The sequence below is a fragment of the Pseudochaenichthys georgianus genome, chromosome 21 (assembly GCF_902827115.2).
Source record: "Pseudochaenichthys georgianus chromosome 21, fPseGeo1.2, whole genome shotgun sequence".
NCBI lineage: Eukaryota > Metazoa > Chordata > Actinopteri > Perciformes > Channichthyidae > Pseudochaenichthys > Pseudochaenichthys georgianus.
In genome coordinates, this window is record NC_047523.1 from 26,714,059 (window position 1) to 26,839,531 (window position 125,473).

The following is a 125,473-nucleotide window of genomic DNA, read 5'->3' on the forward strand; positions in this document are numbered from 1 at the left end:
TGGTAGAGCAAACAATGCAAAACTAAAAGGAGAGTAAATATTTGATGCCAGATGGCTAGAAAACCAACTCCAAATGAATGCTAATGTTGCTCTGTGGCTGCTGGAAGTGTACCAAAGTTCACTAAATCAATTTAAAAGAGAATTGTGTACATCTTGCTTATGCTGTCCCCAAGTGGCCAAAACAATCTAGTTTGAGAAATAATTGTTTCGACATTCCTGTTCAACACAAAGCCTCTTAGTATTTTCCCACTTCTTTTTTGCACGTTTGACATTTGAGCAGTTCTCAGGTTTCACTGACATTCGAGGGGCTGGTGTGAGAGATGCTCTGTCAATGTGAGGAATGCCTTAGTTGCTACATTCCCTGACAGGGACGCGCTCTTTTAGCCAAACAGGCACCTGCATGAATATATCCCTGGGAAACACAAAAGATCACCTCATCACAAACTAGCAGAACAACAGCATTAGAAAAAAAAAACATTTGCTTGAAATCTGGAGACAAAGCCCACATGAACAAATAGCTGCCAACCTTTTGTCCTCTGAATTGTTGAAGGCTGCTACGTGTTCACACACTCAATTCACAAGCTCCATCCACTGTGAGCACTGCTTTCAGCTTCACCCTTATTTCTCCTTTAAAGATAATTGTAAATGAAAAGGTGATTAAATATAAGATGAGTGAGGTTAGAAGAGCAGGGGATGAGGGGGAATTAGAGGGAGCCTCAGAGCGGGAGGGACGGCTGTTGAAGATAAAGATGTGATTGAGAATGAGTTTGAGGGGGACCCTCTGAATGGAGATTTGCACGAAAATAGATTGTGTCTGTCAGACCCCCCACCGTGACGCAGGGCTAGAGTACAATAGAAATGGCAATGGTCATTAGGAATAACTCTCAAACGTTCTTCCTCTGTTTTTCTCAACTTTTCTCACATGCGCCCATCCCCCCTCCTTATTTTGTAACGTCATCATCACCCTGTTTCCCTTATGGAGTCGCCAACGCTTTTCCATATCCTTAACTGTTGATCACTCTGTTTTTCTTGTGTGTGAAAAAGTTTGCAATGAACTAGGCCTCTTTGAAAGGACCTACACTGTTTGACAAGTGGACAAATAAACTGCTGGAAGTGATTTGAGCAGAAACATTTTGATGCAAACATATAGCTGCATGGAGCCTGGACAGACCATGGCCTTTTGGTCACTTTGGTAAATAAGTTTTCAGCTCAATAATGACCTTTCACCTTTATGAGGTGAACTTCTAAGCCAACAGTTGCCTACACATTCAGCCAACTGAGCCAACAATAGCATTAGTTTGGGGTTATTTTTCGAGCCACGTGATGAGTCCCGTATTCATTCTTTTATAGATCTGTCTGGTAACCACCAACCTTTGTGATATATCTGGCTCTTTAGCCATGCGCTAACTTTGTCCGTCTGTCGCTTGGTGTTTGGCAAGTACCATACAGTGGGTTTATCAGGGCCTTTTTAAAAACTGAAAACAGCTGCCTGTTACTTCTAGGATATACATGCATGATAGCCATGGCAGTTAACTGGTATTGTTTTAAACCACAGTTGTAGGGGTCTTAAACAAGTTCTCTGGTGGTTAAGTAAATAAGGTATGTGATATAATATTTACTAAAAGAAATAAAGAGCAAATTCAAGTGAATTCTTTTTAGAAGTGCAGAGAAAATCTACTTTGAATTTGATTTCACTTAACTTTCACACATTTTCCCCTCATGTATAATCCCTTTGTTTGGTGTTATTGTGTTTAAGTATGTTCAAGTTTGTTACATGGCTATTGAATGGCTCACACAGTTTATATTAAGTAATCCTTTTTCATCCAATTCTAATTAGATTGTTACACAGAAAATGTTTCTTGCAGAAGGTGTATGTTAGCTGGATGGCCTTTTTCCACTCCACACATACACCCACACCCCTGCTGTTCCCAGTCCGGCCTCCCTGTGAATGAGGACAGCAGAACAGAGGTTGGCAGCAGTCTGCAGAGCTACGGATGCTTATCAGAAAGGCTTACAAATCCCCCCCGATGCTCCTGATACGGAGGACAATGGGTATGCGTGCGTAGTGGGAGCTCTCTTTAAAGCCTCATTGAAACTGACTTCACTCCTTTGCTCTTTAATGAGGTCAGTGTGTAGCCCTGCTAGCCGTATCTCATCATTGAATAAAGGGCATATAGTAATAATAAACGTCACTGGGGTGACTTGTGCGTCAACAATATATTTTTCCTAAAAAAACATGCTGGACATATTGTACCATGTTAAGTCAAATACTTAAATCATTGGACGTGACATCAAAATAATCGTGTTCAGTTTTGAGTTCACAGTATATTATCATGATTTCACATTTCAAACATGATTAATGTGTATACTATTACAAATTCCACAGTTTCTTCCTTCTTTTTGTGACTGCGTCTTTGGGTTGAACTTGAGGTTAATGGCTCTGGTGGGAGCAGCTGTGAGGCCACCAGAGTTGCAGGTGAGCATTCAGTCCCCATGCTTTGTGCTGCTTCCAGAGGATGTGCCTGAAATGAGACTGAATAAGGCTCAAACAACAATGAAACAACAAGAGGTCTGCAGCTGATGTTGTTGTTCACAGTTTCAAGATAAGCATCGCATTAATAACGTTTTTTTTTAGGTTGAAACAGGAATAAGGTTTTTGGAATGGTTCGTTATTCGGAGGGTGTTTTCAGTTGGCCCTGTGGTACTTGGTGATGGGTTTAACCCGTTTGTTGGTTTTGGTTGGAAGATGTGGTTGACTGACTGTCTGACTCTCTGGTTTCATATTTGGGTGTCTGGGGCGAGGCTCGAGTAATTGCCCTTGTAATATGGTTTCATGTGGTTAATGTGTATTGTGCATAGTGTTCCTTCTACATTTGTCCTATTGTAAATTAAAGGTTGGTCACTATATCATTTAAAAATTTGATTTTTCTTAAGTTTGCACAATATGTCATACATGTTTTTTTCTTTCATACGGTACGTCCACACGACAGCGTCACGTTGAAGCTTGTCGGTGGGCGTGTCTGTCGTGCGACCAACAACCAATCACATTAATCCCCCGGCCCGGAAACACAAGCAGGCGGTTTGATTGGCTAGAGCTTGTACTGGCATATGATTTGATTGGCTGGCGCTTCCGTCAACGCTTGAAAAGTTGAACTTTTCTCAACTTTCGAAGCGAGCAACGGAGGCAAAGTGACGCGACGGAACCACAATGCAGTTCGGCAAAGCGTGACGTCACCCCATTCAAAGTGAATGGGAAGCGTCTCCGTTGAAGCAAGCGACACTGCCGTGTGGACATACCGCTACGGTACGTCCACATGGCAGTGTGCGTTGAAGCTTGGCGGTGGGTGTGTCTGGCATGCGACCAACAACCAATCACATTAATCTCCCGCCCCGGACACACAAGCATGCGGTTTGATTGGGTAGCGCTTGTACTGGCATATGATTTGATTGGCTGACGCTTCCATCGAAGCTTGAAAAGTTGAACTTTTCTCAACTTTTGAAGCGAGCAACGGAGGCAAAGCGACGCGACAGAACCACAATGCACTTCGGCAAAGCCTGACGTCACCCCCTTCAAAGTGAATGGGAAGCGAAATACGCTGCTGTGTGGACGGGCCGTTACAATATTACAGGCCCTCGTATACTGATTCAGACCCGAATACCATATTTAAACTTTTGGCAACATAAAGTTTATAGCTAGATTTAATTATTTATTTATAACCATAACACTATAGCAGCCAGTAAAACAAAGCATCTAAACAGGCTTAGGGCTTTTATTTTCAATTTCTTTTTCAAGTCGTTTTTAATACTATACACAATATATCTATTTGCATTATTATTTAATGCCTTCTTGCATGATGGTCACTAAAATGTTAATTCCTTGCATGCTTTGGATGATGCTTTGATAATAGCATAGAATATAATTGCACTGCTGTGCATGTACAATTATGGACATGTATAAACCTGCATGCCAGATAAAAACCTACATGAAGCAAAAAAAACACACACGATGTTCATCAATGTGGAAATATTGTATGATATATTATACATCAAGCGTCGTAAACCGGAACTTCAACGTGTTCTTCTTTCCAAGCCGAAACTCTCCGGCCTGTTTATTGAACGCCCCGGGCGATGCCATGTGAAAGCGCTGTTAGGACCAGCCTCGGAGGCGTAGCTCTGCAGAGTATCAGCAAGTGCAGAACAAGGAATAGGCTCAGATTCACTCAAGGAGGCGGAGAGTGGCGCACACAAGTTAACCGTAGTGGAGTTAAAGTGTTCTTCAGCACCGAAAAACATACATCTGTTCCTTTAAAGAGAATACTTCAGCGAGGAAGCAGAAAGCAAAGACAGGTAAGCTGCTTGTATGATTTAATGTGGGGTGGAGGGCTAGTTTCTCGGCTTTCCAACAATTTACTGATCCCAGAGATGCTCGATACCTGCGATAGTCAGTGTGTAGATGCATGAAGAATATAGGATTCAATGCTGTGTTATTGTCAAAAGTCTAAACTGCACAACGTAATGTAGTTATTTCCACGCTGATTATCTTTATAAACAAAGATAACGTAATTATTATTTAAAAGTGTATTGTTTTTTTTAAATACAGATACCAAACCGGGATAAAAAAAACATATGCTGAGTAGGCCTATTGCTACTGAAACATAAACTTCTTATAGGAGTAAAATATTATCTTTTGTGATTTTTTAAAAAAAGTTCTCTATCTCCCCAGCGTGCCTTCACACTGTTTATTTGCCTCTCAGTCCAAGGACGCAGTGAAGCTACTGTATACCAAACTGACTGATAAGAGAAGTTTGTTCCCAGCTGATACAAATCAACAATGACAACAATGACATTGTATGTGTTCTGGGCTCTTTCGCTGGATTCGCTATTTGTGCGTAATGACGCACAAAGCAACACTTTTACTTTATAAAGAAACCTGATTTCATCTATTAAAAGGTCTTTATGGCAAACCTAAGCCTGTAGATATAGACTGACAGGAGAAACCTGCAACCTGCACCTGCAACCTTATTGTCGAGGTGATTAGCATGAAAATCGCCTTCAATCGGTTTTATTGTGTGTGTATTGAGTAACAAAAGACGTGTTCAGCTCATTTGTAACTGGGTGCTTGCGAGGAGAGAGAGAGAGAGAGAGAGAGAGAGAGAGAGAGAGAGAGAGAGAGAGAGAGAGAGAGAGAGAGAGAGAGAGAGAGAGAGAGAGAGAGAGAGAGAGAGAGAGAGAGAGAGAGAGAGAGAGAGAGAGAGAGAGAGAGAGAGGAGAGAGAGAGAGAGAGAGAGAGAGAGAGAGGCTACATCTTATGTCTCTGTTATCTGTTGGTTTGGGTGTTAAGAGGTTAATTAGCTTGAAGCCTGTGGGGCTACCAGGTATTTTCCATATAATATGAGGGAATTAGACAGAGACCATTGTGAGGGATTATCTCAGTATAGAAAATCACCCTGTTACAATGAATAGCACTTTCCACTGTCTTGAAGTATTTGAAAGTAAAATGAAAGATAGGTTTTCTGATTTAAAGAAAAGAAGGTTTATTTACAGGCGGTGGTGGACATTACCTTATTTAGGTATTAGATGATAAAAAAACAAGGCAGGATCCTGCGTTCAACATGTTGTATCAAGAAGATGAATTCAAAGAAAATGTAATACATCTTCTATTATAGTGTGATTTTATATTTCAGCCAACTGAAATCCCATGAAACACATATCTGCAAACATCACATTGATGCAACCACATGCTTTTAAATATATAACCAGATACTTAAAGCTGTAAACTTTAAGTATCTGTAATTGTAGCTGTACAATAATAATTATAAGAAAAAAAAGGAATACAAATTGGAAAAATAGATAGCAGATTACAAAGCCAGACATAACACACACTCGACAGCTGCACATCTAAATATGTTCCAGGTGTCCTTGTTTATCCTTTTTTTCACTTTGCCTTACTCTTTCATCATCCTCTGTGACTTTTAAACCGATTAGTGTACAGCACAAGTCTCCTTCACAGACAGATGTCTGACAGGGTCACATTTCACTATTTTCCAGCGTGCTGTGTCACCCAGTGGTCGGTGACCCTCGTTGTAACCTTGGTCGGACCATTTTGCTGGCGTCAAGCCTCCTGCTGATCACTGCACACAATTCACTCTGTGGGCGTACAAGTCAGTGAGGGGCAACAGCGGGGTTAAGCCACTCATGCTCTGGTTTTGATCTATTACCTATCACCTCTGATCTATCACGCTGTGGCATGCCGTCATTTAGGGCAGCTAAGCAAGACATCACAGCAAAGGAAATTGGGAGTGCAGGCCATGCATGGCTTCAATGGCCCTTTAGGCTCAAAAGCATCAGATACCAGATTATTGGAATGCCTTTCTGCTCCAGACTACCACCTCTGTGATCTGGCATATTGCTTCATTCCCCTTACTCATAGCATTCTTGCACCCTATAGTTAAAATTGTGTGCATGTGTGGCTGTGTTATAAGATTCAGATGTAAAATGACGTATTGAGGTTATGAGCAGCCCCTTCTTTGATCATCTGGGTGGTGACAGCTCCCCTCTCACCCTCTCCATCAAGAGCAGAAGAGAAACATGTTTTTCTCTTGTTTGTGTTTTACTATAACAAGCATGTTAAAAGAAAACATATTTTAAATTGACATCAGATTTCCCACCCTGACCCAAGTTTTATCTCGGAATGCCCGGAACGTTCCGGAAATACACCCTGTTTGGATTTCTCGATCCCACTTCCTTATGTCTAATCTGCACTCTGTGCCAGCCGAGCTAATATAAACATTTATTGTACTGCTCCTGACTGCACATCAATCACACAGTTTGTGACGTGGCAACAGAGACTCATGAAAGCAGTGTTTTAACAAGTTAACCGCATTAAGATTCTTCAGGATCTGGTGGCATACCACAAGTAGCTTTCTGTTTTATTAGTTCATGCAGTCTGAGTCCACATGGGTAAAACAAGCCATGCTTTATGAACCAAATATTGCTTTTAAATATGATACCAGCATGCATGTAGTTGTTGGATCCTTATCCAGATAACTTTTTGCCACAAGAAATGATGAGGTGCTATCTTGTTTTTACAGGTTCTATCCCAGTCAGAGGTGGTGTGTGTTACCTCCCAGTGGTCTGTGGTCTTCTCCCTGCGCTGAAAAATGAGTCTGAGCACCAGTGAGCTGGAGGACCTGTGGGAGTCGTTGGGGGACCTCAACTTCTCTGAAGCCTTCAGCAACATATCCAGTGTGGATACAATGGTGTGCGCCACGGCTTTCAACCGCAACGCTCTGCTGTACTCCATGTGTGTCCTCTACACGTTTATCTTCGTTGTTGGTCTGGCTGCCAATGCTCTGGTCCTCTGGGTAAACATCCGTGCACAAAGAGACTCCACGCCTCGCCATGAGACACACATGTACATCGCCCACCTGGCAGTCGCAGACCTGTGCGTGTGCGCCACCCTGCCCGTGTGGGTGAGCTCTCTGGCCCAGCACGGCCACTGGCCCTTTGGGGAGGTGGCGTGTAAACTCACACACCTACTTTTCGCCGTCAACCTCTTCGGCAGCATCTTCTTCCTTGCCTGCATGAGTGTGGACCGCTACCTGAGCTTGACGAAGAGTGGAGACAACGAGGGGGGAGCGCGCAGGAAGCTAATACGCCGCGCAACGTGTGTGGGAGTGTGGCTTTTGGCTTTGGTTGCCTCCCTGCCTGACACCTACTTCCTACGCACTGTGAAGTCAACACAAGGGGACACCATGCTGTGCAGGCCTGTGTACCCGGAGGGAAACCCCAGGGAGTGGATGGTGGGGGTGCAGCTGAGCTTCATCCTGCTGGGCTTCGCTCTCCCCTTCCCCGTCATCGCAGTGTTTTACGCCCTGCTAGCCAGAGCTTTCTCCCGCTCCTCTTCTTCTTCATCGTCTTCCCCAGTGGAGCAGGAGCGCCGTGTGAGCCGCAGGGTGATCCTGGCGTACATAGTGGTGTTTCTGGGCTGCTGGGGGCCCTACCATGGCGTCCTGCTGGTTGATGCCCTGTCTCAGATGGGTCTGGTGCCTCTGACCTGTGGAATGGAGAATGTGATCTATGTGGCCTTACACCTCACCCAGTGCCTGTCCTTGCTCCACTGCTGTTTCAACCCCATTCTCTACAACTTCATCAACAGAAACTACCGCTATGACCTCATGAAGGCCTTCATCTTTAAATACTCCACAAGGACTGGCTTGGCTCGCCTCATCGAGGCTTCCAACATGTCTGAGACTGAGTACTCTGCTGTAGCTGCAGACAACCCACCACAGATCTGAAATGTAATACCTAAAATAGCATTTCCTGAACACTGTTTCTAAATCTGAATGACTGTAATGCAATATAAACATGTGTTACAACTGATTTGTTCTTATCATAATCAGTCCACACACAGGATCCTATGTATAGAAATCTGCTTGAGTCATGTAGAGAAGCTTGAAGACAGGCTAATATCAACGTGGATGGATCAATTTAAAAGCACTTAGAAAGCAGTCTTATAAAAACAGCTGATACTGAATTCACAAAAATATCATTTGTAAAGCCAAAACAGTAGCCGTAAATGTTTAAAAGTATTGCTTGTAATATGTATGTAGGAATGTACTGTATGTTTGTGTGTGTTTGCGTGTATGGCGTGCTTTATCTGACAGGCATTGAATATCAATAGTATCAACAGATTAGTATTGTTAATCTTTTTATCAATTTGTATTTATATATTTACATTCAAACTGTTTGGCCTCTTTCATGTTGTAAATATTTCATGTTGAAAGTCTTCACACACTGATGTCTGCTCAGTGTTTCACTTCATACAAAGCTGCTTCATGTATTTCGTCGAGCCACTGACTGGCTCGGTGTTTCAGTCCTGCTGTCTCATTGTAAACCATAACCTCATGTCATATCAGTTGATCCCTTCAGACAAAAGAAAACATGCGTTCTTTTTTCCATAGTGAAAATATTTCTAATGTTGTGAAATGTTGAGATGCAACTCTCATGCCTGTACACTCAATAGGAAGCTACAACTAGCTGCTGATAAGTTTAGCTTTGTATAAGAACAGGAAACGGGGGGAAAAATCTATAACAGCAACTCGAAAGCTCACTTATTGACATTCCATATTTATTTGTTAATCTTTACAAAGGACAGATTTTTTTGGGGAGAGTTTAACGTGCTGAGCTATTTCTGTTTGGACGCAGTGACTTTCTGTTGTCTTCCAGTCTTTGCGCCAAGCCAACTAAAGATAATCACATGTCAGCTCGAGTTATATATTTATCATACAGACATGCTAGTGCCGTAACTCTCTGCAAAAATGCAACAAAAAAAGCAAACTTCCAAAATGTCCAACTGTTTCTTTCTAGAAAGCTGAGGTGTTGTGCTTGCAAAAGATTTACAATGTCCTCACAGCACATTATTCACTTATATTATATTTCAAAGCATTGTCTGGAGGGGTCAGCTGGGACTACTGAGCTTGAAGAGCAGAAACATTATTTGTTTTCTACAGAATGACGTAATATTCTGCAGTATATTGTTGCTATACTTTACATCAGTGCTAATAGTGGAGAGCACATGTCCATGATGTATGAATCCTCCTAAATCAGCACAAGGGCCACAGATGGCTAACCCTTTTATGACCAAATAACAGAATTAATAATTCCTCTACTTAACTTTAATATAAGCAGCAGCTGTGGTGTGTAACAGTCAAGCCACAACAACATCATAGTTTTACATTATTGTTGTGTGTGTGTGTGTGTGTGTGTGTGTGTGTGTGTGTGTGTGTGTGTGTGTGTGTGTGTGTGTGTGTGTGTGTGTGTGTGTGTGTGTGTGTGTGTGTGTGTGTGTGTGTGTGTGTGTGTGTGTGTGTGTGTGTGTGTGTGTGTGTGTGTGTGTGTGTGTGTGTGTGTGTGTGTGTGTGTGTGTGTGTGTGTGTGTGTGTGTGTGTGTGTGGACAGCCAGAAGTTATGTGTCATAAACATGGAGTTATACAGTTTACTCACTGTCTGTTGTAGGAAGCAACATGTTCTTTTGTTATGCTGACATGAGATTGGTTACACATTAATGTTTTTACTCTGAAAATATTTCATCTTGTCATCAGAAAAGACTGGGACACATAACATGTGTCTACAAGAACGAAGACATTCCTTTGGTATTGTAATGTGTAACATCTGTTTTGTTATATATTAAATTTTAGAAAATGTTTTGCCCCATGGCCTCGTTTTTTTTTGCACTTGTCAAACTAATCCCACAATCTTTTGTCCTCCATGCCCTGAATTTCCTACAAAAAAGGTGTTTGAACGGAGAAGCTGAAATGGAATGTGCTTTTACTGCTCCACTTGCTGCATTGAATCCCTAAATAACAAACAATCTCATCCAGCTGAAACACAACATATGTGTTTTGTCCCAGCTGTCATGGGATCCATGTACTGTACTCCAGGCAAGTCACGGTTGTCAAATGACTCCTGCTGGTTTAAAGGCACAGACTGACTTTTCAGGGTCCAATGAAAAACATTAAATGAAGTTGTTTTCTTACATCTTGTATAAAAAGGATAAATTAATGTGATTCCTCATCAAGTGAGACAAGAATAAAATACATTAGCTTCACATAAAAGTATTTTTTTTAATACTGATTAGTAATACTAATGTTGCTTTGCTGTCGGTTGCACTTTCACAAAACGAATTGTCTCTTAGGGACAACAACTCATCAGTATTTTTTCCTTTGACCCCAGTACTTGACCTACTGACCTGTGGGAGGGATAACACCATGCTACTGTTATCTTCAGGATATGGGACAACCCTCCAGCCGGCCTTCTTGCAATCAGCTGCCATTTCTAAGTAATGATTCAGTTTCTTTAGGCAGCCTCTCCCTCCTCCTCCTCTGGGAGGATGAGCTCAATGAGGAAGACAATCTTTGTGGCCAAGGACCCCACCACTATTGTCCGGGCGGAGGGATGTGGTGATCTTCTTGGGAGATCTCCCTGCAAAGGTCAACTTACTTTTGCCTGAGGAGTTGGTGCAGCTTCCCTCCTGTCGTGAGGAAATGGATACATACCTTTCTGTTAAAGAGAGTTGTTTGTGTTCTCAATTTAAAGAAGACATATAAAAAGTTAAACTGGGTCCCAAGTGACTCTTTACTTTTTCATTCTAGTTTGTTTACCTCTTGCCTATATTCCCAGTGTTTGGGCCTCCCTTTTCAGTATCTGGTCACGCCACCAGCTGTGGTGCCCTTGAGACAGTTTGTCTGTCTTGCTAACAGGGTTTGTTGAAGGTTTGTATTTCCAAGAGCCCTGCAGCTCTGCCCTCTTTGCTGAACACCTGGTTGGACAGCGTGTTGTAGGTTAATCTGATGAGGAAGTTGTGCAGGGATTTCCAAAGGTCAGACCAAGTGATTGATCTGCTGACGATACCGTCCTTCTCCGCTGTGACACTGCCTTGATCTTGCAGCGCTCCTGGTGTGCAGTGGTCTTCTCTGTCGCAACCAGGAGCCCCCCCCCTCCTTTTTCTTGTATGAATGATTTTCCTCACACAAGACCTACTCGTCTGACCTAAACCCCATCAATCTCTTCCTGATGTTGCAGCCTGCTGATGGTTTGCTTCAGGTCAGTGAACTTCCACAAAGTAACTCACTAAACAAGATGACGTGTAAATTAAAGGGCTTTGTAGTCACTGGAATGTCAATTGTTTTGTTTTTCACGAAGTACGGGCCAGGTTAACACTAGCCCTCTGGCAAAAGGTCAGCTGTGAGCTTCTTTGTACAGTGTGGAGGCGTAGAGAAAAAAACCTTTAAGAACTCAATATAACATTCGATGAGTTATGATATACAAAAGGTTATTTTAAGGGGGAATGAATCCTTTAACATCAATGCGGAAGAAACAAAGATATAGTCTGTTTTATTTCACATGATATGGACAAAACAACTCTTACCATTGCCGACAGTTCAGTCAGAGATTTGGGTGAGTTATGCTTGTTGCTGCTAATGTAGCCGCTAACCTTGAGTAGAGATAAGGAGTGTGCTACAGCTAAGTTCTTTTCACTCCAACTCCAGATATTTTTCATTGTCAAACTTTAGCCCTAACAGACTCCAAGTCATCAGCTTTGTGTAGCTCTCTCTGGGGCCACGAAAGCCTAGAAACACATTTTCTCACACATGTAGTAGTAGTCTCTTAGACATGTAAACAGACTTAAATGTATGAAATCAATAAGGTTCCCCTTTAAAACCTACCCAATTCCAGTTTATAATAATCAATGCATCGAAATACCTAATTGCCAACCTGAGGGCTTTCTCATGAGAGTCTGGGGCCCCGGGGCAGTTGGTAATCCAGACTCCAAGAGAGCTTGTTCAATTTATTCTTTACAGCAGGCTAATAACACCCTGAAGCGGTATTCAAATACATACACATTGACACATGCACATACACTCATGCACACACTGAACTTGACTATTAAATGCAAGTCAATAGCATTTGTATTTATTATTTCAAATCAGACTTAATCTCATAGCCTTATTCCAAACTGTTCCACTGTAACAATAGATGTCCAATACATATACTGTGTGAACAGAGCGTATCACACACTTCTGCTGCTCCAAGACTGACCAGCCTTTGTTTTGCTTGGCACGCACATATGCTGCCAAGTGCTTTGTTTCCTTTTACAGTTTGCCAGTTATGACTTTCTTCTGTTTCTATTATAAGTTGCTTGTACAATATGTGTCAAACACACTACTGGGCCAGTCTCCTAGGCAAACCCAAACAATCAAATCTGTGTAAAATGTAAAAGTGGTAACACAGGAGTAAAAAGGTTCCCCTCATAACACTTTATGCTTGCAGTTTTCGGTTGAAACCAGCTGGAATGCATACAGTCATATCAATCTGTCCAATCCAAACCAGAGGATAGATTTACAGCAATTGTGAGATATGAAAAGCTTAGTGTTCCAAAACTAGACATAAAATCCTCCTATGCAGCTAATTCACCACTTTTCTTAAGGCTGGGTTCGTGTACTGTATGAGTTACTGTACATTTTTAATGGGGCTATCTTTCTGGTTTGATTTATAAACTATAGGAAATAGGCAAGAGATGATGTCGATTTAGGGAGTGTTTCTTTACAGCACGATGATAATCTATACCTTATGCTTGGTAGAGATAACACTAATGAAACATGGAAAAGGGAAGGAGGTGCAGAGGTGAAGAGTAATTAAGAACAACTGTTCTTTTTTATGTTCTCTGCCGGAGCAGAACACTCACATTGCATGGCGGACTATATTTAGGCTACACATACTCGGCATGCATGTGTTGTTATACAGTAATAGTAACTTACATTACTTCTGGCCCATTTCCAAGCATTTAGAATATGTTCAATTCCCAATGAAGCCTGTGCTCGCTTCGCTCGGTTTGGCTGACAGGAATTTCAAATGAGGAGGGTCTTGAAATATTAACGAAGTAGAAGAAGAAAGCAGCAGCTGCTTGTGCTCATGAGAAGTTTTTGGTGTGAATATAAAAAAGTTAAAGGATACGGATAGTTTAGCACTTCATGACAACCCTCTCCTTAGGAGAGGAGTACAAGTAGTACGGACAGATGTCAGACAGATGTTCAGTCAAAGGGGAAATGAAAAATTAGATTTGTAAAGACTATCATGCATATGGATCAAACAACACCAATGGCACATGTCAATTTACACATTCACAGCTTATTTAACCTTCCAAGTGCAGGCCTGATAACATTTCATTGAGGGCAGATTCTTTGGGTGCACTGGAATACATCAACATAAACTGCGGTCTATCCAGAACTGGAATTGATGTTGTTGTGTTCAGGATTAATAAGGATACTGTGAGGTTCTTTGATACCAAGTGGACCATGCATACTATATTTTCTTTTTTAAGAATTAGTGAAACCCTGTGAAGGTTTAGGGAAATAGTTTCTGCAAATACAGATTTTTCCAATGTATTTTTTACGTTACTGTTAAAAATGTACCTTGCATTGTTTTTATTGGGTGTGCAAGCAGAAAACTTAGAGAAAGGTATTTAAAACATGGAGGACACATCTCTTCAAATCAAAACCCTTTGCATGTGAAAGTATCTTGCCAAGGAAACCTAGACCACAGGAGCTGTGGATTGAACCACCAACCTTTGTATTGATGGATAACAACTCTTCCTCCTGAACAGGGGCGCCGTTTGCCGACAGGCAAGGCAGGCATGCTGATTGGGGTCCCGGACCAGAAGGGTGTCGGAGGTGTCATGTCCCTTCTGCTTGGAGTGTCTTGAGGCGCCACTGCTCCTGACCAACAGCCGACCTTACAATGACTAGTGAGCGGAAAGCATATGCTGCTTTAGTGTCTATTTCATTATAAATGGGACCATCATTTGCAATATGGACATCATGCTGTATTGAAGAAGACTTGAAAATAGGAATATTTACGATAAACTTGACAGGGAGTTGAAACTGAGCTACTACATCAAATGAAAAGTTGGATCATTTTCTTGTATACATCTGTAAAATCAGACTTCTTGCTAGACATCAGAGACAATGCAAGTTTAAGGCACTCTGTTATGGCTTCACTTTTCAGACCCGGATGTTGGCAATTGTGTTCACCAGCTTATTGCTAATTCTGCCTGTCTGCTGTTTTGTACTGGGCAGGAAGTGTACAGAGGGTTTTTAGAGCTTTTTCACTGGTTCTTATTTATGCACCAAACAGAGATCAGATGTAGAGTTCTGAAATACACTTCACATGTAGCATGACTAATGGGCAGAAATGCCTACCATCCCATACCTGATAATACTCAACATCCCATGGCTTATTGTCAGTGTGAAAGCTCTAATCTCTTCCAGATCCACAAATGTAACTGTATAGGCGGGACACACATGGCTGTGAAGGCTTGATATTCGGGAGTCTGATTTATACCTCACTCCGTGCACAAGCCGCAGATCCGGTGTTTAGACATCACCTAATTCATCCGCCATCCCGTCGTCTTTAAGAGCTCAGCCTGATGTGCAACTTTAAGTTCACCCTGCACTCCATCAGCTCAGCGGCACGCTCGTGTCAGAGGCGCTGATGAAACTTCAGAGGGGTGTCAGAGAAGAGAAGCCAGCTGCTTTATGGCTTAAAGAGGCACACACATTCATACAGACTATTAGCCTGTGTTGTTATTCAGATATCTGTCTACATTTTATACGCATCCAGTATGTGTTGGAAGTTAGGAGAAGGTTCATTATAACCTCATGTGAAAGAAATACTTACATCAAACCATTGCTTATATAACTAATCTGTCATCTTTTCATATTTAGTATTATTTGTCTCTGGTACGTGATTAATGAGAATGGATTATAAGACATAACATCACAACATAAATAACTTTTGCTGCACTCAAACATCTACAAGAAGCTAAGCTAAAACATTGCTTTAGGTCACACTTTGGTTATGTTGATGACAGTGTTTCACTCTGTCAAATACTTCTCCTAGATGGATAATGAATGACTTTCTCAGAGCACTTCCAGTCTGACTGCCGGTAATGATAGCTTATTTTCCTTTCTTGAACAAAATGATGTAGAATGAAGGTGTTGACACACTTTAATCTCAACTGACAGCTACAATCAAATCTAAGCTTCTCTGACAAAAAAAAACAACACATCTGATGTTTTGTCTGTGATGGTGTTTGAGCAGACAAATGTCTTCCTATGGTTCCTGTCTGGGGTCAGACTCTGGCATGTGGCTGAAAAACACGCTTGTTTATTCAAACAAAAACAGGGCGTCCCAGTCAAGTCAACATGACATCACTGCCACAGAACCACGCTTCATAAACTTTCAATTGCCTTTTCAGTCCTTTTTCTTTTCAAGACATGCAGCATTCATGGGCTTTTCCCTAAAAAAGGGGGTTTGTGAGACTTTCTAATAGTGCACCGCCTATGGTCTTTATTGTGGCTGTTCTAAACTCACATTATGACACCCCCATGTTATTGATATGTTCAATAAGGTCTGGGTTGTTTTGTTTTTTTCAACTCTGTAGAATAAACCATCCATCTGGTAAAAACATGGAAATCCCCCAAACTATTGATAGCAGAGACTTTGCCTTAAAAAATGAATGCAGCTTACTGTTTTTCCACATTTTGATATTCCCAGCACAATCACTGCAATGTACAATTTGAACACAGACCAACACCCACTTATTTGACCACATATTGCAATCTATACAGAGCATACTGCATGTTGCCAAAGATGTAATTCATCATATTTGAGATTCGTCTAGAAATTATTAGATGTTATTAGGACATCTGAATGCTCAAACATAAGCCGTGTAAAACAATATCCCCAAGTCAGCGTTCCCCCAACTAAATCATAGGGGAAACTGAATTTATAATTGTAATGTGACTGTATGCACATTGTCCACACCTGCTAACTCCATTACAGGGTCATGGGGGTGAGCAAACATTAATCCTGTATAAGGCTTAGGGAACGAGTTTGACCGTTTTCACATTTCATACAAAAGATCCAAATTCAAACCCTGGTCTCCCCTGTTAACAATCTCCTAGAAATTAAAACATTTATATGGTCTGGATTTGTTTGCTATATTAAGTTTTGTAGGAAAACCTGATTTCTGCCAAGACACTTTTCTTTCTCTGGTGCAGGAAGCCATAGTAGAAGCACTCTTGTCACAGTTAGAAGACTGGGGGCTCGTAAAAAAGGCTAAACAATTGACGTCTCGTCATTTGAGTTTTTCATTATTTAACATGCTCATTCCCTAACATTAACCAAGCTGTGAGTGCCTAAGCATAACCATGCACCTTGGTGTATTGCACTCACTGGATAAACGGCTCAGCTAAATGAAATGAAATATAATGAACAGGTTGATTCATGTTTAAGTTGTGATAATTAGATATTGCATCACAAGAGCAAATTTTATAGGGATGACAAATTAAATATGACGTCACCAATCTACTTTGACACCTTTAAGGTTTCGTGTTTAGTCATAGACAAGAGCAGTTGTGGTTACACTGCATTTCTGCATCATTACCCATTAGCATTCACCTTGTTCATAACAGACCCTCTATTGTATACTAAATGTTGGTTCAACTATTCGTGTCACTGATAATGTATCAGTGTTTATTTTATGTCTGTCACTGAAAAGAAAAAAAACATCTGTCTCGCTCTTCCTATTTTCTTCTTTTCTCGATAGCAAGACAGATAGACCTCTGCATGGTATCAGTTTACAGGGAGTTTCTCTCACCATGAAACACACACACAATTCACACCCTGAGGTGAAAACGAATGTCTGCATGTCTTTCAACAACCACCTCTGAGCATCTTGGCTTTAACAAGAGGTACTCGTCATCCTCCATAACACCCCAGTTACTCCCCCGGCGGGAGTGAAACCCCCACTGCTCCCCTAGAACTCCTCTAACTCTTCCTCCGACAGGTTGTGTGTGCACTCACAAGCACGCCATACACCCCGCTGCGATAAAAAGGAATTCATAATGACAATGCACAAACACACACCCACACAAACAAGATGAACAGCATTGGACTGTTTTCACTATAAACCAACTTTGATCCTGAAACTGAGACTTCTGTTCCTCATTACGGATGAGGTTTGCTGCAGTTGGCCTCGATACAATGACTTCAAAACCTGATCGAGGCTTCTGTAATCCCTCTCTTTGTACAAAAAGGAGAGTTTCCCCGCCACTGTTTTCCTAAGCTTGGTTTCATGGGGCTCGATAAACATTTGTGCTGCTTGACATATGAGTTTGTAAAACAACTCCTGATAAATAAAACAAAATCGTAGCAAGATGAATAGAGGAGGAAGTTGTAGGTTCCTGGTGGGGTGAGGGGGGTCTGGGTGGGGTGGCCGAGAGCTGACACACCCAAAGACTGTGTGTGTGACACCAAATCTCAGCATTCACCCACACAATTGACCGAATGAAAACATGCCACAGATTGTATTTCCCGTCTGACCTTTGGTTATGAATAGAACATTTTCCAAGTCTAAATTCAGAGTTGGTCCTCTTCTGTCCCTTTCTCTACAATGCATTCACCCTCATGTATTTATAACTATTTTGATTAGCATCAAGGCATACACTTTGTCACAGCTGAATCTAGAAAAAAAATCTTGACAGAGTATAGTAATTGGGCAGGATGAGAGGGGGATAACTAGCAACAAAAGACCCAAGGCAAGAAGCGAAACTGGGATGTTGTAATTATTGGAAATGCAATGTGGCTCAGCTACCACAGCACTTCAATATTTTTGCACCACCCTGCACGAGGCCATTTCGTGTTGAGACGAGAATATATGATGTACAGTCACCAGAACTTTTTTTCTCTTTATTGTAAATTTAATTTACAGTTTGGGATGCCATGGATCAGCTAGTACAGGGTTTTCTTTTGCTTAACAAAAGAAAAGAAAATTGGCATCAACAGCCTTGTTCAGTTCTTTTGCAGCATCTCATCTCGTTAAAACAAAATGACGGATCTTGATGATTTACAGTGCTTTCCAATTAAGTTACTATAGTAACATGGGACATCAAACGGCACTAATGGAGGGCTCGGGGCCAAAAAATGCTAGAAAGATGACAGGAGAGACGGAGGGAGTAAGCAATAGATGGAATGTAAGTCTTTTGTGTCCGATTTTTCTTATTTATGTGGAAACTCCCTTAATTAAAATGGAGACCCTTTGAAGACAAGAAACATGAAAAAGGATGAAAAATTACTGAGGAACAAAATGTGTTTTTGGTGAACTTTTATTTTGAGGTCTTTTGATTTGCTTCTTATCACAGGCACACCAACCCTACACCGGACAAACCAAAGCTTACACTAACACTTACATGTAAGACATTTGAAAACTCACCATTAGCTACTCATCACTAATCTGTTGTTAAAACCTGTTAGCATTGTCAATGCTCACTTGTTAGCATTTATCACAACCTCACAGAGCTGCTGCGTGGCTGTAGAGACTTTTAAGATACATGCTTGAGCACTTACCTGTAAGAACAAAGGCTCATTGTTGAGCTAGATAGATGGTTTTGCCAAGAATCACCTTCCTCTCATCAAACATTTCTCCACGTGAAATGTGGTACGTTTTCTAGTACCTTAGTCAAGTCCGTAAACCAACACTTTTCCGCACTGTAGATTGATGAATGGACTTTTTCATTATGGCTGATATGTCACAAGTAACCCAAACTGGGCTTTCCACCTTGGTATATGGTTTGTAATTCTATAGGAGAAGTTGGGGGTTTGAACAAACACAAGTTTAAGGGAGGAGGCATGCGTAGGTGTGTGTTTCACCACTCTCTGCTACAGTATTAAATAGCTTTCCTTCACATACCTGTCACCTTGTAATCAATAACGCTAGAATAACACCCGAAACACAACAGCCATCAGTAACCTGTCACTCATTCACACCCAAACTTATCCACACATGCACACCAACTAAAAAGCATCTATCATCTATAACTGTCAGGTAAAAGCTAAGACAGGCACTCATATGAACACTCAGCAGCTCCAGAGCTTCCAGGCACCATCCATCACCCTGGCCCACCAGAGGGGGTCCATGGCAGGGACACACACAGGCAGCGAACCTGATCCACACCAGGCCACAGAGTGGTCACACACAGACCTTCCTCTGGGGGTGGACAAACATAAACACTCGTAAAACACAGGTCACCTACTGTACAAGCGCACACAGGTGCCCTTTTACATTGCTGCAAGCTTTAAAAAACACTTCAACTCACTCCTTCACAACACTGTGTAATTATTCTCCGTCCTTAATCCACATTTTTAATTAAATTCTCAGACATTTTCTACCCTATTTTCTCACCAGACTCTTCCCCTCCTCCTGTTTCTCCCGCTATGAGGATTATGTTTGCTGTACGGAGTATAAATAGTGCTGAGTCTGTGGCCTTGTAATGGAAACATAGATATACAGATATCAAAGGCTCAATCAGCTTCTTTTGAATCCACACACATTAATCAAGACATTTTTGTTTCACAGATGTGTCTGTACACATGTGTGCGCTGCTCTCCGCATATGTGAGGCTCTACCTACATGTGCCGCGTGCATGCCCATCTGGAAACGTGTGAGTGCCTGCACGTCATGCCAGCGTGTGAGAATACACGGCAGCACAGTTTACTTTCTCACAAAGGGCGGCTCAGTTAAAGCTTCAGGAAGGCTTAAAGAGGTTTAAACTAATAGCTTAATCAACTTGCAGATTTCTGCTTCCCTTCAACATCCTTGGCCTGTTTCATCACAAGTGAGATGTAATGACTGTAAGAAGTGAGAACGTGACTCAGCACAGAGGTAGAGGTGTTTATGACTTACTGTCCTGGGAAACATTATCAACTCTGCTCTTCCATTAGCGTCAATCATGAGGCGTTTAGTGTACCCTAGTGTACATTTAGCCCTTCTTCCTGATCCTATTCTCATGAGCTGGTTCTTCTCAAAAAGCAGAGTGCATGGTCTTATCTTTTGTCGAGAGAACCGCCTTATTTATTGTCAGCTTTGTCATGAAAGTTTATGTTTTAGGGTTTTATGTTTTCTTTGAAGGCCAAAGTGGAAGTTCCTCTAAAGCGGCCTCTAGGTTTTTTCTTTCCAAATGTATTTAGTTATTGTCTTTTCTGTTTGTCTCATCAAGTTGAAAATGTAACTATTATGTTCTTGTGGGTTCACCACTGTGTCCTGCTGTAAAATGCAGCCATGTTCCATTGGTAAGCTCTCTCCTCTGTTTAACAGCCCTGTGTTGTAGGCCATTGGTCCCATCTCACCTCAAAGACTTGTGGAAGGCTCTAACATTTGGTGTAAAATGATTGATGGGTGTGTAATCTTGTATCTAAGTGTGTTGCGGTGTCAACATGGTGGAGGGAAGATAAAGGGGTTGACAGTTTGGGTTCAGGAATAAGTCACCACTGCGGTAACAGTGGTTTTCAGCATCAACAATTTTCATTCAACTTCAGGAGTCTGCAGGGTCCTGACATTTTCTGCCTGAAGAAAACTAACTCCTCTGAGTATCTTGATTTTATAAGAAGTAATGACATACATGTCACCATTTGTTGTGTGTACACTTTTGCCTGCATGGTTACATGGTTGGTTTGTGATTTAGTTACTAGTTGTCCAGCATGAGTCAGAGTCGAATGAGGAAGTGACAGTTGCAGCTATAAATGTCTTATCTTGAATGCTGTTGTGGTGGAAATGTTGATAGAGAAAGAATTACTATGGTGGTGGTTCTGCTTGGTCACAGTACTGACTTGTTAAATAGAAACACAAGACTGGAAAGATCCCAAATCGGACTCTGGAGCAGGATAAAGTTGAACCTTTAGAAGTAAAAGGACACCACTACAGTCCAAGGAGAGTCATAACATTGCTTACATGCAGGCAGGACTTACAGATGAGTTCACATGTGGAATGTGTCTTTGTTGACTTTTGTCATCTGACAGTACCTGGACAGCTGCCTTGACATCTTGAAAACTGTCCATATTGTTATGGTCAGTGGTGGCAGTGTAAACAAGTTGTAAACACATCATTGGTGTTTGAGTACTTTACAGCCAAAACAGCTGCATGCATTCTCACAAACAGAACATAGGGAGAAACAATAATTGTAGCCATGTTTTGTTTTGGGATGAATGAAAGTCCAATTTTTTGCACATAGAATAAACCTAGAAAGTAAATAATAAATGGTAAGTCAGGTGATCATTTACAAACATTTATACAGAGGCAGAGGACTTCCATACAAGGTACCACCTGCTCATTAGGACTCATAAACATTCACACACACATTCACACACGAAAGCCATTTGGGGTTCAAGTATATCTTCCAGTATCTTTTCCAAAGACACTTTGACATGTTGACTGCAGAGACCAGGGATTTAACCACAGTCCTTAAGATTGTTGGACAATCAAAGTTGCAGACTAGAAGGGCACTAAAACACTCTGTAGATCTGAGCTTAACTGCAGCGTTTTTTAAACCTTAGCGGGTTTGTCACTACAAGCGGCTCTTCTCACCTATTGTGTAGTAATTTGATCAATTGTTTTCTAAATATATTCATAACAGCAGTTTTGAAGGGTACATTTCGTGTTAAAGTGCCAAAGATAGTAGGGATCTGTAGGGCAAATAGGGGAAATATCACAGTGTCCACTATAATCTGCAACAACATCTGGACATGATATCTGCTGCTGCTGCTGCTCGGGAATGACGCAGAAGGAAAGCCAAGAGTCCAACACTTGCAACCCATGTCTCCATTCTCCTGATCTTTGCCATCGTTGAATATGTCAATCCCTTATGGATAATTTTACACAACCTTATATAGTGAAGGTGATATTGATTGTATTCTACGCTTATCCATAAGGCACTTGGGAACACAGCTTGGAGACAGCTCTGGACATAATGATGAAAATTGGCCCCTGATGGCATCAAGCTGCTGCTGAAAAACAACATCCAGCTCAGAACATTGAGAAGCTGCCAAGGCACTGACGTGAATCACTTCTTGTTTTACTGGTTTTATCCGAAGATGCTATTCACAGGATTCTCTTCCCCATTGTCTGCAAGTAATTTGATTCTACCATAATCATTGCAACAGTTATCCTATTCCTTTATGTATTCATCGGTTAGTTGAACATTATATACTGCCTTTGTTTTACACAAAGGATTGGATATGGATCTGAGCACACGGTGTAACAAACCCACGCAAGCAGGCATACACAATCAACACTCACACATATCAGTTTTCGTTAATTATATATTCAAGAACACGCTTAAAGTATGTAAAATACTCAAAGGTGAACATATTTGAATCTCATGGAGGCGGAATATTTTCCCAAAACAGTCCAGAAATACACTAAAAATTAAGATTGAGATAGTCTTTCAGATTCCAGATTTGGTGGGGCTGAACTTTCTCTCACCTCTAGAGGCAGGGCAGGGACACAGCAGAAAAAACAGAGAGCGGGCCAGGGGAAATTCCTGCCAGGGAAACATGAGTGTCTTAATACCGCAGGAATGAACAACAGATATGTACATGAATGTCAGGTACTACAGATACGCAGCTAGATAAAATCCCAAACAGCATGGTGTTTGTTATTGCTGCTATCACTGTTTGTCCTTACTTGTTAGTGAACAATTACGTTTCGTGCTCAAGCACATTATGGAAGTCTTTTCAAAGTTGTTTTTGTTATTGTTTGTTTCTTAGCTTTAAGGAAACATCACATACTGTGTGTGGTGCCAAGGCATACAAATAATAATACGTAATTATGTTGACATGTCGTGTAAACATCAAACATTTATTCAAACTGTTATCAATCTTATAATTTAGTTACTCTTAAGGCAGCCAGCAATCATTTCCCAAAAACAATTGAATATTTCTTTATTAAACAAACTTCATATATGGAATATTCCAGTTGTTTAAATCTAAACAAGGATCAAATGTAATATCAGTACTGCACTTTTTATTGCATTTACAAATGTTGAACGCCTACCCTTATGTATTCAATGAAAGGAACCTCTTGACGTTTTCAGCTGAAGGGTTTCTTTCCGAGAGTTAGAGAGAAACAAACACTGAAAGGGGACTCAGAGAGCACAGAACATCATCTTAGCCAAACGCTGTATCTCGCAATGTTTGCTAAAGTGTAACATGGTTTGTGTATCCGGCCCCTTGTCCCTTAGCCCAAGTTTCACCTTTCCAAGAAAGATTCAGGCCACAAAACACAACCTTTTTTGGCAGTAATAATGTGCTAAAGTAGTTTCAATCAGAGAGAGAGGCCTCTTTATTGCATGCTCAGCTAATCTACCGCCCTCATTACCATAACATTTTCTTTGCAGCTCACAAAACAACATTTTGGGTCGAAAGGCAAGTGTATGAAAACAGGCTGTCATTGCTAACATTAAACTTTATCTTAGAGTAACATGGTAACTGTTAAGACTAAGGTTATACGACCCACAAGACTGGTTATTTTACTCAACAGGAAATTCACCCTGATTAACCACAAACAGTCTATGTTCTCCGGTGCTGTAGACCTTACATAACCCAGAGAGGCAGCACCCTGTCAGGGCCTGAACAACAACATTGATTAGTTACGTTGCTGAACCTTGTTGCTGGGTGGATCTCCTCCAAAGCTGTCAGCATCTCTGTTTGTCTTTTGGATAGTTTCAGCATTATTGAGGGAAAGATTTGTTAAGGCACGCGTGGATTTGTGTTTACTTTATGCTGCACAGCTCCCTACCGTGCCTCCATTCCTGTTGATGGAGTAGCTTGTGAAACCTGAGGGCCCATAGCTCCTCAATTATGATCCATCATTTCTTTATTCTGTTCTTCTCTCTCAATGCCATGGGATGTTTCCTGGCAGATAAGATAAGTATCTTCCTCGATGCAGCTCTGAAATATTATAACCCCCTTTAATTTGGCTTTCAGGGATATCTCTATGGATAACACCATAACTTCAGTTTAATGCAGTGCTATGCACATACACTTAATCAAACCACGGCTCGTACTAAAATAGCTGCTTCTTCCACACCTTCTCCTCGCATCGAATGAGCAAAGCAGTACCGTATAGCAGAGCCCATTATTATCTTCTATACATGTTGGCTATCTGCCAGGCCCCTCTGCTAAGCCACTCAAAGAGGCCAGTGCCAGCAAAAGCTTGAAGCGTTCCCATGCCAAACAAAAACACATCACTTAAGTCAATATTAGCCTTGTATGCAGCCAACCAGCAGCGGGAAAAGCAGAATACCAGAAGCAAAAATACCTCAAAGGATATCTAGAGGCAGTAAGAAAACACTCAGATGGTAGGAACGCGGCCACAATAAAACCTGGAGTTTAGTGAAGTGGTCTGTGAGTCTCCGGGGGGCTGTAACCCATCACACTGCTGCTCTCACTTCCGTCCTTTCTCTATGTGAGGTTAATTGGAGAGTGGGGCAACATTTTGTAAGGACGTGTGCACAAGTCAGGCATTTTATCTTTGTTTTTAATGGAACGGGCAATTTCCTCTGATAACGGCGCCCACATGTTTCACTGACAGGACTGAGGACTCAGATGGAGTATAAAGTCAACATAATTTTAATATTTGATACTCTTGACAGCATTGATTTGTGGTTGTGTGCATTTTCTGACATTTATAAATACTGCCCTTCTGTGTGGTGAATAGACAGAAAGTGGTAGGCGGTATAGATTGGCCATTTTCTACTTCATAAGCAGCAGGGAGAGCGGCGCAATACCTTCATGCGTCATGTCACATTCATGAGTTCATTGCAGTATGAAATATTGAGGCTTGGATATTTTTTAAACATTGTTACTCTTCTTTGCTGAATTACAGCATGCGGAGATGACTTCAAAGGTCCCTATTGCGAAAGAGATATTGATGAGAATGAGATGATATCAAAGTTTATAATGAGCAGAGGTGAATCTAAATGATAGCTACTCTCCTTTATTATGCAAACTTCGTGTTGATGAATGAATTGCCTGACATTATCAGCATTCATTATAAGACATTTAATAAAAATACACCACCAAACATCTAATAAGAAACAGTAAGGTACATCATCAGCTACTTCGAAATCCAATTCTTAGGACTAGTTTTTCTCATATACTTGCCTTTTAGTTGCACGACCACTTACTCATTTACAGATGCAGCTGCTAATCCAATCCAGTCCATCGAACACATGGATAAATAACTCCTCAAAGTCTAAATGTTAATCTTCCTTGTCAGTCAGTCATTGGGTTCACTGACTGCTGTTCTCCATACTGGTCGAATCCTTTCAGGGGAATGTTTTACCTCACAGACAAGAAGAGGCAATGTCCCATCGAGTTAATGTGCGTGTTAACATTTGTATGACCATAACTGCATCTGTGTGCATCCCAGATACCCGGGTCCTGCAGTAAACCCCTCAACAATTCACAGAGGACATGATTTTGGAGTATATTTGGATGCAGCTCAACACTCTCCGCAGTCGGTCCAACAGCTGCTGGAAACACCAGATGTGAGGTCAGGACTCACACTCCCACTTGAATCATCTTGTAGTGATATTTAAAATAAAGTTGTTTTCTCCAAAGGCGAAGGATGGTCAGAGCCAAAGAGTTTCCTAAATGTTTTTTTTCCACAGTGAGTAATGCTCTGCAGCTGATATTTGTGCTGTATTATAGCACTACTAGCGTGTTAAACTCTCCAACAGATGACACAATCCTCATGATTCACACTTCAGCATGCACATGGATATCGATCTGGCTGCTCTCTGAAGAGTGTGGACATAATACTCTCCTTTGTAGCCAGATTTGCTTTAGCTCTGTAAGACTTTAAGCTTATCATTAGTGTGTTAAATATGGGTGTTTGAATATTTGATCATCAAATACAATTGATTTAGGTTGTTTGATACTCGCTATTTAAAGTAGAAACATATCTTGGAGCAAAAGCTACCACATACTGTATATAGATATCAGATAACAAGGAATACATATAAAACATAAAATCAATAAACATCTCTCGGTCTGATCTCAGCTCTATTTTCCATTTTCATAAACCAAACCCCTGCCCAAGAGCACATGTTGTGAGAAAATAAGAAAACCCTGCAGTGTTTTTATCAGCACCCCCTTGAGTTCACATTCCTCAAATATTGAAGATTAATTTGAGTAGATTAGTTTTTTATGAAGTCTGGAAGTGAGCTTTGCTCACATAAACAAACTTGATTGGCTATGATATTAAATCACAAATAATATTCTCAATAATTATGGGTTTTATTCTTTTATGACCTCATACTGTCATTTTGAAAAGTCCCCAGGTGCGCCTGTGGTCACATTTCGGCCCTTTGAAGGGACACTTTGTCCTCTATAAAGCACTAAATTATGAATGGTGGGTCCTCTTTCCCCTAGGGTATTTTTTTACAGGCAATTACAGTTATATGCTGGCCACTAGTGAAGTGTGCTGTGGTCAGGGTGAATACAGCTGAGGTCATGTCAAAGAATACAAACCATGAGACGAATTTATCTAATGCTGTTTAATTTATTGACATAACGCTAATTATCCTCTGAAAAACGCATTTAGACATGTGGCAAGAAAAAACATCGAACAACAAAAATATTTTAATATTAAAGGTGGGGTAGGTACGTTTGAGAAACCGGCTCGAGATCGCTAGAATTTGAAAATACACAACCGGAGAAAATCTGCCACTTCCTTACAGAGCCCCTCCTCCAACACACACGAACGCGCACATGACCAATGAGGGCACGAGATAAGTTTGTGCCCCGATGGAAGGCTGACAGGCAGGTAGGCCATCCATTTGTGCTGTTATTTGATCATTAATGATTTGTCACATCATAACAAGTACATAAAGTATACAAAAGAAATTTTTAGAATCATTGAATTGCACTTAAGATATTCATTGCTATCGGGATGTTAAGAGCATTCTATAGAATATAACAAAAAGTGTATCTCGAGCCGGTTTCTGAAACTTACCTACCCCACCTTTAAAGGACCAATTCAATGATTCTAAAAATGTCTTTTGTATACTTTATGTACTTGTTATGATGTGACAAATCATTAATGATCAAATAACAGCACAAATAAAGACCAACAGTTTGGTATTCCTAGTTCAAAGTCTCAATTTAAATGGTAAATGATTAAAAACCTTGGAGACACAACAAATCACCAGTGCTTCTTAATTTCCTCTGAGTGCATCGTAATAAGTCTTTGTGCAACGCCCAAGAACATTGAAGTTTTATGGCCAAGGCGTAACACTAAAAATGTGCCTTATAAAATGTAATGATTTCAAATAGATTCAAATAGATTTCCTTTTTGTTTTGCTTCCTTCACATACCTGCTGATTGGATTAGTAGCTCTTCAATCTTTAGGAAGCAGGATAAACAGACACTCCTGCAGTGCTTTCCCTACTAATCCAACTTTATGGACATCCTGACATAAAATACTGAATGTTTGCGTGTTGAGCATCCATAATAAAGGGCTGCGACCAACCCCAGGAAAACACATTTAATAGGGAGCTTTAACCTAGAGGAGGAAGGTATCACTCTCCCCACCCTTCCCTCTCCACTAATAGACCCCGACCACGAAGACATAAAGCCCAGGAAGGGAGAGGCTGCAAGGACACATGCTGCACACTCTCCTTCCGACCATCACAAGAAACTAGGTTATCGTTTTATGTTTACTCAGGAGGCTAGAGTCAACTTCTGGCGGGAAGCAGGAGGAGGGTTTCAATCAAGATAATACATGAATAGTTTGGAGTGGCACCAAGAACTTAATGATCAACCACGGCAGAGGAAAAGAAAAAAACAGAGCAGCATGGCCTCTGTTCCTGCTTTCAATAGCAGAGGTTAAAGGTCACATAAACTCCACGTATCCAAGGTTACAGGTCAAATACTGCTTAATGCCAATGTCCACGTCTTGAAGAGCGCTAAAAGCACACACAGGAATTCCATCATTTCCCTTGCAGATTAGCAATTGTAATGAAAGAGGCGTTTTTTTAATATGTTGTTTTCAGTAGGTTCTTCATTTGAACTGAGCTTGCCATTGATTTACCAGATAATGTATTCATAGTCGGCAAATGATGCACTTCAAAAGACTATTAACAGGTTTAAACATGTTTGAAACACAGTGTTAATTAGCCTCCTGACACGTCTAAATCTAAACCTTCAGGGACACGATTGAAAGTGCTGATTGAGCCGTATGCCAGTGTAGTGAAAAAACAACAACCATTAAACAAATTGTTTGTTAAAAAAACGACTCTTTTTACTCATTTATAAGCAGCTTAACAGACATAAAATCACAAAAATTGTAGTGGCTAATACAAATGAAAATGAACACTAACTCAAATGTTCTGTCTTTTCAACAAAATACATTTTTTTTATTTATGTCTTCACGGATGACTGAGATGCAGGAATGCATGTAACGAGAAACCTTCATCTCCAAGATCCTTAAGACCGCAGTTCATTCACGGAATGAAGAAGTTGAATATGTAGTGTACACACACACACACACACACACACACACACACACACACACACACACACACACACACACACACACACACACACACACACACACACACACACACACACACACACACACACACACACACACACACACACACACACACACACACACACACACACACACACACACACACACACACACACACACACACACACACACACACACACACACACACACACACACACACACACACACAAAGATAGCCTATAGCACTGGTAAGACGATGTGGTTTTACAGAGAGCCACAATTTAAGGCTCAATTCAAAAATGTAAGGCCTGTTAAACAACATTACACCAGGATGACATTTTACTCTATACTGACTGTGCAGTATATATCAAATGATTCATGCAGATTACTCAGTGCATTTGAAAATGTTTCCAGATATTGTGTATATGCTCATCTAGCAACTGTAGTTGGAGTGTTTTAAAATAACAACATTTCAACAATAAGCTATACAGAGCCCCTTCACTGTATTCTAAAATTGTTTGCAAGTCACATTCCTGAGCTCCACTAAACCAAAAAAGGTGTCTTTAATGGGAACCTGCAGTTACCTCCGGGGGCCTTTGGTGGACTGATGTTCTTGGTGAAGGAATGTGTCTTTGTGTCAGCTGCATAAGAAAGAATGAACCCCCACAGATGCATCAGTGTGCGAACCATCAAGAAATATAATTTGTAACCACTTAGTTAAGAAGCTTAGTTAAAAATCTTCATTGGAAAACCCCTCACAAGATGCTCACAAGATTTCGAGAGACACCATGAAGACCTTTTATATGGACAGACTGATAAAACTCAGCCCCTATGCCACTGGTCTACAAAATAACTGTCAATGCCCGAAGTCTTTTTACTACCTCCTTCAAAAACTCTGGAGGCCCCGGTTCTTTATGAAGCAAACTTACACAGCCTTAACGATACTCGAATATCACATACATCATCTTCCTGTCTGCCACATTATACTGCACCAGTGTTTCAGTAACTGCTGCAGTGAATGTGAAACGTGGGTAAAACTTGTAAATGTCAGATTCTGTTAAACCAATCAGGGTATATGAGTGTGGCTCTTTGTGGGCCGGGCCTCAGCAAAGTGCTGCAGAGGCTTATTAAAACCGAAGCCATCTGCTTCATATAAATCACACCATCTTACACACTCATCTGAAAAGATATTCTACCATTTGTGGACTGTGTTCAAGATGATGAAGGTAACAAACATATCAGCAAATTTTACTGCAAACTTTATTTCTGAAGAGTTCAAATGACACCCAACTATAGGAAATAAAATGCCATAACATGTAGATTTATGCAGGTGTTGTGATGTATTTGACTTAAAAAAATGCATATTTACTTAACTGAATACTGTCCACAAAAAGCAATACATTGAAAATGAAAGAATATTAGTATAAGTGATAATAAATGTATGTGGCATGTCATTTAATTGGATTGTTGTTGTTTTTTAACTATATATCAGCATTTTAAAGATATACACTAAAGATTTAGTTTCTCTGGTCTCATTTGTATGTCATTGTTCAAGCTGGTGTTGGGTAACAGGAGATTAAAGACTTTTTTCTAAGGGTAACAGTCCAACTGATTTCTTTTTTATATTTCTTCAAGGAGTTTTCTATCTTGTGAGGAATAGATTAATCACAGGTCTGTTGCAGACAATTTACCCTGCAGGCTAGCTTTCTCTTCATCCCGCCAACTGCTTGAATCAATAAAACCTATTTTCCCAGACAACTTTATGTCGATACGTGCCTGTGTCCTTGTACACTGAACAAAAATATAAATGCAATACTTTTGTTTTTGCTCCCATTTTTCATGAGATGAACTCAAAGATCTAAAACATTTTCTATAGACACAATAACCATTTATCTCAAATATTGTTCAGAAATCTGAAAAAATCTGTGATAGTGAGCACTTCTCCTTTGCCGAGATAATCCATCCCACCTCACAGGTGTGGCATATCAAGATGCTGATTAGACAGCATGATTATTGCACAGGTGTGCCTTAGGCTGGCCACAATAAAAGGCCACTCTGAAACGTGCAGTTTTGCTTTATTGGGGGGATCTGGGGGGGTCCGAAAACCAGTCAGTATCTGGTGTGACCACCATTTACCTCACGCAGTGCAACACATCTCCTTCGCATAGAGTTGATCAGGTTGTTGATTGTGGCCTGTGGAATGTTGGTCCACTCCTCTTCAATGGCTGTGCGAAGTTGCTGGATATTGGCAGGAACTGGAACATGCTGTAGTATACGCCGATCCAGAGCATCCCAAACATGCTCAATGGGTGACATGTCCGGTGAGTATGCTTGCCATGCAAGAACTGGGATGTTTTCAGCCTCCAGGAATTGTGTACAAATCCTTGCAACATGGGGCCGTGCATTATCATGCTGCAACATGAGGTGATGGTCGTGGATGAAAGGCACAACAATGAGCCTCAGGATCTCGTCACGGTATCTCTGTGCATTCACAATGCCATCAATAAAATGCACCTGTGTTCATCGTCCATAACATACGCCTGCCCATACCATAACCCCACCACCATGGGCCACTCGATTCACAACATTGACTTCAGAAAACCGCTCACCCACACGACGCCACACACGCTGTCTGCCATCTGCCCTGAACAGTGAAAACCGGGATTCATCCGTGAAGAGAACACCTCTCCAACGTGCCAGACGCCATCGAATGTGAACATTTGCCCACTCAAGTCAGTTACGACGACAAACCGGAGTCAGGTCGAGACCCCGATGAGGACGACGAGCATGCAGATGAGCTTCCCTGAGACGGTTTTCTGACAGTTTGTGCAGAAATTCTTTGGCTATGCAAACCGATTGTTGCAGCAGCTGTCCGAGTGGCTGGTCTCAGACGATCTTGGAGGTGAACATGCTGGATGTGGAGGTCCTGGGCTGGTGTGGTTACACGTGGTCTGCGGTTGTGAGGCCGGTTGGATGTACTGCCAAATTCTCTTAAACGCCTTTGGAGACGGCTTATGGTAGAGAAATGAACATTCAATTCACGGGCAACAGCTCTGGTGGACATTCCTGCTGTCAGTATGTCAATTGCACGCTCCCTCAAAACTTGCGACATCTGTGGCATTGTGCTGTGTGATAAAACTGAACGTTTCAGAGTGGCCTTTTATTGTGGCCAGCCTAAGGCACACCTGTGCAATGATCATGCTGTCTAATCAGCATCTTGATATGCCACACCTGTGAGGTGGGATGGATTATCTCGGCAAAGGAGAAGTGCTCACTATCACAGATTTTTTCAGATTTCTGAACAATATTTGAGAGAAATGGTTATTTTGTGTATATAGAAAATGTTTTAGATCTTTGAGTTCATCTCATGAAAAGTGGGAGCAAAAACTAAAGTGTTGCATTTATATTTTTGTTCAGTGTAGTACCAAATGTGGAAAACTATTTTCTATTTTCTTCTATGATGCCATTAAACTATCTGGGTATATCTGGTCATGCCGACACGTTACTTATATTTTCAGTGAAGGCACAGCTGAATGACAGAGACAGATGGATGGCTGACAAGCAGAAATCTCATTGACATTAAAAAACAAAACCAGATACCAAAAAGCTACAGAATAACTGGAGCAGAGAGAATGCCGGATAAATTAAATTTAAAAAAGGATTCAAAGAGTTTCCCAATGCTTTATCTTTTGCACCATTTAGTAATCGGGGTCAAAGGTAACACCCTGACTACAAAACAGTGTCCCCGGCCCTTAACCAACAAAGTTTCCTATGAACCAAATTGTAGGTTTTGTTCACAGGCTACTGTTTTTTTAAGAATTCTCTGCCAAAGTGGCTTTATAGTCCAATACAAAGTATTGGCACCGTGTATGCACAATGAATAGGCTCCTGGCAGTTTTATTACTGTATTCTTCCCCTTAACCAACAATCAGCCTTTCAAATTAAATCCAACGAAAAGGCCCGAGACGTCAGTACATCACTCATGAGCTTTGCGCCATCTAGTGTCGAGAAGTAGGGAATGTCTTATTTTGAAGGAGGAAGTTTGAGTACAGTAATTAGACTTGATAGCAATTTAACAAACAACTAAATTGAGAACGGAAATATATGTTTAAAATGTCTAAAATCTATATTTCAGGCTGCAGGGGGAATTATATTTAAAGGTTGAAATGATGAGGCATTTCAGACAAACCTTAACTTTAGAAAATGTTTGAATAAAGTACATGATTAGTTCTGTTATATTCATTTGCATTGCATTTAAAGTTAAGGAAATCCAAAAGTAACGTAAAGTAATCCGATTACATTACTTTTAAATTGTGACACTGATATTCCTGCATGCAATATTTTGAATACAGGACTTTAATTGGTTAGAAATTACCTTTTAAATTTGAGTAGCCTACAAATTAAGAGAACCTCTTCCAACACTCAATATGACAAACTGTAGCTGCTTATGGTTTTTATTTTGAAAGGTATGAGCGGAAGTTGTAGTGTGTGTTGTGTTGACTGGTGTTAGCTGCCAGGCTGCATTCAGACAGTACCAGCATGGCTTACAGTGCAAAGATCGGGCCGTCCATCCTGAGCAGCGACCTGGCCTGCCTGGGCCGGGAGTGCGTGCGGATGATGGGCTGCGGGGCAGACTACCTGCACCTAGATGTTATGGACGGGTCAGTTAAATGTGTTAATAACTAAAGACAAGCTAGCATGCTAACGACTAGCAAGCCGATAGGAAGTTCAGTGCGCGAAAGCTGAAGTTGGCTAACATCAACAAGCTAACCTAGTTCACCAGAAGTAAAGCTGGGGAAGCCAGTATTTATGTAACTGGGTTTATCTTGCTTAAGTGTGTAAATGAAGAGGATTTTAAAACCTCAGGATGTCAATTATAAGTCTTAACAGCAGACTTCCTCATTTTACCTGCTAGTGTAATCATTGTTTACCTTCCTCTTGTGCAATGCGTTTGTTTGCAACTGATAATGCAACAATTATCTGTGTTTGTTCCTTTTTTAAGGCACTTTGTACCCAACCTCACATTTGGACATCCCATGGTAGAGAGCCTAAGGAAGTCAGTAGGCCCAGACCCTTTCTTTGGTGAGAGAAGACCCATTCCTTATCATATGCTAGACTTACCATAATCCTAATTATCCAATCAAAGTTATCCATGCCTTTGCTCTGTGCAGTACTGTTAAAGTTGTATTGTTTCAGACATGCACATGATGGTGTCCCGGCCGGAGCAATGGGTGAAGCCCATGGCTGCAGCAGGAGCCAACCAGTACACATTCCACATAGAGTCCACCACTAACCCTGGAAACCTCATCAAGGAGATACGAGAGAGTGGCATGAAGGTGAGAAAATAAAGCTGCAAAGCATGATGCAGAAAAACATTTCTGCTTTTGCGTGCATATTTTTACAAACATAAGTGAAATATACTGTAATGTTGGGATTTTTGTAGGTGGGTTTGGCCATAAAGCCTGGTACTACTGTTGAAGAGCTAGCACCCTGGGCTAACCAGATCGACATGGCTCTGGTCATGACTGTTGAACCTGGCTTTGGAGGACAGAAGTTCATGGAAGACATGATGCCCAAGGTAAGGAAATACCATAGGTAGAAAGAACAGGAGCGCAAAACCAAATAGGCTTTGAAAAGTGCATACAGTAAATTAGCTTCACTTTCATATTGTGATATTGAGACATTATAAGTTACAAAAGGGCCATTAGTACTGATTTGACATTGAAAGCAGAGATAAAGAAATCCCTACTATCCCTAAAATTATTTTACTTTTAACTTATATTCACATTACCAAACTTGGAAAGAGAAGATCGCATATACCAAAGGTAAAGCACATGGGCAAGAATACAACAGATTGCACACTGCGCCAAACATTGGTGCTCTGTGTTAATTTAGTGGGAATGCTGACACAGCATTCCAACTATCTGTTATGCTACGCACAAAGTTGATCTTTACTCACAGCATTAGCCGCACACCTTTAGTTAATCTGCCAAAAAGGCCACATTATTAACCCGAAAGTACACAAAGTACACTTCAGATGCTCAAGTTTCTTGACATGCTTCACATGTTGAAATTTCACCGATATCTGTTACGTTTCTTCAACAAAACGTTCACATGTAAGAGGTTTATCTCTCATTCAGAACAATGCAAATGCTCTCCCCTCACAGATTACTGCACATCACCATGGAAACCTTTGATCTCTGGACACGTCCTTAGCTCAAATATAAACACCTGTGTCATGGAACACGATGATGTCATAACTCCAACTGACATGCTCAGAGCAGCAGACTTCAGATAATGGTTAATGGTCCAGCCTTCAACATGTCTATGTGCCATTAATGAGTTTTCCTCAAAGGCTGTTGCCATCCCTCGCCGTAAAACACGATATTGCTATAACTCCTATGAAAATGGTCAAAAAGTGCTCAAACTTCACATGTGCTAACAGTCCAGCTGTGAAGACATCTATTTGACAGTTTTAAGATTTCTTCAAATGTTGTTGCCTTGGCAACACAATGCTCACTATGAAACACACGGTTTTCTCACAACTTCAGTTCAAATGCTCAAAATGGCCAAAAACTTCACAGATTTGGTAACAATGCAGCCATCAACGCATCTAAGCGTATTATGGGGTGTCATCAAATGTCGTTGCCATGGCGACAGATCATTCGCCATCAAGTTAGTTCAAAAGTTTGCAGTTCAAATATTCTGCCAAACCTTTTTACTTTCTTTTCTTCTCTCATCGCACATTTAAGCCCCCAGTGTTCATGTATCATTTCAACTAAATTCTTCACTTTCTTCTTACACATTACATTTCAGCATAGCAATTCAGCGTCAGCTTTTCAGCATAAAGCATTCCCACTAGCAATTTCTTCAGGAATTGCATTCTCTAGTTAGTTATGAGAGGCATGGTATCACATTAGGAAGAAAACATAAAACAAGTTGACATTTTTGTGAAATATATATAAACTACTGTCCAATTCTCTTCACGGACCTCCCTCCATTGCATCTTAAACAGTTGTTCTTAAGGGAGAGAGATCAGTAGTAAGTAAAGTTTCACTTTAAGGCCCCGGCTACACGAGGACGAAAACGGTCGTTTGCGTTACTGTTTAGTGTCATATAGACCGTTCGGCCACACGAGGACGACCGAATAGGGCACTAAACGACTGCGGAAACGATAACGGGTCCCAAGGTGTATAGAACGGCATACGCAACGCTCTGGGGGGTCCAACGGCTCCGTGTGTACGCCCTATACGTTCATTTTCTGATAATGATTAGGCAATAGCCCCGCCTCTCCCCACCTCTGCGGCACACTGAATTCAGATTATTTATCTTTCTCTCGATATGGACATAAACGTGAGTGAAGTCTAATCTGACAGGACGGAGACACCTCTCAAACTACCTAAACTAGTTATAAAGATGTTTATTTTTACTGTCGGCCTGGTCACTCATTACTGGATCAGCTGCTGCATGAAACAGACACTGACGCTGTCCGAAGAGAGGGAGGAAAAAGAGAGGCTCCATGTATTTTATTATTATAATATATAGATTCGTTATTCATTTGTTTTAAAGCTCAATAAATAACAAAGAAGACCTTTGACCGGCACTTTTATAATTTTGTCCGGAAGATTTAAACTTTTAATACACGTTGACTGGCGAAAAACTGCCCGGTTCCCTCGGCCCCCACCGCGGAGAATAAACAGAAGGGCAACCATGCTTCTTCGCTGCTTTTGTGGAGGAAGTTACAGCGCCACGTACAGGCTCCTGCATATGTACTGCAGCTTCTCCAGCGGTTGGAGCTAAACGGAGCTGTCTCGTGTGGACAGACACTATCCGGTGAATATTGCGTGTGGACGGAAGTTTTTTTGAGTTTGCGTTAATCCTATGCGTTTAGCCGTTTTCGTCCTCGTGTGGCCGGGGCCTAAGAGTGAGGCACAAGTTCCATACAAGTGTCTGCTTAACCACAGAAGTACACAACATTATATTACATAAGTTCTAAATAAAGATGAGTGTTAGTTCAAGTGCTCTCTTCCACTCTCCTTCTCTTTTTAGCACAAGTGGGGAACTCTGTTAGGCTTTTACATGCCTCTAGCAGTTCTCAGCCCAGATAAAAGCACTTGTTCACCAAAGTGTCGTAGTCTTGTCTCACTTGTGTTCAAATTTAGTCCAGAAGATGTTGCCAATTTTAACATTTTGCAAAGTCATTAACCTTATTGATGTCCTTATTACATCTGAAACTTGTGTTGTAGAGTTAGTGTTAAGCTTTATGTTTTTAGCTCATTGTTCTATTTGTGTGCATGTGTCCAGGTGAGCTGGTTGCGGAGTCAGTTTCCTTCATTAGATATAGAAGTAGATGGAGGGGTTGGCCCAGACACCATTCACAAGTGTGCAGAGGTAAGGAATACGAGCATACATATCACTCTAATAAAATAAACACATAAAAACACACCTCTTTTTACTCTAATTATATGATCATGTTCTCTCCAGGCAGGAGCCAACATGATCGTGTCAGGCAGCGCTGTGATAGGCAGCGACGACCCTCGATCTGTCATCTCTCTCCTGCGCACCGTGGTGGCCGAAGCAATCCAGAAACGTTCACTGGACCGCTGAGATGTTCTCTCTGTGACACTTTACCGACTCAATCTAGCAAATCAACTCAGCAGCCAGTGGACATTAATGGGGTTGAGGTCAAGGGTCACGGTCGGAGGAGGAGGGGCCTGATGACCAAATCCATATCACTTCAGTGTGAATAAAGCTTCACCGTGCCTCTACAAAACTTCTTGATCTTCATCCTGTCCTGCCACAATCTCCTCTAAACAGTTAACACAGTGAGTCCCACCTTAGCATGGGCATGATCATTTCAAGAAAGGAGCTGATGTTATGCTAATTCACATCTGTAAACATTCCTGAATATTGTTTGACATTGTTTTAAAATGTAATTTAGTCAATAAAATGGTCCAAGGAGCCCTGTGTTTAATATCTCTTCTGTTCTGTCAATTACTTTACGACATGAGTTTAACCATTTGCTCTTGCCCCACTACTAGGCATAATTAATGTACACCTCTTAATTCAATGAGAATTATTTTTAAAAAGAGTCCAAGTGATTTGTGGATTTCTCTGCAGTTTGCCTTTTCTCTGCTTCATATTACCAAATTGAAGAATAAATTGTTATTGGCAGACCCATTCAAAGTACTGAATTATACGCATGTGGATCATCTTTTCTATTTCCTATTACATTTCAGAGGGAACTATCTTTACTCGACTCCATTTATTTGACAGATGACAGCAGATTCCGTTTTTAGAATGGATTTCAAAGACCAAACTAAGGCGATACGCAGGGCTGGCAGCATGTCCTTTACCCCCGCTCCTCAACGACGCCCACCAAAAACACTGCAGAGACGCGCACCATCTCCCCCGTCTTCATCACCGCGCCTACGTCAACCACCTCCCCCCCCCTGGCAGCATGTCCTTTACCCCCGCACCATCTCCCCATCTCCTGATAAGGATGTGTGTGTACAAAAAGCAACAAACTCTTACTGATATGTGCTGGGTCCAGGCTCAAGGGTGTATGGCACTCTCAACTCTTTCCAGGACATGCCGGGGCCCTGCCTGCCTATAGTTTTGCCGATATCTGTGTTGATAGGTAATAGATTAAGAGCGGTGAATCATTTTAGAAACAGGAAGCGCTCAAACGTTTGTGTGAGTTTATCTAATTTAGCATTGATTCCATGTCAGCCACAGCTTGTTACAAAAAACATGACTGATAGTGTGTTTAACAAACTTAAACTAGCTTTATTAAATGTCAGGTCTTTGGCAGGAAAAACATTTTTAATCAATGATTTTATCACTGAGCACAATCTCGATTTTATGTTTTACGTATTTTCTCCCACGTTACGTTCGTTATGAACGTATCTCAAATACGTTTATTTTCTACATATCTTCTAGAAACATATTTTCTCCCACGTTACGTTTGTTATGAACGTATCTTAAATACGTTTATTTTTTACATAAAATAATAGTTTTTAACATGCCAAAAAGCTGCTGTGTCATTTATTGCACCTCAAACGTTAAAACAAATCCAGTTACGTGTTTCTGTACTTCCTCTAAGAAGAAAGGACAGTAACAGAAGATCTCTGTGACGCCAGATGTGGTGTTGTTAATGCGATATGATATCCGAAAAACATTTCAGTTTAGGATGGCCGAAGACACTACACTACCCATAATCCCCAGCTATCGTTTGGGACTACAGTCCCGTTGACAAACCCCGTGATTAATCTTCAAGCTCTGTGATTGGATGTTGGAGTGGCAGTGCGCCAAGGTTACGCCGAGCGTCAAGCTCTTTGAAATAGAACGAAACCACGGCAGACTATTCAAAACTGGACTCGAACGCCCCCCCAGAACTACACATGCTGGCTATTGTGTTTCGCAACATGTTCTCTATGGCACGTCTCTACTGGGAATTGTAGTTTTAAAAGACGTTTTCGTTTTTCCAAAATTTAGAAGTTGACAGTATTAAACTGTGTACAGCCCTGGAGGTTTAGGCGATAGGAAACACATTGGTGTGTACAAATTTAAAACATGTAATTACTACATGGGTGAAAATAGCTTGTATCCATAATGGGCAGCATTAATATATATTCTACTCCACTACAATTCATAGGTTAACCTGGTATTTTTACTCCACTACATTTACTTTAGTAACTCTGCAGATTCTGATTAATGATGTGAAATATAAACAACTTTAACTTTAAAGCAGACTTTAGTTACACCTGAGTAAAATTTAGGGAAAGGTGATTGTCAAGTGCCAACAATCAGGAGAGATATTTGATAGTTGGTGCTTGAGAAGACTAAACATTTATCTGCAGATATCTATAAAGTATAATAATTACTCGTTATTCTCTACTAATAGTTAATTACAACTTATATTACATTTCTTATACTATCTACATACATAAGAGTATAATTAAGTATAATATCAGTTAAAATAAGTGCTTCAACATAGTTAACATTGCAGGAAAGCAATACATTAGACGTTAAGTACTTTGTCAGGCTTAATATTTATCTGTAGATAGATACCCCCAAAGTGTTTTTCTTATTTGAAAGAAGACCTTAATCTAAAGTATTATTGAATGTTTAAATAAAGGTTAATTCGTTTGTATGTTTTGCACATCCTCCTATTAATATATTTGTACATCGTGCACTAAACTGTTTTATTGTAGAGATCACTTACAGTATCTTCTTGATTTTTTATATTCTATATTTCTATCACAGACCTTCTACTTTCCCCCTATGAAAGTATGTACTCTTAATATTTTTTTCATCAAATAACATTATTCAACAAAAATAACATTATTCAACAAAATAATTCAATAACGTGCTTTAACCACTAGGCGGTGCACACAAGGTACACACAGCATACTAATAATAACTTTGTATTAGGACACTTATGTATGTATAACATCTGAAGATGTGTAGTTTTATTCATGTTTTTACATAATTCTACAGGATATTGCTTTACTATTTCTCATGTTTTACTTCTACACATTAATATCTGATTTGTAAAACATCACAGACAGAAAGGCATATCCGTCATTTAATGGTAAGCTATTGAAATTGTGATTCCATAGATGTGTCTCCCATCACCCAAATTCCCTGACTATTCTCTCAACTCAGTATTTACATTCTTATATTCAAAGAAAATCAGTCCTTTTCTATCAGCTGTGCACCATTATGGTGTAAATGTAACCTATCTACCAATTGGATCAAATATAAAAGTCAGCCGAATTAGTATTGATACTGCAAGGAGACGTATTTTGTGAAAAGAAATGCAAGGTGTTGTTTAATTGTTGATATATTTATGATCCACGTCACATATTCAGTTTTGGCGGCAGTTCTCCTGTTTTTCCAGAAGTCTTCTCATCAGGGCTCTATAAATAAAGAACTACAGCAGCTGTGTAATATTTAATGCAGCCGAACTGTGTATTACAATGCCGTTATGTGATGACTTCCAAAGAGAAAAGCAAGAACACTCGGAATAAAGTATTATTATTATTTTTTTTTTTTCGGATATCATATCGCGTTAACATCATATCCCAACATGCATTGCGGCTAAACATCCAATCAACGAGCTTCAAGCTGAGGATCTTGGGTAATCTGTTCAGTGGGTTTGTGTGTATCCTCAACATGTCTCTTATAGGATTACGTCTGTTTCCGGTGACTTTATTTACGGCTAAAAAGCCCAAGATTATAGAATTAAACGAATAAATAAAAACAAGGATAATTGTGTGTTATTGTTGAGTAAATAAGGAAAAAAAGATTTTCAAAAATACAGATTTCAGTATTTTCAGGCTCTAAACCCCATTTATTTTCCTCACAGACGGGAAAAAAAGTCCGACATTATACGATTTAAAATAAAAACATAAAACACTGGCATGTAATTTACGTTAGAATAAATAGAATGGTTTTGAATAATAGATGAGAGTAAAATCGTCACTTTACAGCCCCGCCCACTTTTGGGGAAACCAACGCTGTCATTTGAACGGCGATCAAGCCTGAAGCCACAGAGATCTTCTGTTACTGTCCTTTCTTCTTAGAGGAAGTACAGAAACACGTAACTCTGGATTTGTTTTAATGTTTGAGGTGCAATAAACGACACAGCAGCTTTTTGGCATGTTAAAAACTATTATTTTCTGCCTCGCTCATGAGAGTAACAGCTGGCGAAATTACAGCCTCGCCTAGTGATTTCAAATGTGTGCTCTAAAATGATATTTATAAATGACTATTATCATTATTATAAGCAAGACAATAAATGGCAAAGATATGTAGAAAATAAACGTATTTAAGATACGTTCATAAGAAACGTAACGTGGGAGAAAATATGCTTCTAGAAGATATGTAGAAAATAAACGTATTTGAGATACGTTCATAACGAACGTAACGTAGGAGAAAATACGTTTCTTGCTAAACGTAATTGAGAATGCAGTTTAGTTCTGTGGGAACGTAATTTTTAGGAGACAGGGTTGCACCGACGGGTGAAAAATAGTGTTTTGGTAACACAGGGTGTTCAGGTAACACTTAAAGACTTTGTTATGGAACGCAAAGCAGAGTAGGGGGCTAGTACACCCTCCTGAGGGTCCGATTGTGGATGTCATGCGAGCATAACATGGTGAAAACAATCAGTCTAAATTAACAATCGGGACGGAAATGTTCGGATTTCCAAAGGGAGGTAATGTGAATAAATTAAAAATCAAGAACCGAAATAATTGAACTATTCATATCTTAGACTGCACTGTAACTTTTATCTTTTAATGTTTATTTTATTAGCTTTTCTTTTTAATGATTGATTTTAAATGCCATTTTCTTAATGTCTTTCATTTTTAGTTTTTCTTTTAATGTTTCTTTTATTATCTTTTACTGTTTTTAAATTCCTTTGTCTGAATGTCTTTCATTTTTGTAAAGCACCTTGAATTGCCTGGTGCTGAAAGGTGCTATATAAATAAACTTGCCTTGCCATGCCTTGCCTTGCCTTGCCTTTACAGTAAATAATGCATTAAAATAAGCTCAACTTTGAAAAAATAAAATGTTACTTAATCTTAATTATTCAGTGGTTTATTTTGGGTTTTATTTAAAATATACATAAATCAAGCTGTGTTTCTGACTTTTACTCCTTCGTCATACACTAGATGGCGAGTCTGGACAGAAATCCCTTATACTTAGGGGGATTACATGTCACTGTAAGAAATCATAATAATTAAATTGTGGGCATATATTATTAATTTGATAGCATGAACAGATATTTTAAACAGTGCCGGATTAGAAATGCAGTTCTGTTATCTATAATGCATTCAATTCCATAGTGTGAACAGCCTTCCTCACAGCACTGAAGAGATTTGGCTACAGAATGCTACCGAAGAGATTTTTGGCACAATTACTTTAAGCTTAAGCATAGTTTCTGTCTACAGTTTGTGCATTCTGAATACTGTTTCAACTTTTGCTCTTTCTTCTCAGAAACTCTACTTGTCTATTGAAATCAATCAGGTTGAGTTTGATAGTGGCACCACTGACCATTTAATGGCAGTAGAAAGAAAATCAAGTTTGTGAACAGGATGTTATTTTCAGGATTCAATATGTAATATTGTATGGAGCCAGACTGGGATATAGAACCCTTTTTTTGTAAGGACAACCATGAAGACTGGAGACATATCTGCAGCAGCTCTCATCTCTTTGGGTGCCGACATATTTCCTGTCATTGAGAATCACCCATGACATACTTCAAACTGCAAGCAGCTCGCTCTTAATAATGCAGCAAATATCTTGGAGGCATATCACAGACCAGTTGAAATATTGATGCCTGAAATCTGTATTTTCATTTCAATGTCACATGTAATGGGAGACCATGCCATCATTTTGCTCTCCCCTCCATTGTGTATGTGTTAGAGAGGTTTCTATGGAGCGTGTGCATGTGACGAGAGACATTGTGTATACTGTAATACATGCGTTTGTACATCATGAGGGAATCTTCTGTGACCGATTTGTATTCTAATGGATGATGACAGGCGTTTTGTATGCCAGTGTCAATGTAGCCTAGCAAAAACAGGGACATGATTCAATGTGAGGGAGCAGTCAGCACCTACACATGCTCCACACTCCTTAAGCCATGTCGTTGTATTATTTTCAGTTAATTGACAGTGTCTCTCCAGATTACCATGCAGTGTCTACACACAATTAGTTGATTTATTGTGAAAACTTAAAATGCAGAAAGAGAAATATGCGCAGCAGCAGTGGTGAAAATAAAAATGTGTATGGAAGACACAGACATATCTCACATGCCCTAACTTATACATCAAAGTCCCTCATGAGAGACTTCCCGCTCTGGTGCCATGACAACCATATCCACAGGTACTGTAATTTGCAGTTAAAAGCAGTAATAGATGGGGGGGATGGTTGGGGGGTAGAGGATCACTTGGCCTTTCCTACTAATCACATGTGAGAATCACCTCCATTTTTCATGTACAGAAGACATCTGAGAATACACACACACACACACAGATTTCACACCAAAAAGGAGTCAGGCGGCCATCATGTGGAGCTTTTGATCTCCAGAGCACTGCCGTAGGGGAATGTCTGAGAGACTCTGGCCCCATCTCAGGTCGACTATTTTCATTTCCTCGCTCCTCGGTCCTCGGTCTCACCGGAAGTTGATTTGACTGCGACATCTTGAGTACCGTCCCATAGCTCTTATTTCTGCCGGGGGGCCGAGGATCGAGGAGCGAGGAGCGATAACCGAGGAACCACCAGACCATCCTCCGAGGAAATCCTCAGATACTCCAATGAATGTTAATCTAACTGGGTTTTGATAGATAACATAGGCCTATCTCTTTTTCTTCTCTCAATTATTTTATTTCTATTGTGCACTCTAATCAATATTAATCCAACTAATGTTCGTATATATATTTTTAAGAATGGCGTTTATCTTTTTTGAGAATGAGTTCTTATTTTATTTTATTTATTGGGGTCTATACAGATGATACAAATGTTTGTGTCAGTAAATGTGTGGCGGGGGTGTTTGTGAAAACAACGGGGACAGAGCTGCTGTCAGACGAACAGCTGTACGGCGTCATCACAAACGGACGTCGCTTCACGTGACGCTCCGGAGGAAAGGACGTCCCATTGCTCTTAAAACTCATTTCCCTGCTTCTCGTGGTTTCCTTGCGTCCCTCCATGCTTCCCTGGTGGGAGGGACTAGACGCAGGGAAACGACGCAAGTGAGGGAAGCAAGGATTTAATTTAACCGACCTGAGACGGGGCCCCTGTGTGCAGACCTCAACAGAGTACCAGAGGTTGAACATCCACACAGTGAATGTGGTCAGATCACCAAAGAGCGGGTCCCTCCAAAAGCTGCAGGGGCTACTCCTCACCCACAGGAACACAAACCACTATAGGAAACAGCTAATCCCGAGTGGGTGTAGAATCCACATCTGGAGATTTTACACCGGGGTCTCAAGCATGAAGCCTCTTTAACCACATGCATGAGATAAATTACTGAAACCTTTGTATATTATATGCTGTCAAATATTCAACGGCCTTATCCAAAGACACTGTTTGAAATAGCTGTTTGTCTCATGGGAACATGGTTTAAACATTTCCTCTCTTCTTTTTCCACACCTGCACTTTTCTGCTGCCATTCATTTTGTACCATCTATTCCCTTCTGCATTTTTCCTTGCCTTCATGACTCCCCCTTCCCCCTTTCTGCGATCATTATATAGTAAAACAACATCTTTCCACTTCTCTCCACATCTTCAGCACTAAAGGCACATTAGTGAACTCGCCTTGCCTTCTTGCTGCTTATTCATAATTACTCGGCTTCCCACAGGAGAACAAGATGCACACTGCTGATTAGCTCGCTGTTGCTACCACTTTTACTTATGCATAGGCGTCATCTGATTGAATGTGCATAGTCCTATTAACAATTAAAAAACAACTTGCTTAGAACAACATTACAAAACATCCCTTTGCCCTGCAGCAAGGTAGGCTATACTGTTCAGTATATGTGCTCTACGGATAACAGTTCTAAGTGGTACAATGTGAAAGGGCAGATATCTACCCTGCTGCCTTTCAGCACTGCGCTGTAAAATGCCTAAAGGCAAACACTGTGGTGCTGATATGTTGAGCTTACTTTCTCTCAGAGATGGTAAATATTAATTTGCTTGTAGATCTCTTACATAGCCACACACAAAACTTAGCAGGTTTATGATGGATTCAAGGAAATGAAAGCCAGTTCCCTACTCTATCCTCGTTTGATACAGCATTTACTTTGTTGACCCCCAAACCTTTAATGTACTGAAACTATTAGGTTAAAAGGTAATTATTTAATTACTGAAATATTTTATATTTTATGAGGAAATACTTGCTAAACTAATCAATTTCCCATCAACATCAGCTGTACTTGTGTTTGGTGTTGAAAATGTTAGCACGCTTAGGCCTACATAATTAAAGTTCCCATGTCATGGCCATTTCTACTGATCATAATTCCATTGTTGAGGTCTACTAGAATAGATGTATATTGTTCAATGTTCCAAAATCACATTGGTTTCTCATACAGCATCTCTGTATAGTATGTGTATTCACTCTCTATCCTAAACAGCTTGTTGTTCCCTATGAGCCCACTGTGCTCTGATTGGTCAGCTCGCCCACTCTGTTCTGATTAGTCCACCACCGGTACAGCGGAACATCAGTGATTATGTGTTACAACGGCGTTAGCAACCAGAAAATGACACCAGTAAGGACAAACAGATGAGAATTGTTGGAGTCAGAGTGGTTTTAAAACCCACCTCGGCTCCGCGTGTTCGTTTTGTGAATGGGTCTGATTAACAGAGGAAGAATTCACAGCAACCATTGGTAAGGTTATAACAAATATGCTGATTTAATGGCAAAAGACACAATAACACAACATCACGGAGTAATCCGGACTACCCCGGCCCTGGTTCCTCCCGCTGGGAAATCTGACTTACTTCGTCTTGGCAGCAGGAGAAAAAAGAGGCCAGACACCAGGGCCCTTTCTCATTTCTCTAACTCCCCTCCTCGACTCCTATCCTCGATACTTAGTCCCGCCCACAGGAGATGCGAGCGGAGGAGCCGAGGAGGGGAACCGAGGAGAGAGGAGGGGAAGCAGCAGGCGGTTAGAGAAATGAGAACTCCTCTCCTCTGAGCGGTCATTTTAAAGAGACGTCCATTAATGATGACAGGAGGCACAGCAGCCCTCTGTCTGATGGACAGATGTGTTCATGACCACTTATATATTTACTTTGATTCATTCACAGTGCGGTATAATGAGACAATAACAGGCTACAGATGCGGACACACACACACACACACACACACACACACACACACACACACACACACACACACACACACACACACACACACACACACACACACACACACACACACACACACACACACACACACACACACACACACACACACACACACACACACACACACACACACACACACACACATATATTTATATAAATATATACAATTTCAGAATCAAACAGAGCACTCTCATAATAACGTAACACTATTGGAGACTGGATATACCCCCCCCCCCCCCCCTCTCTCTCTCTGGTCGCTACAATGAGGAAAATCAATTACGGGCCAAAAGTTTTATTTACAAGTATTAAAAGTAAGCAGAGGACACCAAACCAACTAAGACCTGTCTGTCCGCTGCATCCACGCACTGTACAACACACACCTACACACTGTACCACACACACACACACACACACACACACACACACCACACACACGCACATACAGTTCCTAAAACAGGCTACAGCCGTTGTGTATTTTATTATGTGAAGCACTAAATGGTTTTAGAATATTTTTAAATATCGACTCTTTGTAGATATCTACTAAACTAAAGCAAATAAAAAGAGTAGGCCTGTTATACTGAGTGATATATATTATACACACTGCTCTGCTTTCTGCACGGACCTCACAGCTGTTCTCACTGTAAACATCGCGTCGCGATGAAAGCAGTTAATAAAATAATATCCAGGGGATGCATGCAGAGCTGTCATTGGCTGAGATAAGTCCGGCCGTGCGTCACATCTCTGTTCCCGGAAATGCTTCCACGAAGGAGCCGTGGAGGACCGTGGAGGACCCATCAGTGTATCCTCGGTTATAGCTCCTCCAGAGAGCCTCCTCGACTCTCGATCCTCGGTCCTCGAAGTGCATTTAGAGAAATGAGATGTCCTTCAACATGGCGCGCTGAAATTCATTTCCGGGTCACTACCAGAGGACAGAGGGATCGAGGAGTCGAGGAGGGGGATTTGATTAAATGAGAAAGGGCCCAGGACTCAACTGGAGATATTGTAAAAAACAAGGGAGGAGTCGGGTGACATTCTCCTCCCACAGAGCCCATCCTGCAGCATTCCAGAAACTTCAGTTGTGTCTAAAGAATATTCCGTTGCTCACAAAGATAACACAACGATTTCATCTCTCATATCTCCAACTTCTGGTTACACAGACTGCTTATTATTAATACAAAGTAATTAAACACACACATCTACTATTCAAGATATGTAGACTTCTCTGACCTGCTGGAGATCCTAAGAAGAATATCCCCTTCCCCCCCTAGTCTCTTGTCCTGCCTAACTGCACCCCCTTTATGTTGTAGCAATTTTAGTCCTCACATTTATGAAAGAATAAAACAGAGAAATCAATATAAAATGTTATGGGTTTTCTCCGAAAGTTTTTCCTTGTACGATGTGAGGGTCTAAGGACAGAGGGTGTCGTATTGTCATACTGATATTCTGTACACACTGTGAAGACCACTGAGACAAATGTAACATTTGTGATATTGGGCTATATAAATAAACATTGATTGATTGATAAAACACAAGTACAGGTATCGTTTTGAGCAGTAATCCCATCTAGCTGCTGCAATCGACACACTTCTTCCCCAAACATCTTTAACGCACACACATCTTTATCATTAATAGAAGTTGATTGTTGAACTTCCCTTCACCTCGGAGTCTGCTTTACTGGACTGAATACATTTATTGATAATTCAGAAGGACTATTGTCTCTCTTAACTGTGTGACTCAATTCTCAAGGCTTTTTATGGGTCTGCCTGTCATGCATCATTAACTACAAGAATGTAACTGCATTAAATCTGAGGAAAACCCCCCCCCCTGGCTTCCCCTGTTACTTCCCCAGACTATTGATAATTAACAGAGAAACTCAATTTCCATATCTGGAAATTGCAACAAGACTTCCATTCAAACGTAACACTTCTTATATATCAGGTGATAAAATCTTCAATTCTCCACAGAATGCTGCGTGGGGTCTGGGTGCCGTGTTGGCGGGACGTTGCGGGGCTCGCTGCTGGAGCGGACAGTGTGAGCTGGGTTATACTGGGGTAGTTTCCTGGTTGCTGTGTGGGGTCTGTCTCAGGCTGAGTTCAAGCTGAGAAATCCGCGGAGCCGCAGCTGAGAAAAGATAAGGCTGAGTGAGTGTGTGTGAGGAGCTCCATGGATTGGTCCATTTGGACCTGGGCATGGTTACGTCACCATACTCAGGAAGAAAAAAATGGAAAAAGAAAAATCTCCAACGAGGTGTTCTGGGGCAGCATAGATAGACATGTCTTTTCTGTGTTAGAGTTTTACACGCTACAGGGTACTTTGAGGGTTTGTGACTTAGCAGACCGTTTACATGCAGAAAAAGCTACATAACACACAAGGTGACGGGTAATAACCAGGAAAAAAAAAGGCATGGGACCTTTAACTCATTTGATTAACATAGTGAACCCTGCATAAATTGAGCATATTGTTAGCATTTAGCTAAAAGTGCTGCTGTTTATAGCATCACACAGTCCGTAGCAGGCTACATGCATTAACCAAATTCGAAAACAACGTACAGTCAGGACAAGACAGCCTTGGCATAATTTCCCTCATAAATTATACATTTGAGCAAGGTTATCCCAACTATCAGGTATTTAAATGTTCATTTAAATTCTCACTAAAAACAAATAAAACAATGAATGCCTGGAACAGTTAATTAGCTTTACATCTGAATCTCCAGACACGTATAGGGCCTCAGAGAAAAGAACGACTAACTGCAGAGAGCCCAGGGGACGGTGCCTTATTAGTAGCAGACTCAGCATCAGTTTCTTCCATCGCAGGCAGAGCCAGTGGAAGTAAACACACCATTTTTAGATGAAGTGAGAATATTTCAGTGTGCGTGACAGTTTGTGTGTTTTTATGCCCTTGCATGTTTTTAATCTATAATGAATGATATGGGACCATCAGTGTTTTTGTTGTTCTTGTGTCAGTAGGTGTCTTGTGTATATTGTGCTTCGAGTGAATCGTGTGATTCAGTTTCCATAATTAAAGGCAAACTCTAAATATATTTTTCCAATGAACAGCCCTAACAAACAGGCTCATAATACAACTATTGATTTCCTGCATAATTTACACAAATCAAACTGCCCTCGATATTACCGACTACTGCAAATTCATCAAGAGCCACTTGCATTGCCATTTTTAGCAGTTCAGGTGGTGCTGTTCTCCTACTTGTATTACTCACTTTCATTTTCCCTTTACTTCAACCATTAAGAGACAAATCCAGGCACTACTCAAGATGTGAATGCTACAGTTCATGTACAAGATTTCTCGCTGTTCTTATTGACTCACTCTTACATCACAGTATTTCTACCACACAAAGCACCGGGAATCAAAAGAAGGTGAACGCAACAGGCTGTGCACAGGCCTCAAAAGACTAGTCACACTCTACAAGCTGTTAATGTCGTAGCTCTGCCTCCCTTATATATTCAACACCAAGAACAGAACATACTCTGCTTTTCCTCGATCTGAACATTATGTGTTGGTAAGTCAACATGTTTTTGAACATAAGCATTATATCATCTGTGTGGGCTTTGGATTTTGTACCAATCTGCATGAATTGTTCTGTCTGTCCTTGCTTTGATGCATCTGAGCCCACCACAACGGCCACATGAGACTGTCCTTGCATTTTCTTCAGTGTTTCCCTCTAACTTGTAATAAATCATATGATATTATCCATGACTGCTGCTCTGGATCCTACTGTCTGCCCAAGTGTGCCCTCTAGTGCGTCTATCTGCGTCAGCGAGGACTATGGATGTGTGAGTGTTGCTTACTTTTATGCAAAACAGAACTCTCTTCTACAGGGTGTGCGCTTGAGAAAAATTTAGAAGGAAAGCAAAACTTTGGGTGGAAAGTGGGACAAGAAGATATGGCTCAGTGTTCTCTTCATCCTGTGAAGTTGTGATGGACCTCGCTCACAATAACATCAGCAGTATCAGTGTGGCTGGTATCAGTGCATCGATAGAAGTTGAAATGTGGGGGCTTTTTCAGTTGGATTGTTTGCTCAAGAGTTGACTAAAGCTCTTTCAGGGAAACCTGCATGCATCACAACCCAGAAAACATTTCAGCAACTCTATAAGTAAAGCTTAAACTATGAGTTTTCTTCTAGCAAATGTTGTTTTTCCTTTCTGTCACCATGATTTATGGACAGGTGGGAGCATTTGTTCTTGGCTTCATTGGGTATGCATTCATCAATATGAGTTAATATGAATTCATGGGAGAGGGAGACAGAGAGAACTTTATGAATGCTATGGACGAGAGGGAGACTGCTGTTTACTGCTGGGTAGTTATGTGTGTGAGCGTGTGTGTGTGTTCAAGAAAACGGGAGAAAGAATAAGTCCATCTGCATTGGGTGAGTTATGTGATTTGCTGAGGCTGTCAAAAAGGTGCCCGGTTAACTTGAAGGAGGACCTAAGCCTCATTTATCCTCCGACATGCTGACCCAATAGTTCTCTCTCTCACTCCATCTGAAAAAAACACACATACACACACAGACCCAAGTGAACATGTGGAGTAAATAATAAACTCTAACGTTGTAGAGGGGCTCAGAGGTCAAAATCAAACGGCGACTCAACATGACCATGCAGCTGCCTGAAGGACATTAACCTCACGTTTTCAGTTAAAGCAGAACTATATTTGGAACGGTTGCAGGTAGTTTCTAGTACATCATGGTTGTGGTGATAAATCTGTATCAAAATGTTGTTTAAATAAGCTTCATATAATATTTCTAAATGCTGCAAAACACATGTATAGTTTGAGGGGAAACAGGAAGATGCACTGAATGTATTTTATTGCAATAAACTGACAATAGCAAAGTGGCTTTTTAATGGTCACAATGGCAACTATTGGATATAATAACAAATGAAAAAAACATGGTCATATAAAAATACATCACTGTAAATAAAGCATTACTGGCTGAATTGAAAACATCACCACAAACTATCTTACACCTAAATCTGGAGCCAGCACACAGCCAATACATGCAGCCCTCAAAACGTAGCTACAACACTATCAGAACGTTCGGAGGCAGCTATGGGTGGCATTTATATTATTACTACAAAAAACACCATTCAGTTGGACTGTACAGCTCCAGTGATGGCAGCAGCACTGTGACATAACACCCCATGCCCTGGACTTCCTTAATCAAGTCTCGAAAGATTAAATGCATTTTGCATGATTCAAGTGAAGGATTAATTCACTGAAGCTGAAGCAGCTGTTCAGTGGCACCATTTACACAACCTGCATCTCTGGGAATGTTCAAGATTTATAAAAGGCAATCATTCAGCAAACAAATACGCTCAGTAGATTATTTTCTGCTTATGAAAAACTGAAATCAGCTCTCTATTACTTTTACCGCCAATGCAAATGCAGGTCAATAAGATATGCAACCATTACTGTCAAATCACACAAGACCTTTCCAACGGCTCCATCAATTATTCCTGATGATACTCGGGCTGGAAAATGCACAGAATGGCTTTCCTGCCGTTTTGATATACAGTATGTACTTTAAATCACACTACCATTATATCAAACAGGAGGCTAAAGACTGTTGGTAATGGAAAAAGAGAAGTCATCCGCACACTGAATATTGCAATTTAATGAGGCAACATTTTGGTCACCAAGGTCTTTGTTAGGCAAAGAGCCATTTGTGAGGAAAACAGGCGATATATATACTGAGGAAATAACCGCTCCACCTCTAATGAATAGATCACAAAATATTATCAAAATTATAATTTTTCATGCAAAAATCACAATATTGTACATATTTCTGTCATTGTACATGTGTCAAAAGTGTGGATAAATATTTACCCTGCATAGTATATTTCCCAGCTTCAACATAGTTGTCAAGTTATTTTATGTATAAAGTGGATATTATTTTGGGCAATTCCTTATATGGAATTGTCATTTAGTTTTTTTCCGGACGGTTGCCTGACAGAGACTCCGATGGTTAAAATACTGCCTCAATAACTACTTGAGCATTTTTAATATTCAATATGCGTTTCCTTTTTTCCTCAGTGTGTGCTGCTTTAGTCCAACACTTTGTACCCCTTATAAACACACTACTAATCAATGAGCCCTGATCAATCTAGCTGTAGCTGAATTCACTGAATGTGCATTACTTTTCTTACTCCATGTGGTATAGTGCATCTACTTTGAATGGACTGGTTACTTTGAATAAAAGTGAAGAAAATTGAACTCTCACAACTCTGTGGCTTGTGTCAGTATCGGCTGCATACTTTTGGCTTTTTTTGACATAAATCAGTTTAATGAAGTGCTGCATAAAAGCAAAGCATTAAAAAGACAGTTATGAGCAATAATATCAAACACAATCTGCACAAATTGAAATAGATTACTTCACAGGTTTCAAAGGGCATCTGGAATTGGCAGTCACATGTTGTAGATGACGAGGGAACTGGACTTTGTGTCAACTCTTGGCTCAGGAAGTAGGTGAAGGTGAGGGATAGGACGAGGATTGGGGGCACTGCTCTGTCACACAAACACAATGCTCGAAGAGTTCAAAGTTTACAAAACATCAAAATTCCTCCTGCAGTATTGTCATGCAATATACATGTTGACACGATTGAGACAACAATGTCAAGTTTTTCAAGAGTTTTCATGTCCAGTCTGGCAGTGAAAGGGTTAGGCCCAGGTCGGTGGAGGATTTCCCTCCTGTTACGTTCCAAGGTTCAGATGCTCAAGCCTTCTGCCTTGCATCAGGGGAGCTGAGGATGACGCCTTCAGCTAGAATCTAAGAGTAGAAGACGCTGCCCATCCTCAGCTGTCTTTGATCAAACATCCTACCTAGGTGTTACATTACATTTCACTAAATAAACGTGGCTCAAGCAAAAAGCAATAAGTGAATTCATTTGTGTGACTTGTCTCTTCAACTATTGTTCATGTCAAGCCACAGTAATTTTCAGTATAGATATAGATATACAGTGTTTTGACACTGACCAAACATGACAATCTGGTATGAAATGCTACAGACTGCAATGAGCAGGACAAATCTAGCATTTCTACATCTACCACATTGCCAACACACAGCCTATTGACATAATCTGCTTGGTGCAGTTGCCTGGCAACACAAGCAGCACAGTTCTTAGAGAATTTCAAAGCAAAAAAGAAAATCTTACAAAGCTATGCAAAGTAGTAAAAAACAATAAATAGAAAATTTAAAATAAACAATCAAACAATTGCCCATCAACTTGTTTTCTTACAATGTGCAGATAACATTTGAAGTGTTTTACTACACTTAATGAATCTTCAGTGTGGCTCTTTACAAATAAAAAGTGATTCTTCTTAAAACTAATACGCATCTTTTGATATCTTTAAAAGCCTGGACGGAGTGGTCATACTGGGCAACTTAAAGAAAATGTGCAATAATTTAAAGTCAGTCCCCACTGTGTGACGTAAGCAGGACAATTGAAATGATTTAACACGAGTTTAAGAATTGCCCTTTTGCCCTCTCGGCCCATAAACCCACAGCAGGAGGTAAGCAGACATTATGTACAATCTGCTTGAAAAAGCAATCGGCTTCCCAGTCTGTCTAAAACTTCAAACATTAGCTGCAGAGAACAGTGTGGAAATAAGGAGGTCTTGGCACTACAAAATTAAATTAAAAAAAATCCCTCATGTCCAAGTACATACAGTAAATCCTCATCAGTAGAGTGCCATTCGTTTAGTCCTCATCATTTCTGACGTTCCTACCTCTCCTTCTCTTGTTGACTTTTCTCGGAGAGGAAGAGGGGAAAGGAGGAGAGCGTCTCTCGCTAAGGCCAGAGCGTCTGGCAGTGTTTAAGTGGCGCAAGAGGACCTGTTTCTGTCTGCCAAGGCAAATTCATTGTGGAGGCAGGTGGGCCAACACACATACACACATCCTCAGTTAGGACACTGACTTGTGTGTCCTTGCCTTTGTCTCTATGCAGGCTGGCAACCAAGTCATCAGCTATGGAGTCAGTGGGCGCAGTGAATCACTATGGCAACCAACATAGTGGGCCAGGCTGTGGCTGCTCTTGGATCAGTGTGGAGACTTTTTTGGCATCAACTCATTGCCGGAGTCGATTATAGAGTTCCTTCTCTTAAAACGTTCTTACCGGATTGGCCAATCTCATGTGTGCAGTTTTTTTCTCTCTCTTAAAAAATAAACAAATATTCAGAGTAATACAAATCAAAATGCAGCTATGAGTTTCACAGAAAACAAAAAGGTGAGAGGCTCATGAAACTCTTGTCCTTCAACTCGAACTTGCACAATTAATTGTGTTAACACCCATTCTAGTTCACTTTCTCTCTCTCACACACACACACACACACACACACACACACACACACACACACACACACACACACACACACACACACACACACACACACACACACACACACACACACACACACACACACACACACACACACACACACACACACACACACACACACACACACACACACACACACACACACACACACACACACACACACACACACACACACACACACACACACACACACACACACACACACACACACACACACACACACACACACACACACACAAAAAAAAACAAACAAACAAACAGAAACACACAATTGTTAACGTAAAACAGGCAGCCACCAGGGTAAGGATTTTTAAAGTGATCAACTGATTGACTAATTCAAGACAGCAGTGAACGACAGTAAGGTCTGAAGGTGGAGTCCAGATCTGCTCCCTGGCATTGTGTTGGCTGGATCCGCGATGTTCGCGAGGCAGGGGGGGGGGGGGGGGGGTGTGTCCTTAATCAACAGAGCCAGGGTGCAGGCTGAGCGCAGGTGGGTCAAGACAGGTGGGAGAGTAACTGAGGTGAGGTTCTTTAATCCACAGGAGGGGGGCGCCGTTCTTGCCCTCTTGGCTCTTGCTGTGGCCGCGGCTCTTGAAGCGCACGAGCAGCACAGCGATGAGGAGGATGCCGAAGATTGGGAAGGGGTAAAAGAAGACGAAGTAGAAGAGCGAGTCGTTGGAGCAAACCACTGACTGGAGGGTGGACACTGTTGACAAACAATAGACCAATCAACATTTCTCACAGAAAAAACAGAAAACCATAAAAAGAATGTGTATTCTGGCTCAATGACTCTTTTAGAATGAAAAATATGCCTCTTACATTTTAACATGATGTTTTATTGATGGGGCTTTTTACACCACCAGCTTTAATGCCTAGTAGTAGGTAGCCATCTCTGCCTCTGCTCTCTTTAAAATAAATGCTGCAGGTGGGGAAGCCAGATCATCCAAGGATGACATAAAGTGTAGCTGAGAGCTCCCTAATTGGACCATAATATTCTCTAGTTACATATACTGTAACACAGAGGGCCTATTACCATTTGCCAATATGACAATTTATGCTATAAGAAGAAACATTCAAAGAAGCAGCGGTTAATTACACCTTGTGCTATCTGAGAAGAAGCTTCCCGGTACTAAATTGCAAGAATTATAATTTGAAGACAGCCATTGATACAAGTATAGTTTGTCACAGTGTTTATTTTCGCTGACATTCAGAAGGCTTAAAGGATTTAGTTAATTAAAGACTTACCTTGTTGTATTACATTGACGATAGTGAGCCCAGAGTTGTTGGTGGCCAGGCGGTACCACGCTTTGCGGGGGTTGAGCAGCCACTCCTCCACATGGCAGTAGTATCGGCCTGCGTCTGTCGGCCGGGCTCCCTGAATGGTGAGGCTGTACTGGTCAGAAGTCGTCCTCTCAAATTGCAGTCGGGAATTTGGACCTGGCTCCTCTCTGGGGCTGCAGTTTCCATTTCCAAAAACGGCATCATGGCCGATGGAGAACACACACTCCCTCTCTTCGTCACCTGGTTCATTCTCCTCGTCATCGGAGCGCTCAACATACCAGGACACAGAGAAGCGGGATTCTCGGGACGACTGTGAGGGAATGCTACAGCCCAGTCGGATAGAGGCCGACTCCTCCACCGTCACGTTTGACTCCAGTTCCTCCACCTGCAGTCGAATCTCTGCGGAGGTAAGAAAGAGAAACCAAGAGGTTAAAAAGAGTGGAAATGTAAAAAATCTACAATAATTCTTGGGGTAGAGCACCAAATCTCAAAGTGTAGTGAAACTACATCAACTGCGCCTTTTAGATCATCTATTTGTACGAGAGCTGAGATGCAAAGTTGATTTATGGACACGTGGACGGGTGAGAAATGAGTCTGCAGATTTGCAAGGATTTCCTGATTTGTTTTAAACTTGTATGAAACACATCTTCACATATCAGCGTTTCTGCTATGAGTTAGACCAAACAAGCAATTTAAAGATGTCAAATTGGCCTTTCGGAAAATGTGGTAGGCACTTAAGACTTTGAACTTCAAATAAACACCACTAAACGGCACATGGTTCTGCATCAAACTTTCAAGATGTGCCAACAAAGGACACAAATAAATAAATCCCACAGTGCTGCCTACAGTTATCACCGGTCTTTCAGCTTTCCAGCAAGGTTAGATCCTACCCCAAGGCTAGCGTGTTTGTCTGTCTGTATTGGTATGACTGAACCCTTCAGGGCCGCTATAATGACCCAATTTCACTGCAGTTAAAAAAAAAAGATGGCAGTGAAGATCAGGCTTGCTTGTGCTCCTCTCACACACAGTTTATAGGTCTTCTTGTTAAAGCAAAACGAGAAGCAGAAAGGACAGCAGGAGAGCAGAAAAAAAGGCGAGTTCTGGCACAAGTCTCCTCTCATCTCTCCTCCCGACCAGCAGTTTTCTGGAAGGCTTTCTCCGTGAATGCATTTTTAAGCACCTTAATAAATATCCATGATGTTTTTACAGAATATGCTGGTTATGCATGTAGCTCTTTATGTACCATTAAAAGTAAAAACGTATACGTACAATATAGTTCACTTTCCTCAGGATGACTTAAAGACTAAACCTGGTCTCTGGTGGGATTTCACAAATTACTAAATGTTAACTTTTGAGGAGAGTCTAAACAAAAGCATGAACGAAATAAGACCCCTGCACAAAGATAAGCCTTAAATAAGGTGCTCACATTCCCAGAGCTCAGAAATCTTAGCTTCGCTACGTTAAACAAAAGCCTTTTCCTTGCCCTGCTGGCTTGTGACCAGCCCTCACGTTTTAGTTGGACGGATGCCATATTGGTGATTTCACTCTGCAATATAAACACAACACCTGGCAGAGGAACAGTGCTCTCAGAGACGTGTGGGGGAAAGTCACCTTCAGCTGGTGTGTGGAATAGATTCATACAAATAAGGGATGGTGTTTGATTGTTAAGGAGGGGAAGCGAGTCTGTGGGGAACGAATACAGTCTTAAGTGGAAATTCTCTCAAGGACAGAAAAATATATGAGGTGTGTACTTAAGATTACTTTCATGAGGTAAGATGGCAGGGTCTGGGAGGCAGTAGGTACTTCAGAGGTTTAGGTCCTCCGTCTGAGCCAGGCTCTGCCCTCAGGCTACGCATATGACAGCTGGCATGACTCTAACCCATTTCTTGCCACCTGAGCTCTGCCCAGGGCAGGTGTAGTGTCATCAGAGCGAGACAGACTTAAGGCAGAGCATGTGGGATTGGGAATTAAACTTTAAAAATGTTCAACTGCTCTTATGCAAGTGACAGCTGCTGTTCCCTGCTATGAGAATACATACACATGTTGTAGTCTTGCTTGCTCACCTGGCTGTCTGACCAGAACCTGTGTGAACCCAGAGGACTCCCGGGAGAGTCGGTACCAGGCTCCATCGGGGTCACTCAGCCACTCTTCCACCAGGCAGTAGTACGTCCCAGAGTCGCTGTTCTCTGCCCTGTTCAGCGTCAGCCCATAGAGACGGGGGGACAGCCTCTCGGCCTGCACTCTGCGTCGCAGCCTCTCCTCGTCTGCGTAGGCGCCGTATTCAAAGGCCCCCGAGCGTTCAATTCTCAGCAGGAGCTCGTCGGCTTCTGACCCGGTGGGGCGCCTCACGTACCAGAACACAGCATGCTGGGACTCCTGGCTGGTCTGGGAGCTGATGGAGCAATTGATCCTGACTCGACTGTCCTCCAGGTACGCCTGAGACTGGTTGGTCTTTAGCATTCGCAGCTTGCTCTCTGCAGAGAATTAGGAAAGAGAGGGAGTTAGACAGGGAAGGCAAAAACAAGAGCATACAATCTTTCCTTTGGGTGCCAGAGAGTGTGAGCGCTGGAGACAGGTACACAATGCCATTTTTGTTTTGTGACAAACGACCTGTAGCAGGGATTATTTCTGGCAGTAGCAGAGTAGGAAGAGACAGAGGTGCGTGGGTTTGTGAAGAAGGTGACAAAGAAAAAGAAAGAAAGACATACAAGGGAAAGAGAAAGGAAAGGGAAATGTCATGCAAATAAAAGCTGAGGGGATAGTAGGTCTGTTGGTATCAAAGTAGATATGTAAGATAAGATGCAGAACAGCAGAAGAGACAGGGGTGAAAGAGAGGGGCGTGGATTGTAAAGTTGAGCTATGGATATTATTAGGCAGAAGACAAGACAAAAGTGGGGCAGGCGATCTGACAGTCTGCCAAAAAGAGGAGGAAGGAAGAAGGAACGCATTTCGATAAAGTCAGGCAAGGATGGGGGGAGAGCAGACAGGACAGGGAGGACATGATACAGAGGAGTGACTGAGATGTCAGGAAGAAGCTGAGGCTGCCCTGAGTGCGATGACAGGATTGGTTACAGTGACATTGGTTGTGGGATAGGATTAGCTACAGGTACATCAGGTGTGACCGCGGCCAGGGCCCCGCTGTCAAATGCTTCAGGTGGAGGATTAGTTTCACCACAGAGGATGTAGAAAGTACACACCCAGCCCTAACATGAGATGTATCAAAAACATATGATAAGAAACATATCCAAACATCAAACAACACTCAAGCATGAGTATTGTGCATGTCAAGCATACATAATCTCAGTATAAACATCTGCATTCACACCTATATCACACAGCTTAAATACATGTAGAACAATTCCACATCAGCAACTTTAACTATCTTTGATGTAAAAACAAACCATTTCATTTTGAATCGTTGGCATGGCCCGCTGACAGCGAGCCAAGAGTTGAGTGTTGGCTGATCCACATTTGGGTAAACAAATTCCCTTAATTGATCCCAGCAGCAGACATGCAACCCTCTTCCCACCAAAATGAAAGAGAAACCGTTTAATCGCATCAGAGCCCCTGTCTGCGAGAAACAAGCACATGGGGTGGTTTGGTAATGTACGCAACAACAAATAAATACAAAAGACAATGGTTCCATCCATGTGACTTGTATTAGGAGATTTTAAGAGGAATACTTTTAGTACAAAACTGACTTCGGAAATGTCCAGGATAGTACGAAAAGCTTTGGCTGAATCCTTACTCTTTTGATACATATTCTCATTATTCTGTAAATCAGACTGTTTCTGATCAGATTTAGTTATTTTAAGATGTAAGTGAGTTTTAATTGTGTTTATTTTAATTAATTGACTTCTTTTGTTTTGTCTAATGAAAAGTGGGTTTTGTAGGAAAAAAATCCTCAGTGTAATATATCAAAAAAAGCCATTTTTTGTGTTTTGTACTGGTGTAACACATGTCAGACGATACCCAGCCTTCATCAGGAATATGTATTTGTAAAGATTGTTTACAATCTCCAATATGCTGTCCCTTCCCAGCTCACGCTTTGAAATGATTGACTGCCTAGGGTCACAGCCATCTGCCTCGGAAACCTCACCCTAACCAACAGATTGCTGTGCATTCTGAAATGATATCTGATTCTGCATATTTGCACAATACATACAGTATGAACACATTTAGCTGTATTCACAAGATGCACTGCTGCAGGCATCTCCAGACCACCCTGTCGTGCAATGGCATTGTGAGCTAGCATCTGAAATAAGCCCTTATGACTGCCTCGCTACCCACTGGAGACTTGTTAGGAAGCCTGACAATCTCGCCATCCGGAATCACAGCCGAGCCCTGCGGATTCCTGGCAATCTTTTATTTTGCAGTAGAATTACCTCCAAACCTCCTGAAGTGGAACCATGCAGGATTGGATTGGCACAGGACAAAGCAATGCTGTGCCGTTCCCATTTGAAGTTTGAATCCTCAGCCAGGAGAGAACTGGGGGCTGAAAGTCTGTTGTCGTATCAGTGTTTACAAAAATGCCTTTTCAAAGCTAAAATAGTCTAATTATTCAAGCCCTATTAGGCAGCATCATGATCTATTACAATGTATCGTAACTTGCTCTATCTCAAACAGAGACAGGGGGACAAATAAATTAGAAGAGCAATGAGCAGCAAGATGGAAGTGAAGTACAGTACATGTGATGTCCCGAAACAACCTTAAAGTCTGCCCTCCCTCCTGAATCCTCTCACTGTGAAACGCCTGACTAACAGAACAGCTTGCCACATCCTTGACACGTTTCCATTCCCTCTGAGATTTCTTCCTTTAGCTACAGCATAGCAACACTCTATTGTCACAGCAATGCCTCTGCTGTTGGAGGCATTGCTGTGACAATAGTTGTATGTCATGTTTTGCACTCATTAGAGAAGATTCACTTAGTTTTCTGTAGAAGAGCACGTGTTGTCTTGTCAGCAAGGCTGTCAATACTTCTTTTAAGTGTGATCACATGTTGCCACTGTGTTTTTTTAATAAGCCTCAAGGGTGCACCCACACAGTAAAACAAATCCATAATTGTGGATCTCACTGCTTTGCATTAGTTTATGTGCCAGTTACACCTGGCCTCGGTGAGAATGGAATTGCATGGCCTTATGCACAAGCCTGTCTCCTCTATTTTGTTTCGGTCAGTTCATTTTCTCCACAGGAAAAAGGGGAAACAGCCCTGTAAAATCAAGTAAAACACATTCTATTTATTTATGATAAAGATAACTGCGCTGTCTTTCTCCCGACAGTATGGGTGAAATCAAGATGAACGGAAACAACTCCTAGTTTTGATAATTTAATCAAAAATCCAAATAGGTTGTTAACCTTAGAAGAAAAAGGACAACAATACAACAATTAGGATCACACATATCCCATACAACTTAAATCACATGCAATATAATAATCACACTTACTAGTGGCCTCTCCTGATTCCTCAATCTCAATGACATTCATTTATTTATCCCCTCTATTTATAACATATCAATAAACCCTGCAAATCTCCACCCAGATTTAAAGTCACAAACTGAACCCCATTAACTGGACCCTCATACAACCAGCACAGACAGTTTACAGCACAATAACCTTGAGCATAAATGTTGACAGCCTCTCTTCATCACCTACTTCTGTGGTTTCCAGGGCAACATTGCCTTTATGAAAAACATGGCATATGTTCATCACGTTTTTGGACGTGACAGATATTATTTTCCCACAAAGAGCAGACTCAATTAAAGAAGGCAAGAGCCCTTTGTTTATATGATTACATAAAATGTTGATCCTGGCATGAAATTATTATATTGGGTGAAATGGAGATGTGATGATATTAGCTCCAGAGGGTTTTTCCCCCTTTACAATCTCAGCTCCACTGGAAGTATTTGTGTTCAGTTTGCTGGGCATGTAGTATCCATCCACACACACACACACACACACACACACACACACACACACACACACACACACACACACACACACACACACACACACACACACACACACACACACACACACACACACACACACACACACACACACACACACACACACACACACACACACACACACACACACACACACACACACACACACACACACACACACACACACACACACACACACACACACACACACACACACACACACACACACACACACACACACACACACACACACACACACACACACGCACGCACGCACGCACGCACGGCCGATAGTTCAGAGGAGGAGAGTACAGCCGTGATTGTATATCAAAGAATGTTATCCTTTATTCTTTATATATAGAGGAAATCCAATTCATTTTTCTTCTATGTTTCATGCTGCTGCTCCGGGTGAAGTCTTTTGATACAAAACTCGCTAGGGTCCACTTTACCCCTCTCTTTTCCCTTCATCAAATTCCTGTTTCGACCAATCATAACCTCTCTTATGATGACAGTGTTTCCCACAGATCTGAAATATACTTGGGCGGGTGGTGGCAGCGGGCGGGGGGGGGGGGGGGGAAAAAACCCAACATGTTTATTTATTGACTTTTCATTCCTGTATTATCATTTTGCGCAAAGATGGCACTGTTTGTCAGAGCACTTCATCCTTCTGGGATTTCATGAAGAACAGCTCCAACGCCTGTGTGTATGGGAACACCTCTGGTGCTGGTCCATTAACTGCCAGTGTTTCCCACAGATCTGAAATAGCGGTAGTGGTGGGGGGGGTGAGGTGACGTGCAACAACATTAACCTTTCTGTTGGTCGCTTGTTAGCAGACCCTTCACGCGATGGCAGAGCGAACAGGTACAGGCAGAGCCCATAATGATAGCCCTATAGTTTAAATCTACTACCCACACATGAACATATGGAAATGGGTTACTATTTAAAAAAATAAATGTATTTAGGAACCTATCCATGTGATTTTTAGTGGGGGTCGACCTCAAATCCTCTATGGGGGTCCAGGGGCATGCCCCCCCGGTAAGATTTTATTTTTTATTTTGGAGTTAAATGCATCAATCTGGTGCATTTTGAGGGGAAAATATAGAGACTAGATCTATGGAAACACCTATATTAAACAGAACTGTATACATTTCAATAATCATAAAATCATGTTCATAACCAATAACATACCATTTCCAATATGAAAAAAACACTGAAACTTGTTTATTAATTTATTTTTGGTTCATTTATAGTTGTGAGTGTGTCTGTGCTCCTGAATCAGCTTCTCCTGTCTCCCTCCTCTCCCCCTGTTCCTCTTTGAGGCAGCAACAAAGACTAGTTTTCTCTCAACAAGTTTTAAAAGTGTATCTTACCTTTTTTCACCTTAATATGTGTTTACATAACTGGTGACCACACCGTTTGAGACCCACTGAGAACTTAGACTAAGTTAACTATCTAAACACTCAGAGAGTCCTTTACCTCACCTGAGCTGAGCTTATCCCGACCAATCAAGGGCTTTGATTTATGATCTGTATGACAGTGGCCATGTCGGCAGGCCACATCATGTGGACAGCCAGTCACCCTGTGTGAGGCAGGCCACTTAACAGGCCAGAAGGAGGCGAGATCAGTGCAAGGGATCATCTTCCACAAGTTAATCGATCGCAGATGGCGTCGTGGTCACGGACGAATAAAAAAAAAAAATGATAAAAAAAAAAATTATTAAAAAAAAACAACCTAAATGGTTCGCGAAATATACTTGGGCGGTCGTCAATATACCTGGGCGGCCCGCCCAAGTATAGTCTATGTGTGGGAAACCCTGGATGATATATGTACATATTTTCTGATCACATTCTGTCCAATAGCCTGACACTGAAATGAATATTCAGCAGCCTCACCTGTAGGTTCATAAACATGAATGAGGCCTAAATGAAGTGAGGATACTAGAGGTGCTGGTGGGGTCTCTGCCTAACATTTTTGGACCTTTTTAAATATGGTCTTATATGAACTTAATGACCACTGAGCTGAAATTCCATCCATTGGGCCACAGATTTTAATGCTTAAACCCAAGTTAATGGGGGCCAGAGTTGGCAAGAGACAGAGAGAAAGAGTTACAGAGCGAAAAGAGGAATGAATAATAGTAAAATGATAGACATAGCAAGAGGGATGGGATTTTTTTAAAGAAGACAGGATGGAGAGTAAAGTAGAAGAGTTAAGGGATAAATCACCAAACTGAACGGATATTCATATGCACCAATAAACAGAGAGCCAAAGAGTGAGAGAGAGATTGCAGAGGGAGGAAAAGAGCCTGGAAAAGATGAGAGAGATTTGTAAAAGACAGAAAGTGAGAACATGCTCCTAGGGGGATTTCAGCAAGCAGCAGGCAGTCTCTCCAGCTCCACTCCAGAAGACTTATAGTCTTAATGGCTGCCTGCTCCGCCTTTAGCGTTAGCATTAGCTCAGCCATGGGCTAATCCACGGCCAGGACCCCAAGCATGTCGGGACTGAGGGCTTTAGACACGCCTTGATCCCCTGCAGAACAGCTTACTCTGGATTGCTGCTCCTTGCCGCCAACACCACACACACACACACACACACACACACACACACACACACACACACACACACACACACACACACACACACACACACACACACACACACACACACACACACACACACACACACACACACACACACACACACACACACACACACACACACACACACACACACACACACACACACACACACACACACACACACACACACACACACACACACACACACACACACACACACACACACACACACACACACACACACACACACACACACACACACACACACACACACACACACACACACACACACACACACACACGTCTGGACCTCTGTCATGGGGGGGCGTGGATCATAGAAGGCTGCTAGTCAATAGAAATGTGGGATGGGATTCCCCTGACTGAAAACTAGCTCCTCTCCAGACGCCAGGAGTCTAATGTCTATGCTAATGACGGCCATGTATCCATGATCCCATTGTGTCAGAGCACTATTACCACTCCTCATTCCTCCCCCTTACCAACTCCCACTACGATATCATTAAGACTGGGCTAATTATGGGGATCTGTGCACGTAACAACCACATGCACGTTAACATGCAACCTGCATATAATTCCTATTCTCTACCATCAGTCCGAACACACTGACGCACTGACTGCACTTTCCCTCTTCCTGCCTGTCTGTCTGAGAGAGTGATCGCTGGACGGAGGCTGACCCAACAGGAAAAAGGATGCACAAGAAAGGGGTGAGACAGGAGGTCAGGGAGATTAATGGCCCAAAAGAAGCTGGCACAGAGCGGAGAGCATAAAGACATCAGATTGAGCACTGTGCCTGTGTGCATGTTTGAAAGGGGGTCTGCCAATAAGCATAAAACACATTATGCTCATTAACCCACAGAGAACAGTGGTCATTCAGTAAGTGCAGGCTAGAAAGCTCCTCTGTGTGTGTGTGTGTGTGTGTGTGTGTGTGTGTGTGTGTGTGTGTGTGTGTGTGTGTGTGTGTGTGTGTGTGTGTGTGTGTGTGTATATTCAGGAGGCGGCACTGCTGAGCCTCTCCGGCTCTGATCCTGCCCACTGATATACATGGAGAGCAGAACTGTAGCTAGCTTTGAGTTACGACTTCAATTACAACAGCAGCAGGACACACAAGCCAGTGTCTACAGTACACACACAGTCTCACACGTCAAGAGCTGTGCTTCACACACACACACACACACACACACACACACACACACACACACACACACACACACACACACACACACACACACACACACACACACACACACACACACACACACACACACACACACACACACACACACACACACACACACACACACACACACACACACACACACACACACACACACACACACACACACACACACACACACACACACACACACACACACACACACACACACACACACACACACACACACACACACACACACACACACACACACAGAGAGAGAGATGGAGGGACACAACACAGAATCTCATTGTGTCCTCAGATTGGGCTGAAGGAAACGAGGCCTAGATTGGATTTGACAGAAATATGCAGCTGTGTCTTTGCATCACGGAGAGGGTATCAGGGTTTGCCCTTGTGAAGAAGAAGACACTGGGAATGAGCCTGACCTCGAGTGTCTGAAACAGGCATGAAATTATTTTCTGTATCAGTGCACCCCTCAAAGGCTCTTCATTTATCATCCATTACGACTTAGTGTGTCTGTGTGTGTCTGTGCGCAGCAAATGCACTCTCATTATCTGTATGTGCATATACAAACTGTGAGGCGGAGAGGAGGTGTTGCAGTCACACGGTACCGCCGGTACACCGAGTGCTGCCGCAGGTGAGCAAACCCAAACTCTGTCTACTCCATCCCAAAAAGGAAAAGATTTACAACCCTGACACGAGCGTCAACACTGTGATAAAGCCCCTATTGTGTGCAAACAAGCACAGCTACCACATCCTCATTATTAATGAAATGCTGACAACGGTGAAGAAGCTTTTTGAAGAAACATTTAAACATAATGGAGAGAATTATAAGTAGGAAGAGGGAGGCAGGGAATTATAAAATATTGAACAATCACAAGAGTGAGAAAGAAGCTGGGGGCATGCGTGGAGGGGAAACATGCAGCTAAGTGAGAGTAAAGGGGAAAGAAGACATTAAAAGAGACTTATGGGGAGAGTGGGAACAAAATGTAGAAAGACAGAGAAGGAGCAGGAGCGAAAAATGAGGACATGGGGGGGATAGGACGGGCCTAATGAAGATAGACACCTCCTATCCGTGCCCAGATAAGCCGGAAACTCCAATAACCGCAGCGACCCCAGCGCTATCAATAACGATGGGTGGCAACTGGCAAGTACTTCACTGACATGAAAGAAAAGCACATGCGGCATCTGATAGTGTCAGCCCTTATTAAATTGAAGGATACCCTTAAGAACTTTAAGAGAGAGCATATGAGGCAGGACAAGGACATATATCCTCTAAATCAAAGCAAAACCACAACAAAAGCCAACAAGAGGGGCAGGTTAGAATAAGGCATCCATGCCTGCATCGTGATGTTTGATAATGTGAGCAAAAGGTAGCCAGGCAAGCGTAGGTGTGCAAGGAGAAATGAGAAAGTGGAACACCCCCCCCCCCCCTCCCCTCTATCATCATTATTCTAGCTCAGCCAATAACCAGACGGTCTTAATGATATCCTCCACTCTTCATACCAGACACACTCACGCACAAATGTGCACATGCACACACTCACATGATGAGAACAAATGTCTTGAACTCCCATAACCATCATTAATCTAAACTCTGTTCCATTAGGGAAGATTCAGCATAATTAGTTTGGAGTGTTTTCTGTCCCCCTCTCTCTCTCTCTGTGTGTGTGTGTGTGTGTGTGTGTGTGTGTGTGTGTGTGTGTGTGTGTGTGTGTGTGTGGTGTGTGTGTGTGTGTGTGTGTGTGTGTGTGTGTGTGTGTGTTCCAGGCAGATACACAGAGAAAACTCAATCAGGTGAAATCTAATAACACTGCCACTATATGTGCAGCTGTATATGACGTGTTGTGTGTTTTTGTTTGTGTGTTTGTGGGAATCCTCTGCTACAATTGAATAATGTTCTGGAATAAGATAATTACCCTTGTGCTCTGGGAGGGAACTCCTGAGTGTGTATGTAGTGCATGTTGTGTGCACATGAGCATGATGGTGTTTGTGCTCCTGTGAGTGCAGTGATTCTCTGCATGACGTCTGTGGTGGATAGCCAAAGCACAGCAGTGCCCTTACTTGGAACATACAAATATAATTTGTTGTGTGTGTGTGTGTGTGTGTGTGTGTGTGTGTGTGTGTGTGTGTGTGTGTGTGTGTGTGTGTGTGTGTGTGTGTGTGTGTGTGTGTGTGTGTGTGTGTGTGTGTGTGTGTGTGTGTGTGTGTGTGTGTGTGTGTGTGTGTGTGTGTGTGTGTGTGTGTGTGTGTGTGTGTGTGTGTGTGTGGTGTGTGTGTGTGTGTGTGTGTGTGTGTGTGTGTGTGTGTGTGTGTGTGTGTGTGTGTGTGTGTGTGTGTGTGTGTGTGTGTGTGTGTGTGTGTGTGTGTGTGTGTGTGTGTGTGTGTGTGTGTGTGGGTGCGCGCGAGATACTGTATGTTGGGAAAGTCCACTAATGTGACTCATGGGACTTTGACACAGGCAGTGTAGCACTAATGCAGTCCGGGACAGGAAATAGGCCTGTGCTTGACACCTCACTAGTTTGACAGGAAGTCATGATGAGCGGCTAACTGCTTTCTTTGCCGGTTCAGTCATGCTTTTATTTTCACCCCACATCCAACCACTTTGCGCCTTCTAATCTACGATGCTCGTTTCCCCTCTCCGCTTTTGAAGTCCTCCAATAATTTAATGAGGAGTGTAATTCCGCATTTGCAAACCTTCTTATGTCAGGCGCACATGCTCGCCTTTCTTCTGAATACAAGATGGACCAGCTGAGAGCTAGAGTTCTACTGTTGTGTCACTGTGTATCAGGGGTGAGGAAGGTTTCTGTATACATGCATAGTACGCACATGGAAGCTCTCAGAGGAACATCACAAGAAACATGGTTGCAGGGGCATTCATGCACAAGTATGAACGTGCTCACGCAGCTCATACATATTGAGCAGGTACCTCTGGAAGCATGACTTAAAGTCCCTCAATTATGAATCTGGTCAGATGCTGTGTTTGCTCACACCTCATTACTCACACTCTCCTTTATCCCACTTCTTTTAGAGGGGAACTAAAAAAAGCCAGCCGCATATTTAGCCAGGAGTGGTTAACATTTAGGAAAACAGAGGAGAAAAAGCAGATGGGGAGGAGAGGCGTGAGGCAGAGAGAGACGTCCTACATGCTGACAAATGAATCATCAGTCTAAATGAAGGTCTGACTGCACAACCAACAAAAACACGGGAGGTGGAGGAGATGAACACGACATGAGCAAGACTGAGCCGGGTCTGGCAACCAATGAGATTAAGGAATTACTCACTCGCCCTCCCCTGTGAGAGAGTGCCCTTACACACAGAATGATGGCACCGTTATGGTTACTGATTGCTTTCAGACGGCAACTGATCACATCGTCACGGGGACTGATGGCATTACCAAGGTAACGGATCACTTTGTCATGGAGAAAAGGGAGTGGGAGGAAGACTTATTTATTCCCCTGCAAAATGTGTGTGTCCTTTTTAGGGTTAAGGATAAAGGATGTAAACTGCAAATGGGTGGGGAAGGTATATGAGCGTTAAGGATGATAACTAGGCTTCCAAATAACTCCTGAAGTGCCCGGGACACTATGTGTTCTGCCTGAGTGCTTGAGGTCGGAGCATAGTCAGTCAAGCAAGTAAAAGCCCTGTCTTTGAGCAAGGGTGCCATCTCTGTGTGTGTGTGTGTGTGTGTGTGTGTGTGTGTGTGTGTGTGTGTGTGTGTGTGTGTGTGTGTGTGTGTGTGTGTGTGTGTGTGTGTGTGTGTGTGTGTGTGTGTGTGTGTGTGTATGTTTACAAGGGTGATTCTGCATATGTCAGTGTGTGTGTGTTTACATTCATGTGCTTATCTGGATCAATAGCAGCCGGCAATGACAAAGTGACTACATTCCACTGTCTCATTTCGAGAGTGTTATTGATCACTGCAGTTTCCCTTTAAACTCAAGACAGCATCTTACTTATCATCACCTGAACATAGAAGGGCAAAGACACACACTTCTACACATCTAGCCATGCATTTATCATGTTTACAGAAATAACTTTACAGAAAAACATTTGGCATTTCAACAAATCTGGACCCCATTGGTACTTGAGGGGCCACAATGCTTTGCTGGACTGCATTTCAAGCCAGACTAGGTTTTTTTTCTGCAGCATAAGTATTTGCCTCGGGCACGTTCACCTGCATAAATGAAGTATATCATGCTGTTGAGGAACACCAGACTGGGCTACATTTAGCCAGTGTGGGTTTGTGTGTCCTTGTGTTCTTGTTGTTTGTGTTCGGCCACTAATTGGGCTGTGTCTGAATGGGTTTGTTCTTGTGTATGTGTGGAGCACAGAGGGCCAATGAGAGTGGTGTAGACAGTTTAATGTCTCCGCTGAGGAAAAGGGTTCAAGGACAGATCGCTGACTCTTGATCACACTTTGTCACTGTCTACGTGCTTCGCTTCGCACTTTTACCTCTTTCGGATCGTTTTTTCAGTCTTTCTCTTCCTGTGGGATATTTAGCAATCCATTCACTGCGCTCCATTAGGAGACCCCACCCTGCCCTGCATGCACACGCACCACACACACACACACTCCAATTAGTAGATAACCCAGAGACTAAGAGCAATTAGAGCAGGGAGACATCCTCTCAGCACTGGATGTGTATGTGTGCGAGCTTGTGTCTGGATCTGTGCTTATCCTTGTTTGTGTGCTGGTCTGTGTCCGTTCCAATTAAATGTGTCTGGCAGGCAGCCATGCAGCTTTACCTGGCTGGAGGACGCTGATGCCAAGCAGGTTGGAAGTGCGGTTTGCTACTTTGCTCCAGCTGTCGTCGTAGTTCTTCCTCCACAGGACGGCGGAGCACTGGTACTTGCCCTCCTCGCGACGCCCTGCCCGGGTCACTGACAATCGGAAGTTGGTGTTGGAGTGGGATCGGTCCACCGTGGTGCGAGTACCAAGCCCCAGCAGCTGCTCCCCCCACTGCAGAGTGCCCTCGCGGGTGAATGTCACCAGGTCTTTGAACTCTCCATCACCCTCGTCGCCAGCTTCGGAGCCAACAGGCATGAAGCGCCAGGTGACAGATGTGGGCACACGAGGGTTGTGACGGGGCTTCACCAGGCACAGGAGGTCAAAGGAGTCTCCGAAGTGAACGGATGGCGTCCGTGACGAGGCTGACACCATGAAGGAAGACTCTAAATGGTGGGGAAAGAAGAGTGTTAGGAACTTTGTATTTGTCTGGTGATTAACCTTTTAAACATGGGTTGATTTACACTGATTCCATAGTAATAGCACAACAAAGGCTGGTTGTGTGATAAGAGTCTGTTCTCTAAAAGCTTAAAGGTCAGTTCATGATGTGGGGGGTTCATAATCGTTTCCAGGAAGAAACTTTCCTTTTAAGTATGGCAAGAGAAACAAAGCCTGCAGCTGGAACAAAGACCGTTAGTATTTACTTAAAGCGCACTGACTTACTAGTAAAGTAGTTATACATCTCCACAATCATTTACCACTGTCATTAAACGCCTAAAGACAGCCATTTAGTTGATGCAACCGCATGTTAACTTGTGTCTAAATATGAATTTGAGTGCTCGACTGGGTGAGCGCTCCTCAAAATGGGTAATGCCATGAAGAACACTTCCTCTAAGCGCCAATGTGATATCGATGTCCCACTCCTTGCCAAGTCTAAACTATCCTCATTAAACTAAAAACATTCACCCAACTCCATATGTTATCGCCAAGATACATTTACACTGGACAGCAAGGGACTCAAGAGAGAGCGAGAGAGAGATACACCATGGCCCTTTATCAACCCTGGCCCTGCTGTGCCTTTTTTCCTCATCACTTTCCCCCTGTCGCTCACCCTCTCTCCCCCTTTGACAGCTCCACCCTCGATGCCCTTCAGGGTGTGTAATCAATGGCTATCTGTCCAGACTTGGCTACTGCTGGGACAGCTGCCTCGGGACATAATTCTCTAATTGACAATAACTCACCCATCTCAATCTCTTATCTCCCTGCGCCCCTCTTCCATCTATCCATCTCCCCACTGTCTGCCTGCCACTCTGACAGAAAAGAGGATTTCACACCAATCCAGTTCCCCCATACAACTATCTCTCTTTGTTTGTGTGAATGAATGTGTTTGTTTCCTGCTCTGTGCAAAGTGCTTGAGTGGGAGTTATACATTGTTGGCCTGTGGATGCATGAATGTAGGCTTCTCACTTGTACACACTTGCCACCCAAGACACCCTGAGGGCTTCGTAAGCCTATCAGCTGGAAACAAGACTCTCTACCAAGCATCTTTGTCTTCACCGTGGGAACAAAAACACGAGTCTTCCCAGAGTACATCCCTCTCTCATCCCCTCCAGGTATTATCAGTGAGCACCGGGAGTCTATAAAGGAAGGGAGTAGCATCCAGGGTCCATAAAGGATCTCTAATAAAAGGTACAGTGACCATATATAATATCTTGAGCTTCAGCCAGTAGAACAGTACACTCAGAGGACAGGTCAGAGAGTGTGCAGCACAACCGGAGCTTGGAAGGAACCCAGCGCACAAGTTTTACCCTTTTTATTCATTAGGGGCAAGGAGCAATACAAAAGTAGCCGAAGATAAGAAAGTTGAAATATAGGGCATAGGCATAGGTCTGATCAAAATGAAAGTGGAAGCTAAAGTAAGAAAAACGAGGACCAATATCTTAGAAACAATGACCGTCACACAACAGCGCACATTTAGAGAAATCCTTTGATCGACAGCATATAGGGGAGAGAGAGGAGATGTAACTGAAGAGACACGAACAGCTTCGGACTTCTATTCGTTGATTTGCATAATGCGTCCCTTGTTCCTTTAACTAATGTTTGTGTTGTTGCCCGAACTTAACAAATGGCCACTTAAAAACTGACATCTCTTCTGTGCAGCACCGCTGTGTGCTGCTGCAGGGAGCTAATCCGTTGGTTGTGTGTGTGTGTGTGTGTGTGTGTGTGTGTGTATTGAGCCCAGTGCTCCTGGTCTGCCAGCTCCTCATTGCTCTGCTCCAGTGGATTCCTCAGCCTGTATCGAGGATGTTCAGCTTAACTCAGCACTGACAGAGGAGACCCACAGACTGTGAAACACATTGCCGCTGCATTTCCTTTCTAATAATTCTGGTTAATCCATATGTGTGTGTGTGTGTGTGTGTGTGTGTGTGTGTGTGTGTGTGTGTGTGTGTGTGTGTGTGTGTGTGTGTGTGTGTGTGAGCATGTGTGCATCTATGATGGGTGTCACTGAAGCACAGCTCTTGACGTGTGGCAGGTGCTGTGAGACTGTGTGTGTTTGTGTGTAATTTGTGTGTAATTCTGAGTAATAGTAATAATAGCTCCTTCCCTTGAGCTGTGCATGAATAAACCATGGTGTATTTTACGGACTGCATTTTCTGCCTGCGCCGTTCATCAGTCTTTGCTTTAGCAAATCACAAACCAAACCTCTCTTTCCTTCGGAGTGCATGTGTGCACTGGCGTACTGCACATGCAGGAATGTATTTCTAACAGGGAGGCTGCCCTGGATATGTGAACTCAAATGACATTTGACTTGCTGGCACAATAACCGGTTGACAGATGGAGTACATTTGTAGATCATTCTGAACCTTGTGAGGTCATAATATAATATCACAAAGATTAACGATATGATCCAGGGTATATAAACCTATAACAAACTCAGCTGCTGCTCATCTTCAACATACAGGCTTAGCATGTGCAGACTGATATGCACTTATGTACAGATGCAGCCTGATCACTGCCGAGTATTGTGTCCATTCTATCCACGTAGCCTTTTTTTGTTTTTGTTATTTCAAGTGAATGAGTATACTTGTACATACACATTTGTGTTAAGTATGTCTTTTAGCTGGGGCAAAGGCACACCATTATGTCCAAATACTTAACATGTATTCATTAAATGTTCCAGATGTTTATCAGATTTTATTTAAAGGGAACAATTATATTTATAAGTAGTTTTCTCCGGCCAGCAGGAGGGGTGCAGCCCCCACAGCCCTCCAGCTCTCCACAACTTTTCTGCTGAATTTGCGAAATGGTAATAATAGGGTTAGATTTGGTCGCAGTAACTTACCAACAGTCTTGACTGTGACCGTCTTGGTGGCCGATCTCTCTCCTATCTTCTCCCAGCTGAGCTCTGGTTCAGTGCCGGCCTGGAGCCACTCGGTGGCTGTGCAGCTGTACTGACCCTCATCCCCAGGTAAGGCATTATACAGGGACAGAGAGAATGTGTCGCCCCGCACCTTCTCCACCCGTATCTCCCCATAGCTGGAGCGCTCTCTGTAGGATGCACTGTGCCATACAGTGCCTTCCCGATCGATCGTGGCCACCTCCAGGCCCGGTCCAGCTGCCTGCTTGTCTGTCCACTGCCAGACAACAGACAGAGGGCCTGTAGTGGTGTAGGCCGAGCAGGAAAAGTGGATCACATCGCCCTCTATGACCTCAGTAGAGTTGCTGGACAGAGACACTGTGATGTTGCTCTCTGAGAAGAAGACAAAAGAGAGAGAGGGACACAGGTTAGCTTGAGTTAAGGTGGGAACCCATGAATGGAGTAGCACAAACTCCCCTCAAAATGTCAACGACTTCTCACGCTGAAACCCAGAGGCAACAAGAGTTACGCTTTCTGTGTTCAAAGATTCAGAGGCTACAGGAAACCAGGGGCAATATAACAAATAGCTGAGCCTGTTCTCGGGAGTAAAGCACCACAAAGTCCTGTTTGAATGCTGTGCATGTGTGTTTGGATGTTTGAGTGTGCCTGCAAGCCCAAATGTGAGAGGACTATAGTGCACTTTTGGAACTGGCCTCCGGCACATTCTAGTGACAGCCTGAGAGGAGGCCCTGGTGGATTTGTGTGGGTTGAGGTTTTCTTTCTGAACCCCGTGTGGCTTGTTGACCAAGTACGCAAGGGAACAGAAAAGAAAGCTTAGATCACAGGGCTCAGCAGTACTTCAGAAGATGTGCAGGATAAAAGACTTTACTGGTGCTCCTCTGTTTCTCTGCTTTATCTCGATTCTCATCACTTCAACGTCCATCAAACATGATGGAGCTCTGGTTGACCCACAAGCTTTCTTAGCCATGCAGGGCCAGTGCTTCGGTCTCTTGGGGATGAATCTAAAGGTTTCCCACTTCACTTTTTCTTCTATCTACCCTCAGGCCAAGCTCTGCTGCTTCCCTCTCAGCCTTCCTAATAAGCATGAGGTGTCTGTGAATATGGAATAAACTGTCTTCTTACTTCTATCACACTCAAATGAGCAAAGGGGAAAACCTTCACCCTTTCCTCTCCTTTTTCTCTTTTGTTAAAATAGCCAGATTTCTTCCCATAGCTTAGATCATATTGTATTCTATTATCTTTTTACACCGAGACGAGCAGAGAGGTTTGTTAGGCTGTAGATACATACATCCTTCCTACTTTCCAAGTGTCAGGTTCCTAGACAGCGTTGCCTTTCTCTAACATTTCCTTTTCTTTTAACTTTCCTCTCATTCCCCCCACCAGCAACTTCTTCTTTATTTTTTTAACTGCAGAATGCATTTAGTCTAACAGTGTAACCCCTCTCTTTCCCCCCACCCTGCACATGTCCGGTCTCGTTGTATGAAATAGATTCAGGGTGGCATGAAGACTCTCTCCCCCTCTCCCATTGCAAAGGTAAACTCCTCCATCAACCCTGATTAGTCAGAAGTGTTTACCTCGGCTTTTCCTACGCTTCCACCCCTGACTGCTTCCGACTCATCAACTTTAACCCCTGTTGCACCCTATTACCGACTTTTACCCATTTCCCCCAATTAGAGTGATGAAAAACATCTTAAGATTGTTTGCGTGTGAGAAAGCAGGCCTGAGAGGATTGTTTGTGCATCAAATACATGCTGGGCTGACCACTTCTGCTGTATATCATCATATTAGTTCTCCTCCAATAACCAGGGCCATTATCCTGTGTAAACCCTATAAACATCTTTTATGAGGCACTACGGCCTTTTGTCTGGAAAACAAAACCTCCCCTACAGAGAGCTTCCCTGGAGATTGCTGCTAGCTCGGGGCCATTGTTTTGGGCTGATTTAGCAGGGGGGGGGGGTGCAGAGTAAGGTAGGGTAGCGCTGGCTGCTTCGGAGGCGATACTACTCTGTGATTATAAGGTTTTATTAGGCTGGTAGCAGCTGGCTCCACTCACCGTCTAATCCCTAAGAGACAAGAAGGTAAAGAGAGAAGTGGGGATAAAGCAGTGGCCCAAACTGGTGGAGATGGAGAGAAATCTTGTTGATGTTATTGGGAAAGGGCTTTGTACAGTTACATCAATCAGCAGAAAATCTGATATGACCCGGCCAGCCCTGCTTAACCTATCTGAAGAAGTCTGCCCCAGCAGGACACATTCATTTAGCCTTGGGATCCACTTAGCGGGCCCTGGAGAGCTAGGCGCCTTTCTCTGCTTCTTTTCTTTCTCCACACTTTCATGTCATGGCTGTTAGCTTAGCCTTCTTCAGTCTTGGCTCTGCTGCCCTCCATTATCCGACTATAGTGTTACACACACACCCCCTTCAGCTAAGCCAAGGGAATGGAAAGGACCATCGTGCTGCATTACCATCCCCTTAACAATCCACTCAAATTGAAAAATACATCAGGAATAAGAGTAGCATCATCCTTTGGCCGTCTTATTTTCAGTTAACAATAAAGGTTGTGCGGCTATCAGTTATAGGCCACCTTGGAGAAAGACAGAGGGGGAGATGGAGAGAGGAAGACAGAGGGAGGCTAGAGAGGAGCACAGCGTGACATTTCATGCTGCCTCCATGAAGATAAAACTGTTATTATGAGAAGCTCATCATTCTTAGTGTAATTGACAACTAAGGACAGGACAACTAAGCCATTGGCCTTGTGAACAGATTATTACTCACTGAGCGGCTGGACTGTGATCTGGACATTGCGAGACCTCTTGCTGCGGTCGATGAAGTCTCCCGTGGGCGTCTTCTCCCGCTCTGTCACCCGGCAGATATATTTCCCAGCATCTTCTGGGCGTAGGTGCTGCAGTTTGAGCAAGTGCACGTTGGTGCTTTCTTTGCGCACTGTCATATGGCCAGCAGCCTCGCGGGCTACGTAATCGGGGCCCAGGACAGGCACAGCACTGGGGCCCACCACGGCCACAGGTGAGCTGCTGAAGACCCACGACACCGAGAAGAAGCGCTCTGGGACGTTTTGGGCCTCAATGGTGCAGCGAAGCTCCAGCGGCTCACCGGCCGTAAAGGACCGACGGTCCGTGCTCACCTGGATGCTGAAGTCCCGATCTGTGTAAAGAAGATGGGGGGGAGGGGGGGGGGGATGTTGGGTATTACAATCTGAAAGTGGTTGGCTAGCTGCAAAAAAGTATTGCATTGGAAAACCTTGATATAACTGTGGTGTATAAAACAAAAAAGAATATACCCTTTGGAACATTTACTATCACTGTGATTTAGAAAGATACTATATTTATTCAATATCTGTAAATGTAAAAAAATCCTTGCACTAGCTTTAAAACAAAGCAGCAAAATGGAAGCGCGTAGGTGTGGGGGAGATCTCCCTTATGATCCCAAACCACTTTTCTCTGATATTTAAAACAAGATTGTCTTAATGTCTGCTACACTTGAAATGCACAACACTGCCTTCATCTTAATACCCACAGTCTACTATATGTTGAACCTGCATCCTACTTAAAGAGAGTGCAGAGATTGAGGGTCAGGTATAGGTGGGGGCAATGAAATAACATCAGTTAGAGGGAGAATAAAAGCTGGAGAAGCTTAAGGTCACGCAGTGCATAACTTTCAGAGCCCGCTTGGTTTCACCTCTGCAATAAAAAAAACACATCTGATTACAATTCTCTTCAGCAGTCTGAAACAGAGTCAGGCTCTCTCCTCGTGCCCCTGCACAGTCTAAAACAGAGCAGTCAAAGTCAACTGCTAATGCTAGCTCCTCCACATTAAGCTTGTTGTCTGCACACGTGCGGTTGTGCTTGCAGACGTGCGTGTGTATGGCTGGGAGTTCAGTTTCATTTGCTGTATTAATTTCCAGATGATAAGCACAGTATGTATCAGAGACTGCTGCTTTGCCTCTCAGTGTGGTGGCCGCCCCGAGCTGTAATTACAAAGACTTCCTGAGAAACACACTCGTGTGGAAAAGTTCAAAGCTTGACGTTGGTATTGAGCTTGTTATGGGGAACATTAAGGTGGGAGGAAGAGGGATATTGTTTACACATAAACACACATGAAGGTACACACGCAGTAAGCATACACACAAGTAAAATAGAGACTTTTGAGCCTGAGAGCTGGGTGCCTTTCATTAAAAGACAAACCGCATTTAAATCACAGTAGTGTAGTTAGGAATATGTCATTTTAGCTAAAACAATCATTATTCAGGTAACATTAAAAAAGGAATACATGTTGTCAATAATTGTATTATAACAATACAACGACTAATAGTACTAATAATAGCACTACTGCCAGTAATAATAATGTATGATTAGTTAAATGTTTGATGGAAATAATAATTACTCGCTGCAGTGTGGAACATATAGATGCAAATGATGACATCAGGGTCAAGGGAAAGTCCAACCGATCGCTTCCTGAATCTTTCAAAAGGACAGCAAGTCATTGTATCGTGGCATTTGAATGGGATGAATTGTGAAGGAAGTTGAACATGGAGCTCTTTTTAAAACCATGTTTACAGCAGTTCAGCTTAGGATGCCGAGGGGTAAATAACAGCCTCACAGGTCCAGCATGTGTTAGTGTTCAGAGCTAATGAAGAAAGGAAGAGAATTAAGTGCGAGAAGCAGAAGGGCGAAGGAAAAAGTGCGTAATGGAGAAAGTCAGAGGGAGAAGAGAGAAATGCAGTGATGAGACATGAGTGCAGAAAATGAGAGGTGATGTGAGAGTGGGGAACAAGGGAGGAGGTGAGAGAAAAGAGAAGGATGCTAAAAACCGAGAGCGAAAGGTACATTAGGATTCTGTCCGTACTCTTTCTGATGCTGCCGGTGGGTGATTAGTTAGCGGTGGGGCTGTCGTGAGATCCACTCCGTCTTTTATAATAAGAACCTAATGGAGGAGCTACCGCTTCTTTTTTCTAAATGTCTCTCTCCGTCTGTCGAGTTTGCACATGGACAGGTGTAATATTAAACACACAACTTCAGCCTAAAGGTATGCAAGTGGTGCTTGCATCATGCAATGATGCGCACACAAATAAGAAATCTAAGTGTATCCACATACGAGTTTGAGCACTCACACCCAAGCCGCACACTGCAGCATAACTCTGCTGTATCTCTTTGTCACGTAACCACACCTCCATCTATTATAGATTACAGAGCAGAAGAAGAGTGACGGAGGGTGCTGAGAGGGGAGCCATCAGTGCCTTTTGTCTCCACCCTGAAGTAGCAGGAACTCAACCTGCTTTACATCTGAGTTTCCATTCTCCTTCTCATCCACCCAGCACTATCTGGGGCACCATCAAGTTGTATTGGTCCAGAGCGGATCTGATGCTTAATGGAGGAAGGCAAAACGATTCCACTTTGAAGTGATTTACTGGCATGAGACACTCGCCACTGCGTGCTGCCTTGGTAATTGAGCTAATGTCATAGCGGTTTATCACCCATGTCCGTGGCCCTTTCTTGGAAGCATAGAAAGACATTCTTTATGTATGCGCAATACACAGCAGAGGGTGAGGTGGGGTCAGGTCGGCGGGAGGTTACAAGTACATGCGGGGAGTCGTAAAGCCGTCTTTGGTTCTGGTCTATCAAGTCTGCGATTGACAGTTTAGTAGATCATTATCATATGAGGCATACTCCTCAATGAGCCACGGCAACAGACGGTTTCTTTCTTCCACATACTTTCCCCTTGTTTCTTACTCTTCCCCACGTCCCCCGCCAACCCTCCCTCTCCCTGCTCCTTCCTTCCTCGGTAAGTAATTCCCTTCCTCCCTTCCATTAGACAATAACCTCCTTCAGAGTTGGCAACCGCACCAAACCAGCACGGATTCTCTCACTAGTGCACTCAGGCACGAACTAGAATGGTGTAATTGTCGGCAGAGAGTGATGAAAAAAGCATCTTTACATTCCGATCCCTGGTTCACTGGTTGTCTGTGAAATGTAAATGTGGAAGCCATAGGTCTTCCCCTATCACACAGCCATGCAGTTTCCAAGCTGGTTAAGTTATTCCTGGATGTGCTTGTAATGTTGCCCATCAAACAGACACAAATACAAAAGTGCAGAGTCTGTGGAGGTTTAGTTAAGCCCTTTTTAGTGAGCTAATGAGCTTAGTGGGAGATACTGATCAGCAATCAGAGGAAGCCGGCCCACATGTGTGCTTGTGCGTCTGTCAAAAGGACAGGGGGGACCTAAGAGGAGAGCAGCATCTTTACCCCGTCTATGCCTGCCTTTTATTATGTACAGATTCTCTTTTCCTGACTCACCAGTGGGCTGAATGCGGAGCTGAGTCTTCTCGCTCTGCTTTCTGGTCATCGTAAACCAGCTGCCATCTGTGTCCTGAATCCACTCCGCAGCCTGGCAGTACAGCAGGCCCTGGTCCACTGGCTGCAGCTTGTGAATAGTCAGCCTGTAGGAAGTGGCACTGGTTTTGTCCAGCCTGAGGTCCCCTGCCGCCATCCTCTGCCGGTACGGGCCCCCGGAGCGCAGGACAAAGTCCCTCGACAGGGTGACCAGCTCCTGGGGAGGGGATGCCGCGTCCTCTGGGGAGCGCAGGTACCAGCCCACCGATAAGTGAGTGTGCTGCAGGGTGGTCCGAGATACCTCACAGGTTAGCTGCAGCGTGTCGCCTTCCACCTTGGACAGAGTCTGGGCGGGAGCTACTACTGTCAACGAGTCCGCGATAACTGCAAAGAAGAAGAGAGAAAAATTAGCACTAGAGTGAGGATATGTACAGTTTCCTTTATGTCAGGGCAGGTCAGAGTTATCCCTTTCTTTACATTCCATATGAACCCACTACCAGTCTATACAAAAAACTGAAATACCATGTTATTAGATAGACAGCTTTGTTCTATTTAGATATAACAAAGCTGACTATATTTGATTATTATGGAAGTTCAAACTAACAGGCCTTTTGCTGTAAGTGGTTCCAAATCTGATGTACTCCCCAGTGAGAGGTAAACGTGTTAATGCAACCAAGCTTTTGTTCTGAGGTTGTTGCCCTCTATTTTCTCGTCAATACACGACTTTCACATGCCATCGTGCGCTGATGGCATTTTCTCTATCTCACACAGACAGGCGCCTCCAGCACTTTTTACAGGCTGATTATATCCCATTTGGTGTTTCAATAGCAAACACACCAGCTCCACACTGGCATCTTACAGCTTCACTCGCTTTCATTAAACTTTTCAAAAATGTTTTGATCACGCGTACTAAATATGCAAGCGGCAGGTAAAAATGGATGCTATAAATGTGTCCGATCTAAATAAAACTGAGTGCAGCGGACAGACTTCAAGCCAGATGGTGGAGAACAGTGGAGATGAGGGAGGGGGACAGTCAAGTACAGGGAGGCAACAGAGACATCAAGATGTGTGAATAAGCAGACTGCAAACACTGACAGAAATAAACATGCATAGGTTTTAAAAGGCGCTAAGGGAGTATTTTTGGATATTTACCAGGGCCGCTGTGTATTAATGTGTGCGGAAGAGAGGAAAAGAGACTGATAGATATCCCTTGATCTCAAGCTCCAAAATTATAGCATTAATGACGACAAAAAAGGAAGAAAAGTTCCAGGATGTTGAGTGACGGCTCTCAACTGTGTCTTGATGTGTGGTTGTACATTAAGACTATCCCGTTTGCTCCATATTCAATGCGTGACGAAGCTGCATTGCTTGCATATGAATGATGTCACCACACACACACACACACACACACACACACACACACACACACACACACACACACACACACACACACACACACACACACACACACACACACACACACACACACACACACACACACACACACACACACACACACACACACACACACACACACACACACACACACACACACACACACAACCTAAGAAAAGGAGAATATACAAAGACACACAGTGTTTACAATTGACAGCAGTCAACCATTAAGCGAGGATGAGATACAAATGAATTGAGCGAATAATGCAGAGAAGCTTTCTTGCATTGCCATGTGGTGACTGTGAGCCCTTCTTAAAAGACAGAAAATGGAAGTGCTTTGTGAGGGTTTATCTTGGTAGAGTGCTTTGTCAAGATGTTTGGCTATTCAGGCTCTTAAGGGATTGTCATTGTCATTGTGAAGACTACAAATCAGCATGTTCGAGGCCTTTGCTTCGACTCAAGTCACCTGCGATGACTAAACATAGACTCAAGAAAAAAAGATATATTACCGCTATCTTTTAATGTAAGCAAATACACACTACATACATCCTCTGTGTGTGTGCTCATATTTCTGTTGGAAAACACAAGTTCAATTGAGAGATGGGGATTGTGAGAACAGAGAAACAGACACCACTAATGAAACAAACGGGGGGAGAACAAAGGCATAGAGATCAGAGAAAAAAGATAAAGGAGGCAGAGAGGAGGCATGACATCTGGTTATTGGAGTTTAACAAGACACTCAAAGAAAGAAACAAGGACAAAGCAGAAGTGGCAGGAAAAGAAAGTGAGTAATCAGATGGGTCCGACACAGTGGCACTCTAATGAGATGCTGCTTTGTGGAGGTACATTAAGTCCAGACAAGAATAAACAATTTCCTGCAATAGTTAGAGGCAATCTTGAAAATGTATGTAAATGCCTCCAAAAGCTTTTTCTTATTAAGGGACCCCCTTTTTATAATTGAGTAAGCTAATAACCCCAGAATATGGAGAAATCGTTTATATTGTATTTAATGTGTAACATCTCTCTTATGTTTTCTTTTAACAAGTCAAACACACTTTTAATAAATGTATTGTTTTCTTCTCTCGGTTAGCTCTGCGTTTGTTTTAAATGTGGAATTTTCTAATGTGAACTAGGGCTGCTCGATTATGGCAAAAATCATAATCTCGATTATTTGGGTCAATAATTGATATCACGATTATTAAAAACGATTATCCTTTGAAAACATCAATTTATTGGAGAAAGAAAATGTGAACAGTATGTTTTTAACAGTTGATTACCCTGAACTTTAAGTATAATTCAACTGAAAAAAAAAATGTAAAAAAAAATGTATTTGAATAAAATAAAAAGTAATAATAATAACAAAAAAATAAAAATCGTTTTATTTTGATTATGTTGTTTTCGTAATCGTTGCAAGCCATAATCGTAATTGCGATTGAAATACGATTAATTGAGCAGCCCTAATGTGAACAAGGCCGTTTAGCAGAGAGGAAAGGCTCTGAATATAAGTCTTTACCTCGCCCATACCCTGTTACAAGGTTCTTCCACCATTCAAATCAAGAATTCCTTACAGGTTTTTGTGACCCTCACTGGGGTCCTCCATGTTGGGAACCACTGCTCTAAACCACTTCTTCATTACCTTGAGTGCTTGATGAACATTCAAGCAGCAAGGGATACAAATGGTAGTCAAGGGCAGGAATAGAACTATTCTGCTTGATAAAATGACTAACATGGGAGTCTTAGTATTCCTTTATTAGTGTTTGTATAAATATGCTTAATATCTCTGCATGGCAAAAGCCTGTGGGAGAGCATGTGTTGTGTGTGATAGTGTGTGTATCTCTCTGTCCGCAGATCACCTCAGGTACTACTGGACCCTTCAGGCTTATGTGTATTTGTGCTCATACAGTATATGACCTTATCTCTAGGACCTCTTATGTTTGCAGTAATTGCATTTTTTTGGTTCTCTTTATACTGTCATTGACTGCTGACTCCAGACTCCTCTTAAGCGACTGAAAGGACGCCGGGGAAGAATTGAGTAAAATTCATCTGTTCTTTGTTTGGGATGGGAGACACACCTGTATGCAGATATCTGCACTCTACTGAGGGCACTTTTCTATGTTATTGCAGGTCTACGCTGAGCAATCATCTCCTACTAATGGTTGCTACTGCTGGGTGATAATCCCTCAATATTATCATTTACTGCCTTTCAGTGGAATCATATTGTGAAGATACAATTTCAAGTTATTGTTCTACAGATGTCTAAATAAATGTTTCTGAGCAATTAAAATAAACAAGATTGGGATTTTAAAGAAAGAAGACGTTATTTTTGTATTATGTTGTGTGTCAGTAGAATCAAGGCTATTAAAACGTTTTATCTTATTGAAATATGATTTTGCAAACAACCAAATAACATTAATATTGTGAAAAGATTCAAACTGGTTTGCCAAGACCTTTGTTACCATTCAGTGTTCTAGCTGAAATAGACATAATGTAAATACATTTCATTACGCAAGCGTCCTCTTCAATGACCTGGTGTTGCCAAGTCCTCTTACTCTGACTCTTGTGTCAACACTGAGTGAACGGCAGCTTCAAGTAGACATACTGTTTCCACAACAACACACCTACGCTACAACCTGCCATTGCCATAGCAACCCTCCCACAAGATGCCGAGGGCCTCTGATAACAACTGGGATGAAATATTACAACCGCACCCCCCCCAAAAAGAAACTCCCCCGCCTGAAAGACACAACCGATGAGATAGCGACAGGCTAGCCAACCTCATCATTTCCCAGGGTCAGGCGGGGGTTGTCAACACACCGAGATCCTCCAATAGCCACTCTGACCTCAATCTTGGAAGGATTAAGAACAGGATGAGATGGCATTGGTTGGCACACACAAACACACCCTCATTTTGTGTCTTGTGAGGACATCGTATTGACCTATAGGCCTACCTTGCTTAACCGTAATTGCTGTGTGCCTAATTCCAACAATTACAAATAGTCCTAAAAGACAAATCTAGGGAACATTCTATATATTATTGTAGAAATGTTTTCATATAAACAAAAAATGAATTGATCCTACCAATGACATAGTAGGATCAATTCATCCTACTATGTCATTGGCTCTTCATTATAATGTACATAGGCACTGTAGCTTATTGTAAGTCAATGTCACATATACCATCCTGCTGCTGTTAATACTCACTTTACACCATAAGTCTATCATTCCATGCTAACAAATAGTACAAAACAAACATATTTTCTCCTGTTTTAGTAACATGCACAAGACACTACAGGGCCCAAATGTATTTGGAAAGTGTGTAGGCTTTATTAAAAAAACAACGTATCCATGGCCTGTTCTTTAAGATGTATTCTTTTAGGTGATTTGTTGCCAATAACAAAGATGGTTTAGTATTCCATGTCTTATTCTTAAACTTGTATCTAATTAAGATACAAGTTAACATTAGATCTAAATTACACTCATTTAGATGTAATGAGTAAATAAAACATTGGTAGGACCAGCTTTGTGTGCCTTCATCGAGGGTCAGTCACCACATTGGTAACAGATTGTGCACCCTATAATGTGATTAACACAAATGCACACACTCAACTTAGGTCAATTATGTGTTGAAAGAAAATGTAGCTACCCTGCTATGCCAAGAGCTGTGCAGCTGCAACATCTTTCTAGCTCATCTAAGTGTTATCATAGTGTAACCTAAGCCTACGATTGGGTAACCAAGCTATTAAAATAATCTTCTGAGAGTAAATAGCAGATTTTTTTTTACTTTCCTTACCTTTTATCTTTCCTTACTCGGCAGAAGTGCCAGAGAAAGTCTGTAAATGTGAATTCCTCCTCAGTGCAAAATTATGCATGTCTTCAATACATCTGCCAATTTCTTTTACCATTAAATAAATAAATGAATTTGATTCAAGGGCTTTCAGGAGTTAAGAAGTAATTTTCCTCACTTGTATCGCATTCGTAGAGACTCCAATATCAGAAGCACCAGCGATTAAGACATTTCTCACTGATGAATCAGTTAACCTTTTGCATTTTGAAATGGAGAAACTTGTGTGTGGATGTGTTATTCACTTTTTTTGACTGACACAGAATCTGCCAATCCTTTATAAATCTTTAAAACTACTCCCTTCCTGCTCTACCTCATCTGCAATTTTCGCTTTCATCTCTCTCCATTCCCGATCTTCCCCTCTCTCAGCCCTCTGAAATGAGCGACGGTTGTCATCCCTCAAGCTGGCCTTTTAAGTCCAGTTACACCGGGATAGAAGTGTGGGGGACACGAGGACACACAAAAACGGGGAAAAGATATTTCGCAAAGAAGACATGAGCAAAAGATGATCATTTTGCATGCAACAAAACCTTTAGCATCTCTCTGAAGCTTGTGCTGTGGCTGTTCAAGAAGCAGAAGCAGAAACGATCCCTTCCAAAAGAAAGGAACAACAGGAAATCAAACAGCAGCGCTTGTTTGTGTGACTACAACGTTACACATGTGAGTGTTTGTGGGAACATGATTTTTTTAAAGATGAAACACATTGTGGGAGAAGATGAGGATGATAACTTGCCCCGGATGTTAGTGCAAATGCTCTGGCTCAAATAAGCAATAACACAAACAACACATGCGCCCACACAGATTTAATTTCATTGTGCTTGTGAATTTAGGTTCCTCCTACTGTATAAGCCCAGGTCTTGAATGCAAGTGTAAAGGCAGCATGTGAATGACTCTGTTCTGTTTTCAGTATGTTAGTAAAGTAACTTAGCCTCAATTGGAAATGTCAAACTTTTGCCACTGGCTGCTTGCCAATCAGAATGAGGGAGAAGATATCAAAGGTGTTTAACAATGGCAATATCCATGATGGAGCTTTTCTCTGACACATATTTAGAATTGTTTATGCCTTCTGGCAAATACTGCAAATAATATTCTCAGCTCTGATAGGAAGGCGCTCTATAAGATATTTGAAACAGGCTGCAGGGATTTGCTCAGATTCAGCCACAAAAGCATTAGTGAGGTTGGGCACCAGTGTTGGGGCATAAGGCCTGGCTTAGAGTGGTGCAGTTGGTGTTGCATACTAAAAATCCTTCATAGGGTTGAGGTTAGTGCTCCGTGGAGGCAAATCATGCTCTTCCACACCAAATCCAGAAACCTTAGGCCTGCATTCAAACAGACTCGCCCATAGCAGCTGTACTGCCGGGTGCAGAGGCGTCAACTTATCTCTGGAAAAACCACACAGGGTTCTCAAGGCATATTATTATCATAAATATCATTGGGACTGGGGACAAAACCAACGCAAGGAAAACATCCTATATGCAAATTAATACAAAAGTATACACCCTTTTGGTCCTAAAGGGTATGACATTCTCAATGCTACTGACTAGCACAGCAGATGTTCAAGCAGCTGACATAGTTACCACTTCTCTGTGTTTGTGTGTTGCGCTGCAAAGCAAATGCCTATTTGGCAAAGCCAGTAGGGTAATTATTGTTAATTACTCTGTGAAAGTGAGAGTACTGCTGAGAGGGAAACAGAGCGAGTGGGCGATCTTTAGCTCCTCTTCGTGTAAGTCCAGCATCATCGCTTAGCAGACGTCACTGACTGCCTGGAACACATGCAGGCGTGTTGGGTCAGTAAGTGATAAAAAAGGGATATATATATATATATATATATAGATAGATATACACACACACACAGGAACTGTGTCTACATCTGTCTTTCTCATCCTTATTGTCCATTACTCTACTCTGCCCATTCACAACCTCCACGCCTGTGTTCCTCTCTGTCAGAGCTGTTGAGTCAGAATGAGGGAGGAAGTGGTTCAACTGGGTAATGTTGAGAGGGGAAGGCAAAGTACGAGGAAGCAGACACATATGAGGATGAACACAAAGAGGGAAAGGGAAGAAAAGAGCAAAGATGCAAAACAATGCTCGTCAACCGTGCAATGTAACACAATTTCTGTGCAGGATAAACTAAAACTTCTTCAAAAACATTAGTATGTTTTTGTTTTTAGTGTGTATATAGATTCTGGACTGAAGCTGTTCCTTTTACTTCAACACCCTACATTTATACACAATACACAAATAAATCAAGAAGGCCTTCAAACAAAACACCACAAGCAAACACCAAATCCAGATCTGATGAACAGAGGTCTAAAAAAGAGCCAACCCCAAGTGCCTGAACTGATAATAAGGACAGGATACGGAGTTTAACTTGAAAAAAAGGGCAGAGTAAAGATCGTGCCTCGGAGCCAGAGAGGAGACACGTGGGAGCCCTCTTTAACAGAGAATGAGACGGAAAGACTGGAGCAGAAGTCTGCGCCGTTGGATCTGGGTCCACAGCAGGGAGTACATCCATAATAGAACACACACGATCAGATGAGCCCGACACCTTATCGAATCTCAAATACAGAACACCACTCCTTTCATCTGTCTCCTTCATTGTTTTTGCATATTTATGTAATACAGGCATAAAGGCTGTTGTGCATTGTACGGACCCAGGGAGACGACGTGTTGATTAAGATTTGATGTCATAATGATGTGTGTTAAAATGTCGTTCTCCTGTGACTTTGTGTGTGAAGCTGTTTTGTTAAATACACATTGTACAGTACTGCTGTGTTCCCTTCTGAAATAAGCTCTGGCCACTGTTGTATATTATTAACCAGGTACTGTGAGGGCAACAGCATTTACTGAGCAATAGAAAAAGTACTAAACTATCTACTACTATAGTTTTAAAATGGTTGGTACCATGTCAAGTCTTTTTGTATTTTACAGTTAGAATGCAGATTTTTAACAACTACTCAAACAATGTTTTTTTTTAGGAAGACTAAAGCATATTTCTCATATCTATCCTGAAAACTGCTGAAATTATTTTTCTTTTTTCAAAATAATCAAATACAAACAATAAAGTTCCTTTGAACTCTGTAAATGTTGAGCAATGCTTTCAATAAAGCTCCATGCGCACTGCTGCAGCATGTGAAGGGATTCTTCAGGTTGAAAGGCTAGCACTGCCTGGTGATGGTTGCTAAGCTATGATTGGACAAGGGGTGGTAAGCAAACTGATAATAATGAATTGGTCATTTTAATACAATTCCGTTCAATGGAATGGAATCAATCAAATGCTATTCCTTTACTTTTTTTAATTGTGTTGCATTCGTAAACATTTTGCTAATTGGCGAAATGTTGATAATGCCTTGGAACACAACCATTTAATGAACAAACGGAACGAGATACGAAACCAAACATTAATTAGTCTGTATTTGGATGGCACTGTGGACTCACTTGGACTCAGTCTGCATAGCTGTCAGATAATTGACTTTGACGTGGCTACGTTCTTGTTCAGAGACAGATGTTTTTTGTTTTGGCAGAATACACAACATCACATTATCTGTGTAACAAAAGCAACAGAATCCAATACTTTTCACTACATCACATTTACCGTTTCTGCAGAAAGTACATACTTTCATCAACAAGCCAAAGGTCAAGATCTTGTGTGTACAGGGCTGAAGCTCTTGTGATTTATAACATATATGAGAGTCATGCCAAAGCCTAATCCCGATCAGAGGATCATTGTAGAGAAAATCACCACGCAAATAGGGAAAACATTTTCTCCATTTGCTCTAATCTGTAAACATAGGCTTATATGAGGGGGCCAAAAAGCTAGAGTAGATGCAACGTCTTCCTTTCCGAGTCGAGTCGTGCAGAATAAACGGTTTCCTTATACATTATGAATGTGATAACAATTGCTTATTATTTGGATCAGAGATTGTGGTTTATTATCTATCATATTACCACATAGCTTGAACCGCTTTACTTTTGATATTTTATTTACCAAACTGGTACGAACGCAAACACATTTGTCTATTATTTATTTGTAAATGAGGCACTATAAGATGAATGTCTCACTCGATCACTACTGATCAAAGAGGCTTCCACACAGTCCTATCATAACACACCGCATCCAATCTGTTTTAACTGAGGAGAGATACAACGGGAATGGTGGGTTGGGGTATTAAGAAGGGGTTAGATGATATGAGAAATCTTACAGATTCTGTTATGAGATTTTCCGTTAGGAGCTGTGAGGTCCCCTGCTAATGGAACGTCAGTGTGAGGGGGTGTGAGTGTGTGTCCTGTGCTGTAACACAGAGGTCACAATGACTGAAAGGAAAGGGCCTCTTCATTTAATAATGGGGTCTCAGAAGCATTATTTCTCCTTACATTCGTCTTCAGGCTCTATCCCATTTTTCTACTCAAAATCTTCTTCTTACTCGAGCTCCCTTCATCAAAACCTTCCCTCTACCGACCCCCCCACTCTCTCCCAGATCTCTGGTCAGTTTCTTTTGCATTTGACAAGTTGCTTGTCTGCACCCAATTATCACTTGTGCCGTTTCCCTTGGCCTCCTTCCTCCTCCAGCTTGTCTCCATCAGGATTGTGCTAGATCAAAGGCTACCATGTTGTATTGAGTTCTGATCACACTCCAACCCGCCTGTAGTCTACATGTCAGTCAGACAATGACCCTATTGCAAGTTGGTTGTATCCGAGGTGGCCATAAAACTAGTAAAGGGAGCAACATCTGCTCCGTGTGTGAGTAAGAGAGCGAAACAGAGCTAAGCCCCCTGTGGCTATCACAGCTCCTTATACCTAAAGATAGGAGAGGCACATCAAAAATCTCTCTCTCACCGTCTCCGTTTTACAGAGTCACCCAGGCACCCAAACTCACCCAGACAGAGCCCAGGGGACAGCTGCTCTCTGACACACACACAGCATGAGTGACAGAGGTACTCCCCTCTCCTCACTCCAGATCTGTGACTCCGCTGCCCTGGGTCACTGAATCAAACATGCAGTCCTAAGGGGTGTGCTGCTTATTAACATTCCTTTTGGAGACAAATGTACAGCAGTTTATTACAAAACTCGTTGGCACAAGTTGTGTTTTTACTAATTTGTGCTGAGCTGCAAAATGCATGAATTTATAAAACCCCCTCTTCTAATAACAAAAAGCATAAGCAGTATAATATATGAAAAGAAAATGAAAAGAAATATATAAGAATACATCTAAAGCACTTTCATGAGCCGTTGGATCTCCCCGGTTTGTTTTATAGGACTTCTATGCATGTGTCCAGGTTTTCTCACAGAACAGCAGAAGCAAAGTGCGATAGGTATAACAAAAGGAGAAAGTGGGAGAAGAAAAGAAAAGGAAGATGGGCAGCGAGTGAAGAAGTGGGCTTTGTTATTGTAGCAGGATAATGGTGATGTGGAGTTAAAAGGCTGAATTGTGCGATAAGAGAAGGGATCCGTGGTGAGAAGAAGAAGCTTTCAAATACGAGACGCCGTTTACACAAAGGCAGAAGAGGAGGATTGAACACTAACTAAGACGCTCGCAAACACAAGCGGGCACACGCTGGTACACACAATATGACACAACCTCTCACTGAGGCCCAGCCAGGAAATGAGCCTGAGTGAGTGTGTTGGGAAGATGGAGAGTAAGCAGAAGATTATAAGGCAAGGCGTAAGAGGAGGGGTAGTCTGACGAGAGGTGGGAGTATGAAAGACAAATCTTCCTAAGAGCATTTGAGAAGAGCGGTGTGCAAAGCTATCGTTGACTGAAATCCTTTAGAGCATCAAAGATGTACTCATCATGCGTAAATACATGAAATGTTCCTTCTATTCCCTCCCTCCCTTCCTCTCCTTTTTCTACACTTCTCTTCTCATCTTCGCCAGCTTCAGACTCACTTTCTTCATCGTTTCATCTGTCACGCGCTTCCGTCTGCTTGTGCATCCAAATAAAAATGAATTACAGCAAACACTCGGGAAAGACATACTGAAGCCACCCCTGTGTGTGTGTGTGTGTGTGTGTGTGTGTGTGTGTGTGTGTGTGTGTGTGTGTGTGTGTGTGTGTGTGTGTGTGTGTGTGTGTGTGTGTGTGTGTGTGTGTGTGTGTGTGTGTGTGTGTGTGTGTGTGTGTCTCCAACAGTGCTGGCTTGGAGGTTGTTAGCACATGTGCAGGGTTTTGCAAACATCAGCACATACATGTTGGCACACAATTACCCGTCTACCTATACCCTACAGGCACACATGAATGCACACAGGCACAACAATGCACCATGTGAAATTATTCGCATTTACAAACAAAACACACCTTCCCCCTTGTATGCTAACAACAGCATTTATCAAGTATATTATATTTCTAATATTACTAGAGGTGCAAGTATGAAAACTAATGAACTGCATCCCTGTGGTGCACTTACTGTCCCTCCCCCCTTGTATTCTCTCCATAACAGGAGCTCCCACCGTCTCCCTTCATCCCTCCATCAGTCGCCCCAGCCCCAGATGGTAAAGCACTGTGACCAATTAAAGACTTCCCTGAGGATAGAACCAGTTATAACCCAAACCATCTGACCATTTCTCTGTGCGTGGATGTGTGTGTGTGTGTGTGTGTGTGTGTGTGTGTGTGTGTGTGTGTGTGTGTGTGTGTGTGTGTGTGTGTGTTTTTTGTAAACCTTACAAAACATATCATTGTTTTTTAATCAGTGTACAAAGACTTGTCTTCAGGCCAGTTCCAAATGGCCGCTACCCTAAAAAGGAACACAGTCATATATCTAAAGTCTTTTGTGTTTTTCAAAAACTCACAATGACAAGAGCGAAAACATTGCAAGGCTGAGGTTGAGTGGAGCAGAGTGTGGAAGCTGGCCAGAGGTGCATAATATCAGCAGGTGTGTGTGTGTATATGAGAAAGGGTGCCTTTGAGGGAAAGAGAGACAAATACAAATAGAGTGAGGGAGGTGGGCAGCACTCAATCACCAAGCACCCATCCAGCAGGGCAGCAGATGAGGGAGCAACTGTCTGTCTAAGCTGCCAGCAATGAGGAGAATCAGGCATATGCCAACCCCACCCTTTGCACGCAGGCAGGCACACACACACCCATTATCCCACATCCCGAGCATCGCCTCCCTGGCACCGGGGCACAGGTGGCAACATATGTCTGCCGTCTACCCTGCAGCCAACTGAGAGGGAGGGACTCTTCATGCCTCTGTGTGTTGCATGTGCACATGTATGTCTTTACACAAAGTCAAAAGTCCTTGCTAAAGCTTTTAGATATCTGTGAGTTGCTGTTTGTGTGTGTGTGTGTGTGTGTGTGTGTGTGTGTGTGCGTGTGTGCGTGCGTGCGTGCGTGCGTGTGTACCATTGGATTGTGTACTTGAGATTTAAGATAGCAGTGTGTCCCTGAGACATAGCTCGAGGATCATCAGCTTGCTTGCTTTGTCGCTGCATCAACAACATGAATTTAGCCTCCCGGGCTTCTCGACTTTTACTTTTCGCTTCAACGCCAGCACTCGGAAAACAGCCTGCAGCTGGCTCTGCGCCCCCTGTACAAATCTATTATATCAGGCATTTTAACTAAACCTGTGTTTCCTATTGCAAATAACGAGGCTGTGATTAGCATGCTAATGAGGTGGGTGCAATGCTAAGCTTCAAACTGGTATCAGCAGTCCAAACTGACAAGCCCATGACAAACATAAGGGCGAGGAGATTGTGGTACCCCCACACTTGATTTTGTATGAGGGAGAAACATTGTTGCTTTAAACAGATGCTTTATGTTGGTGTAACATGAATAGTCTCGGTTTCCACTTAATTTCCATTTGTCACACAAGACTCGTGCTGCAGGTTAACAATACAAATGTATAGGCACTTATCTAATAATGGCTTGTTGCGGTTGAATCCAAATCAAAAAGGTTTTTAAAATGTCCCTGCCTCATAAAGAAGATGGAGCCTTCTGTATGCTGCCTGCTCTTTGTTAATATAATTTCCCCACCCTTTCCTCTATACAACATGTAGTAGCATGCTGGCATGGCAGAATGGAGTGCAGCTTATGTGTTTGTGATTATATAGGCAGTTGAGTTGCTCAAACAGCTATGTTTATGCCAAGAAAACAATGATTTGCCTACAAGTATCTTTAACATAACCTGCCGTGAGTGAATGCATGAATGCCAACATCTGTGCATGTTCTTGTACATCTTATGTAATGTCCGTGTCAAACGGGCTCATCAGATGTAGGTTATAGCTTGCACCAGGAACAACCTCTTGTCCTCTTATTGCTCATTCAAAGCAGCCGCTAACATCTAACAATGAGGCAGGATGAACGTCCTGGACCCCAGTCACAACCACATTAGTACTGCAAGCTCCACTCTTTACTAGCACACATTTTAACGGCATGAACACAAACACTCGTTAGCACATTAATTCCCATTCATATTCATGCTGAATTCATATTCAAACTGTGGCTGTGTTCTGTTAATCTCACAGAGAAGAGGCAGCAGACCCCTGAGGGTTAGCGCTTAGCTAAGCTAATCAAATCAACTAGGAACACTGGCGCATCTTTAGCCCATTATATAAACATTTATAAACATATATACACTAAACACACACCAACACACATGTATTTGTTAGCACATTAAATATTTTCTCATAAGATTAGCTCAGTAGCGTGTAGCGCAATGACCTAAATGTGGAGCCTCGTTGACATAATTCTATTTTTAAAAAGGGTAACCGCCTACATTTGAAGGAAAGTGTATAGGCTTGAACATGAGTCTGTAGGCTAAGAGAGCATTTAGAGTAATCTTTAATAGCAACTGCTTTGTAATTAGGCTGCCATATTCCATAGCAGCTATATTTTGAGGAAGAGGAAATTGGCGTAAACACTGCAGCTCATTCAGGAGTCACTGTGTTCCTAGTCTCTAAGACCTAGCTCGGGACCTACGTTGGGTCATGTCATTTATATTAAGTGTAATTGAGGATTGCATGTAGTGTTTTCCTCTGTGTTTTTGTGTTTGTGATTAAATGTAACAGACCCATCTAAATACATCCCTTTTTATTGAATTACAATTTACTTTTGTATTCACTGCCCCAACTTTGAGTACAGTCTTTGTTAGGCCCTATAATGAGAAGAGAACTTAAAAACGTTTATCTTTCTCCACCCACACATGCAGGTGCTTGGTAGGCCCTGTTCAACAATGCTGTTTTATTCAGAGTGCAACTTGTTCACCAGTAGTATTGTGTACCACAGTGATCCGCTGGGTTTTTAAAGTCCTCTTCAGTGATGTTCAGTAGAAAGGATTTCTTCCGATGGGAGCACTACAGCGCACTCAATTATGGGTGTGACATCTGTCCTGACTGACAGCTCGCTACACTCTGTGACTGCGACTCTGTTGCTGTTACTGACTGTGGATGTATGGTGGGTCCGAGTGGTAGTAATGGTATTTAGCAGAGAGCCCTGTCTGCTAAAAGTAGATGAGATGTGCAAGGAAATGGCAAGCCAGACATAGGGATAACATCTCCTTCCATTTGGAGTCCCGTCTGGTCTGCAGCTTAGAGCCAGTATGTGCACACATACACAACAGGCAGAAGAGGGCATGCAATAGTAAATGAAACAGAGAGGTGATGGTAAGGCCAGAGGGGGGGGAGGGGGGGAGCAGAGAAAGCTGGAAGTGTCACTGCAAGGAGAAACGAGGGAGATAAAATGCTCCAGTCACACACAGGCCTCTGCTCGCAATCAATACCGAAAGACAGAGAAACAGCCTCTCTTGTCTATTCATCTACACTCTCACCTTTATATTCCAAGTTTAGTACATCTGATTTGATCTTTCCTTGTCAACACGAGGCTTCAGCCATATGTTTGCTTGCTCTAAAAAATAAAAGTATTCTATCCCTTTACCACATCCTCCCTCAACTGTCTTTATTCAGTCACCGGTTGCGTCCACAATGCTATGCTACAAACGTGTGCTTCAATCACCCTCATGCCTTTCTCCTTTGATGAATCTCAAAGAGCAGCTGTATTGACAAACCCATATACCTGAATGACCAACGCCAGCTGGGGGGCCGAGGAGGGGGACCAGACCGAATCGACTCAGGAGCTTTGGATTGATGGCGCGAGCAGAATTCAGATGATGAGAGGGAACAGAGAAGAGGGATAATGGGAGCGGGGTCCCGATGTCACCCATTGTACAAGATGGAATGCAAGATGACATCCCCACATCTCATTAAGTGAAGTACAGGAGTGCAACTTGGCAGCGGAGGGTCCCTTGTGAGAAGAAAGGCAGGGGAGGGGCACAAATCAGACACACACACACACACACACACACACACACACACACTCACAATGCTGAGCTCAGCAGCAGCATGATTCAGCCACTCTTACTCTGTATGTATGTTCAGCAGTGCACAGGCTCAGCTAGGCTAAGAAAAATCCACACGCCTGTTCTTTTACCCCTTCACAAACACTCGTACAGAAAAAATCAAATACATTTTGACCTTGGGGTAGGCATTGCTTCAAAGATGTTCAGCATGCAGTAGGGCCACAGTTAATGGTGAAAGGATTCCTTGGGATAAAATAAACTGTAGGCCATAAACATAATGAAAATGCAGTGTGACTGGAGAAATGTGGTATTTTGCAACGGTTTGTTCTGGAAATGATTCACCGAAACAGTTCCCCTCTTCCTTAGTTGAAATTCATAGGTCTCATCTCTAGCCTCTTCCTACAGCTACTGTTTATTTCTCTGTCTCTTCAATTTGTCCTGGCTAATTGCATTTAGAACTTGTATGGCAGTTTGTAACTGCATTAACCTTAGGAGTCACATCAGGCAGAGACTATTTAAAACACACCCCTATAGCACCAGTTGTATTGTGGGTAATGCCTCGGGGAGGTGTATCCAATCACATTGGAGTTGAGAGGAAGAGCTCATCATGTATTGGTCACACATTCTATTCAGCATCGCCCCACTACCGATTTCCAATACGGCCACTTCTGTCCCCATTCCTCTCTTTTTCAATTTCCTCATCTCAGCCTATTCGTGCCATCCATCTCACTTTCTTTTCTTCAAAACCACTCACTGCCAAACTTAATTTTTTTCTAGTGTCACACATCTGAAGATGAACGGAGGCAGTGAATAATAGAAAGATGCAAGAATGCTTCAGTTTGAAAATTCACCATGGCTTTGGTTCTCCAGCTCTAATACTGTATTTACTACAGCACTGGGAATAGATGAGTACTGCCAAGTGCGGAGGCTAGGAAACTGTAACGCTGCCAGCCTGGTGACTCCTATGGTGGTTTCTAGGACAGTGAGGGTATATGGGCGCTTCATAAGTAAGAGCACTGTGATACTTGTCTCAACGAGGGCTTGTTGTTCTGCTAGCTGTTGGACTCACTCACACACAGGCTGGTGCGTAGGATAAGGACAACCACGATGGTCATGTCAGGCTGTTGTCCTTTTCTTCTGCAATCTGATGTGTAGGAGGAACACGCACACTTAAATGCAACAGACTGAGCTAGTCAATCTCAAAGATCTGAGTATGGAGGTGTGCACAGAGGAACTACAAGTGACCGTTGGCTTCAAACAGCTTCACAGCACCCAAGTTAAATACATAGTGCAACACTTAACAACACTCAACGGTGCACAAACAACAGCAATTGCTCCAGTCAAAAGATACACAATTTAAGCGTAAGAAAAATAATGGATTTCAGAAAATTAAAACTGTTTCAATCCAACCATGTTCTTTCACCAAGTGGGACTTAGTGGACATACTGTGGTGCCACTGCAACTGGTAAAAGGTTAAAGGCGTACTTTTTGTATCGCTATTATCAGAGTAGTGTGGAATTGTTCCGACTGTTTCCTGGAGCCAGAGTTTAGTGTAGCTCATTCCTAGCTGCCTCAGAACTGTCATTCAAAAACATGTCAGATAGGCAAATTGCCACACTGAGGCATTTCAGAGACATATTCCCTCTTCATGATGAACACACTAGTTTGGCTTACTTCTCTTGTCAATCTACAGTAGTAAAGAAGTGTACACCTGGAATCGTATCTTTAAACATGTTTGTATATATATTAGATTTGTGTGAACTGAGGCTGTTCTCTAAAGATCAAACATGTAATGACAGAGTGGGGCTATAGAGACAAGGGGGTTTTAGGGTTAGCCGCGTGATGAATTAAAGGCCAATATTCATTGTTCCGTTTACTCCACCAACACCTGAGGCAATTCTTTTTCTCTTTGGCTGCTAAACGCTTTGTTCACCATCCATTGTCTAATGTGTGCTGTTTGGTGCTAGCAGGTAGCGTGCTGTGGGATTTCAAAGTGTTCAAATTGCGTTAAGCTGCTCTACAGTTGATTAGAGTGGTGATATTAACCCAAACTGTCCAGTTGTGTGCTAAAAAACCATGAACTGAAATATGAGATTAATCTCTTTAGAGCTGAGGGTAAATGCAGAATTGGGTGATAATTCCCTGTGGCTTTTGTCAAAACAAGATTAACATTACACGCAGATAATTTCCCAATCTAAAAATATTAGTTATAGATGCTTTAAGTATGTAGGCCAATATTTCATTAACAGGCATACTTAATAGCCAGTGAGCCACTCTGCCTTCCAACCATTCAAAATATTGGAGGAAAAGAACAATGCAAATGTGAAATTGAACCGTTTCTGTATGAGAAAATAATTATGTGTATGCATCTCTGTGTCACTCTCTGATTTAGTGGACATAATCCAGTATATGTGCCCAGATGGACAATTATTCTTCCCACATGTGTAATATTAGTGCAATGCCTTAGGCAGTATTGGCACTTGGGTGCTGAGCAGCGCTACATTTTTCATTTGATTAATCTAAGTTTAGTATCACAGAGGGTAAAAAAAGACACACACTTTGCCGTCTTCTCATTTTCTTAACAAAGCGTCTATACAAAGCAGGGATCGTCTTTCCAGGCAATCACCCATACGCACAGCAGCAGTGTCTGATTCAATTTGACGGACAATACAACACATGAAAACACAGCGTCATAGTATCAGGGAGAACAGTTTCCAGGTGCAGAAACTGTTCGCCTCCTCAGGCAGCAGCTTAAGTTCCACCATAAAACCCTCCCCTGCTCTTTGTACAGATAGGTGACAAAGGATGAAACACATCCCTTTGAGTAAGCCTTAATGCAGCACTCAGGACACAGATTACTGTGTGGCCTTCTATCCCTACAATTAACCCAAGCACCAATCCTCAGAAGCACACACTCGGTCCTTCTATCTCATATCCTTCCTTCCTGCCCATAGTTTCCCGACAATACTCCCCTGCTTGTAGTTGTCCTTTGACATCACCCTTGAAACACATATTCTCAAAGGCAGCATCAGCAAAGTTTCGTAGAAAATATATAAATAAGAGCAGAAGACAATAAGAGAAAGAGACCAGGGCTAATATATGGAGGCAAACAGATGACAGAATAAAAGACATTAGAACGAGGAGGAGAAAGGGATATGAGGGGGAGGGGAGATAGGGCAAGGTATTGTTTGCCAATGAGGGCCGAGGGGGCGTGCAGCTGCTGGGGGATCACAGAGGGGCTCAAGAGCAGAGCAGAGGAAAGAGGGGACAGACCCTGCCGCGTGCCCCTGACCTCTGGAACTGGGTTAAGAGGTTAGAGACACAGAAAGGCTCATATAACGGTCCCTCAATACCTCCGCTCGCACACAGCCCTCTCACATGCATTTCTATAAATACAGAGTGCTATCAGCAGTGCTGTTTGACAGTGGCCTGCGCCTGAGCCCTGCCCCACATTCAGATCATACTGCTCATCCTAGAAAACAACACTTAGTCAATGAAAAGCTGAGCCTATTGATCTGTTGAGCGCACAGTAGAGAAAAAAGCAAAACAATATTGGGGTTTGTCAATTCACAGTGACACTCCCAAAGTGGCTTCAATTCACTATAGGACACAATTAACTTGACATTTTTCGTAAAAATAAGCGTTGGACCCAGAGAGGGAGGTCAGCCGTGTCAGGGATAAAGGCATGAAGTTATGAAGGGAATGGAATTTGGTATAACAGCTGAGGTTCAGTGCTGCAGGCCTGTTGGGTAGATCTGAACATGGACATGAGCCACAGCGATGAGGAAGGAGTAGACGGAAACAAATGCTTCAGTTTGAAACAGTCACACCAACACAGCGGGTGCATTATTGAAACAGCTCTGGGCAAGGAAAGAATGCAGTAGGTGTGGGAAGGAGTGTGTATGTGTGTGTGTGGGGGAGTGATGGAGATGGAGGAGAGAGCTTGGTTTCCCCCGGACAGGTGGGACTTTGTGTGAAACTGGAGAGCAACACTTCCTCTCATCACACTCGTTTATATCACAGCTATTCTTTTGGCATGGGTCCTGCATGGTTATTGATTTCTTTGTTGTGACTGTCACAGATATTATAGTTATGCAACTTATGCCTTAGTTTTACTTGGACTTACACAACAATAACACATTCAAGTTCACAGCACATCAGACCATCAGGCATGAGTCAACTGAAACTACATCCTTTGGTCAAAATCAGTTTTATAAATTGCATTGACACATTATGTGTATAATGGTATATTCCTACAAGCTAACTCACACAAAGCAAACTTAAGGCAGGGTAGTATTCCAATACGATGACAAATTGTGTACAATAATAAAAATACATTTTATTTGAATGCGCCTTTCACAAAGACACACGATGTAAGCACATTTAAGTAGGGCAAGTATAGAAGAGACATTCAAAGTAGACACAAATGATTGGGACATAACATTCAAACGAAACTTAGAGAATGGTAAGCACTACTCTGAGTAGGCTACATTTAACAGGTGAGCTTTGAGGTGAGATTTTAATTGAGTGATGGTGTCGGACTGTCTGATGTGTAGGGGGACTTCCAGAGTCTGGGAGTATTGCAACTGAAAGCCCTAGCACCAATGAATGGGTAGTCTACTATGTGCATTAAATACCTTATGGGTACTCAAAAGCAGCAGGATACTTGCAAGATTCACAGGGAGTGTTAAGGGTCAACAGGAGCTTACAGGTCAACCTTTCCACAAAAACTTTTCAGGTCTATTTTTCCTTGAAAATATTGTAAAGACCACTTCCAAAATAATTTATTTTTCTGATAAAAGGTGGGTCATAGTACCATTAGCACTAACACTTTGTTCAAACACTTTCTCTGTTTTTGAAAGGTCCAAGTGGCAACCTCCAGTCCTGAAGATTAAGCCAACACGGAAGTGACAACAAATGCAGTTCTTCCAATGGCTCCAAATGTAAGTCAATCCCCCATGTTTACATTCCTTTCTTAACGGCAGAAAAGGGTGTCAACAAGCTAGTTTCCCTGCTCATGAGTAATGTATGGGGGGTGATATTTAGGCTTACAATTGGTGTGTTGACGAGTTTGGTGGCTTTGAGTGACAGGTAGGTGCTTTTAGAGGTCAACACCTGCTCGCTGTCAGCTCTGCTACGTCACCGGATTACGCCTCAGCTGACCCAACACTCCACTTATTTGCCCATTTTTGGAATAGAGTGTGTGTGTGTGTGTGTGTGTGTGTGTGTGTGTGTGTGTGTGTGTGTGTGTGTGTGTGTGTGTGTGTGTGTGTGTGTGTGTGTGTGTGTGTGTGTGTGTGTGTGTGTGTGTGTGTGTGTGTGTGTGTGTATGTGTGTGTGTGTGTGTGTGTGTGTGTGTCCTAGCATTACTATACTTGTGGGGACCTAAATCTGTTTACATAGTCACGTGTGGGGACTCGCCTCCCTTATGGGGACAAAATGGAGGTCCCCATGAGGGGGATCATTCATTTTAGGGTGAAGACTTGGTTAGGTTTAGGATTAGGGTTAGGGTAAGGGTTAGGCATGTGTTGGTTATGGTTAAAGTTAGGATAAGTCTCCAGGAAATGCATGTAAGTCAATGTAATGTCCCCTGAAGTGATGTATACATGGTGTGTGTGTGTGTGTGTGTGTGTGTGTGTGTGTGTGTGTGTGTGTGTGTGTGTGTGTGTGTGTGTGTGTGTGTGTGTGTGTGTGTGTGTGTGTGTGTGTGTGTGTGTGTGTGTGTGTGTGTGTGTGTGTGTGTGTGTGTGTGTGTGTGTGTGTGTGTGTGTGTGTGTGTGTGTGTGTGTGTGTGTGTGTGTGTGTGTGTGTGTGTGTGTGTGTGTGTGTGTGTGTGTGTGTGTGTGTGTGTGTGTGTGTGTGTGCTTAGGGACTCACCAGTGAGGTTGGTGCGTGCGCTGTAGGATCCCAGGTACCGCCCATCCGTGTTAGGTGTGTAACACTCAAACAGACCCTGGTCGTTGGCCTGCACTTTGGTGATGTGGAGCATAGCTGAGTCACCGCTAAGCCTCTCCACAGTGATCTCTTTACTGTTGACCCTCTGGGCATACACGGCGTAGGCATAGTTTGGCTGAGCCGTGCTTACGATGCGGATCTCCCTGTCTGCTACTGAAGGCAGATACATGGACCACTCAAAGTCCTGCTCCATTCCCTCTTTGTAGCCCGTCACGTTGCACAAGATGGTCACGTGAGAGCCCTCAGTCCGTACCAGCGGTCCACTTTGCAACGTTACAACTCTCTGAGCCACAGCAACACCAGCTGCAGATGGAGGTGATGTGAGAGGAGGGAAACAAGAAGAGAGAGAACAATGGTTACAAAACTGCAGTTTAAATATTTAACATTTGCCGACTTTATGCACCTTACATCTCCCAGGAAACACAGAAACAGCGTGACGGGTGCAGCTGAGCATTCTGGAGAGCACTCACTGAGGTGGAAGTGTGCACAGATACACAATCACATGAATGCACACATTTTTTGAACACAAGTAGCCACTTTAAATATTCACAGCCGCTCTTAAACAGCTGTCATCCAATCACACTCAATGCTATTACACGCACTCACACGTTAACCCTTCACCTCACGGACAACACTGCTGCTACATTACACTGGAGGTGAGAGGCGGCCATCTGGGAGCGAGAAGAGAGGTCAGTGTGAGCGGCAGAAACGCAAGTCAGCACGGCATGTTGAGTGTGTCTAGCTTCACCAAGTACAGTACATGCATTTTAAGTAGATAGTAATTACGGTTTGGTCTGATGCATGGATAATTATGAATAATAACACGGTGACCGATATAGGTATCCGTGTAAATGTCTCAACAAAAATTCCAACAGTGAATTATATAATTTCCATTACATTCATTGGTCAATCCAGCAGCGAGCACAATTCTATAAAAGATCGTAATAAAAAATGTCATCAATTAAATCTAGACATTCTTTTTTTAACCAAGAACGATCGCCAAGTGCAGTTCAATTATATAAATGAATGCTGCTTTGTCAGATGTCAAAACTGCTACCCCACATTTTTTTACACGCTTATTATTAAAATACCTCACCGTCCAAATACCCTCATTTGCTCCCTGGTTGTTACTCTTAGGATTATGAGGATGGGGATTTATGAGGATCTCTTTTTACCAACAGGGATTTATTTGTATTATTTGCATTTCGCCAATAAAAAACTAAGAGCATAAGAATCTAAAAAGGATAACATTCAACATTTTGTTTTTGCAGATTTCATGCTGAAGAGGAATACAAATTAAATATGCGGTTGTCCGCACATGTTCTCATCTACAAAGCATTAAGTTATTGGAGTGAAACATGAGACAAGTAGTGAGGGTTGTATGAAACTAAGAGCTAACTCAAAAGGCAAACCCCTGGTGATGATTACTCCGCTTTATGATGCTTTGTAGCCTATATTTAGGTTGACAGCATATGTGAATCTTGCTTCTACCCCTTGCATGAACACACACCAAACACTATTCTCCATTCAGAGAACAACTACAAACATCTCTCTCATTGGGGCCAGAGACAACAGAGCACTTACACATAACAACCCCCCCCCCCCCCCAAAAACCAGACAGAGCGACAAGCGCAGCGTTTCCTGTCTGCAGAGGCAACTGGGGATTGCAGCTGTGTTTCTGTGTGTGTGCATGCGTTTGTGTGTGTGTTTGAGAGAAAGTCTGTGTGATTCTGTGTCTGAGGGCAAAATAGCTGGCATTAATAATTCACCGGAACAGCTTTTTAACTTCAACAGCCTCTCTCCTTTAATAAGTTACATTCTCTTACACAAACCCCTCCTTTATTCACTATGCGTCCACATAAGCCTATATGTGTGAGTCTATGCATAATCAGACATAACTGAGTGTCTGTGGATCATGCCTTTTATTTCCTTCCTGTATTTAGAGTCCTTGGTGTATATCTTGCTTTTTTTAGACACATTCCGCTCTTACAATTCGCAGTACCATCCCAAGGTGAAACTCATTAATGTAATCATTCTCTATGGCTTGATTTCTCCTAATAGACCCCCACAGGATTAACCAGGATACAACATTTTTTAAATTTGCTGCAATGTCAACATTTAGATACAATGTTGTTTTTAAGAGAAAATGTAAAAAGGCTTCATTTGAGTGACAGCAGAGATATTGTCATAATGTTTTAGTGTAATGTTTCTCTAAACTGCGACGGAAATTTGCATATAAAAAAATAATAGGAACTCTAAATGAAGTTTGAAATAATAAACAAAGATAAGAATGATCTGAATTCATATTTAATAATTATGTACTTGTTAAATCCATTTCCTAGTTTCATTAAATTATACAAAACATATTCTGATGCCTTTTACACAACTATTTTAGACATTGTTATTGTTTTAATCAATTTGTTTATTTTTTTTTACCTGCAAAACCTATGGTCTAAGGGATTTATAAGTCCGTTAACATAGTAAATCCTTCTACAGAGGGCAAGGAACAACATTCTCTGGACTTAAAAACTGAAATTGACAAAGTCTGTGGCAAAGTGTGCCGACGAAATCTGTATTCTGACTCAGACTTTCTTCACTGTGATGTCAGTGTGCTAATCTGGCGGCGCCCGGTCTGCCCACATCCAGCTCGGAGCTGTCCCGCTGCATCACTGCTTCTTAGGTTGCAGCTACTCATATGGAATTGCTAGAAAAAATATTACTCAAAAATACCATACTCATACTGTGTTGGTGCATTAAAAGCTTTCCTCCCCATGTCTGTGTGCTGTCATCCTCCTGAAACAAGCTGTCTCCTCGCTTCTGATTACTCTCACTGCCTTCCTGCATGTTTCACCGATCATCAATCCTCTCTGTATACTCCTGTCTCTTCTCTTTGCCTCACAGTTCTCTGCATCTTTTCAGGCAGGATTTAAGCAGCTCTGTGAAACTTCAAAGTGCCCATCGCTCCGCAGGCTGTTTAGAAAGGCTGACAATGACATACCAAACCCTGCAGACCTTCAACTGATCACTCTATTCCACCAACCCTTCCAGAATAATCCCGTGCCCGCAACTTCCCCCACTTCTGCACCTCTGGCTGCGCTGCCTCAATCGTAGAGTGCCCATATTTGCTCAACAAGGCCTCGGATTTTCTATTATTAACCCTCATCTCCATCTCTGCATACCACGGATCTTTCTAGCCCACTCCTCCTCACGCCCCCCCCTTCCCCCCACCCCAACCTGGCTTTCCTGGTGTCTCATCTCATGCTGCCAGTCCCTTCCCACACAGCTCATTGCCTGGACACAGGAGACGTCCACTGTCACATAATGGTGAATGACTACGGAACAACTCTATAACTGACCTTGCTGTTTGTCTGCTGGAGCATCCGGAGCTATGGGAGTAGATGACTCCAAACACACACGCTCGTACAGACACACACACCAAAAACTGGAAAGAGGATTATGCTAAATGGAGGGGGGGTTCATTGCTAATCCAATCATTTGTGGCCAGTGTCTTATTCTCCGTGGAAACAGTAGGAAGGCCACTAGTCTTCAGGACTACTAGTCACAACATCACTCTCCTGTGAGACATAATAATTACACACCAAGAAAGGTGTGTAATAAAACCACTTCTGGGTTTAAGTATAGGAAGACCTTCACAGCAGGGTGGAAATGTGTTAATGTGAATAGTGAGGCTGTCAATCATCTCTTCTCACTTTGCTCTGATTTCTAATGACACACACATACTGTACATGTCCAGGCAAGTACAGAAGACACCAAGGATTTCCTACCAGCGAAGAGCACTGCATAAGGTTTTAAGTCCTCAAATATCAGTACTACCAAAAGTAAGTCTTTGCGTTCTGATATTAGTAATAACAGGATAAGAAGAAAATGTGATGCTTTAGATTACTCCTGCTGGTTTGTGTCTGCAGCTCGTTCACAAACACAATCGCACTGAAGGAAAGAAAAGCATTACCTAGACCTATTTTACATGCATATTAACTAGTCATTCAAAGAGAATAAAAGCATTGATTTATGTTTGGCAAATTATTTGGTAGAATCAACATTTACAGAAGTGGCCAATTACTGATCTCATCTCCTCAGAGATCATGGCACTGCTCTGCCTTGTGCTAAAAGACACGTCTCCTTTAAAAAGCTATAAAGAATTGTTTTGCAATCATCTTCTCACTGCAAGTGCTTTGGTGTGCATAAAACACAACGGTCAATACTTAAGTGAAAATAGTTTGGATTATTTCGCATTATTGTGATTTATTCTGGATTGTTCTTGAACCGGGCACACTTTTGGAAAAAGGCAAAGCCATGCATCTTCCAATCAAGATTGTGGTTGGTGTGATGTCAAATGGTTGGCAGGTCAACCATTTGGAAACCACATTTTTAGGGGCTTAAAAATAAAACATGTTTAAAAGCAAGTTCTCTCCCTCAAACCTTTATACAAAAACTTTTTGGGGGAAAGTTTAAGAGCGGGTCAGCTGAAGCATCTCCAGCAAGTGAAATATGAATTAATTATGAACATGCTTGCAAGACACTAAAAGAAAATAGACTCAGTCAATGTCCTATCTCCCCAAAGGAAGTTCAGGCACATCCCACAGATCTGACATCTTGTGAAGATTTCTATTCTGCGAGGTGGTGATGAGCAAAGGAAAGGATTGCATGGTGAGAAGAGAGGAAAGAGAGGTACAAGAAGGAAGCTAAAGAGAACACGACAGCTGGCGCCAGGGGGCTACACTACTAAAATGCACAGAACTAAGTGAATATACAAGCCACTGACTTATATGATGTACATACGTGTTGGACTGAGAAAGCTAAATGCTGGAGGAAGATGAAATACAAAAGAGTATTTCCCTCTCCGCACATCTAGGCCCTGGTTAACCATTCTCCAAAATCACTCTTTTCTTTTCTCCCTCTAGGCCCCCAAAAGCATTCAACCCTGTTAACATCATTACCAGAGAGAGAGAGTATGAGGGAGACGGGGAGATTCCAAGATGAGGGAAAACTGGAGGGAGAAAGATGAAACCGGGTGCAATAGGAATGTTGCCTGAAATCGTGCAAAAAATAAACCTGTATTGTGCTATATTATATTGGACCTTGCTAGATTATAATTTCCTTTTCTTTCATTTGAAATGTAACAGAGAATGTGTGCTGATGCTGTGAATAAACACCCTTTATCCTTGAGCAATACACTGAATATTTGGCAACTCGCTCATTGTACATCTTAAACCATGTAATGGAGTGATGAGAATTCCGACTCTTTCTTCCCACCACTTTTTCTTTATGCTTGGAACTTTGAGAAATGGGCTCTGGCCAAAAATGACAATTCAGGCCTCATTCTCTCTTTTCTTTTTCCCTCCTCTTCCTTCCCGCGGGGATAATCATCGTCTGCGTCAGACTGTAGAAATCAGTGTAGCAGGGGCTGTCATTAACAAACTCTGACCCTTTAGCCGGCTTCAAATACTTCAACAACTTCCATATTCACTGTCGAGTTATTAAGTGAGCTGTTTTAAAGACAAATGATTGAGTGTGCATTTTTATTTATTTTTGGCGCTGAAGAAAAAGCTAAATGATTTCACTGTTCAAGGCAGGGCAGAATGTGTTAGCTGCTGGAAGCCTGTCAGCGGGGAAACAGGTGTGATGCTCCGTGTTTGAGGGTCTGACATGGAGCAACACAGCGAGAACGAGATGGTTCTAACTTCCATTAGAGAGCCAGACAGACGGGCCGGCAGCCGGGCCGAGCTAACAGCTGACAAACATTTACAACAACTGCCCATTACATCCGCACAGCTCTAAGAACAAGAGAGTGCAGGAGCGTTCAGAGAGTGGGAAGACGAAGTAGATATACTGTCACTATTTTATATTTTTATAGCTCAAGTACAGAGAGCCAGGTGATGTTACGGGTATATGCAGGGCTTACCAGATAAGAACCGTTACATGGAGGGGAAAATCGCTACGGGAGTTTTTATAAGCCAGCAGTATGAGAGAGGACTACCCATCATACATTTCATAGCTTTAGAAAGCAGCCAGAGGGCAAAGAGAGAATAACAAACAGAACTACTCATGTATGGTACAGGAGTGTACTACACATGTATGCTCCGTCTCAGAGAAAGCCTCTCAACTGGATTGCAAAGAGTTTACATGCAAATGCTTTATGTTGCATAGTTCTGTTCTCTCCCTCTTTTTCGGAACTGGGACAGAGGTGTTTTTACAAAGTTCGCTAGTTTGGGAAATCCACTTATTCTCTTTCTTGCCGAGAGTTAGAAGAGAAGACTTATCCCGACTGTGTGCGTGTGCGTGCGTGCGTGTGCTTATTTGCTGGACTTTTTCTTGGCTTCGAGCGGTAACTTTCTGATGTCTCTGCTGTGCCGTTTGCCTGGCAACCTTACAGTGACAAATGAGATGAGAAAACATGAGAAATGGATGTGTTTTGCTTTCAGTCCTGTGCCATTTAATGTCTATCAACTTGTCATTTTGGTGATTCATATCAATGTCTACAGCTCTTAACATGGATTCCTGCTCTTTCACACCTGGGTCATGCTGTCTTTTGCTCGACTATGCTAACTAGTCTTAATTTATTGGCCCCCTGGGCTACAACAGTCATGACCCCACCTGCGCTTTTGCTCATAACAGCTGGTGAAACCAGGATAAAAGCAATAGGGGGTTTTAATGCTAAATCCTACATCTGTTTTAATGTGTTAACGTACACCGCAGGTGTCTGTGGCCACCACATTTGAAATGTAAGTAAGAGGGATGATGCTTGCCTATAGCAGAAATGGGCTGATTCATATGTTCTCCTATCCGTTTTCTATGCCGGTAGTGCATGTCGATGTGTCAACAACAAGGAGCAGATAATGATCCATTCTTTCTGTTGAACAGCTGCCTCTTCATCCTCCCTCCTACACCCTCAGCTGCTTCGCCTTCCTGTTTGACCACGCAGGAAAACAGCTCTCAAGTTTTATTGTTTAATCTCTGATGATTTCAAACACATAATCCGCATGCAGTGACTCTTCCTAACCTTTTAAATAACATTTTCAAGCCATTTCAATGAAATAACTCATCAGTGACGCGCAACTACATACTTCATCCATTAAATATACTGTTTATTAAAATGCTATATCTCTGTCCCACAACGTGTAGGTGAGGGAACATGAACATGATTACCTTTAAACGTTATTAGAGAATGATTACATGACTCTGTTACTAAGCTTTGCGTCAGTGCAGCAAGAGGCAACAGCAGAGGCAACAGCCTGAGCGGAGAAGAACCAAATCACCCCTACATAACGACAGAGCGACAGCGACATATGAATAAAATGAAAGCGTAAAAAATGTCTTTACTTGAAGACACTTCTTACCAACGCTATTATTAATAAATAATTCAAAACACAGAAGCAGCTAGCAAGACTATGATAAACCGCAGCGATCTAGCAAAGTCTCTCTTGCTTTTATTTTGCATCTGTCCAAAAAAAACACAGCATTACATATTGTGTTTGAGATCAACTCATGTTTGCACTTACAGTCATAAGGCTGAGCAATAGCAGGTCGCAAACAGACACACACAAATAAACTGCATCAGTTATTCATACTAAAATAAGGCTTGCTATACTTTACTTTACTTTACAGTATGATGTCTCAACCCAGCAGTAACAAAGTGAGCAATGAATCAACAGCTCCTCAGAAAGAAAAAAGTACTACATGTAGGAAGTAATCACAACTTCTCAAACCTGCGTTCCATATCATCTCATTAAAACGAAGAATATATATATTATTTATCATTTGTAACTATGTATTTTGCATACTTTATTTTTAAATCTACAATTCAGTGGGTCATTAGAAGCTTGCTAAACATTTAGGGTGACAGATGGTTACAATTAGTAGATGTGATGCTTATAAGATGTGGCAGGACCGTCTGTGTGAGACAGAGAAGCGTTGAGGTTAGTAGTTAGAAGTGCCAATCATTCTTTCATAAAGCAAAACACCATTATCCCACCTACTGTTTCCTTCAGTGTATACAGTGTGGGAGACAATGGAGTCAAGACAGGGGACAGAGGCAAGTTGTCAATGTGGTTCATTCATATTATCACACACACACACACACACACACATCCACACACACACACAGACAGACACGCAAACACACACGCACACACACACATCTCTTTGAGTGGCTCAATCTACTCCCTTTGCCAACTCCATTAACTGTATGGACACCTGCTACCCCATTAACCTCATCTGCCCAGCCCATCCCAAACCCGGCCCTCTCACACACACACACCCCCCCACCCACCCATATCCCCCACCCTGTCTGCATGACAAAGCGTGTGTGTTTCAAATCTCCCGACACAACAAATGAAAGTTCCCTCAACTGTTACAGCACAGTCTGATTGTTTGTGTTAATTGTTATAAAAAGAACGTGAGTACATAAAAAAACTCAGTTATCTTCGGTCATTATCCATCTTGTGCTTGTGCACAATTAAGCTCGACAGCTGCATCTATTTCATGTCCAGTGGTTACTTTTTGTATGACTGGCAGCTTTCATCAGTTCCCACGTTTGCACATTAAGCTGCAGATTGGAAAGGAAACTAATTAACTATTAATTAGTCTTCTTCAAACAGACTTTTTCTGCCATTGTCACTCATTGTGCCTCTCAGGCAGTAAAAAACATGCGCTTGTAAATTCATGCATTTATGCATAAGCAATCAGGCACAAACACACACATGCATCTCTTTGGTCTTAGGTGTTAAGTAGAAAAGAAGCACATTACGAGAACAAAATGGCAAAGTAAGTGAAGTGCTCTTAATGAGATTTATTATGTACTTTCTTTTTCTTTTCTTTTTTAAGTGGGGGGACATGCATTTAGAAATGAAATAAAATGTAATTATGTGCACCGACACATTTGCACGTGCACATCAAGCTGAGCGCGTGCCACTGAATATGGATCAGCGTTGTGGGAGAGGTCACCATAGTTACACTGACTGGTGTGTTTCTCAGCAGCATAGGAGCTCTTCTGGTGGAGGCTAGGGGTCTGTGGCTTCACCGCAGGATAGCAGCTCAGAGTGCTGAGGGTGCTGATGTGCGCGTGTGTGTGTGTGTGTGTGTGTGTGTGTGTGTGTGTGTGTGTGTGTGTGTGTGTGTGTGTGTGTGTGTGTGTGTGTGTGTGTGTGTGTGTGTGTGTGTGTGTTGTGTGTGGTGTGTGTGTGTGAGCGAGTGTGTGTGTGTGAGTGTGTTTGGAGGAGTAAAGTGGAATTCTCTCGCCGGCCAGTCTTCATCACTCTCTGCACAGCACAGCAGAGGGGGGAGGAGCAGACTAAATCCCAAGGGGAATGGGGGGTGGGTTAGTCTTTTAACTGGGCAAAGAAGGTGCTCGTAAACAGCCCAAGGTAGATGTGGCTGCGAAACAGAGATTCTTCATCCGACACTGTAATGACGTTGAAAATATCTGGTTTGGATCACGCTTTAGGCCGTTTCTAATTAAAGCTCTTTGAAGAGGAGGTGGGATGGGCATAGCATTGTTTAGAAGATGGTGGGGGAGGGAGGTCAGGGGCTACTCACTGGAGGAGGCGGTGCAGGAGGAGGTAGCCGGAGCACTGTTTGAGTGAGAGGCATAGTTACATGCAAATCAGCCCAAGAGAACACAAACGGGTTACAAACTGAATGGCTAAAGGGTTGTTGTTTGGTTGTTATCACAAAACATGAGATACGATCTCAGGCGTGACCAAGTGTGAAGAAACAGCCACTATATCGCAGGTAGTCGTGATGTGGGACGGTCCAGCAGTAAACCAGAAGTGCTGCTGCTGAGTCCAAATCAGACACAAAGCAGACGCTGCCTCTGCTCCAACTTTCCTGAATCATCGTGGCAGGCAGGAAGTCTCCCCCGAGAAGTGTGTAGCACTTTACAGTCACTCATCTGCCCATGTGGATCGGAGAGAGATCTGGGTCACGGGGGAGGATCATCATTAAAAAAAGAAGACACCGCATGAGAAGACTAGTGGTGATTATTCAAAACTAACTTTCTGAGATTCTGATGCTAGCAATAAAGTCATTACAATCTTAAAGTGTCCTTGATCTCTTATGAAAGCTCCATTGGAGGAAAGGTTACTTTATTTTTTTAAACTAACTTTTCACATTTACGAGCCCGGAAAAAGGAGGAAACCTGATAACAGCAAGTGGGTTGGAGTAAAACTGCAGTGGTAGTTGGGTGTGAATTTCTGTAGCCGACTGTGAAGTCTGAACGACAAGGCAATTACTTGTCCTGTGAATAGTAGACACTAGTTACAAGTATTTGACTTTACTTTGGGGGCACCTGATGCTCCAAAGTCCACAAGTACAAGCGCATACTCATCATTCAGTTGTATTGATCCACTGCCAATAGGACATGTCAGTCCTTACACTGGCCTGCGTTTTTATTACCCATCCTTTAAACAAATATGTACTGAAACCTACCACAGTTGGTGGATGATAGCCACGCTGACAGTCTTGTTTCTGATTCTCTATCCTTTGTTTTCTGTCAGTTGAGTCAACAATGTTGTGATGTGAAAAAACAATAGCACAAAAGGCATCTTGTCATGAGTATACTATACACAAGTACGTGGTTATAGTAGTGCTTCTGATGCAAACAAACTTGCAAAATGTAGCAGGCACAGCAAATAACAAGGGGAGGAAACGGCACTGCAATCAGACAGCTGCATAAACCTGTGTTTTCCCTGACAGAGTAGGTGCTCTGTTTCAGGATGTAACAACAGACTCAAATAATAAGTGACAACACTTGGGACAATCGCACGCCAAACTTTTCTGTAGGATATATATAAATAGCACGACATCAGCTATACAAACAGATAGGCAGTGAGTTATGGCACTTTTCCTCACTGTCTAGACTGCACTCGCTGTTATGTCAGCTGAGAGATGCAACACATGGAAAGCATTCCTAATGTAGCAACAGCTGAGTGAAGATGCAGAGCAAGAAGACGCATTCGCTCGACCACACAAGCTAACATCCCTGTCATTTCTGGGTGGGAGCCTCCATCTGGCATTCCTATTTTGGACAGTGGAGAGGCTGGGGTGTGGCAATGCAAACTTTGAATCCCTGTGAGATGACCTCAGCTTTCCCATGACCATATAAAGATAATATGTTATCCTGTTCAGCTTTAAATAGATAGTTACTTGTATCTATATGCAAACAAGGAAGCTTCCTTTAACATGGTAACCAAAGACTAGACAGAAATAAGTGAGGTTCATTTCATTGGCTCTTCCATGTCCCAGTTTGCTTTCGCTGTTGATTAGACTTCACAAAACTAAATGCACACATTTCCATGAGAAACTTGGACAAATAAAATGGGTCTCTCTAACTTTCAAGTGTGTGAATTGTCACAGCACTACATGGACAATCAAATATATACTCGAGTGGCTATAAGTGCTACCCTTTTTTCTACAGCACAAACGTTTGGAAAGATGAATCCACCATAGTTACGCCTATAAAGGACATGAATTCTTGAGTACCTTCTAGTTGTTTGATTGGGAATTATAGAGGGACAGATGTTTTGAAGTTTGATGGTGTTACTTCAGCTTCTTAAAACTTTCCACTCAATAGCACTGTGATGAGCCAGGATAACAGGCTATTGTTTCAGCACCTCTTCTGACTTGAAACCACTGATCAAAAATATCTTCAATCATGTCACTATAAGATAAGGATGACTGAAAGCACAGGGAGACAGATATATAATGAAGGAGCATGAGGGAGAAATAAGGTGCTTTCAAAAGTGATTAAAACATTGGTCTTCATCTATGTCTGTATGGAGTCTTGAACTGTGTATAACATCAAACTGTGCAAGCCAGCAGTGTATTCTTTTTATTCCAATACATTTATATTATTATTATTATTGTGTGGAAACGCAGATTAACTACATATTGATTTGAAAAGTCTGGTGTGATTTCCATCACAATAATAAATAATAAATTAATGCTGGCAGGATGCATGTTTAAAACCTGCCGAAATATTTTCATACGCTACAAAATTAATGAAAAGTAATGCATGGAAGAAAAAAGTATTTTTCTTTTACTGTTACAGAGGAGTTTGATTTTAAGCTAAATTATGACATGAAGATGCAACTGTCAGCATGATTCTGTGTATATTGGTTATATATTAGATTTGAATACAAAGGACACACCCCAGTTTTGCCACCCTGCATGAATTATTTATAACATCTTTCCTATACTCACAACCAACCATCTGACAAAGGTTTCGCAAATGCATTCATAACGAGTTCAGATATGTGTGAACAGGGTGAAAACAGCACCTGGTTTACTTAGTAGGCAGAGAAAATCGAGATGTATATAAAACATGACATCATGACAAATACGAAAACAACTGAGGGTGGTAGAATGTGCATCTTGTTAGCCATAAGCTTTCAAATCTTCTCTGTACAAATCTGCTCTGAGACCAGCTTATAAACCGGACCAGTGGCAGCTCATCTGAACCCAGGCACCTGGAGGCTGCTCTCCTGTCAGCCCAGTAAATCGAAACCACTCAGGCATTTCACAGTTAAACCAGCCATCCTTGCACATGTTACATTTCAATTTAGTTATATACACTGGGACGTCTTGGGTACTTTAGATTGGCACCCCGTTTCAAACTCACTCTCACAAAAACAGTAGCAATCCCCCCAAAAAGCACCACACAAGCATCTTTTTCACTCTGCGGGCGTGGGGGTGGCTAATAAACATTCCTTCCTTCAGGCAACTCTTTTATATTCTTTATATCATATACGCCGGTGCCACAAATAAGCATGCACGCGCACCCACTAACACCTGGTTGCAAAGTCAGCAGCAGATATAACCCCAATATCGGATTTGCATGCCAAAAAACGAAGCACCTCTGGGTTTAACAATGACCGATACAGCTGCTCCTCCTTCGTGTCGAAAGGAGCCAGTTGAGGTGGTTCGGGCACCTAGTTAGGATGCCACCTGGGCGCCTCCCTAGGGAGGTGTTCCAGGCACGTCCAGCTGGGAAGAGACCAAGGGGTAGACCTAGGACCAGGTGGAGGGATTATATCTCTGGCCTGGGAGGGCCTTGGGATCCCCCAGTCAGAGCTGGTTGATGTCGCCAGGGAAAAGAAAGTTTGGGGCTCTCTGCTGGAACTGCTACCCCCGCGACCCGACCACGGATAAGCGGGAGAAGATGGATGGATGGATGATACAGCTGTCATCCACCCTTATTTTATTCTTCCTTCTGAACAAATGCATGTGCCAGCCGATTCATGAAGGCAGAATCTGACAAATGAAAGACCCAAGCACATGTCATTGACACAGCTGCTTGTACGTAAACACTAAGAGTGGGATAAACAATTGATATGCATTATTGGATTGTGTGTCCTTCCATAAGACACTTTAAATCGGTAAATGCTCTCTAGTCAGATCAGCCTTTTGCCATTGTGATTTAATGGTTTTGGTGTGTTGATGGCAAATGGACATTCTGCTGTATGCGAAACATCCATAACAAGGTCCCCGAGCACAATGTGATGTCTTCAGAAGTCTTGTTCTGTCTGAGCAACAGCCCCAAGCAAAGTCAGTGAACTACCATGAGAGACTTGATTTGGGAAGCCACAGAGCCAGAACATGTTGTCATCGTGCCTTCCATAACGACTTCATTATCAAAGAAATTGCCAATATATTTTCTGTCAATCCACTAATTTGTCGGCTCTGGAGGATTCCTTTGCAGCATATCACATAAAGGAGAATTGCCTGCCAGCCTAATGCATCACCAATAATGCTATGTCATAACAGCATTAGAAAGTATCCTGAGTCCTCTTGTGGTGTGTGCCAGTGATCCACACACTCCACATAAAAACACTCTTTTCTAACACATGAAATGTCCTTCACCACCTCAAACTGCATCCCGCTTAACCACATGACTCATGGTCATTATGTAATATGAAAACCCTCCGTTTTCCAGCCTACACGGAGATTAGGTCTGAATTGTTAGTGTGTGCACTCTTATCTACTGTACATGGAACAATGCACCTCACGTTTTATTCGGGAAAACACATTTACAGCCCCCGGTCCCAGTGAGAGTGAATTCTGATGTGGGGAAAGGGAACGTGAGGCAAGACACAGACTGGTAATCCTCTTGGCCAAGTGGGGGCCTCCAGTGGGCTGACTTCCACTCCCACTCACGCCCCCCTTCTCTGTCCCCCGTCAGCACTAGGCCTCCCCATCCAGGAACAGAAAGGCCATCTGGTGTTTGTTTGGGACAGTTCACAGGATGTACTGTGCTTATGAGTGTGTCAGCAATCATGCCTGTATGAGTGTTTATGTGTGTGTAATAGGCTGGGGGCAACATGCTTGAACTCGCATTTTCTGTGAAAGCCAATAAATTGCAGGTGAGTTACAAATGTGTGAGAACAGAACACACAGTGGATTTACGCCGAGGGATTACTGTACAACAACTAGTACTGAGTGTCTTCATACCCACTGGATGACTTCATAGCCTGGGGGTATTGGTTATGCGTGACCCAGGAGTGTCTATGATGCGAGTGTATACATAATCAGTATTGGAGGTGTGTGAATACACTTTATGTGTGGATGACTGCACTATTTGACTACAGGCAATAGCAGGTTGTCCATAAGAACAGATCATGAACACAGGAGGTCAGACTGTATAGGGTTAATCTGTGTGACTGGAAGTCCAAATATCACATTAACCTAGTTCCACACACACACACACACACACACACACACACACACACACACACACACACACACACACACACACACACACACACACACACACACACACACACACACACACACACACACACACACACACACACACACACACACACACACACACACACACACACACACACACCACACACACACACACACACACACACACACACACACACCATTATTGCAGTGATTATTGTAGCCTACTTCCACCTGACTCACGATGATGACTAGTAGGTTAGTTGATCCCCCCAACTGAATAGAACAGTAGCCTACATTTGTCATACAGGTGTGCCTCTTTTATCTAGCAGAGAGTGGAAATTCACAGTGGAGATGAAGACTGAAAGCTTCTTTAGATTACTTACCAAGCAGCGCACAGGCAAAAAGGAGCGCACCGGTTGCCATTGTTTGTTGCCCCGCAGATCCACTTGTAATATTCCCTTCAGATGAGGAAGGGGGTGTCTGGTCGGGTTTGACAGTGTGGTTAACCGCTGGTCCTGAATCGTAAATAAGATCTACGAATCCCGGATGACAAACACGGCTGGGGCTTGTGAGTCAAATCCACAGCCAGTTAGTCCGTCGGGTTGTCAGCGTCCGACTCACCTCTCCGGTGTCCTCCTGATTTAAAGGGGAAAAAAACCTGGGGTGAAGCTTCCCCCTCACCTATCTTCCTTTTTATCACTGACGACTTGTGCGTATGGCAGGCGCCTGGGCGACCCAACCCACTCCCGGTTTACTACGCATCCGAGACTGCGGAGGCGATTCACACGCGCAGCCCCCTCGGAAATAAAAGACGAAAGTCCAGCGTGACTTGTGCGTATTTGCACAACCTGACTAGACAAGAGACTACAACGTGTACAGGGGATCTGAGAGAGTGCTGCCGGTGTGGAGGCAAGCTGGAATAAGTCCTTGCTATGATTTTCCTCCCCTTCGTTGATGGGAGAGCAAATTTCAGTCCTATCAGGCTCTGGCTTTCTCCACGGCAAATCCCGGAGACTATAATCAATCTCCCACTATCGCTCCGCAGAAAGCCCAATGGGCGGGCGCTCTAGATGAATCAGACAAGGCTTTGTGCTCTGACACAATACATGAGATTAATCAATGCGCACTCTAAACCCTAACACTGGGTTCTTAATTGTACTACCAATACACCTGAGCCAGTGTGTCCTAATTCAAAGCACAACAAAATTGCAAGATATCTTAACAGCCATAAAAAAGCTGCTTTCCTCGTCAGTTCCAACACTAATTACAATCTGTCTGACAAATGATGTGATCTGGTCCCAGGCAGAAACAGTCCACTGTGTTTTCTTCTTCCAAGGTTATTTCCCTGCTTCCGGCTTGGCAAATCATTTTTGTTTGCCTGGGCAGTTTGAAAACTTAGCAGCGTGCTGTCTGCCCCCACCCCCTTTCAAAGACCACGCCCCGGCCGTGTGGGACACCGTCCGCTATGGGAGAGAGGCATAAGGGAGAAGCCACATTTGCATTTCTGAATTTAAATTATAGGCCAGGTCGTTTGAATAGGTTAAGCGAAGTGGATTGTAATTTTGCCTTTAAAGATACCAATTTTCTCATCGTTTTATTCTCCCGGGTAAAGTTTAACCAGCGTTTGACTTTAATTATTATGGCACAATGGCACTATTCTCCACATAAAAATTGCATAATGATTGGGTCTTGCAAATGAAATATGGTGTTTACTTTTTTTATGCTGATCACCAATATCACCTTCTCATGCATAATTAACCCAGAAGTGTGTTATGGACAAACAATTTCCATCTCACACACACACACACACACACACACACACACACACACACACACACACACACACACACACACACACACACACACACACACACACACACACACACACACACACACAACTGGCAATCAGCATAATAAGGTGCCACACTGCTGCTTGGTAACTGTAGGGAATATCCGCACAAACTTTTTTTTTCAGATTCAACACATTATAGTTCACCTTTCAGAGAATGCAAATTAGAAAATCAATCCCTCTTTGATTGAAATCATAAGCCAATCCAAGCATTACTTTGGAATATGCTTTGGAATATTTATTGATTAGCACGACTCTGCTGCAATATTAGGAGTATCTCAAAAATAGACAGGGTGTAGGAAGTTTGAAGGGGAAAAGAAAGTGGCACATTGAGAAAATACTGGTTTGGTGGGAAGTTGAAGTGAATGTAAGAGTGTTGGTCATGCCAGAAATATAGACTACAACCCAAAGCTCCCTTTTTGTATTATATAAATAAATTAGCAGGCTTTTGCATGTGCATACAAAAAAAGTAATTGCAATGGACCCATCTGGCATTGTCTTTATCAACTGTGAATCGTTTCGAGCACTGCCTGAATACAGCATGAAACACCTTTTTTGGAAGCAATACAATTAATTGTCCCCCTCTATTGTGCTGATGGACTTTAGATTGGATAAAACTTGGTGAAATGTGTCTGAGCCATAAAGCACTTAGAAAGATATTTACACAATATGGTATGTTATTGAACTGTAAATTCACATCTGAAAAATAGTTGAACAAACTGTTAAATTAAATAAAAATCTATTATAACCCTCGCTTTGTTTTTTTCTGTATAATATTAACAGATAAGAGAGGCCACTTTTAGCATGTTTGTATACAGAAAAGGCTCTAGCAGACATTGCTGCCAACCAAATGTAAGTCAGAAGGATATTATTCACTTGTATGAAGCACGTGGGCTTTTGTTTCATCGTCTCTAAAGGTCTAATCAGGTCCAACGCAGCTGAATTAATACAGAGCAGGCTAGGTAGGCCATGTGCATTACACCTGGTCTACATATTGCTGCACCTAAATTTAGCTCAGTCCTCCATAGATTCCTTATCACCTGGACGAGAGATGGCACAGTTTGCACAGGCAGGCAGCTAAAAGACAACTGTAATGTTGTTTGAGCGCAGCATCATGATATCACTGAAGAGGAGATCACCTTTGACCCCTCACGCCAGTTTTGGCAACTATTCATAAGGTTGTTTGCTTGGAGGAGAAAATGCTTTAGAGGAATGTTTGCAAGTATAGTGGGTGCTGGGGATCACAATAGGTCTCCATGGAAACAGAGAACTCTGCACTGTGTGACTCCATAACAGTGTCCATCAAAGGTTTTGATAGCGAAAGCTGTTTTCATATTCTTTCGTCATTGTACGACACTTTTTAACGGCCACTTATTCATAAAAAATCTAATAAATCTTAATATTTCAGTACCCTAACAGCACAAGTCCTGATGAGCTCATGTCAGCAAGGTTAAAGAGAAAGGTTAAGGAGAAAGAGAGAGATTTGTTCACTTAATTCATCAAACACACATTTTCATAGTATGTCCCCAATGTATATGAATTATGGATTTGATATATCTGTTCATTTCTCTCCACACTCGCATGTCAGTTTACACTGGAGTATGTGGAGGCAGTTCATAGACACACATTCATATTCAAATGCATACGTTAATGAAAATCTGCCCACATGGCAGTGTCACATCAAACTAGACATGAAATGTGCAAGTGAAAACATATGTACCAAGCAAACATGGAATCACGTGGAACCTGCTTTGTTGAAGAATCACAACAGAGCTCAGCTGCACAGAGAACACAATGTGCCCTGTTACACAAATCGTCTCTGAAACAAAATAGAAACTATAAATAAGTAAACAAAAGCTTTTTGTTCTGATAGAGTCAAAAAGCAGTATAAAAAAAACATTTCAAATTCCTTCAGGTAATATTTATTCTAAGAGGCTTACCTCAAACTATTGGGACAAAAAAAGGCAGAGAGGGATTGGGAAATAATCTAGATGGGTGAAGATAAGCAAATAACAGCGTAAAACAAATATAATGTTGCAATATGTGCTTTACCGGAATAAAACATAGGTACAGGTTGTAAGGTAGAACGTGGAAAGGTGTGGGCATTGCTTATGTGGAGAACCACTACTTGCAATCCATCAACAAGTATGGACACATTCACAATCCTAACGTTTCTCCTAATACAAACACATGTGGCAGGTATGCTTCTGCTAGAGGGCCATGGCTGCATGCAGAGTGTATGGGTATGGTCACAGGCTGACATATTGTCATACCTTATATGCTGTGAGTTTTGACAGTCAGCAGACTGACAGACAGCAACTCTCCAGCTGGGACCAACCAGATTTAAGAGTGCAACCCTTCTATCTAGGATTTAATGTGAGCTGAGTCACTGCACAGTCAAAGTAATACTCTCCAATTGTTCACACCACACTTCACATTGGCTCAGATGATTACACACTGCATTGTCAGACAACCTTTGAGTACAGCTGAGGCTGATGCAGTTAGAGATGTAATTTTGACTTTACGTTACAAACCAAGTTTTACAATTTTATTTAAAGCTAAAAATCAATTATTCAAATGTACAGCCCTGCGTACCAAAACTTATGGTGTACACATTCATACCCGCAGTCAGAGCTTTTACATTGCATTAGCCTGCCAGCAGCACAAATCGCTACATTTTTTAACAGATTAATTAGTCATCTATGGGCTCTTAATGTAGAGTATTAATATGAAATGACTTTTTTTTTACCTTTTATCTGTCAGTATCCTTTTCCATCCTTCACTTATGATAGCCCTTTTCTATCTCTTTGTCATTTCTGTGCTTCATGTACTCAGACTTCTTTTCGTCCACATGAAAGCTCTGTTTGCAATGATTGCTTTATAATTATATGTACCAGTACATAAGTGTTTGTCTGAATCTGAATGGATGTTCATTTTTGAAAGTGCACAAATGTGTTTGCACTGTAATGTTTTATTATTCATTATTTAATAATAACTTCGCAGTAGACCCCTAGTTTACATGCATTTAAACAGGAGCAGAGGATTCCAATAGCAAACAAGTTCTGCAGTAATTACTACACTTTAGCAAAATGGTCCTCCTCTCTCCTTCTACCTAGGCAGGTGGTTGTGCCAACACTGAATTATGTTTATTTAAATCTCTCTTTGTTCTCAAATTTTAGCAAAGCTGACATTGGAACAACCACACAAAGCACCACATGCAACGTGTGTTGTCATTAGCTGGCATGTGGTTTTAAGATATATCCTATATATTTAGTTCTTGTAAATGAGTACTTTGGATGAATGTGACAATTAAAGGCTTTTCAATGCAGTGAACAAGCGTGTGAACATCTGAGCTACATTCAATCCTTTTGCCCAGCCTGGGTAGGCTTAACTATTATAAGACTGTATTACTTTAGTTGTTAATATACAGACAGTGTCAGCAGCAAAGCCACCAGGCCACACTGAATAACAAAACAAGGATAAAATCCTCCTGTGTCATGAAGAACGACAGCTGTGTGCACTTGTTCTTTCGTTGCATGAGGCAGAACTAATTATCTTGGATCTTCATTAAAAATTAGTAATTAGTAACTAATAATTTTAGCAAGGTTCACACAATTGTGTTGGATAAATCTCCCCTGTCTGTCTTTGTCTTTTTTTCTCATTGTGATTATATGGGTGTTGCCAACCTGCAAACACAGCTGAATGTCATACATTATTCATCTGTCATGTACTGGACAAAGTGAAATGCAAAAGCATGCAGAAGCACACATGCGGACACTGTATTCGCAGGCAAGGGGTATCAAGGTGAGCTTAGAGACACTGTGAACATTGTTCAACTTTAGGCCCAAAAACACAAACTACATTACACAATATGCAAATGTCATCATCATCCCTCGCAGGTACAGGCATGTCCTTTTTTGCTGCTGGGTAACAACTACAAAGCAGATGCTATCTATCAACTACAGACTGGAACATCATTTGCTTTTCATGGTCACACTTACTGAAGCTTTTGCTTTGTGTTTTCACACAGAACAAGGAAACAAATTCTCACCACACACCCCTGTAAAAATGTCATGACGCATGGCAGGAAGTACGTAGGCAGAAATAAGCATTTGGAGGCACAGACAAAACACCACTGGATTTCTGAATCTCATTTCCTCAACATGTAAACAAATATGGGAACTGCTTGTTAAATTGTATACATCTTACTATAGATAGTATTAATCCCTTACATCTGTTACTTTTACATTGTGTCACTAGAAATTTTGATTAATTGAACTAATAAACTGAAGAAGATGACATTATTTTAGTCGGTTGCAGTACAGGTTCATTTTACTGAGGTGGCAGTGAAGTGTAGAGAAATGATAGGGTAGTTTAAATGCAAAAAGAGATTTCAGAGGTTTTTGATACTTCACTTTTATACTAACACTCAAACAACAGTTATTATCCAAACTGGGTTCCCAATGCTGCTGACATATGCTAAACACAAGTCTGACACTGCTTAACATCGTATGAAAGGCAATCAACGGTACTTGTATAATCCCTATATGCTTTTACTTGCTTTAACCCTCAAGGGTATTTTTTCTAGGACATTCTTGTGCTCTACACACCATAATGAGCGTGTTCTCATAACATTTATTATGAGTAGAATTCACCAAAGAATCTCAATGAATAAGACACAGTAACAAAAAAAATCCTATAAAGCGAGCCTTGTTTGTAATGTCTGTTTTTGTTGAACAAACAGTGTGACAATAACCAACTGAAGGTCCAGCCTTTATTGAACAATGGTGGTCATTCCCACACGGAAAGAAAGTATAGGAACATATATGCCAATATATGGCAAATATATGCTGCATATATGCCATATTCAGGTTCATATATGTTCATATATGTGCATATATGTGGATTAATAGGAGATATATGTGTCTTATATAGCTCATATATTTCCACATATATGCCAAGTCAGGTTCATATATTTGCATATTTCTCCTACATAATGCTCATATATCTGTCTTTTTGCATATATGTCATACAGAATGCCTACATATAGGTCTTTGCAAGGTAATGTGGTAATGTGCATATTATTCCAAAGTTCTATATAACTACATGAATTAATCATTGTACTTATTTCCATTCAATGCAGATTGAGGTTTGCGGATTGCCCAAGACAATTCAATGTATAAAGACAATATTGTTTGATTACGGTATGTTTTATTGTATGAAGCAACATTTTTAGTTTAGTTCACCCAGGACCGGAACCGGATGTTTATATCCGCTCGACGTCAGCTGATCAGTTTAAGATTAGTAAATTATTAAATATTTGATAATTGTACATGTACATTGTACATTGTAAACGCCACTAATTATTTTAACGCGATTAACGCATACATTTTTTTTTTCCTCGGCCGCCCCGTAGTTCAGAGCGCATCGAGTTTAAAATGCCATCTACAAGCTGATGCTGACAGCCCCGCTCCTGCTGCCCGCTTCCAGCAGACCACACTTCCACGCTCACCGGCAGGCACCGACTGGCTATTGGGACGACCGGGAGGGTGTGTGTATGTGTGGCCCGAGCGAGCGAGAGAGAGACCTTACGTGTATTGTTGTTGTTAGCATCTGGTGCTAGCTAGCTGCGCTAACGGATATAAGGAGCTGTTTAAATTAAAACAGAGGAGCGACATTTCGCCGACAACTGCGCCGAGCACTTGACTTTATGCAGGTAGCCAGACAGTGGGACAATGTACGAAAAGTCAGCACACTCAGCACGGATAGTGCGCGCAACATGATTGCAGCGTCCAGGCAGCTCCCGTTCGAGCATATGCCTGGAGTTGCACATAGCTCCAACACACACACACACACACACACACACACACACACACACACACACACACACACACACACACACACACACGCACACACGCACACGCACACACACACACACACACACACACACACACACACACACACCACACACACACACACACCATTTGTATTGTATGAGAGAGGTTCCAGGTTGAATTGAGGCGAATATTTGTAATGTTCAGAGGTTGTTGTGTTTAATATTCATGAGAATATGTGTCATTGTTCAAATGATAATAAACATTAGCATAAAGCATATTTGTCCACTCATATGTTGATAAGAGTATTAAAAACTTGAAAAATATTCCTCTAAGGTACATTTAGAACAGATCAAAAATGTGCGATTAATTTGCGATTAATCGCGATTAACTATGGACAATCATGCGATTAATCGCGATTAAATATTTTTAATCGACTGACAGCCCTATAAAACACATTATCTGAACCACAAGTTTTCACTAAATGTTACCTTTAATTGTTAACGGTTTTTTATATTATTAGAGAATAATAGAGACATTCGCTGCAGAATGTAACGTCATAGAAAAGCGCCACTCACAACGAGCGCGCATTCATGACATCATCCCCTGTTTATTCCAACCGCTCGCGGATACAGGAAAACACAACAGAACAAACATACAAATTACATTAATGTCACCATGTGCACGTTTGCCCTGGTGGAGTGGACAGAAGGTAGTGACAAGGGACCGATAATTACTTGAATGGCGACGAAAAAACTCCTGAGGAGTTTTTTGGTGGAATGGCGCCATGGACGCAAGGGAGCTAATAGACAGTGGCCGGTGTATCAAGCCAGGATCATCAAGGTTGCAAGTATGTACACGCTATCCATATTTATTTAGCTTTAGTAATTAATTAAATGAACAAAAGCCTGTAAACCAGGCAACGTTTTCAGACCAAGGACCCCTTGGCTGAGAGAGAGGAGAAGCAGGGACACCCACTACATATTGTATAAAATTGTGTTGTAAATT

At 42.2% G+C, this 125,473-nt stretch overlaps 3 protein-coding genes across 3 annotated transcripts; 2 read left to right on the plus strand and 1 right to left on the minus strand.

Annotated features, from left to right (window-relative positions):
• Positions 1-4,158: 4,158 nt before the first annotated feature.
• Positions 4,159-9,816, plus strand: LOC117466989 (atypical chemokine receptor 3-like). Its single transcript, XM_034110531.2, has 2 exons — positions 4,159-4,347; positions 7,092-9,816. The coding sequence occupies exon 2, from the start codon at positions 7,161-7,163 to the stop codon at positions 8,295-8,297; it is 1,137 nt and encodes a 378-aa protein (XP_033966422.1). The 5' UTR covers positions 4,159-4,347; positions 7,092-7,160; the 3' UTR covers positions 8,298-9,816.
• A 23,578-nt stretch (positions 9,817-33,394) lies between these two features.
• Positions 33,395-37,911, plus strand: rpe (ribulose-5-phosphate-3-epimerase). Its single transcript, XM_034110037.1, has 6 exons — positions 33,395-33,594; positions 33,936-34,015; positions 34,130-34,269; positions 34,377-34,511; positions 37,238-37,324; positions 37,418-37,911. Exons 1-6 carry the CDS (start codon positions 33,473-33,475, stop codon positions 37,538-37,540), a joined length of 687 nt encoding a protein of 228 aa, XP_033965928.1. The 5' UTR covers positions 33,395-33,472; the 3' UTR covers positions 37,541-37,911.
• A 17,683-nt stretch (positions 37,912-55,594) lies between these two features.
• Positions 55,595-118,141, minus strand: igsf3 (immunoglobulin superfamily, member 3). The gene is made up of 9 exons (XM_034110476.1): positions 117,166-118,141; positions 101,999-102,379; positions 80,563-80,982; positions 77,028-77,414; positions 74,221-74,628; positions 70,898-71,323; positions 58,503-58,913; positions 56,404-56,838; positions 55,595-55,864 (listed from the first exon to the last, which is right to left on the minus strand). Exons 1-9 carry the CDS (start codon positions 117,203-117,205, stop codon positions 55,614-55,616), a joined length of 3,159 nt encoding a protein of 1,052 aa, XP_033966367.1. The 5' UTR covers positions 117,206-118,141; the 3' UTR covers positions 55,595-55,613.
• Between the last annotated feature and the right edge of the window lie 7,332 nt (positions 118,142-125,473).

What these genes read in the sequence shown, in the direction of transcription:
- LOC117466989 (XM_034110531.2), top strand. Translation starts at nt 7,161, where the DNA reads ATGAGTCTGAGCACCAGTGAGCTGGAGGACCTGTGGGAGTCGTTGGGG.
- rpe (XM_034110037.1), top strand. Translation starts at nt 33,473, where the DNA reads ATGGCTTACAGTGCAAAGATCGGGCCGTCCATCCTGAGCAGCGACCTG. An exon ending in CACCTAGATGTTATGGACGG is followed by an intron (nt 33,595 to 33,935) that starts GTCAGTTAAATG and finishes TCCTTTTTTAAG; the next exon opens with GCACTTTGTACCCAACCTCA. An exon ending in AGGCCCAGACCCTTTCTTTG is followed by an intron (nt 34,016 to 34,129) that starts GTGAGAGAAGAC and finishes GTATTGTTTCAG; the next exon opens with ACATGCACATGATGGTGTCC.
- igsf3 (XM_034110476.1), bottom strand. Translation starts at nt 117,205, where the DNA reads ATGGCAACCGGTGCGCTCCTTTTTGCCTGTGCGCTGCTTG. An exon ending in GATCACAGTCCAGCCGCTCA is followed by an intron (nt 74,629 to 77,027) that starts GTGAGTAATAAT and finishes TCTTCTTCTCAG; the next exon opens with AGAGCAACATCACAGTGTCT. An exon ending in CATCAGCGTCCTCCAGCCAG is followed by an intron (nt 58,914 to 70,897) that starts GTAAAGCTGCAT and finishes AATTCTCTGCAG; the next exon opens with AGAGCAAGCTGCGAATGCTA.